General features: G+C 45.0%; 5 protein-coding genes across 9 annotated transcripts; 2 read left to right on the top strand and 3 right to left on the bottom strand.

Moving 5' to 3' along the window:
• Nucleotides 1-1319: 1319 nt before the first annotated feature.
• On the bottom strand, nucleotides 1320-8022 carry Armc5 (armadillo repeat containing 5). Of its 2 annotated transcripts, XM_076911270.1 has the most exons (7): nucleotides 7560-8022; nucleotides 6119-6226; nucleotides 5239-6025; nucleotides 3300-3796; nucleotides 2490-2622; nucleotides 1665-2395; nucleotides 1320-1588 (listed from the first exon to the last, which is right to left on the bottom strand). In XM_076911270.1, exons 1-7 carry the CDS (start codon nucleotides 8020-8022, stop codon nucleotides 1584-1586), a joined length of 2724 nt encoding a protein of 907 aa, XP_076767385.1. In that variant the 3' UTR covers nucleotides 1320-1583. The 2 variants fall into 2 exon arrangements, with proteins under 2 accessions (XP_076767385.1, XP_034360660.1); XM_034504769.2 differs by having other exon boundaries at nucleotides 1320-2395.
• Nucleotides 8023-8731: 709 nt separating this feature from the next.
• On the top strand, nucleotides 8732-12341 carry LOC117710139 (uncharacterized). The gene has a single exon (XM_034504782.2). It carries the CDS (start codon nucleotides 8732-8734, stop codon nucleotides 9716-9718), a length of 987 nt encoding a protein of 328 aa, XP_034360673.1. The 3' UTR covers nucleotides 9719-12341.
• Nucleotides 12342-42426: 30085 nt separating this feature from the next.
• On the top strand, nucleotides 42427-43193 carry Cox6a2 (cytochrome c oxidase subunit 6A2). Its single transcript, XM_034516629.2, has 3 exons — nucleotides 42427-42586; nucleotides 42774-42910; nucleotides 42986-43193. Exons 1-3 carry the CDS (start codon nucleotides 42514-42516, stop codon nucleotides 43067-43069), a joined length of 294 nt encoding a protein of 97 aa, XP_034372520.1. The 5' UTR covers nucleotides 42427-42513; the 3' UTR covers nucleotides 43070-43193.
• A 146-nt stretch (nucleotides 43194-43339) lies between these two features.
• On the bottom strand, nucleotides 43340-70990 carry Itgad (integrin subunit alpha D). Of its 2 annotated transcripts, none has more exons than XM_076911253.1 (30): nucleotides 70877-70990; nucleotides 69191-69296; nucleotides 67235-67338; nucleotides 67034-67104; nucleotides 66786-66900; nucleotides 63669-63799; nucleotides 62534-62679; nucleotides 60072-60225; nucleotides 59824-59974; nucleotides 59570-59643; nucleotides 58235-58364; nucleotides 58007-58149; nucleotides 57692-57832; nucleotides 57395-57604; nucleotides 56604-56734; nucleotides 56351-56508; nucleotides 55371-55525; nucleotides 54999-55127; nucleotides 54181-54254; nucleotides 53860-54001; nucleotides 49403-49570; nucleotides 49229-49308; nucleotides 49037-49120; nucleotides 45545-45620; nucleotides 45313-45420; nucleotides 45150-45227; nucleotides 44865-44978; nucleotides 44624-44725; nucleotides 44195-44305; nucleotides 43340-43765 (listed from the first exon to the last, which is right to left on the bottom strand). In XM_076911253.1, the coding sequence occupies exons 1-30, from the start codon at nucleotides 70911-70913 to the stop codon at nucleotides 43652-43654; spliced, it is 3537 nt and encodes a 1178-aa protein (XP_076767368.1). In that variant the 5' UTR covers nucleotides 70914-70990; the 3' UTR covers nucleotides 43340-43651. The 2 variants fall into 2 exon arrangements, with proteins under 2 accessions (XP_076767368.1, XP_034372422.1); XM_034516531.2 differs by having other exon boundaries at nucleotides 49403-49516.
• Nucleotides 70991-90549: 19559 nt separating this feature from the next.
• Itgax (integrin subunit alpha X) lies at nucleotides 90550-111245 on the bottom strand. 3 transcript variants are annotated; one of them, XM_076911243.1, is made up of 30 exons: nucleotides 111114-111245; nucleotides 110400-110505; nucleotides 109844-109947; nucleotides 109488-109558; nucleotides 109224-109338; nucleotides 107725-107852; nucleotides 107471-107616; nucleotides 107073-107226; nucleotides 105847-105997; nucleotides 105566-105639; nucleotides 105296-105425; nucleotides 105068-105210; nucleotides 104754-104894; nucleotides 104457-104666; nucleotides 100734-100864; nucleotides 100452-100609; nucleotides 100175-100338; nucleotides 99345-99476; nucleotides 98564-98637; nucleotides 98197-98359; nucleotides 95982-96110; nucleotides 95822-95901; nucleotides 95657-95740; nucleotides 92849-92927; nucleotides 92656-92760; nucleotides 92462-92545; nucleotides 92148-92261; nucleotides 91906-92007; nucleotides 91541-91651; nucleotides 90550-90925 (listed from the first exon to the last, which is right to left on the bottom strand). In XM_076911243.1, exons 1-30 carry the CDS (start codon nucleotides 111148-111150, stop codon nucleotides 90827-90829), a joined length of 3519 nt encoding a protein of 1172 aa, XP_076767358.1. In that variant the 5' UTR covers nucleotides 111151-111245; the 3' UTR covers nucleotides 90550-90826. The 3 variants fall into 3 exon arrangements, 2 of the variants coding, with proteins under 2 accessions (XP_076767358.1, XP_076767365.1); XM_076911250.1 differs by lacking the exons at nucleotides 107471-107616; nucleotides 107725-107852; nucleotides 110400-110505; nucleotides 111114-111245 and having other exon boundaries at nucleotides 109844-109910; XR_013103215.1 differs by lacking the exons at nucleotides 90550-90925; nucleotides 91541-91651; nucleotides 91906-92007; ... (16 more) ...; nucleotides 105296-105425; nucleotides 105566-105639 and having other exon boundaries at nucleotides 105858-105997; nucleotides 107073-107221.
• Nucleotides 111246-121896: the final 10651 nt, after the last annotated feature.

The raw sequence follows: 121896 nt of genomic DNA, 5'->3' as shown, positions 1-121896 counted from the left end.
AGGAGCTCTCAGATAACAGGTTTTGACTGCCAGCAGAACGGCAGGAGGAGGCATACATACTGAGAAATGGTCTCACACAGTGATCTAGACTGTAAGGCAGGACTTCCCTGTAAGACAGACCTGGAAATAGATACACAGAACAGGGAAAGCAAACCTCAGACCTAAACCCCACGTAAATTCCCAGGATGACAAACCCCAGACACTTGTGAAACAAAACCCATTCCTAACATGGAGGTGACCAGAGCCCATTACAAAATAACCCCTTCCCAAGGTACTGATGAAAGAGAAGAAAGCAACACAGACCAGCCACAGCTGTACCTGGAGATGGGTATGGACAGATGTCTGCTGTCTAACTGCCATACTGGAGGTCAGATCTAAGCCACAGAATATGGGGCCTCAACTCTGGAGCAAGTCAGAACCTGGCAAGTTTGGTAAAAATACTGAAGCCCTCCATGCCAGCCTAAATCAACCAGAAAGGGACCAGGCATAAGGACATTTTTTAAAGTTAGGATCTCAGTATGGAACTGTCCTGGAACTCATAAGAGATGCACTTGCATGCTGGGATTAAAGGCATGTGCCACCATACCTTAATACACAACGTAAAGCAGAAATTTGAACCCCAAGCTCAGGGTCAGCAAGAACCACTTACCTCACCTTTCTGAAATGCCCAGACCCTGGCAGGCTTAATCCAGGGCTCTGAGAGCCCAGCAATGGAGACCCTTCCTTCACCTGTGTGCCAGTAAAGGGGCTTTTTCTGAATATGACTAAAAACAGGCCTCAGAACCCCTAAGAACTTAGTAGGCTTCCCACTAAGCAGTTGACATTTAACTGGCTTGGACCAGTAAGATGGCTCAGCAAGTAAACTACTTTCTGCCAAGCCAGGTTCCTTGAGTCTGGTCCCTGGGACCGGATGATGGAAGCAGAGGACAAACTCCTTCAAGTTGGCCCTTCCACATAGGAGCCATGGCCTGCACATACCTACATTCAGAGGCAGAGTGTTCCGACTTGCTGCCACACTTGTCCTCAGCCAAAAGCCAAACCTCTTAACCCTGGCCAGGTTCTACATTTAGACGGGGTGGCTGTGTCTAAGCAATGAGGAGTAAAAAAAAAAAAAAAAAAAAAAAAAAAAAGAAAGCCTCCCATGGGGCTCAAAACTCCATCCTTGAGAAAACCCACCATGCCCCAGGTCTGTAGTAACCCAGCGATGATTTATTGAACTCTTAAAGCCAAGGATGGCCCATGTCAAAGCATGGAGCTCTCAGCAGGTAAATGGGTAGGGTATCCCCAGGTAGAAAGCAAGCAGAAGCACCACACAACAGCAGTGTTTAAATCTCAGGTTTTTAATTTCAATACCATAGTGCTGAGTCAGGCCAGACCCTGGGCCTGAGCTGTCACTTGGACTCCTGCACAGACTCTGGTATTGGCTTTTTAGTTGTGGATCTTTAGATCTTCATCCTGGGATTCAGTTCCATTTTCTCTTCAGTCCCTGAGGATAGCTCCTTCTGCAGTCTTCTCTCATGCCCAGAGAAGCCTCCTTTACAGCCAACTCATCCCTTGGGTCCTCTCTCAGCAATGCCAATAGTTTAGCCTAGGGCATAGGCACTATGACTCAATCCCCATCACCACAGCCAGCAATGCCTCAGAGAGGGGCCCTGCCTCCTCACCTGCCGCTTCCACGAGCCCCGTAAGGGCCAGGGCCCGTTTTCTTGGGCACTGCCCTGGTTCTAGTGTCCAGCGTGCACAGTGAGCAGCCAGCCGGGGCCGGCCTAGGCGGAACACCTCACCCACTGACTCCGGGCCACCCCGGGGACTCAAGTGGATGCGGCCAACAGCTTCCTCTAGCTCTTCCTCCAGTGCAGGCAACAAGAATCGGCCAGCAGCTTCTAGAGCTTCCTCAGCCTTGGAGCCCAGCAGGGGCTGTCCAGGTGGGGGTATAGGACCCAGAGCGGCCCCACAGCCCCGGCAGCCATGCAAATGATGTAAGACAGGCCACGCTGCGCTAGGGGACAGGCCTCTAAGTGGCACCAAATCCATCTGGGCTTCAGCAAAGCTGCCGGATAGCAGGGCCCGGAAGAAAGGGGAGGCAGCAGCTGAAGCAGCCCGCTGAGCAGGGAGCTGTAGGCCTGAATCCAGAATGAAGTGTAGGTCAGGAGCTGGGGCAGGGGCTGGACCCAACAGAGGTTCATAGAGGCAAGGGGAGGGTGAGTCCAGTTCCAAGGGCAGGGCAGGTAAAGGGACTGGGCTTGCAGTGGGAGACACCAGGCCTTGGAGACAGGACAGGGAATCTGCTGCAAAGAAGAGGAAGAGTGGGTGTGGAGCTGGCTGAGTCAGAGCAGTGAGAAGAAGGCGGAGGCCACCCTGGTCCAGAAGTAAGCGGCGCCACAGAGTTGGCTTCCTGTGGGAAACAGGGGTCTTTCAGCAGGCTAAGGGCAGGGCTGGAGAGTTGCCATCTAGCTCACAATCCCTGCAAGGCACCCATTCCCCCTCACCGGCAGATGAAGGGTAGGGTCAGAGCACAGGCTACCCGGTCCTCGGGACTCCCAGAGAGCAGCAGGTGGGTGAGGGCGCCTACTCCAAAGGGGGACTCAGCCTGAACAGTCAGGTTCTGCAGCAGCATCTCACCTGCAGGGACAGGCACAACAGGTCAGCGTGGAGTCAGGGTTAAAGATCAGAGTGCTATGGGCAAGACAGGACTCTGAGTCCGTAAAAGAGGGAGCGTAAACCTCAGTAAGACATCAACAGAGGAGCATGATGAGCGCTGGCCGAGGACAGGCTTAGGTTGTGAGGAACTAAAAATCAAGGGTGAGAACAGAAACGTGGATATCAGGCTGCAGATCTGGGCCCTCAAAGACGGAAGCAGCCTACAGTCAGGCACGGAAGACAGCGCACTCCTAAGACGCAAATGTGCACATGGCAGTGGAGCCTGAAAGGACATGGTGCCTTGGTCTGCGGACATAAATGAGTGTGCCCAAGACAGTACAGAGCCAAGAATAGAGTGGGTAAAGAAATGCAGAAAGGTCAGACTGTAGGGTTCTAGGAGCCAAACCTGGTACCAGGTTACCTCAGCCCCAAGGTTTGGGGAAAGGACAGAACAGAACTCTCTGTATTCCAGGGCTATGGATCAGAAGGGAATGTTCCCTGCCTTCCAGGGCCCTCAAACCCTCAATGCCCAGGGGCTGAGCAGCCTAGATGGTAGGCTGGAGACAGTTGGCAAGTGAGTAGGAAGGAGAGGTTCTAGGTCCACAAAAGGTATGGGAGGAAATGGGCCTTTCACGTGGGTAGGGATAGGGGAAACATACCCAGCTCTCGGTGCTGGCTTCGGTGTACAGGCCGGGCATGTGGCACAGGCCAGTCATCGGGTGAGACACCAAGTACCAGCCAGGCACGCAGCAGTGCTGCACCGTAACTGCGCACAAAGGCCTCAAGGCACGCAGGGTTACAGGTGAGGCGTGCCAAGATACGGAGTGCACGTGGGTTTGGCGGTCCTGGTGCACCTGTCACATAGGCCAACAGGCCACACAGTGCTGGACCAGTCACTAGAGCGCCACTTGGGTCAGGAGCCTGGGAGAATCGTGACAACAGCAACAGTGCTGGCCCCTCTTGGCCCCAAGGCTCCTCAGTAGTGGCAGCAGGGATACGGCCAGGTTTGCGAAGTGTGCGGGGTGTCGACATTGAGGTCTGGCCAGGGGTAGGACTGACTGACTCAGATGGCTCTGGCATCGGACAACGCTCAGGAGACCAATCTGGGGAGATATCTCCAGGGCCTGCTGCATAACCCTCAGAAATCAGCCACAACCTACAGAGGACAGGAAGAAAAGGAGTCTGAACCCAGAGCCAAGGCAAGGAAGCATAATCAAAAAGATGGTCCTGCGTCACAAGATCAAGGCAAGCCTGGGAGAGTGAGTTCCAGGACAGCCTAGTGCGATGCTGTATCAAAACAGGAAAAGAAAAGCAGACAGATGGGAGAGAGAGAGAGAGAAGAAAGGGAAGAGAGGGGAAGAAAAGACGATGAGAAAGGTGACAGCTCTGAGAAAGAAAGGTGTGCAAAGAGGGAGGACCCAAAACTGAGGTGGGGCCACACCTCCCTCAGAATTACTAGTGTCTACCACGTGCCAAGTCCAGCTTCAGGTGCTCAAGAAACCAAAAAACAAAACGTTATTCCCAGAGTTTATGATCTGCTGAGGAGAAGCAGCACCGGTCATAAAGCAACTGGTCTGGGCAGGTATGCAGTACTTTGTGCCTGTGACCCTGGCACTCAGGGCTGACGCAGGATAAGTGTAAGATCAGCTTAGGCTACAGTGAAGCCCCTGTGTAAACAAAACAGAACAAACCTTTCATGGTATGTGCTGTGAAGTCTGTGGTGCGGGCTGGGAGCAGGAGGGAAAGGGGTACAGAGAGCAGAGGAGGTGAGCCAGGAACTATGACAGCAATCGTGACTCCTTACAGAGACCGTAAGAACCGAGCAGACGCCAAGGAGGTGAGAAATGAAAACCTGAGGAGGAAGAGTATTCTAGACAGAGAAGAGCAACCAAGGGCACGGAAGGAGAGGTGAAGGCACACGGAGGAAGACTGCTCTGGACATAGAGGCTCGCAGATGGCACTGGCTAGGGAGCGAGAGAGTGGAGATGAGGTCAGCTCACAAGACTGACATTTATTGACCACAGTTGGGAGCTAAGTAAGGGACAGTCTTTGCAATGACCCTGTGGGTACATATGCTGTTATTCTCCATTGCACACACAAGAAGTCAGTGGCTCAGAGAGGTCAACTAGTTATGTTTTGGTGATGGTAATAGAATAAGAACTTCTCTAGAGGCTAAGACAGGCAGGAGAGCTCCAAGTTCAAGGAAAGCCTGGGCTATATAGTGAGAGACAGGCAGCCTAGACTCCATAGTAAAACACCACAATAGATAGATAGATAGATAGATAGATAGATAGATAGATAGATAGATAGACAGACAGACTGACTGACTGACTGACTTGGGGCTCCACAGCATACCACTGCAAGCAGGACACATGCCACCTCCAATCAACTTGTATAGGGCCCAGAGTTCTGGATGATGGGGTGGGGCCAAGGTCAGATGGCAGATCTAAGTCATATTAGAGGAGAGCAGAGATTCAAGAACCAGTGTTGGTAAACGTCTTATGACAGAACAGAGGCAGAGGTGAGGAATATGGCTGTAGCAGACAAACTCCCTCCCCAGAGCACCATCCATCCCCAGGCCCTGAGATGAGGACTTACCTGAGACTTCGGAAGCTTCCTCCCTCTGTCTGCCCAGAGGTTCGTTCCTCAGGGAAGTCCCAGGAAGCAGCTTCTACTCCTTCCTCTTCCTCTTCACCAGCTTCGCCACAGAGCTGCCTGGCCAGAAGAGGTACAAGTCCCAGAGCCTGTAACTTGCCCAAGGCCCCAGTATCATAAAGGAAGCCTACAAGGGCAGCCACGACACGTGGGTGCCAGGCACTGGCACCAGGGTCCTGCAATAGACCCATCAGCAGCTCCAAACCACCAGCGTCCCGAAGCCGAGCCCGGTTGATGGCTTCCCGGCATAAGAGGCACACAGCCCGCACCAGGGGCTGCTGGGAAGCTGAGCTGCTCCCACTGGGACCCCGTCGCCGCCTCAGCTCACCTAGTAACACCTCCACGCCACCAGCATTGCCCAGTGCAGGCCGCACCAGGCCCTGAGCACACAGATTGGCAAGGATCAGGATGGCTGCCTCACGGATTGCCCGTTTAGGGTGAGAAGCCAGGCTGACAAGTGGGCCCAGTCCCCCACCCAGACTTAGCTGCTCAGCACAGGCCCGGGAGCAGCCTCGGCTGAGTTCCAAGAGAGCACGGACTAGGGCTGAGGTCAGTGCGGGGTCTGGGGCAGTAGCCAGGAGTTCAGCCAGTGGCCGCACTGCTCCTTGCTGTGCTAGGGCTAGGCGGTGCTGGGGTGAGTCTGCCAAGTTGCGGAGGGCACGAATTATGCTCTGTAGGCACTGTGAGTCCTGGCAGGCAGTAAGGCTCTCAACAAGAAAGGGAACAGCACCTAAGAGAGGAAGAGGAAGATACATAATGAGCAAGGGTAGACATCCAGGTCCCACAGCGAATCTCAGCCTACCCCGCTCTCACAGGCTCTCACCAGCAGAGTGGATGTCCCTGCAGCTCTCAGGCTCCATGGCTAGGTTCCCCAGAGCACGGGCTGTTCGGTTCTGGATGCTGTCTGTCTTCATACACTGAAGAATGGTCACTGCAAAGACAGTCTGTCTTCTTGAGGGCTCTACTCTTTATCTCGAATCATCCAAAGCAAGAGTGTGGTAAATGTTTGGGGACTGAGGTCAGAGGCAGAGTGCTTGTCTAGCTTGTCCCAAACCCTGAGCCAATTCCCAACATCGCAAAGAGAGAGTGAAGAGGGAGAGAGAGGAATGAGAGGAATGAGAGATGAGGGTTAGGGAAGGTCTTCAGAAGATGTGAAAAGGTGAGAAAGAGCCGGAGGAAGGACTGAATGGATGTTTGCCAGAGGGATGGTAAATGGAAAGGCTGGAGCACCTCAGGTTTGAAGCAGCTTTTCCAAATGCTCCAGGGGATAGTGTCTGTTCTAGGACTTCACAAAGCCCCTCAAATGTCTGTCCAAGGATTCAAAATATAAACGTGAAGGCCGCAGAAGCCACAAAAGGGCTTTAAGGGGAATGACACAACACTGTCTGGCAACTGAGGCAGTAGGGTATCACCAGAGAAAGGGATAGGGCAGGAAGAGCGGCTGAAGCTGTCATGTAATCCAGGTAACTTGGTTTGAACCAAGTCAACTTTTATTCCCTACCAATCAACAGGTAATACTGCCCAGCACAGTGGGCAAGGTTAGAGAGAACTTGGCATTCTGTCAAGCCTACTTTCAAACACATTACTTGCATTCTATGCAAGTTACAATATAAAAATTAAGATTTTTGTCAAAACTGAGATACTATCAGAGGACAGGCAATTACCCAACTCTGTTCCCATCATTACCATGAGGAGGCGCCAAATCAGCCGGTACACAGAAAGGCTTATCCTTTGCTGGAATTTGTTCTGTGTGGGTTTAAGTACCTACCTATGCTTGGAGTGTGGGCATTCTACATTTGAATTTCATTTTATTCTCAACTTCAATCCTGCCGGGTAGCCATTATTGTTATTACACAAAGAATTCTAGCTTTGGAGGGGCTGGGTGATTTGATTGGTATGTCTGACAGCACCACTTTCTAAGTCCATTTTCTGAACTTTTAAAATTACACTTTCTGGCCTCCTGCTCATCCATGTGAAGCCTTGCACAGGGACGGACACAGTAGTAAGTACTGTCCACAAGAAGCACCAAGAATAGAAAGCATAAACCACTTGCTCAAAAGTGAGGCAGGAGCCAGTACCAAGTTCTGGTCTGGGCAGGTCCAGGTATAATTTATAAAGAGAGCGGTGACATCACATAGCATTACACCTGAGGAGATGAGTGGCGCTGCACCATCACAAAGCATGTACTCAGGGGCCTGACATAAAGTAAGAACAACACAGGTCCTGTGGGTTGGAACCTTTCTAAGTGGGGGCGGAGCACTTACCCAAAGAGAGAATGCCTCCAAGTCTACGCACTTCAGCCCGGCACGCCCCTTCCGTGCAGCAGTTGGCTAGAATGCTGAGCGCCAAATCCAGCGTCTTGCGCAGGCGCATTGGCGACGAAGACGTCAAAGGCGACTCGGCAGCGGGGGCGTGGCCAGGGGAAGAACCAGCTGACGCAACCGACGAAGGGGCGGAGCCAGAAGCTGCTTGGGACGGGGCGGGGCCCGCAGCAGCCGTTCGGCGTAGCAGGGCGAGAAGGGGGCGGAGCCCGCCGCGTGCCCGGAAGCGCTCAATTCCCTCTGCTGCCTTGATGTGGCGCGTGCGAAGAGCTAAGAGCGCGCGGCCCAGGGGTGTCTCGTTGGTAGCTGGGTCCTTTCCCCCACCTGGCCCCTCCCCGGCCGCCGCCGTGAGTTGCGCGAGGCAAAACGAGAGCGAGTCCGTAAGGGCCGGTCTCGCAGCCGCCATCTTGGCCCGGGCCTAAGGCTCCGCCCCGCGTCTCGCCGGTACTCTGAGAGAGCGGAACTGGAAGAGGGGGGCGTGGCCAGGCTGCTCCTCTGAATAGCGCCGCCGCAGTTATCTTGCGAGTCGGAAGTTGAAGTTCTAGATTCTGGAACTCGGGTACTTGCACAGTCGCAGAAGATATGGCGAGAATGGTATTTATCTGTGTGAAAGTAAGAGGCGCGTGCGGTGCATGCTGGGATATGTAGTCGGCGCCAAGCTTTGTGCAGTTTAGGTGGGTGAGAAACTCCTCCCAGGGCCGAAGAGTGAGCTGTTGCTCCTAGAATCAGACGCCCCGCTGTGGTGTCTTAGTGCTGCCTTTGCTCCCCAATGTGACTTAGCTACTTCGCTCCCGGAACGTCCTTGTCAGCGACGTTCAGATTGTCTTGACAACTCTCAAGCGAGGTGATTGATCAATGGCCCCGAAAACCACACTGACCGACTTGCAGAACCCCAAGGCGTTTTAAAAGTGCTAAGTTCCCAGCAGAAAGGTCTCGCTAAGCGAATGAAAGAGTTAAACCTACCGGGAAAGTTCGCTCCTGCTTCCTAGAGTCTCTCGAGCTTGGAGACCTTTCCGTTTCCGGTGCTAGCCTCCAAGCCTCCAGTGCCCCTTTCTCCAACTGTGCTGATGAGTTAGACGGGTGACATTTAGGAAACCGAGCGCTTTTCGGTCGCAATGGAGATGACCAGGGAGAATCTAGATGGGGCGAAGCTGCTGGAGAACCCGACATCAAAATTCCCGAGAGCCCCCAGGTCGCCCCTGGATCGCGAGGCCATGCTACATGAGCGCCCCCTCCTGGCGCGGCCGGAACAACCAGCCCCCGAGGAAAAATTGCTGGACCTGCAGTACTTATGTAGGTCAGGCTCTGGCCCCCAGGAAGAAGCCAGTGATCCTGCAGGTCCCAAAGCTTTCAAGTGCAGGAATTGTGGGCTGGCTGTACCCAGCCTCTCTGACCTCATTCACCATCAAAGCAGCCATGGGTGTGACCGACCTTACAGCTGTCCAGAGTGTGACAAAAGCTTCCGGCGTGGCTCAGATCTGGTTAAGCATTACAGAGTTCACACCGGTGAAAAACCATACCCCTGCCCAGAATGTGGTCGTTGCTTCAGCCTCAGCTCTAATCTCACTAAACACCGGCGTTCTCACTCAGGTCTCCGGCCTCATAAGTGCATGGAGTGCGGAGAGGCCTTTGGTCGCAGTGCAGACCTAGCAAAACACCAGCGGGTACACACTGGGGAAAAGCCCTATGCTTGTGCTGAGTGTGGTAAGACTTTCAGGGTTAGCTCCAACCTGATCCAGCACCAGCGTACTCACACTGGTGAGAAACCCTACCGATGTGGACTCTGTGGCAAGAGTTTCAGCCTGAGCTCTAACCTTTTACAGCACCAGCGCTGTCACACAGGTGAGAAACCCTACTTCTGTGCCTGGTGTGGAGACAGCTTTGGGCGCAGTTCCTATCTGCTGGAACACCAGCGTTCACACACGGGTGAGAAGCCCTACAATTGCTGTGAGTGTGGCAAGAACTTCACCAACAGTTCAAACTGCCTAAGGCACCAGCGCACTCACAATGGAGAACCACCCTTCAGGTGTCTTGAATGTGGACGTGGCTTTAGTGAGATCACCATGTTCACTGAACACCAGCGCATCCACTTGAGCAAGTGACCTTTACAGAATGTGGCAGATATCTTACCCTGCAGCTCCATCAACGTTCACACATGGGCAAGAAACCCTAGAAGTTTCCTGATTGCAGCTAGTATTTTGTGGACAACACCAGCATATGCACACAGGCAAAATCCTTACATTTGCAGGAAGTTTGCCAAGAGCTTCAGTCAGATTTCCCACTTGCTATTCTACCAAGTGACCCACATTAGCAAGAACATCTCCATCTGCCCATAATATGGCAAAGCCTTTGCCTATAACTCTTAACCTTGTCTAGCATCAATGGATGTTCCAAAATGAGAGCTTCTGCAGTTATCCCTGGCTTCAATTTTAGTCCAAACTTTGTCTCTGTTTTTTGTTCAGTCCTGAGAAGCCTGAAGGGACCAGGTTTTTTGTTTTTGTTTGTTTGTTTGTTTTTTAGCAGACCTCTTTTCTGCATCCCTAAGGTGACTTAAGTAATAGGGCTCACAAATGGCATCTGGGTTGAGTAGCCATAGGCCAGACAAACAGCACTACAGCTCTGTCTACCTTCAGAGAAACAAGATTTAAACAAACACACACACAAGTCCTGTTCTCTGAGATTTCATTCAGAATCTCCATTAGCTAGAGGGAAGTTTTTAGGTGCTCAAAACCACATAGCTCTTGCCTCAGCTGGAGATAGGCTAACCATAACAAAAGCAACAACTACTTTTTCTCTGGAGGAAGAGGATTATAAGCAAGGCAAAGTCCATGTGAGGACTACAGTAGCCAGAGGTTGGAGGACCAGGGGGGTTGATAAAAGGATATGTTCTAGCAAAAGGACTGGAGAATTTGACCTTGGGATTGTTACATAAACTCTGGGTATAGGATCTCATTTAACAAACTCTTCACCACTGATTAACTGTCTTTGCTGTTTACACTAGGGTGGTGGAGACTAAGGTAGAAACAAAGAAACAGACGTTGAGTTCAGGATACTTTATGGTATTTCTAGGCAGGGGCAAAGGCCCAAGATTTGTCATCTGGTTCTTTTCTAGTCTTCAATCCCTTTCCTTAAAAATCCTCCTGACCTCCTCACCCTCCTTTCCTTACTCTCATCAGTGGAAGAGTAGTGACGACTTCTGGACTTTGGAGATTCAGTGTGGCCTTCTTGTCTGATATAGAAGAGGTTGCCCACACATGTACTTCTGCTAGCATTATACATGGGAGTCACGAGGTTTCCCAGAGCACCACATAGTCTTTGATCCTAGCAGAGTCTGAGCAATGAGGGACTGCTTGTTTTCCCGAGATGTGCACTTGTGTGCACCACATGCATACAAGTGTCTCCTCAACCTTTTGTGACAGTCCATTCATCCTTAACTGCAGACTCCAGGCCCCCTGCCCCCCAATTTTGCTGCCATTTATCAAGCTTGCTGTATCTAGAACTGTGTCTATATAGAGTAAGAGGCTAAAAGAGGAAGAGTATCAGGTTAACCAGCCTCAGTTTCTAAGTGACTAGGTTTGTCTCTAGTTGTGTGACTCATTATTTTTTTCTGGCTCTTAGTTTCTTCATCTGTGAAATGTGCAGTCTACCTCACCAGGCTGTAAATATTCCATGGATATACCTACTTTCATGAAATCCCTGGTTAGGGGAATGGCTTAGTAAGCCTCAGTTCTCAAATCTGGAATCCTGCTGATTGTATCATTCAGAAAGCATCATGACAATTCATGGATCACCTTCTAAGATTGTAGAAATGAACTAGACACTCCTGGAGTAGCCTATTTCCCAATAAAGGCAATGGGACAGTAATAACAGTAAATGATGCTGGCATTGGAGATAGGTTGTCACCTGGAGTAAATCTGAAAGGCATGACCTAGGTGATACCTCGTGAACAGCTCTGGCTCTTTAAACTGTGTAAGGGAACCTTACTCCAAGCAGGAGTAAGTAAGTAAATAAATTCTTGATGTGTTTCCATCAACAGTACTTCAAAGAACACAACCTGGGGGCGGGTGTTGAGTTGAATATCTGATCATAGCAGATACATAGTTGGCACTCAATAAGTAGTTGTTATGGTTTGGTTCTGTTTATACTGCTTACTATTTGGCCTTTGGCTCTGTTACATTCAGTGAGTGGTATGCCCATACCTGCATATATGTGTTAGGCATATCGCACAGGTTAGCATTAAAGCCAAATCTCCTGGGGGAACTGAAAGCTAACTTGTCACATTATATAGTAGGTATCTCTGGACCTATTCTCTAATTGCAGGGAAAACAATAGCAACAGCAACAAACTTTCAGGCTGAACCTAGAAATAGGTCTCAAAAGTAGGAGGAATAGGCTTGATCCAACAGATAACATTACTTAAGCATTCGACCAGCTTTAGGCCAGAAATGCCAAACATTTGTCTAGCCATGTCTATGTTTGTTTAAACTGATGGAAAATTTCAATCAAATTGTACATTCAAATTTAGATTTCTACTTTTCTGTTTATGTAATTGAAGAGAAGATTCACCGATGTTTGATCCTTTTTCTTTTTAGGATTTATTCATTTGTATTTATGTGTTCTGCCTATGTAAACTTGTGTGCACCATGTGTATATGGATGTCTCTGGTGGCCAGAGGGGATTGGATTCCCTGGAACTGGAATTACAAGCATTGGTAGCCTGATGTTGATGCTGGGGACCAACCTCAAGTCCTTTGCTAGAGTTGTAGGCATTCTTAATTGCCAACCCAACATAAGATCTTTAGAGCAATGGTTTGTTCAGTAGTGGCTATTCCATCATTCCTATTGTATTTCCGACTCAACACAAGGACTTCTTATTACTCATCTGACCCTGCAGAAGCCACTGGGGCTTATAATACCCAAACACTATCATGAATAAGGACTCTTCACAGAATGAAACCAAAATGTCCCTTTACCCATTTGTATCCTCACCCTACTAATTTTCTTTCTTCCCATTCCCTAACACTGCTCAGTGACTGACTTGTCATCCTCTGAGTCTGCCCATCTCCCTGCATACCTTCCCACCCAGGTTATCACCCCTTAAAGCTTCCTTCTCTTTCTGAAAGAGGACATGGGCAGGCCACATATGATCGGCAAGGCAAACTCCTGTGTGCTTTTGTTAGGAGGGCTAAGTATTGAACCCTAAGTATTAAACTGAGTCAATCTAAGTTAATTTAGTGAGCTGTTGCAGCAGTCAAGCAAATCTAGAAGCACTCTGTGAGGGCCTTTGTAAATCGGGGAATTTTGAAGAGGGTAACATTTCCCTTGGGATGGCCTGGCTCCTGTCTAGATCTAGATTGAAGTGTTAGGATCAAGTTGTCCCTTGTGATCCTGATGGGGTACATATTGTGTGATAAGTGTGGCTGTGCCTGGCTGTTGGAGTCTGGATTATCTGTAAGCTCATCTGGTGTGGCAGGACTTTGGGGAGGTATGCTTACTCCCTTCTTAGATCATTCCCCTACGCATACTGTAGAAGGCACTGCTGAGTCCCAACAATCCCATCCTAGGGCAGACAGCTCTGAAGAAAGGCCACATGATTTACAATTTCTCTTTAGGATTTGGATTAATTTCCTAGGGGAGTAGGGGAGAGAAAAGCCAGTTTGAGGAAAGGATGGGAGTGGGCTGGCTTAGGGCAGACATGTCCATATCCTACCTCAGTCATGGAGCTGCAGAGCTGAGAGCCCCAGGGCTCTTAATTTCAAGGTAGGAGATAAGTAAATCTCCAGACATGCTCAGATTCGGGGACTAATTGGAAACAGAATGGATGGCCTTGCAGATGTAAGGCCAGCAAAAGAGTTTCATGTCAGACATGGCGGTACATACTTCTATCCCAATACTCCTGGGGACAATCAGTCAGATCTCTGAGTTTTCAGCCAGCCATATGTAAGGTGTTGCCATCTGTGTTTCTGCTAGGATGGAAGGGTCTCCTGGGACTCAGAAGCCAGGAATGACACAGCTGTGAAGGGAGAAGGTATCCCAGTGGGAAGACATCCTGAGACACCGGGCTGATGGCATGGGACAGAAGCCACATAGCCCTGAGAGGAAGCCTCAATAGAGGCATTGCAGCTCCCAGGGGGAGGGTATCCCCACCTATGCTCAGGAGCTATGTCCCACTTCTTTGCTTCTTCATTGCTTCTTGGCTTCTTCCAATGAGAGAATCACACCAGGCAGCAAATCTCATAAAAGAGACTTATTGGAAGGTTTACAGTGTGGAGGGACGAATTCAGAGATGGCTGCCCTCTGCTCCCAGGAGCAGACAACAGGGAATTGGACAAACAGCGGGGCTTATGTAGGATTTTTTAGGGGGCAGAGCTTTTCAGGGCAGAGATTTCCAGATTGAGGATTGGTGGGATTTCAAATCCTGAGCTCAGGGAATGCTGGCTTTTTCACCCCTTTTCACTGCATCAGTTCATGGGTTAGGATGGGAAGTCTCTCCAGCCACCTACAGGCAGCTTTTGCTGAGGTGCCATTTCTGTGGAGCTGCTTTGGGAGGCTGGTGAGGAGGTGCTGCTGCTGTGGACAGCTCCCATGGCTATAACTCCTGTAGTAGTGTTCTTCATTGAAGGTGTAGGCTGAGGCAGGAAAGGAGATGTGCCACCGTGGACAGCTTCTTGACAGCTGCAGGCTGAGGAGGTGTCAAGGCGCCAACATTTTGACAACTCCTATGGGGGCATCTTACACCCACATAGGCTGGAGCAGGAAGGAGAGGTTGGACTACACCATCTCCTACCTAAATCCTATAATGAAGATCTGAGTATATTAGAAGTTATTCTGCCTTAGGGCTTGGACCTCAGGCTTTTGTTTCTGACTCCTGAGAAGGGTCTTGAGTCTCCTTTCTTCCCCCAACATAGCTATTCAGTCATAGACATGTTGCCCCTTACCTCCCTCAACCCCAGACCCACACCACTCTTATACCACAGCTGTTCAGAGTTGAAAGGTTGGAGAGAGGAGGAGGCTCCATTTGGGGCCATAACTGTGAAGAATGTGGGAATGAAAACTTCCATTCAGCATGAAAAGATGTTCTGAGCAACAGTTTTGGCCCATAGGCTCACAGTATTTCCCTGTAGTATTGACCACAAGAAACCATAATGGGTATCCCAATGTACATAGCTCAGAAATCATCACCTGAACCCCAGACTCCTTTTCTGCAATTGGTCCCACTCACACCATCTATCTCCCTTCACCAATGTCAGATTCTAACATCCTAAAAGATACCTAAGTGACAGGCTACAAGAGAGAAACTTAAGCCCTGCTTGCCATGTGAGGCCCCTCTAGGTTTACTAACATCCACTGCTTTCCAGGAATGAAGTGAAAGAGGCCTTGCCTCTGGTTGTTCAGACAGCAGACTCTTCCAAGTTCATGCACCCAAGCCCATACTCACACACATACACTCTCACTCTCTCTCTCTCTCTCTCTCTCTCTCTCTCTCTCTCTCTCTCTCTCTAATGTAGCATCAAAGAGTGAATGAAATGAAATCTAGTTTCTAAACCAGCAAACTTGCCTTGAATAGCAAGTTAGAAGGAAAGAAAGATCTCTTCCTGTTGACTCCCAGTTCCCTCTCTTTCCCTTACCAAAGGGTATTTAGCTATGGCAGACAGAATTAATCATCTTGTGTAGATACTAATACACAGCAAGGTGAAAGGAGTGTTCATCCACATGACAGATGGGCTGGCATAGGTAAGGGAGAATTAACCAAGGAAGGATGGCAGAAGCAGTAAGAGATTGTTAAACTGGCCACTGATAAAATAAGCATGTATATTAAAGCTAATGAAAGTCATGGTTTTCTTCCAGGAAAGGAAAACATAAAGGAAAGGAAGAAACCCAGGTGGCTTTTAGGATTAGAACTGAAGGTATTAGTAGACAGGGGCTTCAGTAAGTGTATAGACACAGAAATAACTTGTGATGCACGTGCACATACACATTGTATGCCTATCTTTGGATATTCCCTCGCTCTGAAAGGTCTTCAATCAGTACCATCCCAGTAATAAAGAGGTTTTATGGTAATAACAATCAAAGAAAGCTGATCCACTGTTCTAGAATAGTGAAGACTAAAGAGACATGGTGATGAATGCAACAGGTCCTAGATCCTGTTGCCAGGACAAAGATTTTAAAGTTAGTTGGGAAAGCTGGAGTAGAATCTAAAGTTTTGATGGCATTTAACTTCCTGATTTTGGTGGTGTTCTTAGGTCTTGGGGCTGGTGAGATGGCTCAGTGGTTAAGAGCACTGACTGCTCTTCCAGAGGTCCTGAGTTCAATTCCCAGCAACCACACAGTAGCTCGCAATCATCTGTAATGGGATCTGATGTCCTCTTCTGGTGTGTCTGAAGACAGCTACAGTGTATTCATATACATGAAATAAGTAAATCTTTAAAAGGGAGAGAGAGGATGGTTTTGTATGTAGAAAACATATCAAACTATTCAGAGGCTGCGCATTAGGGTGTTATTCTCAAATCGTGCTGGGAACTTTTTTTGCATTGGATTTTAATCATTTTTATAATTTTTTGTTTAAAAGTAATTCTAGAAAAACCAGTCTGAACAGGAGGCAGTGGGAAGAGGATCACAAGTTCAAGGCTATTCTGGGTTACATCATGAGATCCTGTCTAAAAGATGGGGAGGCTGAAGGGGAAAGGGAGGATGAGACTGTAGCTTATTGGGAGTTCTTGCTTTATGAACCCTAGTTTCAATATCTAGTGTAAACAATAAATTTATAGACTCAAATAGTATGGCAGTTGGGGAATGTTTAATTTAAAAATATTAGCCTATATACCAAAACTTGCCACTGTATTAAAAGACGACCTTAATGATTATTAATGGATCACTCATTCATTTATAAATGATGCTACGTTCTGAAAATAAAATAATAGGTGAAATAAACATCTCAGCCTCCAAGGCTTTTTGTTGATTTGATTTTTGAGACAGGGTCTCATGTAATTCAAGATGGCATTTAACCCACTATAAAGATGGAAATAACCTTAAACTTACCTCTACATCCACCCAATGTTGTTATTACAGATGCAGTACTAACCATACCCCATATTTGTTCAATGTTGGGGTGCTGGCAATTGGACTGACAGCTCCTTGCAAACTGGTGTAGGCTTTTATTCTTTAAAACCTACTTTAATAAGGGTTTTTAAATGCTTTAACCTTCTTTCCAGCCCACCACCCTCCAGAGGTAGTGGGAAGGAGAGGTTAGTAGGGCAAAGGGGCATGTGAACCCATTCAGAAGTAGATTCTTGGGACAATTCCAATCTGCATTGTCAAGTAATCAGAAGTTCAGTTTACATGAATCAGCAGCAGTAGCTCAGTCACTCAGAAACACCATTCACAAATCAGCAACAGCAGTCCGCCCAGAAGAAGCCAAGAGGCTCAGCTGTGTGCTAACTAGTTCCTTGGGGCTAGTTCAATCTCCAATTGTCAGGTTACTAGCAGTCCAGTTCAGTAGTGCCAGGATAGCAAACAGGAATCAGCAGCAGTGGCACAGCCTAGCAGAAACAACCAGGCCTCCACCAAATCAGATCGAGTCAGTAGGAGCTACCAGAACAGCAGGAACACCAAGAGAAGTTCTCTGCTGTTCGTATCTCAATGCAGTGAAGATCAACAAAGATGCAAGACCAACAAAACTTTGCAAAAATAGCTATGCAAGCCCCCTACCCCTGTCACTGTCTGTTGAGTCCTATTTATACTCTCTCCAAACATGTGTCCTCCCACAGGTCTTGCCTCAGCAAAACATCACATGAATCGGTCTTCGCAAAATTTCATGTGAGTCTGTATCAGCTGACACATCCAGAAACTTCTACTTCACTCTACCAATTTGCCCAAATCCACAGAAGCAGCAAGAAGCCACCGATCACTACCAGAAGTTTGTTTTTTTGTGCATTTCTTTCTATGAAGTCATGACAAATGATGACCATTAAAAAATGGCAAGGCGTACCAATACCATCCAGCATCATCTACTAACTGTTGGGTTATATTTATATTCCTTCGAAACATCATGCATCCTTTCATATGTTTCCTTTAGCTAAATATCCTTTCACCTGTGTCTGCTTCAGCAAAACATGATTTGACACAACTGACTTTCCAAAGAACCAGTAGTTTCCACTTCATATCCCCCTTTCTGTTCAAGAATTGTCCTTCTCTGTAACATTAACAACCTATGAACAATAGAAATAATTTTAAGAATCATCACATTCTCAATAAATGACTTATGTGCAATATTTTCAAACAATAGTCTAACAAAACAACCTTACATTTGTATTAATATAAAATAAGCAAAAAACCTTAAATACCTGTCAATATACAATAATTCAAACAAAACAGCTTTAAATTTCTATTAATATACAATAATCAAACAAAAACCCTTAAATCTCTATTAAAAATTTAAAGTTGTTTTGTTTAGTTTAAATAAAACTAGTTAATATTATTAACTAAACAAAACAACTTTAAATTTTTATCAACCCCTGATCATAACCATAACAACCTTCCACCTTAGATGATAACAACCATAACACACCAAATGACCAAAACAAGCCATCCCAACTTAGGGTACTAGGATGACTGTCTTCTTATCCTGCTGAGTTAGAGAAAGAATTACTGTTTGGACCCCAAGGGAAAAAATGGTTAGTCTGAAAAAAGCTAGCTGTAGTATTTATTACCCAGTTTCTGTGTTTATTCAGTTTCTGTATTGTCTGTCCAGGCTACGTATTGTCCAGTCTCTGTATTTATCCAGTCTCCATGCATATTTTGGAAAAATCAGTGAGTGACCAAAATAGTCTGTGAATCACCTGGACTATTTGCTTTGTGAAGACATCTATGTCTCAGATGATAAGGGATTTTCCCTGGTCTGATCTAATCTTTATAAGTTTTGTTGGAAAAAAATAAGTTTTGTTGGTAACCATATTTTTTATTCCCTGTAGTTACATAAGCATAACCACGTCCCCATCTTAAAACTATTGCGGGTTTCCACTCTATAATGTGAACACATCCTTACAGTATATTGGTTGGCCTAGTTCCTCAATTTTTTCAATAACCCAGTGTCTCTCAGCTGCTGTTGTTCCCTTTTCACCAATATTAAGAAAATTGAGAGTTAACAAAGCATTATTTAGTCTGTCCTGGGATTTTTACTCTCCCTTTTTGTTGAGAACCGAACTAGCCCACGTTCGGGCGCCAAAAATGTTGAGGCCCGAGCTAGCCCCACGTTGGGGCGGCCACTGTATCCCGGCCCAAGCTGCTGCTCCGGTCCAAGGGTCGGGGTTCAGCAAGAGAGAGAGAGTGAGGATGGACTCAAAGAATGGAGACCAGACAGAGTGTGATTCAATCCCGTTTATTCTTCAGTCTCTCTTCCTAGTCCAAGTCCCAAGTCTAGCTGTACTCTCTAAAGAGTCTCCCTAAAGAGTATATTACCTCTAAGTGTTTGATTCTCTCTCTATAGTCTGATTCTCTCTCTTCTGTCTGATTCTCTGTGCTTTTATATGTCTCACTTCTAAGCCATGCCTCTAAGTCACACCTTTAATCATGCCCTTAGGTCTTGTCTCTAAATCTGATCTCTAAGTCACACTCTTAAGTCACACATATTTAATCTCACACACCTTTAATCTCACACACCCAAGGAAAGTCCTGGGTATCCAAAGCAAGATGTTATCAGAGTGTGCTCAGCTGGTGTAGGCTATTGTAATACAAGTCTTATGTCAGGGTACATGGCTCAAGATGCCTGCAAAGCTGATAGCTGCTTTCTGCTAAAAGTCAGCTCCCAACACCTTTTTGTTTAATAAGCATCTCTTTTAAGGTATGATTGGCTCTTTCTATAATTGTATGTCCTATGGGATTGTGTAGCATACCAGTAACATGCTTTATATTATAATATGCAAAGAGTTGCTTAATCTTATTGGATACATATGTGGGAGCATTGTCAGTTTTAATTTGTGCAGGTATCCCCATAATTGCCATTATTTCAATAAATGTGTAATCACACAATCAGACTTTTCAGAACTTAAAGCAGTTACCCATTGAAACCCTGAGTACATGTCAATAGTATAGAAGACATACCTTTGTTTCCCAAATTCTGCAAAATGGAAAATAGCCATCTGCTAAATATCATTTCTTTGGCACCCCAAAGAAAATGGGTTACTACCAGCAGGTAACAGAGTTTGGTTGTATAGGGAACATGTAGGACATTTTAAAGATTATTTTGTTGGCTTGTTGCTAAGTGATGGAAAGTTTTTCTTTAAACCTTTCCCATTAACATTCTGTTTCTCATGAAGTTTTAAGGCTTCTAATACATTTCCTATTAGTAATTGGTCTATTTCCTCATTTCCTTGAGCTAATGGACCTGGCAAACCTGTATGAGACCGAATATGAATAATATATAATGGGTAATTTCTACTTCTGATGGCCTGTTGTAATTGTATAAATAACAAAGTTAATTCTTAGTTATCAGGTACAAATTCAGAAGTCTTTATATGCAAAATGACTCTGTATATAAAGAATCAGTGATTATGTTAATAATAGCATAATGATAGCATATAATTCTGATTTTTGAACTGACTGATGTATATGGACTTTTGGCCACTTTGCTTATTTTATCTGACTTATAACCTGCCATCAGGTTGTTTGCATCAGTATAAAATGTTGATGCCTCTGGAATTGGTGTTCTCTTTACTATATGTAGAAGAATCTAATTAGTTCTTTTTATAAACTTTTTACATTTTCTTTTGGATATTTGTTATTAATTTTGCCCAAGATGTTACTGCAAGCTTTTTGCCAATCCTTATTAATTACCCATAATGACATAATCTCAGCATTTGTAAGAGGTACTACAGTTTTGGCTGGATTTGTTCCTCACAATTGAAGTAGTCTTATGCTATCATTTATAATTAATTCAGAAATCATATATATATATATATATATATATATCTTCAATTTTTTTACTTTGTTTATGAGCTAAGAAAATCCATTCCATAATACTATTTTCCCTTTGTATAATGAGCCCAGTAGGAGAATCAGTTGAAAGTAAAATGACCAGAATACAATCAAGTTTAGGATCAATCTGATCCATATATGCCTCTTGCAATCTTTGTTCTACAAGAGTTAACTCTTTTTCAGCTTCAGCTGTTATACATCTTGGACTGTTTAAATTGGAATCTCCTTGTAAAATTTGAAACAAATAACTTAAGTCATATGTACTTAATCCAATTTTAGATCTCAGCCAGTTAATATCTCCCATTAATTTTTGAAAATTGTTAAGAGTTTGCAATTGGTCCCTAGAGACCTTTTGTGGTTGAATTTTTTGTTGACTGATTTTATAACCCTAGTAACTAAGTAAATCTCCTCTTTGTATTTTTTTTTTTTTTGGAGCAATCTGTAACCCCCAGCATGGCAGAATTATTTGTGTTATCTTAAACATATCTCTAAAACATGTCATCTGTATAATGATAAATGATAGATTGAGGGTTGTTGCACAAAATACTGACATAAATAATCACTATTTAACAATCCCTGCGGAAGTGCCTTCCAGTGGTATCTTTTTAGTGGATGACTATTATTCAAAGTTGATACCGAGAAAACAAACCTTCCCCTATCTTTCTCATGCAAGGGTATTGAGAAAAAAAATCATCTTTCAAGTCAATTATGATTATAGGCCATGATTTTGGTAACAAAGGTAAAGGAAGTCCAGGCTGTAAAGGACCCATTGGTTCAATTACTTTGTTAGCTGCTCATAAATCTGTTATTGTCCTCCATTTACCTGATTTCTTTTTTTTTTTTTTTACAACAAACACAGGGGAATTCCATGGGCTGGCAGACTCTTCTATATGTTGACCTTCCAGCTGCTCTTGTACCAGTTGTTCAAGTGCTTGCAATTTTTTTTTTTTTTTTTGTTATGGGCCACTGATCTTTCCAGACAGGTAAGCTTAATAATCATTTTAAGGGCAAGGCTGTTGATATATCAGCACTGGCCCTATTTTATAAATTTGGAAACTCAATCCCTGTGACATCCTGTTTTTGACCATGGGCACAGCTTGGGATTGTTCTTTATCACCTGTATCAATACCTTCCCCAGGAGCATCTACCATATCACCTCTAATTTCCTCAATTGCTGTCCCTGGAATTGCAGGAATATTAATTTGAGTACCTCATTGTTGTGGAAGATTCCTTCCCCTAAATTTATGGGTATGTCAGCCACATCAGGTCTCAACTTACCTGTTTGCCCTTCTGGTCCCACACAGATAATCCATCTGACACTCTACTTATTTGTGATAACTTTCCAATTCCTATAAATTGCGTGTTAACCTTCTGAAGTGGCCAATCTGGATTCTAAGACTTTTGGGAAAGTATACTAACATCAGCTCCTGTATCCACCAAACCTTTTATATCAACACCATTCATTTGAAGCATTAATTTGGGTCTCTGATCATTAACCACTGTTTGCCAGAACACACATTTCCCAGTGCTCTCAAAAGCCCTGGTTATTTCAACTGGAGCAGCCTTGCCATTGATGTAAGGAACTAACAATTGAGCAGTTCTATCCCCTGCTTCCATTTGAATCTCTTTTTTCACATTTGCCATGTTTTATTTCTTCCTGGATATCCCCATCTACTACACCTGGCTACACAATAAATCCATGAGAAGTTAATCTACTTCTTCCCAAGATTATTCCCACAGTCCCTGAAGGTAATATACACCATATACACCATACATTTGTAACATTCAACTTTTCAGGATAATGTAAGAGAAGTATCTGTGGTCAGATATAAAGCTGCACTTCCTTCTGTAGCATGTATAAGACCAAAAATACCTAATTTTGATTTCCTTGCTTGCTTGGTACCTCATGACTGACCAAAAGAAAATGGCTTGTATTTTTTGCTGCAGGGCCGCATGCTGACAGCACCCTGGGATTGTTTCCCAAAGACAAGAGGTTACCTCGTGTGTCTCTCTTGGATCAGCAATCCTTTGACCAATGTCTGCCCTTTCCACAGTGGCTACAATACCCTGGAAACCTTTGTGGCTCATAGCAACCAGAACCAGCTTGTTCTCTTCAATAATTACTATATCATACCTGTTATTTTGAGCTCTGAATCTTTTAGTCTTATGAAATGACAAAATTCACCATAATTAAAACATCGGGCATTTTCATTCCTGATATTTCTAGCTATAATTTGCCCTATGATATTGGCATTATACTTCTGAGAACCAAAACCAGTTGTCTCTTTATCTATATCTTGTCTATTGGGGCTTCTCATGTTTTCAATGGTCTGATTGCTCTCATACGTTTGGTATTTGCATTTTCAAATGCCAATATTTCTATCAATGACTGTCTGGCTTCAGGGTCTAATATGGCTCTACTCACAGCTGGACCCAACCGCTGTAAGAATTCTATGAAGGCTTCTCCAGAACCCTGCATTGTCTTAGTAAGTGGGGTGGATTCCCATCCCAGGCTCCTTAATCATATCCCAAGCTCTTAAAGATGCAACATGACATTGTTCAATTACACCATCATCAGATCTGATTTGTTCTTGTAAGTTAGCATACTGCCCTTCACCAAGCAGCTGGTCTTGAGAGGGCTAAAATTTTTCAAAAACTCCTAACAGGCTGAGCAGAACCAAGAGTGCAGGTCAGCTTGGTCGTGAGCTCTGTGTTTCAGGAACTTGGCTGACCACAAGACAGATGGTTGATTACAAATAGGCTCTTTGAGAATAGCCTATACAAAATGTTCCCCATGATTGTTCCTTGGACCCTGAATAATGGCCTGGGACTTTCCACAGGTACTCTTCAATAACCCTCCTTTACTCCCCCTGGGTTGTGGTTTTCCCCCTAAGTTGTGGTTTTTGGTTTTAAATTCTCTCTGTCTCCAAAGCCCCGGGGTCAGACCCCACTGCCCCTGTGTGGGCTATGGGTCTTGACCTCAACATGTTGATCAAAATATACCTCTTGCTGATTGCATCAAGTTCGGTGTCTTGTGAGTTATTGGGTGGCCACAAATTCCTGAGGCTTGGGTGAGGTCCTCCCTTCCTGGGAGCCTTACAGTCTTTAGTAACATTTGCTACATTTCATTGTTCTACTTTATAGCTTCCTGTTGGGAGCCAACTTTTAGAAGAAAGTGGCTAGAAAGCAGCTATCAGCTTTTTGCAGCCATCTCGAGCCATATACCCTGATAGAGACTTGTTTTTCAACAGCCTACAACAGCTGAGCACACTCTGACAAACATCTTGTTTATCCCACATAGCTTGTTTTGCTGTTTAGTGACCCCAGCTGCAATGGTGCACGTGGTGAAATGTCTTCACCTGTGTTCTCCTGCTTGTGCTTATAAATACCCAGGATTTTCTGGTAATAGAGGACTAGGAGGTGAATAGGAGGTGTGGATATAGTGAATGGGAGACAGTAAAGGAGACTTGACTACAGACCCTCTGGCTTGTCTCTATTCTTCCTGCCTCTTCCCTTCTTCCCCCCACTCTCTCTCTCTTGCTAGACCCTGACCTTCGGAACAGAGCAGGCCGTTACAGCTTCCTGCCTCTACTCCAACAACCATTGTAATTTCTGTCCAGCTTCTAGTACAGCTGACACCAATCCCTTCCAATCTTGTGGGATAACCCTATGCTGTGTGGCCTAGTTATTTAGCATTTCTTTAACAAAAGTAGAATGTAATCCAAACAGTATAATAGCCTCTTTAAAAAGCTTTAGATCTAGCATTTCTATCAGATGCCAAGTCAATTCCTTATAGGCAGGAATACCATCATTAGCAGGTATATGCTACACAAAGGCTGGGAAGGCTGAAGGTGCCTGTGTAGGCCCAAGCAAATCCTCTGGTGGTACACTTGGCTGAACACTATCCTGTTATACCTGTCCCATTTCCTGTTCCTCCCACCCCCTAGTTTCACAGAGGTGCTCAGGGTGCCTGGCAGTGAAAGTGTGTTGAGCAGGGTGGGGTGGCGGTTTACCTTCCAGCCTAGTTTGCTTCCTGCTTTCATCATGGGTAAATTCCCAGTCTCAGACACAAAGCCTGAATCGTGTAGTTCTCTTCCTAGAGGCCCTTTGTGTTTACCAAGCATATCTACCTCTATCTGCAAACTCTCTAAGTGCATCGCCAACTCTGCAGTCTTCTCTAACAGAAGAGAATTGTTGGGTGTCCCATTAAACTTTTCAAAATAGTATATATGTGAACTATGAAGCAAAACCCAAACAAACAAACAAACAACAACAAAACTCTCTGGGAGTAAGGCAGGAGACTACCAAGTGGCAGTAGCTGCCATTTTGCCAATCTCCTTAAGCCACTGTAACCCCTCATAATCTGCATTAAAAGCATAGTTACCCATTATATGTAAGCTACTTTGGGCACCACCTGTAGGCTCTTATTTTTCAGAACCTACTTTTAACTAGGGTTCTTAAGTCCTTTAACCTCCCTTCTCCCCACTACCCACCAAAGGTAGAAGAAAAGACAGGTTATTAGGATTCAGGGGAAGTGAACCTGTTTAGAAATAGTTTTTTAAAACAATGCCAATCTGTGTTGTCAGGATACTGGGACCCACCCTAGTCCTAGTCACACACAAGGCTTCTTCAGTTTTATGTTAGGTTAAACTGCTACTAAGAATATCTAGTAGGCTTGACTGCAAGTCTGAGTGACAAGTGCAACCGGTGGTATGAATCAAACCTTGAGAAACAAAAAGAATCGATTTCTAGGAGATTCAGGCAAGCTCCTCTGAGAAGGTGAGCGTCACTAGAAACACTTGAGGTCTTCCCTCTTCCCTTTTCTATTTAACAAAAAAAATCAGTATCCTAAATAATTGCAATACTAATATTGAAACAATAATATCTAGCAAACAATTATGTATCTGCAAACAAAAATACTATCTAAGCAAAGCAAAACATAGCTCCACATGGTCTGCCAGAAGCCTGGGTCTGGGTAGCATTATTTAAAGATAGCCTTGTTTGGCACCTTCTGTTCACCTACCTTACCTTGGGTGACAATGAGCAAGTCTGAAAGTGAAAGAAGGGCCAGTATAATAGCATGTGACACTCTTCCTGAGGAGACATGCACTGATAGATAGGAAACCAGTAGCAGACTAAAGTAACTATATCAACAACATTCGATTTGAACCAATGAGTTTATTGGAGTTGCAGGAGGAATATGAGTAAAAGGTTATGTCCCTGGTCACCAAAAGCTCATTTCAGCATGGGTGATAATTCATGGAAGAGCTCTCTGCAAAAGTGGCACGCAGTTCAAAGGCTGAAGGGTCTCCTCAGAAGACTCCACTATTTCTATAACTTTGGGGAGAGAAGAGCCTTGTGAATCTGGTAAGTTTTAGGAACATCCTGAGAGTACCGATTTGTTTGTTTCCTGAGTCTTAAGGAGCCTCCCCACAGAGTGAAAGGTTTAAGTTTAGAGGAAATTACTGTACAACAAATTGGCAAGGTCAGTTTTTGGTAAGGGGTGCTGGGGAATTCCTTCATGAGATCTAGAATGTGGAAATTAGAAAGGAGCTATTTCTTTCATGCAGCTATTGGCTGTTAATCAGGAAGTAGAAGAGACTGGGAATTATGACTACTACACTATAGTTGCCATGTTTGACAAGGTGCAATATTAAGAGGCTTCCTGATCTCTGGACTGTAACATCACTCTGCCAGCATGAGATGCAGCCTTCACCTACTCTATGTGCTGAACCTGAGGAAATACTCCAAGATTTCACTTCAAGCATGCAGCTTCCTAATCACAACAGATCAATTTCAGCTGATGAGTATGTCATCCCAGCAAGGCAATGGTTTCACTTTAGTAGTTCCTAACTCAAAATACTATAAAATTGCCCTAATAGAGGGTTGTGGGGACTCCCAAACTTCCCTCTGGAAATTCACAAGCCAGACATCCACCATTTGCATTTCTCTCAACTCTTATCTTCTATGGTCCCACAGACCAGCCGATTAAGCTTTGAACACCAAGGCTTTGCCAGCTCAAAGTTCCAAAACTTTTTCACAAGCCTCCCCAAAATAACATGGTTAGTGTGTGCATGTATATATATGTATGTGTGTATACACATATATCAATTTTTCTCTCTCTCTCTCTCTCTCTCTCTCTCTCTCTCTCTCTCTCTCTCTCTCTCAACAGGGTTTCTCTGTGTAGCACTGCCTGTCCTGGAACTCACTTTGTAGACTAGGCTAGCCTGGAATTTAGAGTCTCACCCGCTTCTGCCTCCCAAGTGCTGGGATTAAAGGTATGTGCCAACACGCCTGGCCTTGTTCTCACTCTGACTGAAGCTCCTCTTCAGACATTAAAGGAAGTCTCCCTTCCCTCTAAGGCTCCATCATATCCCAAGCTCCATATTCTATTGTTTTTGTCTAATGTTTTCATCCACCTCGAGACTCCTCTTTTACTGTAATAACTGTCATTTCTGAAGGGAATTATGTATCTGCCTCTGTTGTGAACTGATGGCTGCTATTATCTTCTTGTTATATTTAGCAATGGTCACTCATATGTGGCTCAAGAGAAATTTTTCTTATTATCTTTGAGATAAGACCTAGGTCTTATACAGACAGTTCCATATTAATCAATTTACCAAGTATCTTAGTTACTTTTCTGTTCTGATAAAGTATCACAACAAAAGCAATTTAAGGGAGAAAGGGTTTACTTGGTTCACAGTTCCACAGAGCAGTACATCATAGCAGAGATGTCACAGTGGCAGCAGCCTGAGGAAAATGGTCATGTGACTATAGTCAGTCAGCAGAGGAAGGAAGCATATATATTCAGCTTGCTTTCTCCATTTGATACAGCCCAGGGTCTCCTTCCCAAAAAATGATCCTGCCCATGATTAAGATGAGTCTTCCTATATTAATGTATCAAAAATAATCTCCAATGGCAGGCTGAAGGATTGTAAAAGCCAGAGTGGTGGAAGACACCAAGGAAACACGCCTTCCAGACACAACATTTCCATTCTTTGTTCTTGGGAAGGATGTGACCTATCCAAAGTTGCTTGAGGCTCTGGTAAAGCTCAAATTTTAATTGGAATTATTTCTAGATGTAGTACAGAGTCCTAGAGCCAAAGGAACTTGGCAGAGTCAGAAAAGAGACAGCAGTCTCTAGTTCAAAATTTAACGGAATCCCAAAGCACTCTGTAGTCAAGGAAAGTAATATTTAATGCATTGCACTTTTGGAGTATTTGTTTAGCTATTTTATTGGGTTCTATGTCTAGCACCTTCCAGCCTTTACTCCACCCTAATTCCTTCCAACCCCTGAAACACTAGGTTGGAAAGAAAAAAAGTTAGAGGGGTAAAGGGGTACATAGACCTCTGTAGGCTGCTTCCTGTTGATTAAGGGTGTTGGGTTCCTTGGGGCAAGTCCAATCTTTGTTATCAGAATATCTAATTTCTTCTTCTCATTTTCTTGCTCATGACCACTTAACAAACCACAACAACATGAACCAGTAGCAGCATAGGGAGCAGGAGCTGCCACAGGCCCTCTTGGGACTCTCACATTTATACCCTCTCCAGAGTCCCCAGAGTTAAACTATCTGCAACTGGCAAAAATCACACTCGTGCTAGTGCATGAGTCAAATCATAATCACCTGATGTGAAGTAGCCTCTTATCCCACGCCTGGGATTAAAACAAAGACATATTTACATAACATAACAGGGTTTTTTTCTTTAAAAAACATAAACGAAAACTCTCAGTACAATTTATTTTTATTTTTTTAAAAATTTACCAAAATCCTGACTAGTGTAGGAAGCAAGCACAACTCTGTCACAGAAGCCCACACCCAAACTCTCAGGTGTGTTTCTCTGATGCTTAAAATATGTATCATATTCTCCTGTAATGAACCCCAGCTCGGCTTCATACTGGCTCATCCTGAAATTCTCTTCATTGAAGCCAAGAGAATGGTGGTGCATACTTACAAACCAAACACTTGGGTGGAGTCCCTGGGCAATTTACAGACAGCTATACAATGGAAGGGCCTAAGGATAGGGAGGTCCCTCAATTGGTTACCTCTTGTATAACATCAGGAAAGAGTGTCGTGAAACATGCCTTTTCCTCCGTCAGGGAGTGTGAATAGATCCATCTGAAAGGTTCATGCGGAGACTGACCACAGTTTTGGGGTTTAAGATGGTAGTGAACATGCTCAATTCGGAGAGCTGTGATACATAACAGAAGGACTAAACCTGAATAGCCCACGGGGTTCCTCCATATTTTGGTCCAGAGGTAGAGGAAGGATGGTTATAAGCTCCAGGATAGTCTAGGCTATCTCATAAGAGTAGCTGAGAAAGCCAAATGCTAGGGATATAGTTAGTGGCAGAGAATTTACCTAGTATGTGCAATTTCCAGCATGGAAGAAAATAAGTTAAAGTACAGCCTATTAAAGCTACATACTCTTGTTAATAATATATTAAAAACGTATTTATTTATTTCTAATGTATGAGTTCTCTGTACACCAGAAGAAGGCATCAGATTCCTTTATAATGGTTGTGAGCCGCCATATGGTTGTTGAGATTTAAACTCAGGACTTCCAGAAACGCAGCCAATGTTCTTAACTTCTGAGCCATCTCTTCAGACCTGTTAATAACACTTTATCAGTACCAGGACCATAATTAGAGTGAATCTGGGGTAGACAGGAAAGGCAAGTGATATATGAGACATGGGATGAGAAAGGAACTCTCACCCCTAGAAGTCTGGCTGAATCTTCTCCCCAGCTTGAAGCAAGAACTTCAGCGCATTTGCTGTGAAGGTTGCTTAGAGATAAAATCCTTCATCTATAGTATATATTATAGATGGATAATGTTAAAATAGCAATGAGCCAGGCTTAAGGCCTGAATATATCTGACCATGGTAAAGCCTCACTTCTCTCCCAAACATTTTCTGGGAAACTTGGTTTAGAGTTGAGATAGTCTCATGTCCTGCAGTCTGGTGATCTAGAGTTTTACCCTATCAATGCTAGGGACATATCTGTCAAGTGCCGCCCTGGGATCTCACTTAGATTTCTTAGGAACACTTTGAAGATAATGACTTCAAATTTTACCAAAATCCCGATGAGTGTAGCAAGCAAGCACAACTCTGCCACAGAAGCCCACACCCAAACTCTCAGGTGTGTTTCTCCGATACTTAAAATATGTATCATATTCTCCTGTAATGAATCCCAGCTCGGCTTCATACTGGTTCATCCTGAAATTCTTCTCTTCACTGAAGCCAAGCATTTCCTCAGGGCAGCTCCTGTGGTGCTGGGGCCCTCTCTGGTGCCAACAGTCCTCCCCCAGTTAGGGCTGGGCCCTGTGTGGAGACTGGAAGGACTCCACTGCTAGGCTGCAGTTTTGGGAACCTGACTTGTGAAGGCATGGGATCTCTCATGGTACCACATGAAGAAAGGGGTGTTAGTGAACATCTTACCCCTGAATGTTTAGTGAGATACTGCATTGTCTCCACATAAACATTGGGAGAGGTAGAACAAGCGACTTCACACGCCTTTTAGCTTTCCCTCTTCTATTTGTTTCCTGGAACACAACTATTCCATTGGCTAAATCCTCCCCTTAGTATCTCAACTCCTTCCTAAAAGGGTCTTAAGGCTTCCTTCACCACCCCACAGCTGTCACCACATACACACTGGCATAGCCACCACCTTCAGGGCCAGCTCTTTGTCAGCTCATTCTACCACATCATTTTGACAGTGATCCTAGCTGAGGCACTCGTGGTAAGCTCTGACAGTTTTAATGATACATTTGTCATCTGCCCACATGCTGGCAGCCATGAACACCTTAGTTTAGGGACTTGACCTTTGTTCATACGTTTATTGTCATTCTGGGACCTCTTTCTCAGAAAGGAGCTTCAGTAAAAGGATAAGCTTTGTGGGCCAGAAAGCCATGCAACCAGGGGAACTAGTCCAGAGCAAGAGTGAGGTCATTGTGTCCAAACCCCCAAAAATCTTGTCCTGAGACCAGCAGGAGTAGAACTGTTTTCCTCCTTGCTCTGGGCCTGCATGTTCCAGCTTACTTAGGACTTTGGACACCCCACTTCTGCCACCCTGAGGTAGTCACATACCTGGTGGCCAGGTTACAGGTTAAACTTCCTCTCTCCCTATAATGACATGTCCAGCAAGCACCTGGAATTCCTCTTCATGCAAATGAAGTATTTCCAGCATCTCAGCCCCTGTCAATGATGTACACTCACCCCAAAAACCCTACCCACTCCCCAAGGTTTACATAGTCCTTACTTGCCTGCAATAAAAGAGAGTTGTTTCACCAAAAACCATCACCAGAAGGCTGTTTCTCCCTGGCATTCACTGCTGACCAACATTCCGAAGAACCCTTTGAGTCTGGCCAGTGCATAACGGTGCCTGGACACAGCAAAGGCAGAGGCAGAGCCTAGGAGGTTTCTGAGGGCAAACTGAGTCCTAGGGTAGAGGACTACTGTATTAATCCCTAGAGCAGACAGATGGGCCCTCGTGGGTAAAGCCCAGAGGGTGAGCACCTTACTCCTTATCCCAGAATGCTGCTCAAACTGTAACATTTGCTTGCTATCCCATGCCACAGAACAGGAAGCTCTGTCCTACTAGAACAAACATGCTTTGCAACCTGTGTAAAGTAATTGGAAGACGAAGAAAACAAACCCCACCCCCAATTAAGGCCATATAGAAAACAGACTCTAATCTAGAGGAAAGAAAAAGAAAGCCTGGGCTAGATGAGTTACAGTGTTTATAGAAAGGATGGCTGTGGTGGCACAGAGAGAACGGAATGTATGATGAAGGGGAGACGGAAAATAGCAAGCTTTGACATTAATCAAACATGACTAACAAGCTTACTAAGGAAATACTACGTTTCATCAGAGTAAGAAAACAGTAACTGTGTCTGATCTAAGACAACAGAGCTGAAACAGAAGGACTGACCGATGCCTGCTTTTCTAAACCTGCTGTGTGTTCCTTCTTTTTCTGGAAAAGAGCACAGACAGCAAGTTCTGTTTGCTAAATATAAAACTGCCTTAACTAGAAACTGCACATTTCAGCTTCTGTAAAACTTGCTTAGCTCAAAGGGAAAAAAAAAATTCTCTCCTTTAAGTGGGACAAAAAGATTACCTCATGGACAAGATTATGGCATTGCCTGATTCTATATAAGCGATGAAACATTTCTGATCAGGCTGGGCCTATTTAAACACTAGGGAGAGGCTACAGCTGGGTGCTAATTCAAGAGCTGGGTTGTCTCTGAGCTCTGAAAATTCCTTACTGAGAAAGAGTGAGTATCCCCTTTAACAAATGGAGGTCCCAGAAAGATTTCCTCCATGCCAGCCTTTGTGCTGCTGCTGACCAATCTTGGAAAATGAAATGAGAGAGCTCCCTGACAGTATTTTGGGAACTTCCTCTGAATGGCTCTCTGACTCCCTGACCAGCTGGTCTCCATGCTCTTTGGGAGATAAAGAAAACTCACCAGGGAACCTGCAGGATAAGGTAAGGTTCAATTAATCTGAACCTCCTCCAGGTAGCACAGCAGGGCTCTGCTTCCTTCTCTTCTCTTCTCTTCTCTTCTCTTCTCTTCTCTTCTCTTCTCTTCTCTTCTCTTCTCCTCTCCCCTCCCCTCCCCTCCCCTCCCCTCCCCTCCCCTCCCCTCCCCTCCCCTCCCCTCTTCTCTTTTCTGAGAGTTGGAGTATGGGGAGTGGGGTAACAGTTAAACTAATCTGTTTCAGGAACTTCCTAAAACTATTTTGAATTGTTTACTTCGTGTTTTAAAGAGCTTCCTTGCAGCATTTCACCTCCCCTTAAAACATCCTGTTGTTTCACCTCCCAAAAAGCATCCTGCCTTAAGAATTCTTCTTTCCCTCAGATATGAAAGGTTTTAATTTCAGAAGAACCTTCCAAACCCAGTGCCTCTTCCCATCTGAGGGACCTCATAAATCCAGCCAAGAACAAGATGGTTCTGGTCCATGTGAATATTGATCCCACATCCACCACAATAGAATTCTATCTGATCTATGGCACCATGCAAGGGGTTCTATGGTTTACAGAAGACTAGAGAGGTAAACTGTTCTGGGCCCACAATGCATGCTCTTCCTATTGGATAGCTGTTCCCTTCTTGAAACCCCTTTGCTCCATGCACACTGCCTTTGTTTCTGCCACACCAAGCCCGAATACTCTTATTGTTTCTGTAACAACCTGATACCATCATTTTCTGAGTTCCTTTACATGTCTGTGTTTTATTATCTCTATGTTTAATGTTCTCCTGTTACAAGTACTTAGGGGTTTAAAAAGAGGGCAAAGGGGATATTTAAAAGAAAAATACTTGAGTTTTTCAGGTTGACTGTAGGCACACACAATTGATTATGGGTATAGGCTTTCAAGTAGTTTCAGCCAGAGAATGTCTAGACATCGATAAAAAATAGGCTTAGATTTTTTTCAAAACCTACTTTATTTAGGGTTCTTAAATGCTTCTACCTTTCTTCTAATCCACTGAGCAGAGAGAGGTAGGAGAAAAGGTTAATAGGAAAAGGGTTTTTGTGGACTTGTTTAGATGTAGTTCCTTGGGGGTGATTCCACTCTCTATTGTCAGGACTGCTGGTAAGCAGTCCAGTTCAGTAGCAAACACCAAACATGAATCAGTAGAGGTGGTGTGATCCAGCAGAGACAACAAGGCTCCAGTCAGTGGAAGTGGCCAGAATCAACTGGAATACCACGAGAAATTCTTTAGCACATTTTTTTTCTCTATAAAGTGAAGACCAGCTAAGTGTTACACAGTGTAGCAATGTAAGAATGTCCTCTCATTGTTTGTGGGGGTTTTGTTTATATTCTTTCTAAACATCAGGAACCCTCTCAGGTGTCTGCTTTCAGCAAAGCATCACATGCCTTCTCACAAGACAGCTTCCAGAAAAACATCAAGTGACACAACTGAGTTTACAAAGAAACCAGAGATTTCCACTTCAGATCACGACGTCAGCTTGATCCTATTTGATAATGAATGCAAACTGCCATGCACCTATAATCTTATTGATTTACAGATATAGATACACAGACGTGTGTGTGTGTGTGTGTGTGTGTGTGTGTGTGTGTGTGTGTGTGGTGTATGTTTTCTTAACGAATGATGCTGTCTGTCTCTTGTGAGTCCCCATGAGACCTGGCAAATAAGACACATTTGTATGACTCTACACAAAATAAAAGCAGGGCAGGTGTTTTGGGTCCATATAATTGTCACTGGACTCAACAATGAGTTTGTTATCCAATATAAAGCACTGGATTCAGTTTTATTTTTAAGATGCCTTTGGGCATAGATAACATTGGTAAATTCCCATATGCTCTTTAAGATTGCTGAAAAGCTGGCTGTGGGGATTAGATTTGACCTGCCCACTTTAGACCCAAACAGTTTTGTCTCAAGTTTTTTCACAGGTGATATTAATTTATTAGATTGCCCTATATATGTAATTTGGATTTAGTTTTCTTTTATGAAGAGAATGCTATATAGTACCTCCAAGATAAACAACTGACACCTTATATCTTCACTTGTTCCTGCATAAAATGATCGTGGCTGGGCTTGTTAAATCTTAATATTCCTTCATGGAAAGAAAAATGGGCAGGGTCATTGAGTGTCCACCTGAGTGTCCAGTCACACTCCTCAGCCAGTTATATGAGTTGGGACCTAACTGCATATAAGCTCAAGATATTTAGGGACAAACTAGGATATACAGTTTAGGAAAGACTAAGGAGGGGGGAGTTCCATCTATGCTTTTATGGGGAGCTGGCATATACACTAAATGAAGACTCTAATAGAAATAGATTTTTTTTTCTGAGACAGGGTTCTTTTGTGTAGCCCTGGCTGTCCTGGAACTCATTTTGTAGACCAGGCTGGCCTCGAACTCAGAAGTCCGCCTGCCTCTGCCTCCCAAGTGCTGGGATTAAAGGCATGTGCCACCACTGCCTGGCAAAATAGATATTTCTTAAGTGACCCTCTTAGGAAATCTTCTCACAACACATAGTAAGTTTATTTGTTAATTAAATCTCATGGTATAAAAATTTGTTTTCCGGAAAAGGACTTAATATATCAAAGGCAAAAGTAGCTGGATGTTTCCAGAACTGAGACAGAAAATAAAAGGTAGTTCTTCACATTACTTTTAATGAGGAAAAGAAATAATATATATGATGTGTCCTCTAAGCATACAGTTACAGGGTTGACATGTGTGATGGCTATTGGCTGTCAACTTGACTACATCTGGGATGAATTGAAACCCAAGTGGCTAGGTACACCAGTCAGGGACTTTTCTTAATTAAATTTTAGATTAAATTTGGGAAGTTCCATCCTTAAATCCAGATCTTCTGAGGTGGGAGGTTCCAGCCTAAATCTGAGCCACATCTTCAAGTGCCAGCTTATATAAAGGACAAAAAATACGTTTTTACTCTTTGTTTGGTTGCCTTCACTCTCACTGGCAAGTTCATTCCTACACTGGCATTAGAGCCTATGTCTTTAGGATTCCTGAATATGCTGAAGACCAACTGAGACATCCAGCCTTATGGGCTGATCAGCTACTGGATTCTTGGACTTTCCATCTGGAGACATTACTGGAATGGTTGGTGAAGGAACTCTGGCCAACCCAAGCATAGTGAGCATGGCTCTGGCAGGCCTTTCTCTTCTCTCCCATTCCCCCCTGCCTTGCTAAAAACTGCTAGATTACATTCCTAAAGCTAGACCCTATGATCTATTTGTTTTTTGGTTCTTCCTCCTCCTGAGGTTGACTACCAATGTCCAGCTATCAAAGTATTGAAGTCCAGCAGTCAGAAGCCCCCTTTGGTTCACGTAGTTAACATGCCCAAGTAAAATTAAGCACCTCATCCTAACACGGGGTTTCCCCTTGTACCTTTATAAACTGCCATTTTCCCATGTGCCACATTTGTCTCCTCTCTATCCAGAGGCAGTCCTTTGTCCTCCAGGACTAATACCCCTCCCCTCTCTCCCTCATTTCCTTCCCTTTCTCCCTAGTCCTCTATCTCCTGTCTTGTCTCTTATTCCCTACCCTTTGTTCTTCTGGGACAAATAAATCTTCTTTGTGCTGAAAACTTAGTCTTGGAGTTCCTGGGGCAAGAGTTTTCCTTTTATTTGGACCATAACCTGTAAGCAACTCTAACATATATTCATTCTATATTTCTCTAGGGAATCCTAATACAATCTGTAAAGAACTTTAGCTCTAAGTTCTTTTTCATGATAGTTCTTAGGTATAAAAATTATTCCTCAATCAAAATATATCTCCAAAGCTCTTGCTGAGATTTGAAAAAGAAAGGTTAAAAGGATATAAAATTGCAAGCAGAAAAAATTTTACTTAAAAGTTACAACAAATAAAAAGTTGAAATGTTGCAAAGGATATAGATATAAGGTTATATCTTTAATAAAAATAATTTAAATATTTTAGATAAAAGTGAATCATATACAACATATGATTATACTACAATATTTGATCTATATTACATATATTATACTATATAATATATGTTACAATACACAATATATATGATTATATATACAATATATAAGTTTCATACTAAAAGTAAAAATATATAGAAGTAGAAACTTATGGGTTCTTTGGAAAGTCAGTTATGTCGAATGGTGGTTTGCTGGGGCAAACACATGAAGTGTTTTCCTGAAGCAGACACAGGGAAAAGGGTGTTTTGCTAAAGCAAGCACATGAAAGGACATGTGATGAAGAATTCTTCACTAATGACACATGCACTGGTCCTCCTTAGACTATGTTGTTGAGCTGCATTTGTCGTGACTCCGTAGAGAGAAAGGCACTAAAAACTTCTGGTGGTGTGCTGGCGGCTTGCCACTTCCATGGACTTGGACCCACTGGCAGTGATGTCAGCTGATACAGACTCACATGGAGTTTTCCTAAGACAGATTCATGTGCTGAGGCAAGACCCATGGAGGACACAACAGACTGTGAGAGAAGCTTGCTTACATAGCTATCTTTGCAAAGCTTCTTGGTCTCGAGTCTTCCCTGATCTTTGCTTCCTTGAAAGAGGTCAGCAAAGAACTTCTGGTATCCCTGCTGGTCCTGGTTGCCCATGCTGACTCATGCCCTCAGGCCTGGCTATTTCTGCTAGGCCATGCCCTGGCTGCTGATTCATGTTTGCTATCCTGACACTACTGAACTGGACTGCTAATATATTCATAAAGTGTTTGTGAGTGGATTGAGCTGCCGAGCTGCCGCGGCTGAACCCTGTGGACTGAACTGTTGACTTCCTGACAATGCAGATGGGATTTGCTCTAAAGAACAATTTCCAAACAGGTTCACTTCCCCCATAACCCTGTAACCTTTCCTTTCACTACCTCTGGTGGGTGGTGGGCTAGAAGGGAGATTAAAGCATTTAAGAACCCACATTGAAAGTAGGCTTTGAAAAAACTAAGACAACAATATAGTAATGGACAAAACAATAAAAACTTAAAGCCAAGTCACAGAAGGCCTGAAAAAGTAATATAAGGCTTATGAGGAGTGGGACTTAATGATATATTTACTGATACGAGTTTATCAATGTTCCCAAGGTTATAACAATCTAGTCACAATGGCAAAAACTTAAAGTGAGTGTCTGATCACTTATATCTTTGCTGGCTGTTAAGCCTCGCCATTTGGGAAACTGAGTCACAGCAGTAGCCATGGTAATGAGTCATTGCACACAGTTTTATTCCTATGAGTGTCTACTTATGAAATCCATCTCACCCGCTCTCCTGAATTATGCCCTTTATGAAGAAAATGAGCTTGCTTGAGAAGAAGATGGTGTCAGATGCCGACATTCCAGGAAATCTCAATTTAGAAATGAGGATTCCAAAATAAAAGAAAATGCCCATTTGGGGAAAAAATAAATGCTAAGAAGGGGTAAAGTCACCCTTCAGTTTGATAATATAATAAAAATTAAAATCATTTCTAACTCTAAGAGTTTTTGAAATGGTTTTTTACTATGAAAACTAACAACATAAAATTTATATAATTAAAGAAAAACATATATTTAATGTATGATCTAGTAAACTGTTTTATACAGGTACACTATAAAAGAATTGTTAAAATGAGGTTCCAAGTTACTCTGTAGCTTATATTTATGGTTTGAAGTTTATTTAGGTACTAAAAAGAGCTTCAGTTCAAAATTTGTTACTTACTAAGCCTCAAAATCTTAAGATAAATTACCCCAATTTATAAAGTAGTAATCTTATGGGAGCGTCTAGCTTACTATTAATTCTTAAAACAAAGATAATTAAAATATGAATTAATGATCAATCACCTCACAAGTGATTAAATGTTTTAATATATCTAAAACTATGTTTGTAGTCATTCTAAATGATAAATGGAATTCATTTACAGAGAAAAGATAGAAGACAGAGCCAATTTATATCTCTATTAAACAGTCTTCTGTAAACATCATAAAAAAATATCAAAGTAAAGCCTAAAGTTGGCAAGGCAGAGCAAGTCTGAAAGTAAATTTGAAGTTTGCCAATATGAAATAATATTTAAAACTGAATATTTTAGCAATAAAAATTATAAAAATAAGACCTAGTTTGGAGAATTGAATACTTGAATAAAATGGGTTAAGTTTACAATATATGTGCTATGTTAGAGTAATTGGCTGGTATACTTTCATGGCAGGACGCCCCCAAGTTCAAGTAGTAGCCTTTCAGGAGCCTGCGTGGGATGCAGACTCCATCAGAGTGAGTTGCGTTCTAGACTCAATACAAGACACAGAAGCACAAAGAAATAAGCCTTGCCTGAGTCTATTGCTCCTATCCTGGACCAGCAAAACCTTCTCCTATCTGTAGGGAAGATGATGCCTCACGAGATGGGGGAATGGATTCTCTTTCATAGTGGAGGATCTTGGCTTCTCGACCCACATCCTAAAGATCTCAAGCAACGAAGAATCAAACAGCAGTTTGTTTTTTGAATTGCCACATGATGAAGCTGTAAACAGAGGAGTGTGGTACCTAAGGCCACCGCCCAGCAGGAACGTGTGTGTAGTACAATGCCATGCCCTCCAATATGCACTCAGTTCCCCTCCCCTTAGCAAAAGTTACCCCGGGGCTGAGAGCCGAATACCTCACTTTATGAGTCCCCAGGGCAGTTCCAAATAAGTATGACAGAGATGCTCTGCATGGGACCAGCCAGCACAGCAGGAACAGAGATGCTGTGCATAGGACCAGCCAGCACAGCAGGAACAGAGATGCTGTGCATAGGACCAGCCAGCACAGCAGGCTGGACTCCAGACACTTAACTAAGCACTGAGTTACAGGTGCCATCATGTGGACCCGCCATGCCCAAGTGAAGACAGCAACCCCAACTGAGGAAGGAGAGACCTGGACTGCAAAAGCCCACTCAGACCAGCCTCTCCAGGTCACCATCCAGAGATGAAGGCAGACGCATCAGCCCTGGTCCCACCTCACCCAGAAGCTTGCTGATCAACACACGGCAGACTTTGAAGAACCAGACAGCCCTGTTCCTGTTGAAAACTTGGAAGCCGATGGGTCTCTGCATGGTAGGATCTTGAGGAACTCAACAGGGGACAGTTGGAGATGGTGATCACCTTGCCTTCTTCTTCCTTCAGGACTCACAGTATTGTTGACTTTAATGTTTTCTATAGGCCTAGCCACCATAGCTCCAAGGTGTGAAGCCTGGCTCAAAGAATTATGTTAGCCTTGCTGTATCTGAAAATGACAGACATTCTGGGGAAATTATTTTGTTTCATTAATGATTTATGCCTTGCTACACATCCAAATAACTGCCTGTCACTGAGGATGAATGTTCTCTAAAAATGATATGGGACAGGCTTTTTCTGTGCCACATGTACCTTTTATCAAGTCTGTTTTCCCCACTGACAAGTGGTGGCTTTGACAAGAACCCACAAAACTTCTGCTAATAATACTATGTTGTGCCCCAAGGAACAGGCTTAAGAAAGATTAGCATGGGGCATCCCTCTACGCCCTGCATCCCACCACATGGGGCATCCCTCTCTCTATGCCCTGCATCCTACCACATGGGGCATCCCTCTCTCTATGCCCTGCATCGCACCACTTTGCAAATGCCTATCAAGAGGCTTGGGTGTTGTACAGCAAGGCTTAGCAATTGGTGGATATAGTGACATTTTTAAGAATTCTGAAAATTTGTTTTCTTTTTAAAAACATGGAAATATTATATGAATGTGCTTCTGTTTTAATCCCAGGCATAGGGGTATGAGGCTGCTTCTGACTGTCCACAGCAGTCATTTGCCTCATGCTCTAGCAAAGGTTTTGCCAGCTGCACATAGTTTCTGCCATTGTGTGACTTCTTGGAATTCTGGGAACTTTTCAGAGGATACATAAATGAGAGGGCCCCAAGAGGCAGATTGGGTGAGTGTTGATCATTTAGGGAGGTTGGTTGTGGTTTGTTAGTAGTCATGGTCAAAGAAACAAAAGGAAAGGTGTGCATGATTGTGTCACAGCCTGAATAAAAGACAGAGACCCCCCAATCCCTCTCCCCTTCTTCTTCACCTTCCTTCTTTCCCCCTTCTCTTCCCTGCTTCCCCCAATAAACCTCTCCTTATGGGAAAAAAAGAAAGCAAAAGGAAAAAAAAATAGATTCAGAGATTTCCCTAATCTCCCTTCTATCCTTGTTTCTCTCCTATCTAGTGTTAGGGGGTGAACCCAGGGAATAAAGGGTGGGAAAAGAAGAACCCATACAGTAGCAAAGACCAGCTATAGGTGAGTTTGTTTTTTTCTCTGCTTGAAGCAAAGAACAAACTTTCAGGAATGGGACTCTAACTAATGCATGTCACAAGGGTGCTACAGTTGCCACAGATGTTACAGATGCAAATGCTACAGTTCTCACACAGAAACAGTTAAGGCAAAACCCAGTTGGATGTGGTGACATGCACCTAGAAAAACAGCACCAAGGAGGACTTAGGATCCAAGCCAGGCAGGGCTACTCAGTGAAAACCAAACCAAAAAAAAAAAAAAAAAAAAAAAAAAAAAAAGAGAGAGAGAAAGAAAACAGGGGACTGAGAGTTTGCCTTGTGTACCTAGCCTCTAGGTTCAGTCCCCAGCAGCGCAAAAATCAACAACATAACACAAAAACTACCATCTGTAGAAAATCTTAAGTAAAAAATCTCCAGGCACGTTTGCAAGTGTACCACACAGTGGCGGTAGAGGACAGTAGTGACCTTTGCAGCATTCACCAAGTGGAGGCAACAAGCAGAGACGGCAGGGATGGGAATTCCCAGCAAACCTGAGAGGTTAATTAGGAGGAAAGGGGGACCTGGACTCTCTGTAAGTACAAATGTCCCTCTTTCTGTTTTTCTTCAGTAGCCATAATGAAGCTAAATAGGGAGAGAATTCGATGGAACCGTGTATGTGGCCAGAGGGGGTGGGGGTGTTACAGGAAAATTTAAAGTCTCATTTCCCAAGTAGTCGTAAAATCCAACAGGGCAAACTCGACTATGGAAAGAATTCATCTCGGAAAGAGGAACCTAGGTAGGTGAAACCGGTCCATTTCTATTCCACTTAATGACTTGTTTATCTGTGGGGGCTGGGAGCATGAATCTTTTACCTTGTGGGTCTTAGGGATCAAACGCAGGTTGTCAGGCTTACCAGCAAGCACCCTTACCTGCCGAGCCGTCCCAGTAGCCAGAGTTTAAAGTAAATAAGAGGTATAGGTGTAGAGCCCTTTCTTGAAAATGTTCCTTACTCACTTTCCTTTTATAAATAGATTGGATACATCAAACTTTGCTCAGAGCTGGAGGCGTCCTGTTGGACGGTAAATCTGAGCACAGTTCAATCCACACCTGGAACCGCAACATGTAGGAAACTAATGCAGGAGGGTCATGAGTTCAATTCCAGCCTAGCCTGCATCGTGAGAGCCTATCACAGAGAAAAAGAACACAAAGTCCAATGGCTGAGAATATAGCTCAGGCTACAGAGCTCTTACAATCTTTTTCCCTCTCTGCCTTCAAGCTTCTTGGGCTGGCTAGATGAATCCGTGGGCATAGGTGCTCGATATACAAGCCTGGTGACCTGCTCTCGGCTCCCAGAAGGAGAGAACAAACATAAAGTTGTTCTCTGAGCTCCACATCCATGCCATGTATGAGCGCACACACCAATACAAAGTAAAATGCAGCAACAACCAAGACTGAGCTCAGTGGCGGAGCATTTAATCAGCATGCTCACAGCCCTGGGATTCAATTTCCAGCGCTGATAAATAATTTTTAATATGGATACTTAATTAATTTTACACACATTACATGTCTACTCTGTGCTAGCCATTGAGAACAGAATATTAAATAAAACCATTCCCCACCACTATGAAAAATAGTACATGTTTATTTAGATAGATAGTCCAGCGTAGCCCAGGATAGCCTTGACCTTGGTGTGTAGTCCAGGATGGTCTTGACCTCCTGATCCTTCTGCCTCTATGTCCCTAGTGTGGCTGGCATTTAGGATAAGTGCCACCACACTGGGCTTGTGTAGCAGTAGGGAAAGAACTCAGGGCATTATGGGTACTAGGTAGGCAGACACTACAGGCATCCTACCAACTGAGCTACACTCCTACCCCACCCCCACCCCATTTTAAAATTTTGTTTTAAAGACAGAGTTTTATGTAGTTCAAGCTGTGCTCAGACTCACTAAGTTGACCACAGTGGCCTTGAACCCTGATCCTCCTGGGAGTGCTGGGACCACAGGGGTGTGTTTCACTTTAACTGTTCTCTTGCCAAAATAGAAGGCACATTGCATCAGCTGCCTGAAGAGGATCTTCTGCCAGTCAAGACCCACTTTAGACAGAGAAAGCCCCTAAAAATAGCCATCCATGTGCTGGCTCAACAGGTGATTGGCTCTGAGCAGGGAGGAGATCCTCTAGTCTGGGTGAAGGAGACAGGGAAGGACAGTGCCATTCCTAGCCTTCCTTCGACAATGGCTCTGCCTCTTAAGGTCCTGAGCCGGAGCATGGCCAGCTCAGCCAAAGGAGACCATGGAGGGGCAGGAGGTAAGTGGGGCCAGGCCTGACTCTGACTTAGTAGCCTAGCCTATCTGTTCTCTTGGCCTGCGCTTCCCCCGCCCTCCTCTCCAGGCTCCCCTCTCCTGATCGATCAGGCACTGATCTTTCTGACCTCTAGGCCCAGTGATAGCTTTTGCCTGTGAATCTTCTCTCACTCTCACCTTTCCTCCCCCAGCCAGCACCTGGCGCCTCCTGACCTTTGTGCTGGCTCTCCCCAGCGTAGCCCTCTGCTCCCTTAACTGCTGGATGCACGCTGGCCACCGCGAGCGCCCAGAGTTCATCCCTTACCACCACCTCCGCATCCGAACCAAGGTATGCCAGAGGATGAGTAAGTGAGGGCATGCAGGGGAATTTCACTTGTGGTGACTGTCTACTTTCTCTCCACAGCCCTTCTCCTGGGGGGATGGTAACCACACACTTTTCCACAATCCCCACGTCAATCCTTTGCCCACCGGCTACGAGCACCCTTGAAGTCTCAGCAGACACACTCTTCCAGCAATCTCCAAATCGACCTTCTGCATATTCTGCATACCGGCTCTGAGAGCCCCTGAGGTTCCAGTGGACAATTCCAATAGCAATAAAGGTCTGAAACTTTTGTGTCCTCTGGCTCTTTGGGAGCATCGTGACAGAAGGGACTGGGCAGGCTCTAGGGCAGAAGGTATCTGGGTTCAAGTTACTTTTTATATAAGGAAAATGTGATGTTTCCCTCTGCATTTTCATTTTATTTTTTAAAAAATTCATACAGGCAATATATTGAACATTGAGCATATTCTCCTCAGTCTGTATTGTGTGGTAATTCTTATCCATATAAATTTATGTTGACCCCATCCCTGCTCTTACAGTAAAAAAAAAAAAAAAAAAAAAAAAAAAAAAGTGGATCAGCTCTGAAGTCTGACACATGGGCAAAAGCATAAAAATCTCTCAGCTTGGGAGATATGGCATCATACCTGGGAAGTTTCCCAGGCTAGCCCAGAGCTGTCTCCATGCCAGTAGATTCATAGGCAAAAGCAAGGCCAATCTCTTCATGGTGGAGACACACAGGAAAGTGGATTCCTAGGATGTAAGGTGTAGAGGAGTCTCATAGTTGAAATCTGCCTGGCTGGCTGTGTCAGGATCCGCCGGCTCGCCATTCAGCATGTCTTTGTACTGATGTTTGAAGAAGCCAACCTATAAAATGCAATAAAGTTGGGAAAAAAAAATGGGTAAGAGGGGAGGGAAGAAAGTTGAAAAGTTGAAGATAAGAGAACTAAAATAACTTCCAGCCGTGCGCCAGAGCAGTCATGGGAACAGACTGAGAAATACCATGTGCCAAACAGTCGTTATACACTTAGCTGGAGGAGAAAGCCACGGGCTCACTGTTAGGCAGATTTGCACACACGGCATGTCTGTTTCACTTCAGCCGTTCTGTGGTATATGTCTTACTGTTATTTCAAAAAGAAGACCAAGACCAAGCATGTTCATGTGATAGGGACAGAACATGTGGCCAAGCCTGCTCCATAGCCATGATCTGAATTTTCACTGTCCCATTGTGTGCACAGCAGAGCTGGTGGTGAACGCTAGTAGTGTTGGGTAAAAGAAGTAAAACCAACAATTCACCTTGTACAGTGCGGCTGTGATAAGAGCCAGTAACAGCAGACCTCCCACGGAGCTGCCCGCCACCAGGAAGACAGGCTCATAGACCACAGATTCTTCTAACATCGTCTCCACCTGATTTGAAAATCAGTGAGTGCCCATTCTTTCTCACACATACATGCACACACACACACACACACACACACACACACACTCATACACACACTCATACACACACTCATACACACACACACACACACACACACCTATCCCCCTCCCTTGCCAAGGCCCATGAATGCTTCCAACCATTGAGCTACAGAACCACTCATGCATTCCCAGTGTCTAGGGACCTTCATCCTCCCTCCAGACTGCAGACCCCCAGCCAGCACCACAGACTGAACATTCAGAGCCCTCCCTCTCAGCAGCCTGGCTCCCACCTGCCACAGCCACTACCTGGGCTCTCAGGAATGCCTCCTGCCCTGGCAGCTGGGAGTACACAGATGTGTTGAATGTGATTTCAGCTTCACTCAGGAGCAACACCTTTTTCTGCAATGTCTGCAAAAGATGGAGTGGGGCAGAGCTGGAAATTAGATCTGGGGTAGCTCATGGTTGAAGAACTGCCCTGACTCAAGGATACCCCAGACCCATCAGGCACACATGGACCAGGGGAGGGCCTCTGCTATTGGCCATGTACCTGACTGATCCAGCCGAAGCTGAGGTTGCCCTTCAGAATGAACTCAAGCTCTTCCTGGATGCCCAAGGAGGGTATGTCACAGCGGAGGTGCAGGCAGTCAGCAATGGAGCAGTCCTGGGGACAGGAGGGGATAAAGCTGAGGAGAGGGGATCTTTACTTAGAAAGAGACAAAAAGATGAAATAAAGGCTAACATTGAGTAGAGAATATAAAATCACAGGCTGACTACACAACTCTAATTCATCAGTACATCCCTCTGTGTCCCCCAGTACATGGGCTTTTCTCACCAGCACAGAACGTCTTTGAATCTGGGTCAGAAAGTCGGGATGCTGAGGAGGTTCCCTATGTGACACACAGGAGACACCCTAGGAGTGGGGGAGATTTTCTTGATAAGAGCATGGCATTATTATAGAAAGGGATTCTGGAGAAAGAAATACCACAGGCTGGTACCTGTGCTGGGCTCCTCAGAGCCACATCCCACACGGCCACACCGTTCAGAAGGATGGGGACCCAGAAGTTAACAGTGACAGCCAGCTTCAGTGGACTCAGGTTATTGACCTGCAGGAATGGAGACCAGATATTGGTATGATCCCTGCAGCACACCTATTTACTTCTTACCCCTAGTTCTCCAGGCTGCCCCATCTTGAGCTGAGACCGACATGCATATTCTCCCACTTCTCACACGATAGCGATGTTCGGCCTCTCTCCTCTCTCCGTGGGAAGATGAGAAGTTGAAATGCTTGGTGGAATCTTCCTGCCTGGAGAAACCGGCAAGTTAGTGAAAAACAGCTCCGATCCCATCTCTGTTTGAACCACAGCTTGCTGCAGAGTACTGGGCCCAGCAGCTGATGCAGGAAAATAACAATGCCCTCCCAAATGCATCTGCAGCCATGGTGCCAGCTTTCACTGCTCTCCTCACGGAGCCTTTGCCAGGCACTGGAGTTACCAGCTCTTCCTTCGATGCACTGACTTCTTTATACCCCCAAAGATCTGTTCCAGTTCCTTCTTTGGCAGAAAATGTTCTTAAGTTCTAGCTATTTTCACTAGACCCAATGTCTGCACAGTTCTTGTACTGATCAACATTTCCCAGTGGTGGGAAAGCACTTATGTGCCTCCTGTAGCTGAGAGTCCAGTAGATAGGAAGAGGCCTTGGGAGCTCCTACGAAGTCTTCTGCCAGAATAAATTAGCCTATGGGGGCCTACAAAGGGAAAGCTAGATTACTTGGGACAAATGGAGTGAACTTGTCTCTGGTGGCAGGCATGAAAGCAGATAGTCGTGTTGGGGCAGGCAGGCACATGAGAAAGGAGATGGCCCAGGAACTCAAGCCAAGAGGGTCCCTAAATGCTGACAGATCTCTATCTACCAGTTCTTCATGTTTCTTTCTTTTTGTACTTGTGAGATAGGGTCCATCCATAGCCCAGACCAGCCTTAAATTCACAGCGATCTTCCTGCCTCTGCCTTCCAAATGCAAGGATTACAACCCATGGCTTTCAGTAGACATTTACTGTTACAAAAGAGGGTAGGGAGGGGCACAGGAATAGTAGGAGGGGAGAGGGAGGGGGAGTAGGTCGTGTAAATAATTGCTCATGTATGAAATTATCAAAAATACACATTTAAATTAAGTAATGAAGAACATATTTACTTTTGAAAATGTATTATCAAATATCACTGCTAACATGAATAAACAGTTTCACACACAGAAGTCTTTTTGCGGGGTGTTTGGATAGTCCTGAGGGTTTCAACAGTTAAGTCATGGTCCCTGCCTTCTCAGTGCTTGATGACGTCTCAAATCTCAATAGAACTAATCAGGAAGGTATCGTCGTGCCCAGCAGGCAGGCAGGCAGGCAGGCAGGCAGGCAGACAGATAGGCAGACAGGCAGGCAGGCAGGCAGGCAGGCAGACAGACAGGCAGACAGGCAGACAGGCAGACAGGCAGACAGACAGGCAGGCAGGCAGGCAGGCAGGCAGGCAGGCAGGCAGGCAGGCAGGCAGGCAGGCAAGCAGATCTTTGTGAGTTTGAGGCCAGCCTGGTCTACATAATGAGTTCCAGGACAGCCAGGGCCACATAGTGAGACCCTGTTTAAAAAGAAAAGAAAGGAAAAAGAAAAAAAAAAAAAAAGAATTGAGCTCTAAGAAGGGCCAACATGCTTCATCAGCACCAAGAAGCCAAAGCATCTACCCAGAGCTTCTGCAGACAGTTTCACACATCAACTGGACAGTTAACAACACAGAGGAGACTGAGGATGTGGCCGTGTGGCAGGCACTTGCTTAGCAAGCACTAGGCCCCAGGTTCAGTTCTCAGAACCAAGTCACTGCTGAAGAACTGCCCAAGTTCTCACCTCAGACCCACCACTTCCTACTCAACAGAGGAGCCCGAAGCACAAGTCATTTAGCCTCATTGGAGTCCCGCAGGAGGGCTACTGAGAGCCCCGCACTCCTGCGCTCTCTATAACCATCGGGAGTTTTCTCTTAGCCGGGATTCCTCTGTGCCTCCCAAACCTCTTCTGTCTCTGCTTCCATTTTCTTACTTTAAAAACTCCAGCTCTAAACCTCTTTTCTTTTTTTAAAAACAATTATTTTACATTTATTTGTTTAGCTGGGGGAGGGCGTGTGCCACCGTGCACATTTAATGTTCTCTGCCTCTACCATGTGAGTACCAGGCATCAGGCTTGGCAGTGACTTCACCTTCTGAGCCATTTCCCTGGCCTTAAACTTCTTTTCAAAGCTGAATAGGGCTCTCGGCCTTCCTCAGTCTTGAGAGGTATGTAGCACATGCACACAGGCACAAACCCTTTCTAGAGAAGCCCTTGGGCTCGCCTGCTTGCTTTGGACCACATACGCAACCCTGTTACACGGGGTGATCTGGTAGGAGACATGCAGTGTGGCTTACCTGGTGAATACAGGGGCAGGTTAGTAAACCTCTTGATATTTTTTATTGATAAAATTAGAGATAACAATGTAGTTATCCAGAGGATTAAGTGAAATTAATAATAATAATAATAATAGGAAGAAGAAGAATAATTCATCCTAAACCCCATTATAACAGCAACAAAAAAACCCAATGCTTTAAATATCTCTAGTATATTTAACTGTAAGCTGTGTTTTCCTACAGAGAAAAGAGGAAATTCATACATGTAATCCATGGGTTATATCATTGAAAATGGCACATTTGATCCCTACTCCCTCCCATTCTCCACAGCAGCAAACCCCACCCATGGGACTCTCTCAGGCTTCCCAACAGTTCTCCCCTCTATGGAGTAACAGTCCACTCTGGAAAGTCACTTGCTTACTTCTAGCTTACCCTGCCCCTGTGCTCACCTAACCCCCTTCAAAACCCACAGCAGCAGCTTTGCCCGTGACTCTCCTACGAGCTCTACCCTCCTCTGACCTTACTTGGCCTCTGTGTGGTGACAGACCTATCATGTTAGGTCAAGCTCCCAACGCGCAATGCCCAGAAAGTCATGCTCTCATTCTGATAGCTTCGCTTAGAGTCAAGCACCATGTCTAGCGCCGAGGAAAGCTTTGTGAGAAAGGAAGACTGAGTAGTGGAGGAAGAGGAGTTAAGCAATGGAGATAAAGTGAGCATGTGCCACCAGCAGACGGGCATATCAGAGCATTATACAGTTTTTCATGGTGTGCTATCTAGAGACAGAGACAGAGACAGGCAGGCAGGCAGACAGACAGACAGACAGACAGGCAGCTGGAAACCCACCCAAGACTTTCTGCAGAAGGAAGCTTAGAGGCTGCTCCAGACTGGACACAGTTTGAGTGTGTTCTCTGAGGGTTCGTGTGTTGGGAGCTTGGCTCTCAGGTGACAATGTTGGGAAGGGGTGAGACCTTTATGAGGGGAGAACCTAGGGAGACGTTCCTGTCACCTCCTCTTTTGCTTTGCCTCCGTATCCTAGCTGTGTGGTCATCTTCTAGCTCACTGTTCTGTCATTGGCACGCCCTCTGCCATCTGTGGTCCAGGGGACTCTGGTCAAATTTGGCACTCTGCTGCTTAGATGGTCACCCTCCAGACTGGGAGCTAAAGAAACCTCTCTTTATAAGGATCCTGCCTCAGTCACTATCATGAAACAGACTGATTCAGAAGCTCACTACAGAAAGAGCCAGCTAAAAGCTTCCAGGCTTGGAGGAAGGTCGAAGGTGCAAGGGAGGGCTAAGGATTCTTACCTACTGATCACAGTATAGACCGTGTACCTCACTGGGAGCTCCAGCTGGAAGGTAGTCTTGTTGGTTTCAGGCTTATTATTCTCACTGGAGAAAAAGAGAGGAAGACGATTGTGAAGGGATCCAGGAAACTGATACCCAGCTGGGACATTAAACTGGACTGGGAATGATGTACAATACCTCTCCTGGGCTCACCTGCTTGCGCTGACCCTCAGAAGCAGCCTGTCCCCCAGGAAGGCCTTGTAGGAGACATCAAAAGTGATCTTGAAGGTGGCCTGAGGGGAGAACAAAAGAAGACATGGAGAGGCTCATGGGAAAGTAAAGGAAGTCCAGCGCTGAGGATTGGGGGAGGGGGCAGATAGCACTGACCTTTGCACCTTCTCGGAAGATGGGGTGATTGATGCTACAGCTGCCGCTCCTCAGGCTCTCCTGGCCCATGGGCTCAGCCTCACATGCCAAGCGTAGTGGGTACTGATGAGGTTGCTTACAGGAGAGATGAATTCGAGTTACTGCATTAGTTGCCTTCCTGTTGCTATGCTAAAAAAAAAAAACAATCTATGGCCAAGGTAACTTAAACATAGAAAAGTTTACTTGGCACAGTTCCAGAGGGAAGTGAGTTCACCATGGCGGGGAGGCATGGTGGCCAGAGCACAAACTGAGGCTCACGACCTCAACCATGATATAAAGCTTCAAGCGTAAGCTGTAAGCAGCCAAAAGCTTTTGCTCTTGACCCCGACCCAGCAGTGGTGCACTTCATCCAGGAAGGCTGCAGCCCCTGACCTCCCAGACAGTGCCACCAACTGAGGACCAGGCATTAAAACTCTTAAGACTATGGTGTGTGTGTGGGGGGGGCGGGGGTGTGATGGTAAACCAGCATAGTTAGCCATATATGTATAGATAGGACTGGCGTATGACGGTGGTGGCATTGCCAAGCAGTCGGAGGATGACAGATTTCTCAATAAATGATACCAAGAAAAATCATCCCACATTGAAAAATAAAAGTACAGAAAGAAAAATGAAATTGGATCCAAATCTTATTTTATGCATTAAAATAAACTCTAGTACTTTAAAAGGCTTATCTGTACAAAAGTAAAATTATACAGATTTTTAAAGGGAATACAGTTCATTATAACCTCACCCATGCGTGTTAGGTGCATTCCCCAACACTAAACTACATCCCTTCCCCAGGAAACACTTTTATAAATTTAAATAATCTTTTATTACACATATATCTCGCCCCCATGTGTGTGCTCATGTGTGTGTGTGTGTGTGTGTGTGTGTGTGTGTGTGTGTGTGTTGGAGAGAGAGAGAGAGAGAGAGAGAGAGAGAGAGAGAGAAAGAGAGAGAGAGAGAGAGAGAGATTGATTCAGAAGCCTCGGGGATTGAGCTCAGGTCATCAATCTTGGTGTTAAGTGTCCTTAACCACCTTTTCTGGGCTGGGGATGTTATATAATTGTTTCATGGTTGATTCCTAGAACCTCATAAATTGAGTGTAATAGCAAATGCCTGTAACCCTCAACTTCAGAAGTTCAAGGTCAGCCTGGGACCATGACACTTTGTCATCACTGAGTTTCTGATAGGCGTCAGATCTTGCTGGAGTTGGCAGGAACAAGGAAGGAGACAGAGTGGCTATCGGAAGGGAGGCAGTGGTCCTTGGTGTATATGTCTGGGAGAAAGTATGGTCTTGGGGAGGGGGACAAAGAGCAGAGGCCTCAGGTCTATGGGCAGGTGGGAAGACACACACTGGGGCAGTGGGAGATGACAATATTTCTTAAATAAGATTCATATACAAAAATACTAAGAGTAAATGAAAAGTGATAAACTCAATTCTAGTTGAATTAAGACAACCTTAATTGTGCTAAGACACAATGCAGACACCGGAACACTATCACTATCTCATCACTAGACTAGGACCATTAGCATATGTAAGGCCCCTTGCAAATCAGCGTTTGAGACTGGGTCTCTTTAGGTAGTCTGGAATGGCCTAGAATTCCTCACTATGTAGACCAGGCTAGCTTCAAATGCACAGGGATCCTTTTGCCTCTGCCTCCCAATAGTTCTGACATTAAAAGTGATTGCCACAACACCCAGGGGTTTTGTCACTATTTTTTAATAGACAGGATCTCACTGTATACCTCTGATTGGCCCGGAAGTCATTATGTAAACTAGACTGACTTCAAACTCACAGAGATCTGCCTGTCTCTGCCCCATAAGTACTGGAATTAAAGGCATGTGCCACTGTGCTGGCCAATGTTTTAAATACAAGAAAGAACAGAAAAAAATGTAGATAGACACATCCCAAAGGATCATAAAATATATACAAAGTCGCATAACCTCTCTAGAATATTCCAAACAAAAGCTGTAAGGAAATCCGGAGATCACATCGACAGCTGAAAAGTCTGACAGACAGACAGACACAGGTCTTCTCACGTGCTGCTCACAGAGTGTAAATAGGTTAAAAACACTTCTAAAAGTGGTAAGGCTATAGAATCCATGTGTGACATAAACCTCCAAACTGTCATCCACTGTACACCAGGACACCAGTTCAAGAACAGTCATGGCCCAAATCAGGAAAGCAGCTATCAGTTGCAGAGCGGATAAACTGTGGGCATGTTCATACAGGGGTCTCACAGCAGCGAAACTGTTCTACCGTTGTGTTGGTGTTTGAATGGCACCTGTCTGTATACTTTGTCCTCACTGATGGTGCTGTGTCTGGGGGGCTGTAAAATGCTGGGGGCATACAACCTAGCTGGATGATACAAGTTATTCTGAATGGGTCTCGAGGCTTACAGCATCCTGCTTGAGCTCTGCTTCCTCTCTGCTGCTGAGGCATAACTGGCTCACTTACACCACAGAGGCCACGCTGCAGCCACTGTGCCCTCCCTACCACAAACAGACCTCACCTGTGATGGCTGCTAATCATGGTTGCCAACTTGATTACATTCAGAATCAACTGGACCCCAAGCTGATGGGCACATCTGTGATGGGACTTTCTTAATATGATTGAGGTAGGAAGTCCCACCCTAAATCTGGGACACACCTCTAGTGGCAGTTGACAGAAAAGGACATAGAAGGAAACTGCTCTTTTTCTGCTTGCCCTCACTCCAATGTAATAGGCCCTGAGACCTGTGCACAACTGACACCATGTTAATGGCAACATTTTGACCTTCAAACCCAGCACATAGGTCCCAACACCTGGCCTCACCAGAACAAAGGGCTGATCCATAGAAGACCTGGTGCATAGTTTCAGGCTCCAGAAAGACCTCTGGATGCACGAACCTTGCTTCATGGTTCCTGTAGTTTGCTTCTTTGCTAACTATTCTTGACAACCAAAGTGTGTTAACCGGGATGTGCATTTTGTTCACGAAAGGCAAAAAGAAAGAAAGAAAGAAAGAAAGAAAGAAGGAAGGAAGGAAGGAAGGAAGGAAGGAAGGAAGGAAGGAAGGAAGGAAAGAAAGAAAGAAAGAAAGAAAGAAAGAAAGAAAGAAAGAAAGAAAGAAAGAAAGAAAGAAAACAGTAACCCTCAGGGCTGCATAATTTTGGCAACTTCCTTACACAGCCACCAGAATGCTCTCTGGTGGAATTACCTCACAGCACTAGCTAGCAAATTCATCTCTCCTGTTGCTGTGGCTAGTACTAAACTCATCTTTTCCAGGATTCCAGCACAGACTGGAGGCCAGCAGCACTCCAAGGAGCCCTCAAGGACACCAGCACCAGATTGAGATTCCTGCGATATCACTTTCATGACTGAAATTCCCATATTCTCTGCCTCACTGTCCAGAGTCAGCCATTGCTGGACTTCCTGGATAACAAGAAGCTAGTCTAATACACTCCCTTTAATATATATAATAATATATACTCATTATATCAGTTTCATTTCTTTAAAAAAAAAACCCTGACTGACACACCTTCTAAACTGTGAGCTAAATATGCCTCCCTCTTTTAGGTTGTCTACATGCAGCAACATGGACGAATCTCACAAACAATGCTGAAGGAAAGGGTTAAGACACAGAAGAGCACACACAACGTGCTTCCGTTCACATGAAGTTTAAGCACCGGCAAAACTGAACAGCTTGATTTAGGGACACGCTCATGGATGGCAAACATACAAATATCTGGAAATTTTTATCAAGAAGTTAAAAATATGATTATCTTAGGAGACAGAGTGGGGTTATAGATAGGGAAAGATACAGAGTCGGGGGCTTTGAGAATGCTGGTAGGTTTTTTACTTTTGACTAGGTACTAATTTATGGATATTTGCTCAGTATTGTTTATTAATTGATACATATGTTTAATATGCCTTTATCCATGTACTTTTCTATTATCTACGATGATATTTAATACCACATATGTGGTAGAAGGAAACAGGAGGTTATAGGGCAGGGGAGAAGCATTTTGGTTTGAAAATGGCCTGAGGATTGCAAGGTTTTGTGTGTGAAGTTTTTATGTGTGAGTGGACATAACCCCTGCTGTGAGTTATTAAGAAGGGAGAAACTTAACCAGACTGTGGCATTTAAAAGTGGAGCCTTTGGGAAGTGTTTAAAATTAGACAAGGTCATTGATGTGGAGCCCCATGATTGAAGAGGAAAGAAAACCCCCACAGACGTCTTTGCCGTATCATTCCTTGAACTGCCCTGAGACTCTACCTTGAGACTGCCACCAGATGCATCTCTTAGGTTTGCACTTCCAGAATCATAAGCCAAAATCATTATCTTTTAGTATTTCTTCTCAAAATAATTCTTTACAACTTATTCAGCCTGTGGTATTTTGGTATCATGAACAGAAAAGGCCCCGACCGTCTAGTAGAGTCCAACAGACCGGCTTACCTGTGCTCCCGTCACCCGTCGGTAAGATAGCCCTGCTGGGTAGTGGAACTTGATTAAAGTCCCATAGCTGTCCTCACCCTCATTCCACACCGTTACTGTCACAGTAAGCTCTGGGGAGCTTCCCACCACCAAGACCTGCAGGCTGAGGAGAGAAGGTCAAGCCTGATGGGGTGACTCCATTGGAGACAAGTTGGAAATTGGATTGGGGCAAGGTGGTGAGAACTCTTGAACCCACGTGCTGATAGTATTCCAACAGAATTCATTGTATTAGAGAGTCGGGGGTCTCAAGTGTTTCAGCACATGGAAGGAGACCACACTCACCCTGAGAAGTTAAAGCTGACGCCCAGGTCCCCCTCACACAGGAGTTCCTGCTTACAGTTCTTCTCAAATGGGAGCTGAAACAAGATGGTTTGCTCCTTTAGCATCCAAGTCTAGTTGAGTCTCTGACCTCATTGGACTATTAGCTCATCTCTCTTCCCATGGTTCTCATAGACACTAGCAAGGAATGGATACAGGCTGAAGATCCTGACCTGACCACAAGAAGCCTTAGTTGGATTGTGCCCAATATGCACCACAGCAGCTACACAGCAGACATTCCTAATCTACGTGCCAGTAATAGACACGAGTTTTCCACTGGGTGGAAGTTTGGGGAAGTGAAAACTTCAGGTGACTTAGATATGGCTACAATGCCCAAGAAATGTGGGGTCCACGACAGTTACCAATGCAGATGCAGTGTTTTGTTCCCTAGTGACATCACTTTGAAATGGGATAGTCATTGCTGACTTGGGAGCTGGAGAAAACGTGGGAGGTGGGAGACACCAGGTGTGATCAGGAGCCGAGGTTGGCACTTAACTTCAGACAGGGAGAAGGAAATGGTTTTCAAAGAAGAATTACAGTGGACAAAGGCTTGGAGGTAAGTATGGGAGAAGAGAGACAGTGTGTAGAATGTGTTCACGTCCAGACATAACGGGACTAGCTGGGTGGGTGCAAGGGTACAAGCTACACTGGGCCTTAGAAGCTGAGGGGGCGTTTTGGATTTGTTGCTCGTGGTTGACAATGAGGATGTACTGTGAGTTGTCAAGCATGTGGATACGCAATGTAGCCATCCTGTGCCTGGGACTCCGTTGGAAGCTACTCACGGAAGCTGTTATGTGGTCTTGTGAGCCCACAGCCAACACAGGACGAAGGTTCGTGGATGAAGCAGAGTCTCCTACCAGGGAAAAGTTGAGACGCAGGATGATAGGGTTCACAGCATCCTCCACACAGTCCTGAGGAAGAAGAAACTTTGAAGGACCACCATCAGTCTTCCCTTTCATCGTGGGCTCCTCCTCCTCTGCCTCCAGATAGCACTACATCCAGGCTAAGGAGCCAGGCTGTCCTCCCAGCTGTGTTCTCTCTGGCTTCACTGTCCTCATTCTTCCTGCACACACTAGGGAGCCGGACTGACAAGCTAGTCTTGGCTCCTCCCCCACCAGTCCTACCCCTGGCTCTCCCCAAACCCAAATCCTCACTGGCAAAAGCAGCTTCATTGTTTCGCAGTGATCACCAAGGCCCAGAGTCTTCCTTCGAGTCAAAGTGAAGCTCTTAGTCTCATCAAAAATGGCACGAGATATCAGACGGCCGGGGTCCAACGCCAGATCATATCTGACAGAGCTGTGGATGTCACCTGAAATAAAGGAGAAAGGAAAAACGCAAAACCAACTAGAACCCAGAACTTGCTGTTTACGCTTATTTGTTTATTCTTATTGGGCACTTTCCATGACTGCATCAAGTTTTGGGAATCCACATAGAGAGACAATGCTAGATGATAGACAGACAGACAGACAGACAGACAGACAGATGATAGACAGATGGACAGATAGACAGACTGTCTCTTCACTCATGAATCTCAGTCTAATAAAGGAGCTAAACACATGATACATGAATGAAGTATGGGGAAAAGAATGTCCCCAAACTTTGGTAGACTAAGACTCCCGGGAAGGGTTATGCTGGTGCACGCGTGAAAACACGTGGAGGAAGACGACAGACGGAGGTGGAAGACTCAAGGAGGGACCAAAGCTGGGATGGAACTACAGGAAAGGATTTGGGTTTCTATAACTGAAGACAAAGCAGTTTAAGGGGGTTAAAGGTTAGGGTGAGAAGTCTAGTCTCACATTTTGGAATCAAGTCTGGTTTCTCATCAGACAGTGGGTGAGACGGTGTAAGAATGGGCGTAAGGACCACTAAGAGAGTCTGTTCCGGTGGACACAGCCAGAAAGGTGATAGCTTAGGCAGGGACAGAGGCTGAGGCAGAAAGGAGAGGAGACAGGCCTTCCTGGACAGGAGCCTGGAGCCTGGATGAATGAAGTAGGTGAAGAAAAGATCTCAGGGCTGATTCAGGCAACTGAGGAAGGGTTGAGAGATTTGTGTTCCTGGGCTTGCTCTGTCCTGAACACAGCCTTAGAGGCTTCTAACAGGGTGGTGCTGGACCCATTTTTAGGAAAACACTCACCTAACAGGTCAGTTGAACCTTTGTGGACAGTGAGACAGACAATGGCCTCTCCAGCTTCGAGGACAGTGGGAGTCCTTTCCCAGCACTGGTACACAGCCTTTGCCACCACAGTGGGGGCAAATCTTATAGAGATCGCCACGTTTAGCAAAGGCAGACTCCTGGGCATATAAATGATAATGAAGACAACATGATGCTGAGAAAGGTCCAGCAAGTGGACACAGTGGGCAAGGGTGGCGGGTGCGCGACTTCTCACCTGAGCAGCAGCACGTGCCCCTGGGCTCCCACAGCCAGGTCCACCAGGCCATCCTGTGTGAGGTCCTGACCCCCACTTAATGACTGCCCAAAATATTGGAGCCTCAGGGAGAGCTGGGAGCCAGTGACCCGCTGATCAAGAAGGGAAAGAAAAATAAAAACCAATGGATGATGGCATCCAGAGATTGGGAGAGTAAGAAAAAAAAGGATCTGGAGTTAAAGCAAGCAGTGTGTGTGGGGTGGAGAGGATCTTAGGAGACGCTCAGAAAAAGAGAAGCAGACTCTCTTATAAGTCCAGCTTGTCCTGAGGGCATAAGCAGTAATGATGTAGAATGAGGGCCACAGAATTGAAATAGATTTATTTGTTCATCATTGTTCAGTCACCCAGAAAATACTTAGTACCTGGAGTGCTTAGTGCACTCACTGCTATCTTTTCAGGAAGGAAAAAAAAAAACAAACACCCCCCCCCCCCCCAAAAAAAAAAAACCCCGCTAAAGCTTGCAGAATGTACATCAATCCTTTAGACAATGGACACACAGCAAATGAAGGCTGCTATTGTTAGGGGTCTGACTCAAGACTTGATGTCCATGCTTCGTCTCTTACTCAGAAAGCTGTCCACAATGCAGTGGAGGCTGCGTTGATGCAAGCATGCTTTGTACTTAGTTCAGGGAAACAGACCACTAAGAAACAGAGAAAAGCAACAGCCACTCTTGCCAGAACTCAGAGGCTGAATTTAGCCAACCCAAGACATAGAGAGGGAGAAGGAGCTACAGCCGACTGACAAGGCCTCACCTGGCTGGGTGAGGGAGTGATGTCCAGTCGGGAGGCCCCATGAAATATGTAGACAGCACCTCTGTTCTCCTCCTCTCCAGGTGCACCAACAGCCACATCCGCCAGACTGTCCCCATTCACATCCCCTAGCACTGTCAGAGACGCCCCAAAGCGGCCCCAAGGATGGCCCTGCTCCCCATGGAGGGTGGCCTCACACTGCCACCTGCTCCTCTGCAGAACAAAGGCAGTGTCAGGCCCAACCTGGGCAGACCTCCATCCATACCCAGATGCCACCAGCCAGCACTCTTAACCACTTACCACACCAGGCATGGGGCACACTGCTACCTGCCCCCCTCGAGTCTGCTCATAGTAATGAGGGGCTCCGATCAGGACCAGGTCAGTGCTGCCATCGCCATCCATGTCCACAGAACAGAGAGATGCCCCAAAGTAGGAGCCGATCTGGGGGGGCCACCCAGTCTGAAGTCATCTAAAGATGCCTCCTCTGGCCAGGTCCTGCCTCTCTCCCAGTACCACAACCTCCTCCACAGGCCCCAGAGCCCGTTCATCTCCTTCTTCTCCACCCTGACCCTACTGCCCAGTCTCACACTCCACTCTGGCTTCTTCCATACAAACCTGTGTCCCTCTGACTTCAGACTTGGGCTTCCAATGCCTGTATTCCTCAGTAAAGATGACAACCTTCCCCGTGTGCTGGTGGCGAGGGGCCCCCAGGATCAGGCTGTGGACCCCCTTCCAAAAGGCCAGTGCGATGGAGTAACCTGAGGGGCCCAGACCTCAGCACAAAGGCTTGTCCTGTTTTCAGGCAGCTCGCCCCACCCTTCTCCCCCCACAGCCTCTTCTTACCCAGGTAAGCATCTCTCATGTCCACATTCTCCTGAGACATGTTGATGAAGGTGGGTCTCATATTTGGTGGGTATAAGAAGGCACCTCCAGACCAGCTGAAGCTTCCCACAGCCCCCAGAACTGGTCCATCCTGGGAGGAAAGGTTTCCAGGACTGAGCAGGCTGGGACAGGCTGGAGCAGGATGCTTTTCTAATCCAGAGAAGCCTGTCCCACACACCTATCCTCATTTTCTTCCTTAGTTTTCACCAGCAGTGTCTGCACTTAAACTCCTGTGTCCCCATAAGTTGCCCTTGTCAGCTCTGTTTCCTTTCTGCCTCTCCTGCCTCTTTGGTTCCTGGCATGTGTTCTACCTTCTCCCACACCAGGATCAGACCTGCCCAAACCCAATATGTAGGCACCATTCTGCTGGGAAACCACCAGAATGTCTCCTTGGAATGTCACCTGAATCCTTTCCAAAACAGTTGAACGTGGGCCGTTTATCTCTGTTTCCAAACATAGGGCATGTTCATCCTCACCCCCCATCCTCTTTCAGCTCCTCTGTAACAAAGTCAGCCCCATCTGCAGTGCCCTGGGGTACATTACCTCGTGCTTCCCAACATTCCTTATTTACACCTTTAAACTTTTGATTATAGAGAACTGAGAAACATAAAAACACAGAAAGAAGTATTTAATGGCCTTCCAAGCTCCTGTGACATAGCTCCCGTGACCAGTTCAAAACCAACCTGGTTTCATTTCTGCCATACTCTGCTCAGCCCAAAATTATTAGAAAATATCTTCAGATGATATATATATATATATATATATATATATATATATATATATATATATATATATATATACCCTTTTTCAAACAGCCTCGCTGCACTGTTAGTCTGTTAGCTCTCTGGTCCGTGTGCTCCAGGGCCCCCACCTCTCCAGCTGCTCACTGCCCCTTGCTCACTCTGCTCCTGCTGTATCCACACCATCTTTTCTCTCTTTGTGTGGCACAACAGCTTTACTTCTGCCCCAGCCCCTTTTCAGTTGCTTTCCCCTCTAACTCCAGAAATTGTTTCTGAGAGTTTCCCAGGGCTGAGCTTTTCTCATCTCTCGGTGTCATCTGACCATCTTTATTTTTCTACCCCAATACCCAGTATAGTCTGAATTCTCCCTATGTGGTCTCTACCCGTTAGAGTGTGTGGTCCCTGGAAGAGCTTTAGCTGCCCCTGCTCTTCTTTATCCCCAGATTGTGGATAGCAATGACCAATCAGAGAGCTTAGGACAAATCTGCCTCGGCCCCACCCCGCCCACGGGAGGCCCAGAATTGATGCCTGCTTATCAGACACACATTCCACTCACTTTTGTGAGAGCTGAACTGAAACCTTCTTGTGACATCTCGTGCTGAAAGGAACTACTTGACCTTGACTGGGTTCCTGTGGGTAAACATGTCACTTAGATTCTCCAAAGCTATGAGGAGTCAGAACAGAAGGAAAATGGGTTTGAGGCCTGAGCTCTATGGGGCAAATTTGGGGTGACTTGTAAATAAGGATAAGAATCAGGACTCCAGGGTAGCAAGCCATTCAGCTCCACGGCTGGAACGTGTTCCCACTTACCCTCAATGGCAAAGATTTTCTCCTGAAGTTGCCTCTGGATGCTGCGAAGTGCTACAAAGTTGCCCACTTTGAACACATGGTCCTGGGGGGGAGCTGAGCCAATGGTGTTCAACTCCTGCAGGGCAGTGGGTTCCCGGAAGGCATCTCCCACCTGCAACAGAGTGGCTTCTAAACAGTAGAAGCCCCCTGGACCTCCACTGTGTAAGGAGAAGGCAGGGTCTGTGAACCCAAGGAGGAAGAGACTGTACCCCAATAGCATAGCGAATGATGCCAGCTTTCTCTGCCTCGGGGATGACGTCTCTGTACTCCAGGGGGTCTCTGTATTTCTGCCCATCTGTGATGACAATTAGGATCTTCTTAGCACTTTTGCGGGCCCCATTCGCACTATGAAATAGCTCTTTCCTGTCAGAGAATAAAGAGAAATGATTATTGAGACATAATTGATTCTGGAAAGACTGTAAAGGCTGTAGTTCCTCTGAATGTTTGGGAACCCAGGACCTGTCAAACATGCTGTAAAAATTATTCAGAGTCGTCAATGGTGGCACAGATGTGCAAGCCAAGCCTTGGCCAAGGCAGGAGGAGAATGGGCTTCAGACCAGGCTGGGCTACATAGTGAGATACAGATACTCACGTGCAAGCGTGCGCGCGCGCACACACACACACACACACACACACACACACACACACACACACCCTGACTCTAATACCTATCCCCTTGATTCTTACCAACTCCATTATCACCACCCCAAAAAAAAGGTGGGGGAGGAAGGAAGGAAGGAAAAGAGAAAGGATTCCCTTCTGGAATGCTATACTAAAAACAAAGACTAATAATAAAGGTATTTTATATTAGATATTTACTAAAGCCTATACCAATGAGCTTCATCCCTAGGAGGCAGTATGGTTCGGAGCAGAAGCTTTGGAGTCAGACATCCTTTGTATGTGCTAATTAACCTCTCTGAGCCTCTGATTCCTTCCAAGCAAAATAATAGTAAACGTGCCATAACTGTTCTCTAAAAATGCTCCAAATAGTTCTCCCACTAAGAACCTGGCTTGCCCTTGACTCACAAATATCCTTCACAGTGTGGTGGCTTATTTTGCATTGCCGGGCAACCACTCTTATCTTAGACTATCTTATCTTATCTTACCTTAGACTTATCTTAGACTTATCTTAGATAAGTCATAGCCACAGTTTTGAGCCAGAGCAAGAAAAGACTGGCTACTCTGCCAGAGGTGCGAGGAATAGCCCACGGAAAGAGACTACACGTAGACATAGGTCCAGCTGTTCCACATGAGCCCTTTCTCCCAAGTCCTTCATGAGCACCAGGACTGTGAAGGAGCTCTCTGGGCTCTGGGTACATGAAAGAACATCTGCAGAAACAGCTGGACTGCCAGCCTCACCTGGATTAGGAAAAAATATGTGTGTTGTTGAAGCCACCAGATTTGGTGTCTGAAGCAGTGTCTGGTCATTGGGAAGATGACATAACAGTGAACATGAAGGAGTAACTCTAACAAATGCTTAAAATGTCACAGGGAAGCCCCACACTCTAAGCCAGAACACTCCAAGAACACTTGACAAAAACAAGCACCCAACATTAAGGAGGGAATTCAGCAAATGCTAACTCCACTTCTTCAGCTCCTTTGTGAAAAGTAGAAGTCAAAACTATAGCACAATATGGAATATTATATACATTTAGATTTCCTTTAAAAATAGAGGAAATCTATTTTTGCCCTGTTGTGATTATATACCATCAGTGTGCATAAAGGCGAGTGATCAAATCTGGACTGTTCCAGGCATGTGGGATTTATTGATTCATTTGAATGTACCACTTCCTGTTTCTAATATACAAAATTATGGGAAAGAAGTCAGGAGGGAAAGAAGATGAAGAAGGGAAGGAAAGAGAGAAGAAATTTAACTCAGCACTGGACAGAAACAAGCTGTATCCAAGTTTAAGCCTAGGATAAGGCTAGCTCTGGGATCCGAGCTGCTGGAGAGATACAGTGCATCCTGGCATACAGGACGCCGGCCTGGAATTGTGAACCACTGTCTCTTTGCCTCATATAATTTCCCTTCCCAGGTCTTACCAGTGGGAAAGCATTGAATGCTTAAGGAAGGATCCCAGGAGGGCACTACTCTGTGGTTTTAAATCCCTTGCATTTTCCATCTTATGTTCAAGGTACAAGAGTCACCACAAAGAAGAGTGAGTGCATTTAGCCAGAGTATCTCTTATTTGGGATCCCTGCCAAGGGGTGTGCAGGGATCCCAGTGGTGTGCAAGGATCCCAGGGGTGTGCAGGGATCCCAGGGGTGTGCAGGGATCCCAGGAGTGTGCAGGGATCCCAGGGGTGTGCAGGGATCCCAGGGGTGTGCAGGAAACCAAGGATCCTGGACACTCAGACTCACTGCTTCACAGCAGACCCCCTCTGCCAGACCCACCACAGCATGTGTGTTTTGTAGTGACAACCTGGCCCCAGTGCTGACCAGACACGTAGAAGAAGGAGCATGTTGAGGTCTCTAGAACCAGGCAAAGGGAAAATAACTGCAAAGGAGTCTGGTCTCACATCTGGGAACTGGACGTATACCCCTTCCCTCCCCATTAGTCCTCCAGAGCCTCCTGTGGCCTCCAGAGAAGAACTAAGAACTATGTCAATTCAGTATTAAGAAGTGATTTGGAGACCACATCTGAGGCAGCAGCAGGCAGGAGGGGACTCACACCACTCTCTGGATGCCTGTGGCTGTGAACGTCAGGCCTTGCATCTGGACGATGGCATCCACCAGGCTCTGAGGGCTCAGGCTGCTCTTGAATTCCGTGAAGGTAAAATGGGTCTTTAGGATGTTTGAGTACTGCATCAGGGAGAACTGCAAAAGCCAGTGGAAGCCCCAAGTTCAGAAATTTCCCCATGGTTCCTTCCCTCCTTCATCCCTCCATTTGCCCTCCCCTCCCTTCTCCTTCATTCTCATGCCTTCTCTGAGGGGTGGTGTGTGGTGGTGGTGGTGGTGGTAGTGTGTGTGTGTGTTTATACATGTGTGTGCATGTGTGTGTGCATGTATGTGGTGGTGTGTGTGTTTGTACATGTGTGTGTGCATGTATGTGGTGGTGTGTGTGTGTTTGTACATGTGTGTGTGTACGTGTGTGTGTACATGTGTGTGGTGGTGGTGTGTGTGTGTGTGGTGTGCTATGATGAGCATGTGGAGGTCAGAGAAAAAGGTTCACGAGTTGATTCTCTCCTTCCACTACAGGTTCCAGGGCTAGAACTCAAGTCCTCAGGCTTGTGCAGCAAGTGCCCCAGTGACCCTCTGTTATTTTCAATTAGCCTTTTCTCTTGGAATAGTTTTGGATTTATAATTCATTTCCTGTGTACTTTAAGTTAAAGATATCATAGATTATATAGAAAACACAATAAGAAAAACTTCACTCACTTGCTTGAATTATCTACAGTGATGTTTCAGTGTTGTTTTTAAAAAATCCTTTTGTTGTTGGTGTGTGTTTATCTGTTAAATTTCTTGCTGTGGGGGTGGGGTCTGGAAAAGGTCATGTTATATTGTCCAATTGAACCTGAGATCACATGACCCTGCTGCCTCAGTCTCCCAAGCGCTGAGACTGCAGGCATGCATGATCGTGAGCAGCTCTTTCAATATTTTTAGAAAGTGTGGAACATGTGGATGCACAGGAGATGCCACAGGAAAGCCTCTTGGGTCAGAGCTTAAATGAGCCCTGAACTGGTACATTGCCCTTGTCTTAGCCCTGCCATGATCTCTTCCACTGGACTTCCTCCCCCACCAGCTGTGCTGGACCTCCTTCCTGCACCTATGTCACCCTGCCACAGGCCACAGTGTCCAGTATTCACCAAGGTGCTGGTGCTTGCAAACTGGCCCATCAAGGCTTTGACAAAGTCCTTCATCTGGGTAAAGTCACTTTGATCAATGCTGCCAGATCCATCAATCAGGAAAGCAATGTCCATCTCTTGTCCCGAACACTCTGCAGTGAAGGAGAGAAGAGTCAGATGCATGTGTGGGCCTCAGTCATCTCCTGGCCTCTTCCAAGCTCGTGAATTTAGGCAAGTTGCTTAATTTCTCTGGACTTCAGCTTCCTCATCTCTAAGATGAGAATAACAGTAGTGCCTACCACACCAGATTATTGCAACAGCAAACAGCTCAATTAGCACAAGGGACAGCAAACACCTACATTAGTACAGAGGACGGCCTCCTGTAAGGATTGTTGTCCCTACCACTACATGTGCCAGAAATTCTTGAGCCTTGCAGAACGCCCGGCAGAGAATAATGAGTAAGCTGCCAGGTCCATCCCCTTCCAATACTAAGGCATTCATTTGCAGCTACATGGAGCTGGCTAGCAATAGCTCTCGCTGTCCCAAGAATCCCTCTGGACAGGTGTGTTGCTAGGGTTACACCCTACATATGGGGTCAACTAGTGTCCAAACTCCCAGGTCCTAGAAGCGTCTGTAAGAACCATATCACTGTTCACCTTGCTATTGTGTGACAGACTTGTCCAGATGCAACCCAGAGTCACCCTAAAAAGGGAACCACTACAGACCAAAGTAACAATTGCATCAAAGTCCAGTTTAAAGTTTCTAACAAGAGCATGGTGAGGAGTCCCTGACAGGATTGACTCAAAAGCCACCATGTCACCAAAATGCCCACCCAAGCACAGGTCGCAGACAGCACATGAAAACTGCAGGCTTGAAGCTCTCTGCACACCTTGCAGGCAACTCCTGAGCCTCTCACTCCTTCCTGCAGAGAATGCTTCTGTGGGAAGGGAAGTGCTAACCAGTACTTGCCTTCTACCCAGACTGTTATCGTCCTGCTTACCGGCATTACTCTCAGGAACATTCTCAAACCTCAGAATCTGCTGTTTCTGGCAAGATCTGGCTCACAGCCCTAACTTTCAAAAAGATACTAGCTCTGGCCTCACAGAGGTCACACTGTAAGGAGAAAGACATACCACATGCATGTACATAAGCAGGGCCTTTCAGATTGTCCTCTTGCTCATGCTGGGGTCGTGGGCTATGTGCAGGACCCTGTTGTGGCCTCCACTAACACCCACATCCTGTGTTATGCATAGGACTGCGAGCAAGTTGACCAGCACAGCCCTGAGGTGTCACACCCAGGCCTCAAAGCTACAACTTGCCTCCCACATGCCATCAAAGTGAAAAGGCTTTTTCCTCTCTCTGATCTCCCATCCCCCACTTCACCTGCTCCTATCACCAGAGCCTCAAGGGTGCTGGGAGAAGTGGAGGACTGCCACTTCCGTTTCTGCTTCTGCAGTGACCACAGTCTCGGGTATCCCCTCTTCTGTAGGCCTAGAGATATCTGGTGCATGTGATGATGATGACAACAGTTATCTGTTCCAGTGTGTCCCCAGACCCTGTCTTCAACACCTCATATACATATTTATTAATTTTATTGTTGCAGTAACCTAATGCAATAGACACTACTGCATTATCCCACACACACCTGCGCAGCTGCTGCCCTGTATCTCTGCTCATGCTTTCAGCCCTATAATAAAGTAGCCATCCTTGTTTTCTATCAGGTTTATGGTAAGCTCTGTCAAAGATCTCTTCTGTTTCTTCACCCTCCCCCCTTTTCATTATTTATTTATTCACTTTACATCCTGATCGAAGCCCCCACCTCCTTCCTCTCCTCCCAGTCCCACCATCACAAATCTCTCCCCATTATCCCTTCCCCATCACCTCAGAGAAAGGGAAGCCCCCCTTGGGTACCACCCAGCTCTGGGATATCAAGTTGCAGCAGAACTAAATGCATCCTCTCCAACAGCAAGTGCCTGAATAGAGCTGATGGTCTCGCAAAGCAATAAACCAACTGGGTGGGGGTTGGCTGAGCTCTGTGGCCTCTTTCTGTCAGTGGGGCCTCTCTGATAGTGGTTTTCTCACCAGTTAAACCTGCCTCACCCCCACTGCCAGTACCCAGCGCTTCCTGGTCCCAGATGGTAGACAGAAGATCCTAGTTCTTTCTAACTGTACTAAACCTGCCTCTCTTGTACATAGTGTGTGCTCCTATGCTCTTGGCAGCCAACTTTATGACATCCAGGGACATCTGTGAATCGATAGTGACCCCTGAGGGATGGTGTCATTGCTGCTGCTCTGACATGCGCTAATCGTTCACTGTTCATCATGGCCTCTGCAGTCTAAAACATTGCTCTCAGTGAGCATCTCTCAGTGAGCATCCTGTAAGGCCCCTGGTTTCCATCCACAGGTTAGCGATGAGGCAGTTTATCTGTATCGCCCCCCCCACTGCAAATGTAGTTGTTTGACAGAATATTACTAATAAAGGTTATGCGCCAGGCAGGGATCTAATCATTTTGTCTACCTTAAATCCTTCCATCTTTATAACTATACGGACACTAACCTCATTTTATCAATGAGTAAGCTAAAGTCCAGAGAAAGGGGCTATTACCTGGATACGTGAAAAAGCTTGAGCCTAGATATACCACCATTATGCAGACTGACTCTCAGTGAGACAACACCAAGGCCCCATTTTTTCCATGAACAACACTGACAGACCCACGACTGTGCATTACACTTTCTGCAGCTCTGTCATCCCCAACCCCACCCCACTTAGAGAGAGAGTTTAGAGAGTCCTGGTAGTTTAGTCAGGAGCCACCCACGCTGTCTTCCTTGTAGATTTCTCTTCTTTAAGACATGTTTTTGCCAAAAGAAGAAAACTAAGGAGTGTCTAGACACCTGTAGCAGCTGTGAGACCTTCACACTCTGCTTGGCCAGCACACCAGCTCTCCTCTGATCCAGTCACAACCAGCTGGAGTTCCTGTCCTCTTTGCCAGCCAGAATGTGCTCCCACCCACCTGCTGGGCTTGCCAAGGCTCCTCCTAAGTCACATGCAGCCCTCAGAAGGGAGCAGGAGAAGGTCTCATTCTCTAATCATGGGATGCCAGCTCTGCTCCCCAGAAGCCTCATCTTCAACAAACCCACCTGGCATGGTAGCAGGGACTTCCTGAAGGAACTGCAGGCTGGAGCCTAGAAGGAGGCAGGAACCTTTTGCATACATGTTCTTTGCACAAGCTCTCTGTGCAGTTGGACCACAAGCCTGAAAACAGAGGCCACCACTGTGAGCATTGCTTCCAGGGCATATCCTTTCTCCCCAACTCCCATCCCTACCCCCAGCCTCCTCCAGTCCCTACCATGCCTCTCATGACCTTTCTGTGACCCAGAGAACTCACCAGCAACTGGGAGTTATTGGTGGCAGCCACCAGAGACAGGCCCAGGGACATGTTCACTGCCTCTAGGGGAACTGAGAAGGCAGATACGCATAGTTACACTCAACCACATAACTTCACTGAGGGGGATTCTCTTAGCTTAAATCTGCTAAGAGGAACACATTAGGAGAACTGGGGACCCTGATACCTGGGATAATCACTCACTGTGCAGTAAGATGGGTTGGCACATGCCAGTGGCAGGTGCACAGTCATACAGCTGTCCTGTTTGGTTGACTGCCACCACCTCCAGAGGGGCTCCCACCACAAGTCTAGAGGAACAATCACAATATGCAGTCAGAGCAAGAACAGGGGCACACTGAATACAAGGAACAGCCTTGCCATGAGGAAGTAAGACTTTGTGGAGACAGTCTGGGCTTCTTGAGAGGCCATTTAGAAACCAGTCCTGTGTTTTATCAACATGCATGTAAGGGACGCTCACTGCCTTGGTTTTTATGTGTTTGCATATGTATGTGTATTTTTCAAATGCACGAATATGTAGATATGTGTATATCTGAGTAAATAAATAGTTTGGATTTTTTTCCCAAAACAATTTTTTGCACCAAAATGACATTTCCCATTACTTTATGAATCTGCCATTCTAAGCCACCTGTGAAGTAATCTCCTTGAGTTAAGTGGAACAACTTTCTGAGGTCATAAGCTTTACAAGCAAAGTGATTATGGTCAATTATAAAAAATGTAAATATAGTGAAAGCAATTTAAATTGGACAATTTAACACGATTATATCAGAATCTGTATCTAGTTCTCATCATAGAAATGCAAATAGTTTATTTGTAAAACATCCCAAGGGGATTTTTTTTCAATTGGAAACATTTTTTCACTACCAACAGTCTCCCAACCCAGACAAGAAAAATAATCAAATATTGGTGTCCTTTCATAGGCCAAGCAAGCCTTAAGTCAATGGGCTTCTAAAGGGCTTTCTCTTAAGAGTGGTTCTTTACAGAAAGTCAAAATTCTGTGTGTCATCCATAATTCAGGGGGTGATGGAGGGGTCAAGAGTTCCCTGAGGAAAACCTCCTGGGTGTCTCCAGGGTTTGTGACCTGATGACACAAATGAAGAGCAAACTTGACCTCGTTCTTTCTATAGAAACTTGGCCTTTTCCCTGTCTCCGTTGTGTTGGTTTTTTTTTTTTTTAAAGTCAGGACAAACACAGCTTTGTAGCAATCAGAAAATTACCAATCTAGAATCTAGAGTCTGTACCTGAAGCTTTTTCTCATCTCCCCAGATTGCCAGCTGCCTGAAGAGGCAGCTCTATGTTCGGAATCCAGGGATCTCTGTGGCTCCCTGTTGGCTCACTGCCAGCACCGATGTGGCAGGGCCTGCAATCCCCTGCCTGGGTTTGCTCCCTTCCTTTCTGGCTTCCCAAACTTTGATTATACCTGTGTCACATGTAACTTGAAATCTTTTGGTCCTCACTTCTGGGACAAGAGAGCAGGAGCTCCCTGAAGTAGGGCTAGCAATCTAATTTGTGGCCGTCAATGCAAAATAAAAATGTGGGGCTTTCTGGGATTGGAGATACTTTTTCCCGGTCTCCTAGTCTTTTGGCAGTTTCTAAGCACCCCTTCCCCAATTCCTCAAGCTCTAAATACTTTTGGGGAAACTTCATCAACCTTAACCATGCCCAGCTCATGCCAGGAAAGGACACCACGGTGGCCACAAGACAGAAAGAGAGTAACTCTGAGAGAGACACTGAGATGGAAGTGGCTTTTGTGGACTAAGACCTCCAACTCCCAGCATCCCACTCTTTCCCTACAAAACACAAATGCAGAAGTGAAACCATTAACAGTGCTAGGAGCCTGAAAATAGAACACTAAACTGTGGGTGTATTGAGTGTGGGTATGGTGTGGTTACACTGGCCACACACATAGATGCCTCCTGAGAGGACAGGTTCAAAAGCTCCTGTTCAAGACCAGGCCCTACCTATACATTTATGGCCTTTTCTGGGCCCATTGACAATAAACGAAGGTGTCAGAAGCCCCAGAAGAGACATGGAAGGACTTCTCTCTCACCCAAGGTGTATTTCTCCCAGCTACCACCAGCAGCTACCTATCCACATAACCTGAAGGGAGTTGGCATAAGAGAGCAGGCAGGGCCTTCCTACCGAGATCCACCAAACTGTACCACAGTCTGTCCGAAGCTGGCTGCATCCTCTCTGAACACGATGGGGTTCTCCACATCCAAGTTAGACCCATGACAGGAAACTAGAACTGGGGAATACAGCAGGAGGGTTGGAAGTCATCAAAGTAGCCAAATCCCCAGTGGCCTCCTGGTTTCCTGATACTCTACCTCACTTCATATTTGGATGTCATCTGCACAAGAGAACCACCCGTCTCCTCCCACTGCGCCTCCACTGTAGTTCCAGGCTAGCCATTTGTGTGGTCCCCACCCTTCTCCCTCCCTAAAAACTAACCAAAACTCAGGCCAATGAGATGGCTCAGTTGCCTGCCACCAAGCCTGATGACCTGAATTCCATCCCTGGGATTGCCCCCATAGGGGAAGGAAGTTGTCCTCTGACTTTCACCTGCATGCCACGCCCACACTCCTGAACTCCCCCAGCACATACATGCACACGAAATAAATAAAGATGTAACACTTTAAAAAAAAATAAACCAAATAAAACACCCACAGATGTGGTAGCTCACGCCTGTAATCTCAGCACTTGAGGCAGAGGCACAAAGGCATTGTAAATTTCATGCTAGCCTGGTCGACATCGTGAGTTTCAGGCCAGCCAAAACCAAAGACCCCATCTCAAAGAAACAAAACAATGAACAAACCCATTGCAGATGGCAACAGTTCAGGAAAATGTCCCCTCCGAGCCATTTCAAAGGACACCAGGATCTGGACTTAGCCCATCTACTGTGTTAGTCCTGGAATGCCTCACTCCGACTTTTAAGGCTGGAGACTGAGCTAGAGCTTTGGACATGCTAGGCTATACCCGCTGCTCCCCTCAACATTACAGCCACTTGCTAGTGTGTGCAGGATCTCAGCATGCTCTCCCGAGCTTTAAGTCACACTCCCCTTTCTGATGACTGAGCCCAAAGCCTCAGTGTGTCTCTACCTTTCAAAAAGCCTTTCTGCTCCCTCATATCCTTAAGCAACCTTCCTTCTTCCCCGCTCCACTAAGATTCCCAGCTGTCTCCAGATTCTGGAGTTTACTTTACAAAGTCAGGAACAAGGACACTCCAAAATGGTCATTTGTCTGAGTAGGTGCCAGAGAGACATTTGAACTTAGAGTTCAGATGTTTAGAGAGCTGGGATCCAAAAGCTACATGCTCTTTCCCGCCCCAAGTGACTCCCCTTTTAGCCAGATTGAAACCCTCAGTGGAAGATGAAGTCAGCAGGTACCATGAGCAGGCCCCATACCCAGACCCAACATCTCTAAAGAGAAGCTGCAAATCTGGGCTTCTGTATGAATCTGATTTTTAAATGAGACATGAATGTAGTCCCAATACAGACTTCAAATTGTGGGCTATTCTCTTGATAGCAGTGGGACCTGCCTACTGGAAGTCAAGACTTGGAGAACACCCAGGTCCTGGGAGGTGGGATCCAACCTTGTCTCCTACATGGTGGCTTCTGTGTCCTTTCCTATACACCTCTATGTATGAGTCTTGGCCATTTGCTCTGCACACAGGCTCTGCTCACGAAGGCAAGTTACTAATCCTCCATTTGATTCAGGCCCCTGCCCTCTCCCTGACTCTTCCTAAGAGCTCTTGGAGATGACCGACAGTGCCCAGTTAACCTGCCATGCAAAGACGACCCACAGACCCTTCCCCACGGTAAAGCTTACCCCAGCCACACAGGAGGATCACAAGTCCACAGGCCATCACTGAGCAGTGCACTGGGAAGTAGAGAGCTGTAGAGCCTCCAGGGTGCTAAACCTTCTTGGGGGTAATTAAAATAATGACTCAGGACCTCAAGGAGTGGGAGGAGGGACTCAGTAGGGGAAAGGGCTTCAGTTAATAGAACTGATATGCAGAGGCAAAAGACACCCCACAGAGAAATGCCCAATGCTTTCCCACTCATTAACTATTGGCAGCTTGTTTCCTTCTCCTGAAGATGACCCTCTTCCAGATGTAGCTAGCCAGGTGGTAGTGGGATTTGGAACTAAAGGGCTGTGGGTCTCTGGGGCCTCAGGGTTTTCTAATGCTGCATAAGAAAGGAAGTAACTGAACAGCCAGCTATAGAGGCCATACAGCACATGAATGGGGACTAGAAGACCTTGGAGGCTACCCCAGAGAGTCAAGTGGTAAGCACTGGGAGTTGGGGGAATCTGCCCTGGGTCTGGGTGTTGACTGAAGAAGTGCTTTGCATACAAGTTATGGTTGTGTAGCTTGGTGTTCTTGTGAGATCTCTAACAGGGGGAGTTGGGGGTGTCTCTGACTCTTTTGCCTGTTCTCCTGACCTTTTTCCTCCTACTGGGTTGCCTCATCCAGCTTTGAGGTGAGGGCTTGTGTCTAGTCACATTGTGACTTGGTATGCCATGTTTGGTTGATATTCCAGGAATGCCTGCTCTTTTCCAAAGAGGAGGGGTGGATCTGGGGGGCAAAGGGGTGTGGTGGGAGGGACTGGGAAGAGTGGAGAGATGAGAAACTGTTGTCAGGATGTGATATATAAGAGAATAATAAATAAATTAAGACAAAAAGAAGCACAGAGACTTTTGCTGGGTGTGGTGGCCCAGCTTGTGATTCCAGCACTTGGGAAACTGTGGGAAAAAAATCACTACTTAGAGCTCAACATAGCAGAGCCTAGGCTGACCTGGACCACACGAGAGTCTGACTCAATAAAGTAAATAGATATTCGAACAACAAGGAGGAAGATGATGAAAGTGTAAGCTGACGGGAACGGGGACATGGATAAGAGTAACCTGCCACCGTACAGGGGTCAGGTGGGTGGACCCAGAGTTAACTGCAGAGATAAAGAGCAGGGAAATCTAAACACTGGATCTGAGAGCAGTCACCTCTGCTGGCATGAGGAGGGATGTGTTTTATCTTTCTTAACATTTGTTAAATTTAGCAATCAACACTTAATGTTTCAACATTTACAAATGGGGGAGAAGCCTGGCCGGTAGAGAAGCGCATGCCAGAGTGCTGACTATTTAACTTTATTCTCTATGACTTTCTGCATGAGTGAGCTGCTCTACAAGCAGGCATCAATGGTCCTTCTAAAATCATGGGGGACCGTGGTCTACGGAGAAGCTTGGGACCAAACATGGATACTGAAAGCACACGCACGTGACAGGGGCTCTGCCTGTAGCATACCTTATGCTTTGTGTGCCGAGTTGACAGTTATTTAAGTATCAGATATAAACAGTATAAAATTGTTTTCCTTTGGGTTGTTTTTGTTTTGTTTTGCTCTGCTGGGGATTGACCACAGGCCCTCACGAGTCTGAGACAAGTATGCTCTAACAGACTATACACCGAGATCCTGAGATCACTTCCCTTCTTAAAACTTAATTTTATCCATCATTACATGTGATGGAGGGGTGAGTGTGCTTCTGCACATCTGTAGAGGTCAGAGGATAACTGTGGTCCTAGGGATTGAACTCAGGTCATTGGGTTTGCATGGCAAGCCCCCCTGAGCCATCTCATTGGCCTCCTAAAATCATTTCCTAAACAAAAATGCTACCTTAGTTTACTTGAACTGCTACTTTAACAGCCAGAATATTGACTATTTAAATGTGTGGATGATTCCTTTGCAGGGTCTCAGTATGTAGCCCTGACTGGCCTGGAATGTGCTATGTAGCTGGCCTCAAACTCACAGATATCCAGCTGCCTCTGCCTTGCAAGTGATGAGAAGAAAGGTGTGCACCACCACGCCTGGTCAGTATTCTCTTTAATGTGAAGATGTGAAGCCCTTAGTCTCCTCCTGTGTCACCACAGCCTTGGGACATAGTCTGGAATGGTACACTCGTCACACATAATCACTTATTCTGAACTTCCTTCTATAAACTCGGCCTGAGGCCACAACATTTTGCTGATTTCAACAGCTGTACAAATCTCCAACTTTGCCTTGGTTATATTATCACTTGTCTCAGCAAAAGCGTTTTGTTTTCTTGAGTTTCTAGAGAACAAGAGTGTCTTAGGGTTCCTATGGCTGTGATAAGACAGCATCGCTAAAAGCAGCTTAGGGAGAAATGGGTTTGTTTCAGCTTCCAGTTCCACATCTCATTACATCCTCGAAGGAGTCAGAGCCGGAACTGTAGGCGGGAACCTGGAAGCAGAGGCCATGCAGGGGTGCTGCTTACTGGCATGATCCTCATGGTTTGTTCAGCCTGCTCTCTTGCCCAACTCATCACCTGCCCAGGAGCAACACTACCCACGGTGAGCCAGCTCCCCCACATCAATCATTAATCAAGGAAATTCACCATAGATGTGCCCATAGGCCAGTCTGTAAGGACATTTTCTCAGTTGAGGTTCCCTCTTCCAGGTGAGCCTAAATTGTGTCAAACTGACAAAACAGCTAAGAGTGAAATGTAACATTTACACACTCTCAGGTACCATATACCGTGGTGAAAATATCTCCCCCCAGAACCCCAGAACCGGGAGTCTGACTCCCACATAAGTTTCAGTGTTATCCCCAGACTCAGCGTCCGTCCTCAAGGGTCTTTAGGGGCCAACATAGAGAGCCACAAACCCTAGCAAGGTAAGTAGCACATAGCTGTAATCACAGCCCTCAGGAAGCGGAGGCAGGAAGATGGATAACCCAAGGTCAGCCTGAATCACACAGATTGTCACAAAGAAAGCAAGTGCTGGACGCATCTCTGGTACAGCACTTGCCTGGCATGTGCAAGGCCCTGAGTTCAATCTCCAATGCACAGGAATTGTTTTCTCTTGTCTTTTTTCTTTTCTCTTCTTTTGTTTTCTTTTTTGAGACAGGGTTTCTCTGTGTAGCCCTGGCTGTCCTGGAACTCACTCTGTAGACCAGGCTGGCCTCCCCCCCCCAAGTGCTGGAATAAAGGCATGTGCCACCACAGCTCAGCCAGAGAAGTAGTTTTAATAGCACACAATATATTTAATAATCTCTGGGAGTATTTTTGCAACCTTTCGCCAGCGCGAGCCTGCCCAGCAATGGGAAGTCTGAGTCGTAAGCTTCCCATAGCTTCAATGCCACGCTCAATGCTTTGTTTCTTCTCTTTTATCTGCTCACTTTTGCTTGTTTTCTGACATATAGTATTTATACAGTATACTGTACATACTGTACATACAACATGTAACCATCAAGTTAGGATAACCGTCTATTGACACAGGAAAGCTAAGCTTTCATGTTAGTGGTTCGTGTCTCCTGTCAATCACAGCTGATTTTTCAGCGCCAGCTAACCAGAAACCACAGGCTCGTAATTCAAAGATATCACACAAAAGAAACAATCAGAAACAAAAAGAGCAAATAACATGTAATTCCACTTGCTTTAAATAATACAGATTTCTGTGTAGATTCGGCAGACAGATGCCCTGACACAGATTTCAGGCAATCAGCCCTTTAATGACACTAGCCACTTGCAGCAAGAGAGGCTGGAACTGTGGAGAGCCAGCAGCAGCAAGAACTCAGAACCCTTATGCTTATACACTTCAGAAAGCAAAGGGTCTGTGAGCTCAGCAGATTACTGGAGGAATTAAATAAAACAGCAGGCAGGACTTAACCTCTTGTCATCCCACCCTGCCTTGAGGCTGATCCACGCTGGGAGTATGGCAGCTGAGAGAAGATTCTAGACAAGGTATGGATGATCCCTGCCCTGGAACAGCCTTGGTGATCTAAAACTACTAATACAATTTCTAAAAAAAAAAAATGAAAATTAATATAGAGCAGTGGTTCTCAACCTGTGAGTCACGACCCTTCTAGGGGTCACATATCAGATATCCTGCATATCAGATATTTACACTACGATTCATAACAGTAGCAAAATTACAGTTATGAAGTAGCAATGAAATAACTCTATGGTCGGGGTCACTAAACATGAACTGTACTAAAGAGTCTTAGCATTGGGAAGGCTGAGAGCCACTGATACAGAGCAATAGCAGACACATTAGTTGCCTGGATATGTAGAATTAGAAGCAAGAGATTAAGAGGCTGGGAATCCATGTAAAATATTAGCTTTGGATCCTTACCTCACACCATACGGAAAAATCACTTCAAGACAGATCAAAAATTTAAACATAGCAAACTAAGCTTTTAAAAAGCTCAGAAGTTCCTCAGAATGTTAGATGTGACAATGATTTCATGGGTAATACAAGAAAAAATATGACAAAAAAAGAAATAAAAGAAAAACTACATAAATTAGAGCAAAACAAAGCTAAAAATCTAAGCTTTGCAAGAATCAACAGAGGGGAATGTTTGCAAATTTTACATGTGATGAATTTTCATTTGCACACTATTTAAAGAAGTCCTAATAACTCAACAATTTAACAAAAATGACCTGATTCAAAAATAGACAAACGGTCAGACAATAGTGACACATGCTTTTAATTCCAGAACTCAGGTAGCAGAAGCAGGTGGATCTCTGAGTTAGAGGCCAGCCTGGTTTACTGAGTGACTTCCAGGATAGCCAGGAAACCCTTCTACACAAAGAAACTCTATCTCAAAAACAAAAACAAACAGTCTTAATATGAGGGGATGTGCCTACTCTTACTGCAACTTGATATGCCATGTTGGGTTGATACCCCTGGGAAGCCTGCCCTTTTCTGAAGGAAATGAAGGAGGAGTGGATCAGAGAGAGAGAGGAGGAGGGGGAGAGAGGAGAAATTACAGTCAGAATGTAATTTATGAAAGAAGAATAATTTTTTTTTTTTTTTTTTTTTTTTTTTTTTTTTTTTTTTTTTGGTTTTTTGAGACAGGGTTTTTCTATGTAGCCCTGGCTGTCCTGGAACTCACTCTGTAGACCAGGCTGGCCTCGAACTCAGAAATCCGCCTGCCTCTGCCTCTCAAGTGCTGGGATTAAAGGCGTGCGCCACTACTGCCCGGCTATAAATAATTTTTTAAATGGAAAAATGACTTAGACATTTCTCCAAAGATAATATACAAGTAGCCAACAAGCATGCAGAAAGACACTCGTCCTGATGGACCATTGTAGTGGTATATTTCCCTTGCTACATTAAACTCAATATTTTGGGAGGAGCTAATATAGGAGGAATAAAGAGAGGAAGAGGAGAAGGAAGAGGAGCTAGGAGAGCAGGGGAGAGGCAGAGATGTAGAAGCCATGGGGAATCAAGTATGTATAGAGAGCAGTCCTGGGTAACAACTTATAACTAGGTTAGTTAATTGGTTAACACCTCTACTGTGTGGGCATCCTGTTAATTGAGCATTACCAAACATACAAAGCCTTTGGATAATCCTTAAGCATTAGAGTCTCATTTCTACCGGGTACCGCGTGGATGGCGGGATGGTCTGGGCTCAGCACAGCCTTGTGGAGACAGCATGGGAGGTTGGCTCATGCTGGTGTCTCGTGGGTGGCAGGGCCAGTGTTCTGGCACACCTGAGCCAGTGACCTGAGCCGAGCAGCAGCTCATGGCCTCAGGCCTTGTCTAGTCGGGAAGATGGCAACTGGTTAAGAACAAGCCAGATCAGGTGCCGCCAATTTAATATTAACCATAATAAATCATTAGAGAAACAGATCAAAACCATAGTGTTGCGTATTCTGCTTGTTAGGAGACAGCAATCAAAGTAGAAGAAACGAGGCAGCAAGTAAGTGTCCTGAGAAAGTAGAGACACACAAGCACTGTGAGAGAGAATGAGAAGTTGTGCGGCCTTTATAGGAAGTAGTATGGTGGTTCCTCCTGTAAATGTCCAAAATAGGTTTAACACAGAGCTGAACAATATTGCTTCTTGATATATTCATATATTCCATACCTGTAACAGCACCAGCAGCCTACAGTAGGTTAAACAATACATGCTCCGGTCTCACCATGTCTGGGCAGGTATCTGAATGAATTGAAGTCATTATACCACAAAGACACCTCACATTCATGTTAACTGTGGCTCTCTACACAGCAGCTAAGACACAGAACCGTTGGGGTACATTGTGTGAAGGTGTGTCTCTGTCTATTCAATGGGTAATTCTGCACCAACAGAGAGATAAATATTAGCCAGATCTTGGTATTGTTATTTCTGTGACCCACCATATTTTGTAAATAATTTATTCCTTCCTCACCTAACTAAGGCAACCTAGAATTGTATCTGGTTGGCTTCAATAAAGATCTGCAGGCCAATCGCTGGGCAGGAAGTGGAAGGTGGATTTTCTGGACAGAGACAGGGAGAAGAAATCAGAGGCAGGAGGTGGACAGATGGACCACAGTGGAACAGGAAGGTAGACCTGGCCACGTGGCAGGACATAGGCCAGTCATAATAGAGTACTTGGAAGACTGCCCAGCTAAGGCCTACGCTTTAAAACATTAGTGAGCTTCTGTGTCATTATTTATATTGCTGGGGGGTCTGAGAAAAAAACCACTCTACAGAACCAACTAAGATGTCCACCAGAAGATGACTGAACAAAGGCTATGTGGTGTATGTACACACAGTAGAGTCTTATTCTGCCTTAAAGAAGAACAAAATTATGTCATTTGCTGTAAGTGAATGGAACTGGAAACTATCAGTTAAGCAGCATACGCCGGACTCAGAAAGATAAATATTGCCTGTCTTTCTCTCCTATGTGGAACCTCATGTAACCCAGGATGGCCTCAAACTTGCTATTTAGCCAAGGCTGGCCCTGAACTCCTGATCTCTTGCCCTTATACATATAATGAAAATAGAAGAGAAACTTCAGTTAGGGAAGGAAAAGGACTTCTGGGAAAGGAGAGAGAAACAAGAGCTGTTAAAAGGAGGAAGGGAAGGCAGCGTATGTGGTTCTTTCACATGTGGTATCTGGATGTGACATATTTACATATATGAGTCATAAGATCAGAGGTGAGGAAAGCAGCCAGTGGAAGTGAGAGGCAGGTGAGAGGGTAGCAGGGGTGACTGTGGGCAAAGTGTAGTTCTATACATTTGTGATAATAGCATCATGAAGCCACTGTTTTCTATACTAACTAAAAAATTAATAAAATAAGACATAAAGCCAAACTGACAAAGTCCCCCATGTTGTAATCCCGAGGGCCACCCTTCTCTTTGACACTAACGTGAAAAGCAGTCGCTACTTGCTTATTTCTCCACAAAAACACTGAAAACGTGACTGCCCAATGGCCACCATTTTACCTTCTTCCACATCTTGGCCCGACAGAAAGCTCTGAGCTGATTCAGACTTCAGCATGGAGTAACACATTTATTTGCAGTTCTCACACAGACACCAGTCTTTGCGATTGGACTAAGATAATGTCATGTCTTTGTTGGCCAAGGATGTTGTATTTTCTTCAAGCATATTTGTGATCACTGCACCATAAGCTCAGTCACATTCTTCCTGCCAGAAACAGCTTCCTCTTTAACTTGTTTTTATTGTGTATTTGCCTCTCTCTCTCTCTCTCTCTCTCTCTCTCTCTCTCTCTCTCTGTGTGTGTGTGTGTGTGTGTGTGTGTAGTTGTATGCATGTGTTCATGTTAGGAGGGTACACATATGTTCATCTATGCAGAAGTCAGTTTCAGGTGCTGTTCCTCAGGAATCATTCATTGCTTTTGAGACATGATCTCTCACTGAGTCACTAGGGTCAGACTACCTGGCCAACAAACCCAAGGCACCCTCTGAGTCTCTGTCCTTCGAGCACTGGGGTTATATATTATGCCTGGATTTGTAGGCGATGCTAGTGATCGAACTCTGAGGCATTTGACCAGATCTCTCTAGTTACTAGGCTACAAACATCAGATGAGTACCTTCTCAGAACTCCATTTAATACGAGGACAAAACTAATGCTGGGCTAGAGGATATGAGAATATATGCAAATAAATTTCCTCGGATGAAGGAGGTAAGAGGAGAAACTGCCCTTCTCGCCTATGGTCCAGTTTTTGAGACTAATTGCCTGGAACTGTATGTGGCTTTTTGTAACCGTAGGGACTGGTGAGGACAGAAGCTCACAAAAAGGTGGTTAAAAGTTGAGAATAGAAGTAACTAGAAAGGTGGCTCAGTGGTTAAGACCACTGGATGCTCTTCCAGAGGACATAGGTTCAATTCCCAGCACCCACATGGCAGCCCACAATCATCTATAATACCAGTTCCAGGGGATCTGACACCCTTTTCTGGCTTCTGTGAGCAGTGCACACATGTGGTACAAGCCATACATGCAGTCAAAACATGCAAACAAAAAACATAATAAAAATTTTTAAATATTTTTAAAGTTGAAATAACATGGGTTTTTTTGGTGGGGGGAGGGGATGGTGATCAGGTTTCCAGTGTTGCCGAGCTTGAGTCATGTATCCTGAACTCATGCAAACTTCCTGCCTCAGCCTCCCACATGTCTGTAACCATGGGAACCTGAGGCAGTCTTAATCTTAATGTCATTTCTGAGCATTAACAGACCCCTGTGTAAATCAATTATGTTCTATACTTCTCTGTCTGCCACTTGTAGCTACAGGCAATCTTCCCAAGCTTGGGATATGTGGCTTTTCCTGTTATAAGAGAAACATCTCTGCACTACACATGGAGAGGACAGCTCTTCAGTCCTCTCCATGTGTAGTTCCAACACTAACCAAGCTCAGAAGCTAAGTTTGGTGTTATTCTGTTTTAACGCATTTCTGACCCTTCCCCGAGAGGTCATTTCTCTTATTTTGAAATGACTCAAAAGTTTTACAGCTTCATGCTACGATTTCTGAATGGGCAAAAGTGCTGCAATATACACACAGGCATAAGATGAAAACTCAAAGCAGTTTTAATTTGCATTTCCCTGATGGCTAGGAATGTTGAACATTTCTTTAAGTGTTTCTCAGCCATTTGAGGTTCATCTTCTGAAAATTCTTTGCTTAGTTCTGCATCCTATTTTTAACTGGGTTGTTTTTACTTCTTCATATATTCTAGACACTAACCCTCTGTCGGATGTGTATCTGGTAAAGAACTGTCCCCATTCTGTAGGCTGCCACTTTGGCCGAATGATCGTGTTCTTTCATAAATAGCTGTTCAGTTTCTCGAGGTCCCACTTAGTGATTATTGGTCTTGGTAACTTTGCTTCGGGTAGCTATTCAAAACGTTTTTTCCTGTTCAGTGAACTCAAGCCTGTTCTGCACTTTTTGTTCTAACAGACTCAGGGTATGTGGTCTTATGTTCAAGTCTATTTTGGAGTTGGGCAGGGAATAAATTGATATTTATTTACATTCCTCTGTGTGCAGCTGTCCATTTTGAACAGCACAATGTGTTAAAGATGCTGTCTTTTCTCCTGTGTAGTTTTGGTGTCCATATATTATGACCTTATGGCCGGGTTACCAATTACACTGATTAATGTGCCTTTTTTTTATGCCAATGCCAGACTGCTCTTTTTACTATAGCTCTGTAATGCAACTTGAAACCAGGGGTAGTGGTATTCCAGTTCTTTTATTATTTGGGATTGTTTTAGCTCTCCTGGCTTGTGTGTGTGTGTGTGTGTGTGTGTGTGTGTGTGTGTGTGTGTGTGTGTGTGTTTCCATACAAAGTTGAAGGTTGAGTTTTCAATTTCTGTGAAGAATTGTGCAGTTGTTGCGGCCCAAGCTGCCCTACGTTTGAGGGCCAAAATGTCACGGGCCACTCTGTCAGTATTGAAACCCACACTACCAAAAGCCTTGGGGGCTAAACTGTTAGAGCCTGCACTGCCCCAAGTTGCTCCAGTCCGAGGGTTGGGGTTCAGCAAGAGAGAGAGAGTGAGGACGAACACAAAGAATGGAGACCAGACAGAGTGTGATTCAATCCCTTTTATTCTTCAGTCTCTCTTCCTAGTCCAAGTCCCAAGTCTTGAGTTCCTAGTCCCTAGTTCCTAGTCCCTAGTTCCTAGTCCCTAGTGCCTCCAAGTTCCAAGTTTCTTCTTCCAAGTGCTAAGTGGCTAATGTCTAATTCCAAGTTCTTCCTCCAAGTGCCAAGACTCAAGTGCCTAATTCCTACTCCAAGTTGTAGTCTCTGAAGTGTCTGATTCTCTGATCCTAGTGTCTGCCTAAAGTGTCTGATTCTCTGATCCTAGTGTCTCTCTGAAGTGTCTGATTCTCTGATACGCTCTTCTGTCTGCCTCTCCCTTTTATATGTCTCACTTCTAAGCCACACCTCTAAGTCACACCTTTAATCATGCCCTTAGGTCTTGTCTCTAAATCAGATCTCTAAGTCACGCCCTTAAGTCACACACCTTTAACTCTCACACACCCAAGGGAAAATCCTGGGTATCTAAAGCAAGATGTTATCAGAGTGTGCTCAGCTGTTGTAGGCTATTGTAATCACGTTTCTTATCAAGGTATATGGCTCAAGATGGCTGAAAGGATGATGGCCGCCTTCTGTCAGCTCCCCACATGCAGTAACCTCAGTAGAGATTTCATTGAATCTGGAGATTGCTTACAGTAGGGCGGCCATTTTTCACTGTGTTAATCCTATTGATCTGTCAACATGGGTGACTCATCTTCTGATATTTTCTTAAATTTTTTTTAATGTAACTTTTTATTGGTTCTGTATGAATTTCACATCGTGCATCTAATCCCACTCATCTTCCCAACCCCTCATACCCTCTCTCTGATCTTGAATCCTTCCCCCAAAATTAACCTCATTGTGGAAGCTGTAGTGTGTCACAGTGTGTCCCACAATACACCCTTTTGTCCACACTTCTTCCCTTGCAAGAACTCATTGCAATAAGTCACTGGTCTGGTTCCAGGCCTCTGGCTTCTGCTATACTCTCCACACTGGATCCTCACTGGGACTCCTCTCAGATATCCTGTTGTTACTCTGTCTCCTGTGGATATTGCAGCTTAGATCTGCAGCCGGCCCCTTCACATGCTCCAGCAGTTCATAGATGAGACAGATGTTGGGGTGGGCCAACTCAAAGCCCTGAATCTTGGCACGGGTAGTAGCTGAGCTGGTCAGCCCACCAGCTCTCTCACACCCACGCCACAGGGTAGACTCTCCAGCACTGTCCTGGCTGGTTCATCTAATGCTGAAGCCAGGAAGGAAAAGAGCCAGCTCTCCTGCTCTCATGCCACCTCTATTATGCTGCAGCAAGCAAGGGGTTGGGCCATCTCTCCAGCTATCATGACCCCAAGGCCAGTTCTCCCACCTACCATAGGTAGTAAGGGGTGTCGGGAAGGGAGGAGGGTATCTCTCCCTTGCCCAAGCTACCATAAGGCAGACAAGTTTTAGGGCCAGCTCTTTCATGTTCATGTACTCGGGGCTGGCTTACCCATGTCTCCTGCCACCAGGCTCAGCTCTGATGTCCTGCCCAGGTGAGATGTAGAGCCCATTCTCCTGAGTGTTGCAGCAGGTGAGGGTATGGGCCAGTTCGGCTGCTCTCATGACCCTGAGGCCAGCTCTCCTGTTTGCCATAAGTGGGAAGGGGAAAGGGTGATGAGGCAGCCTTCATTTTCTTCAATGTCTTAAAGTTATATTTATACAAGTCTTTCGTTTGCTTGATTAGAAGTGGTTGGGTTTTTGTTTGGTTTGTTTTGTTTTGGTTTGTTTTGTTTTGGTTTGGTTTTGTATATTCGGTGTTTTTGTTTTGCTTTGTTTTGTTTTTTGAAGTTAGATATGTTTTAGGCTGATGTGAAAAGTACTAGTTCTCTGATTTCTTTCTCAGTCTGCTTGTCATTTGTATACAGGAAGGCTACTGACTTTGGTGTGTTAATTTGGTATCCTACTACTTTGCTGAAAGTGTTTAACAGCTGAGGAAGATTCCTGCTGGAGTGTTTAGGATCTGAAAGTATAAAACCATATCATCTGCAAATATAGATACTTTAATATCTCTCCTTTCTATTTGTGTCCCCTTGATCACATTTAGTTGTTTTACTGTCATGTTAAAACTATAGCTTTTACTTATTGGATAAGTATGGGGACAGTGAACATTCTTGTCTTGTTCCTGATTTTAGTAGAGACGCTTTGAGATGTTCAGGTTGATACTGGCTGTGTGGTCTCACTGTAACCTGCCTTCATTATGATGAGGTGTACCCCTTGTATTCCTCATCTCTGCAGGACTTTTATCATGAAGGGTTGTTGAATTTGTATCAAGGGCCTTTAAGAAATCTAATGAGGTGATCATGTTTTGTCTTGTACATGTTTGTGTTATTGATTACATTTATTAATTTATGTATGATGAAACATGCCTGCATCTCTGGGAGGAAGCCAACTTGATCATGGTGGATAATCTCTTTGATGTGTTCTTGGATTGAGTTTGCAAGTAATTACTTTAGTAAGAGTTTTGGCATCTATATTTATGGGGTTATTGGTCTATAAATTTCTCTTTTGCCAGGTCATTGTGTGGTGTTAGTATCAGAGCAAGAATGGCTTTGTAAAAAAGAATTAAGCAATGTTCAGTTTCTATTTTGTGGAACAATTTGAAGAGTATTGATATTAATTCTTCTTTGAAAGTCTACTAGAATTCTGTGCTGAATCCACCTGGTCCTGAACATTTATTTTAATTACTGCTTTTATTTCACTAGAAGTTACATATGGGTCTGCTTAAGTTACTTATCTGCTCTTGGTGTAATTTTGATAGGTTATACACATCAAAAAACTTATCCAATTTTTTTCATGTTTTTCAACAGCATTTTAAAGTATGTCTTCATGAGTCTCTGGATGTCCTTGGTGTCTGATATGTCCCCCGTTCATCTCATTATTGATTTGGATCTTTTCATTGTCTTTTAGCTAATTTGGCTAAGAATGTGTCAATCTTATTGATTTCTCAAAGAACCAACTCATCTGTTTTCTTGATTCTTTTTAAAAATTTTTTTATTTTACTTATTTCAGCCATGGGTTTCACCATTTCTTTCTGTCTACTCTTCTTAATTTTATTTCTACTTGGTGTCTAGAGCTTTCAGGTATGCTGTTAAGTTACTAATATAAGATTTTGCCAAATTTTTGATGCAGGCACTTAGTGCTGCGGACTTACCTCTTAGAGCAGCCTTCATTGTGTCCCATAGGTTTGGGTGTGTTGTATTTTCATTTTCATTTAATTCTTAAGAGTTTTTAATTTCCTTTTTGATTGCTGTTTTTATCCATTTTTATTCAGTAGTGAGTTGTTCAGTTTCGGTGAGTTTGTATACTCTGTAGTTTCTTGTGTTAATGTCCAGCTTTAATCTATGGTTGTCAGATATGATATGGGTATTATTTCAATTTTCTTATATCTATTGAGATTTGCTTTGTGTCCAAGTATGTAGTCAATCTTGGAGAAGCTTCCATGAGCTGCTGAGAAGAAAATATATTCCTTTGTGTTTAAGTGGGTTGTTCTGTAGATATCTGCTTTGATTTATGATGATATTTAACTTCAGCATTTCTGCTTAGTTTTTGTCTGGATGGCCTGTTTATTAGTGAGAATGAGGCCATTGAATCAGCCACTATGACTGTGTGAGTGTCAGTATGTGATGTTAGCTGTAGTACTGTTTCTTCTATGAACTTGGGTTCTCTTGTGAATAATGTTTAGAAATGCAATATCTTTTTGTGAATTTTTCCTTTAACTACTATGTAATGTCCTTTCTCATCTCTTCAGATTATTTTTGGCTTGAAGTCTAGTTTGTCAGATATTAAGATAACTATACCTGCTTGCTTCTTGAGGCTATTTCCTTGAAATACCCTAAAGTAATGTCTACGATTGATGATAAAGACTGTTTCTTAGATGTGGCAGAAAGATAAATTTTGTTTGGTCTGGATCTTTTTATTGAGTTATCAATGAGAAGTGTTTCTTGATTCCCGTTATTTTGTTTTTACTGTATCAATTTCTCCCTCTTTTGATGTATTGCTTTATTTATTCCTCGTGTCTTCTTGGGTGTGGTTAACCTCTTCAGACTGAAGTTTTCTTTCTAATACCTTCTGTAGGGTTACATTTGGTTTTATTGTGGAATGTTTTTCTTTCTCTAGCATTGTAACTGATAATTTTCTGAGTATTATAGAGTAAGCTGGCACCTGTGGTATCTCAAAGTTTTTAGACTATCTTCCCAGGCCCTTCTGGATTTTAAGATCTCCATTGAGAAGCCAAATGTTATTCTAACAGGTCTGCTTTTTATATGTGGCTTGATCTTTTCCTTTCACATATTTTAATACCCTTTCTTTGTTCTGTACATGCAATTGTTGAAAGTTATCCTTGGTATATAGCTAGAGGCCTGCCTAAGACACACAAGATGCTGTCTCAAGAAAACAAAAATCTTAGGCTCAGAAGTTAAGTAACATTTTGCTGCTCTTACGGGGGACTTGGGCTAATTTCTCAGCACCCACATGGTGCTCACAAACATCTGTAACTCCAGTTCCTGGGTATCCAGTGCCCTCTTCTGCCCTCTGCAGGCACCAAGTTCACATGTGGTACACACACACACATGCAGGCAAAACACCTGCACATAAAATGAACAAATCTGATTTTATTTGTTTGTTTTCAGACAGGGTTTCTCTGTGTGGTCCTGGCTGTCCTGGAGCTCACTCTGTAGACCAGGCTGGCTTTGGATGAAAATGAATAAACATTTTTAAAATATATATATATGTATATATGGAATACAGACCCAGAAGTCCAATAAAATATTAGCAAAGCAAATCCAACCCAATACCATGTTAAAAAGGATTATATGACGCCACCAAGTGGGGTTTATCCCAGGAGTACAAGGTTGGCTTACTATCAGAGGTCAAATAGTACAGATTATTAGTAGAATAAAAAACAAAAGCCATAGAATAATCTCAATAGACACAGAATATGTGTTTGACAAAATAAAACTTGCTTCCATATTTAAAAACTTAACCTAGTAGAAACTTGAGATGTGACTTATGTGTGATGGTGAATTTCCTTTTCAGTCCTGTCTATTTGGTATTCTGTCTCCTTCTTGTACCTTGATAAGCATCTCCTTCTTTAGGTTGGAAATTTTCTCATTTTCTGTATCTTTAACCCGTGTTTCTTCTTCTTTTTTTTTCCCTCTGTCCTCCTTACCTGTAGATGAGTCTTTTCAGAGTGCCCCAGGTTTCCTAGCTATTTTATGCCTGCATTTTTTTTAATTTAACACTTTCTTTGATTGATCTATCCATTTCTTCTAACTTGTCTTTAAGACCTGAGGTTGTGTCAGAAGCCATCTAAGAATGGCTAAGGCTAACATGTGACTTTCCTGGAGATGACCACCATTTTTGCATGGCCTACAATGTGTGAGCTCTGAGAGGCAGGGTCCCAAGACACTTCACCTCAGGATTGCTTCCTGCAGCTGATACACCTTTTCCTATCCCTATCACACAGTCTAGTGATTCCTGGGCATTAACCACCCTTTTGGGCAGATTTCCTGCAGATCAAGATAAAGATGAACTTTCATGAATTAATGCTGTTTAGATGGATTAATGATTCTATAGAATTCCTGATTCGATTCAAATAATTTTAAGATGAAAGTTTTAAGAGATGGTTTTGGTCGTTTTGCCAGAAAGATATAATAAAGTTAGAATCAAGGCTGGAATGTGCCCACTCTTCATAGAATAGTAAGTAATGGCTGCATAATAAGGAATCCAATGAGCTTTCGCAATTACACTAAAAAGAGAAATAGGCTGGGACACATTTGTGATCAAGGAAAAACGTTCCATCTAGCTCATATCCAAGGATGAAGCCACAGGTGTGCACTATAATAAAACGAGGCCATATTGCTTTAAACTTATAATGAGCTTATAGAATGAAACTTTACTTTGAACTTACATATCAACATCTTTCTGTAACTCTTCTTCTGTGTAACATTTTATCTATGAAGTAATTTTCTAAAGAACTTTTACCTAAGAATGTATAAGAAGGACAGTGAAAAGGAATAAGGTGGCGGCATCTGGGGCTCTACACATCCACCCACCAAATGTATGTGTGTGGTTTGGGGGGTTCTACTTCATCCACCAAATGTATATATGTATATGTCTGTTTGTCTATACGTATGTATGTAGGTATTTGTGTATGTATGTAAGTATACATAAACAGTTGTGGAGCTGATAAGGCAGGTGGTTGGGCCTGACAAGAAAGTGTTTGTTTGTGTGTGTGTGTGTGTGTGTGTGTGTGTGTGTGTGTGTGTGTGTGTATGTATATGTGTCTGTGTATATTGCCTTTGTAAAAATTTTAATTGTTTTCCTTTCTTTTCTCTCTTGTTCACAAAGAGTTAATGAGTTCTAAGCCTTTCACCTGGCCAGGGAGAGGTCCTTAAGCTAGAGAAAAGAGAAGCCAGCAGCTCATTAAAGCACAAATAGTAAGAAACCACTTAATAAAACACAAATATTAAGAGAGTTACAGAGTAAGAAACCAGGGCTTATCAGCACGGAACAGTAAGAAAGAGTTAAGTTTCCAGAGGCCATGAGCTTCTGGCCCCCAGAACAGTAAGAGAGAATTACAAGGCCACATATCATCAGTCTTGGGCTTTTGTCCAACTCTGTGTCCCATTCCAGTACCTGTGATGCCAGGAAGGTCCAGGCAAGATTCTCTCTCCCAAGTCTTGTGATCCGTTGGTGAGGTTTACCTCTGAGGTTTTTGTTTGGCATCCCAAGTTTTCATTTCCAGGTTACTGCAGTTTGGGTTTCTGTAGTGACTCTATTTCTTTGTTAAATTCTACTTTCATGCTTCAAAATGTCTTCATTACTTCATTCAACTGTTTATGTTTTTATAATCTTCACCGAGAGATTTATTCATATCCTTTTTAAAGGCCTTGAACATATTCATAATTGGTATTTTGAAGTCATTGTCTTGTGCTTCAACTATATCACATTTCTCAGGGCCTACTGTAATGGGGTTACTGGATTCTGATGGAGGCATATTGTCTTAGCTGTTCATGTAAGGTTTCTTATTGTTATTGATGTGTGTGTGTGTGTGTGTGTGTGTGTGTGTGTGTGTATACTAGTGCGAGGGTCTCTGTGACCACCAAGGCCAGCAGATTAATGACCCTTGTGATGCAAGAAGGAAATCCAGTTTAACACAACTCAGTAGCCTGTGTTGGTTCAACCTTCTAGAGTCTAACACCAGATAGTTTATTTAGGCTTAGTGTAAGTACAGTACACTTTGGAAAAATGTTTCCTGGTACAACACAGTCTTATGTACACAATGAGGCATAATTATATCTAAACTTTTTCAAAGTACATGTTACTTCCTCCATAAAGATCAGTTCCTATAGGTAGGCTACATGTGTTATCTTAAGGGCCTCAGGGAGGATCTGGTATGGTCTCCATAATATAGATAGTGCAAAGGTCACCTAGGTCTGTTAACTACTTTCAGTACTGCCTGTGGGAACTTGAGGGAGCCAAATGTGACCAAGCCATACAAAAAAAGCAGAGGTCAACAGATTATTAGTCACCTCCATTCCCAGCAGAAAACAGGATATAGATAGATAGATAGATAGATAGATAGATAGATAGATAGATAGATATCTTCCTTTTAAGAGAAACCCTGTATGTTTAACATTCTTGGTTTCCCTAGGCTTCTCTGTGAGTGAGCACAAGGACTTTCGTGCTCCTAACAGTCTAGGTATCTGGAAGTATGATATTTGAGGTGTTTCTTGGTGGTGATATCTTGTCTTGTCTTTGCTAGACTGGTGTTCTATTCCGGTGTTAGTGTTACCCAGTCTGGATTCTTAGCAAGTGTGGTGGCTCCATCTCTGGTGGAGAGTGCCTTGTAGGTTGGTGAGTGGACCAAGAGAAAGACTAAGAGGGGATTTAGGTCTGGGACACCAACTGCATGAGCTTCTTGACAGGAGTTAGGCTTGCAAGTGTAGAGAGAACACAAGAGCAGTGAGGGCTGGGGAATTCAGCAGGCAAAGTTGGCATGCAAGCTACATGAGCTAGAAGGCCTTCCAGTGTGGAGAAGGTGTGGGGTACGTATGCCAGGGGCCACATTCCACCTTGATTCTATTCATCTCTTTATCCTCTTATTCACCCACCCAACCCACCAATCCCACAAGTTCCATCCTACTTTTATGTGGTTTTGTTTTGTCTTTTGGTCTTGGTTTGTGACCCACTTGGTTTAACCAAGGCAAGTACATGGGCATGGGTATAGAGCTATCCACTGAAGCATGGAGACATCCTGAAGACAATGGCTTCTCTTCTAGCAACCTTGGAATGCTATTAGCTCCCTTAGGTAGGGCAGGGCACCGTCTCTGTGACTGAGTATTTATATTTACTAGTTTGGTTTTGTGCAAGCTCTATGCAGACAATTGCAGCTGTTCACAAATGCCGTAAGATAGCCTTTCACAACCCTCCTTTCTCCTGTTCATCTCTTCCATCCTTTCCACTCCTTCTTCTGAGATGTCGCTTGAGCCTTGGAAAGGGTGACATCAGTGTCTTGTTTAATGCTGAACACTGTAGAGTCTCCTGGTCTTAGCAGCAAAACCAGCCATGAGTCTACACTATCCACATCCACTGCAAAGACAGGCTGGGGACAGGGAGGGAAAATGTTTCCTTGTAGAATGCTAATCCTCGAATGCCCCTAGACTCAGGACAGCATCTGAGAGAACACTGAAACATCAGTTAAAACAAAGGCACACTGCATTTGTGGGAAAAGCCATTCCTGGGAGCCATAAAATGGGTTACTTCCCTGTGAGTTATTAGTCAAAGAGGTCCCTGCTACCCCAAAGCCATGAATCTATTGCTACTGTGTTAGTTGTGTGTTAGAACTCAGTGGGAAGTTTCTGCTGCTGAAGATATCGCGTGATGGCTGTAAGACACCACGTGATGGCTGTAAGACACACTGGCTGGAACTGAGCTGCAAGCTCCCTCGTTTGCTTTCTAGACAAGACTTGGGTGGGATAGTTTCTTTGGTCTTTTATTTGTGCTCTATCTTGGGCAAACAGATGTTTGTTTTTGTCTTCCCCCCAAAAGTTACACAGCAAAGTGGCATAGGCCTCTTCTGACCTAGAACTGTGCTAGAGCAATGTGCCCCCTAAGACAATAGGACAGTTCTTCCCAGCTAGCAACACTGACACTAGAATCCAGTCCATCACCTACATTGCCCAGGTGTTTCCTTGCTAATTCAGTTTGAGAAATCTAGGATTAAGTGTCTCCAAGAAAAGCTACAACATGATGCTAACAATACTTTACTAGAAATGAGGATAACATAGAAGCAGGGAGCATCCCAGGCTAACAAGCTCGCCTCCTTCAGACAGAACTCGAAAGTAGATGAGGCACAGGAGTAGACAAAGATGAATGGCTACTTTCCTTCTTCATCACAGAAAGCCCATTAGTGGCCAGTGAAGCAAGGGGCCACTGGGCTGCCTATGTATTCCTAGATAGAAATTCCTATGGAAGTTCTCTGGGCCATAGCAGAGACGCTGAGCTCTGAGTTTCCAGGTAAAGTTTTTTATTTATTAGATATTTTCTTTATTTACATTTCAAATGTTATCCCCTTTCCCAGTCCACCCCCTCTCCCAGTTCATCATCCCATCCCCCCTTCCTCTGCTTCTATGAGGGTGTTCCCCCACCCACCCACTCCCATGTCTCCACCCTGGCATTCCCCTACACTGGGGCATTGAACCTTCACAGGACCAAGGGCCTCTCCTCCCATTGATGCCCAACAAGACCTCTGTTACATATGTGGCTGGAGCCATGAGTGGCCCTTCCTAAATAAGACACAAAGAGCAAAGTTGGCCTGGTCCCAGGATTCCTGCTGCAGAATGCTTCTTTACTGTTGGGGCTGACTTAGGGGAGAATACAAGATCTGGGACTCCTCTCAGAAGGGCAGCTTCAAAGAAAATTGGGAAGGAAGTTCTCACTGGGCAACCTGGGGGCTTGGGGTCCCATTTTCTGAGGCAAGCTGTCCATTTGCTTCCTCCAACATTTCCTTGTACTGACGTTTGAAGAAACCAGCCTGTGGGAAGAAAGAAGAAAATCAGGATGAAATGAGTGGACGAAAGAAGAGAGGACTGGAATCCGCAGTGAATAAAGCACTCACAGACAAGTGTGAGATCTGGAGGTCAGATCTCCCGAACCCACATAAAGGCTGGATGGGCATAGTGCCCCACCTTCAGCCCAGAACTCAGGGGGTGGAGACAGGGGATCCCTGGAGCAAGGTGGCTAGCTAGAATAGTCAAATTAATGATCTCGGAGTTCAAGTGAGAGGCCCTGCTCCAACATATAAGGTAGAAAGCAATAGAGACAGACACCTAACACTTCAGATAGATGTGGGCAAAATCATGTCCCTCAAATAGCCCTTGCACTGAAAAAGACTAAGACCCAGACCAGCCCTGGGGCTTGTGTCAACATTCATCCCTGCCGGAGTTTGTACTCTGTTCTTCTGTAAAGGGACATTCAGAGAAAGAGAGGAGAGTAGCAGAGAAAAGGCGAGAGATGCACAGGCATCTTAGAGACAGAAGGTACAAACGAGAGAAAACTGGTGATAGTGTACCTCAGACTCAGCATGAGCTCTTGCTCACTGTAGGGGGAACAGGATCAAATCCTGCTGTAAGGAGGACACATTGCTCACCTTGTAGAGTACAGCCGTGATGAGAGCTAGCAGCAGCAGACCTCCCACTGAGCTGCCCACAATGAGAGGGACCGGGTTGTGGACTTCATACATCTCCAGTACTGTCTTCGTCTGGAGGAGATGGAGCCATAGAAAGCCTCATGTCTCATGCTGTCTCGCACTCTCCCCACATCCCAGCTTTTACTATTCCCTCTTCCTGGCTAATGTCCTGTTCCAACCATTGAGCTACAGAATCACTTATGCATTCCCAGTGTCTAGGGACCTTCATCCTCCCTCCAGACTGCAGACCCACAGCCAGCACCACAGACTGAACATTCAGAGCCCTCCCTCTCAGCAGCCTGGCTCCCACCTGCCACAGCCACTACCTGGGCTCTCAGGAATGCCTCCTGCCCTGGCAGCTGGGAGTACACAGATGTGTTGAATGTGATTTCAGCTTCACTCAGGAGCAACACCTTTTTCTGCAATGTCTGCAAAAGATGGAGTGGGGGCAGAGCTGGGATTTAGATCTGGGGTAGCTCATGGTTGAAGAACTGCCCTGACTCAAGGATACCCCAGACCCATCAGGCACACATGGACCAGGGGAGGGCCTCTGCTATTGGCCATGTACCTGACTGATCCAGCCAAAGCTGAGGTTGCCCTTCAGAATGAACTCAAGCTCATCCTGGACGCCCAAGGAGGGGATGTCACAGCGGAGGTGCAGGCAGTCAGCAATGGAACAGTCCTGGGGACAGAGAAATAGTTTCAGCCCAGAGGAAAGTAAGTCTGGGGGTAGGAGACAGCAGTAAGCTGTGGAACTTGACAGAAGCATGCAGGCCAAAATAGAGCTGATTATTCAGCAGGTGCCATTTGACATTCAGAAAGTGAGCTCTCAAGTTCTCTGATGCATAGCTTGGTGTGCTTAAACATCCCAGTTTTCCTCACCAGCACGGGGCTCTTCTGCATGTGAGTCAGGAGGTCAGACTGTGTTGGCTTGAGTCTATTCGGATAGCATTGGGTGGATGGGTTCTAAAAGGCAAGTAGAGAACGGGCCATTAGCCACAGCATCAGGGACTCATAAGTAACACAGGTGATATAAGCCAAGGGCATCAGTTGAGGAGCCATAGGTAGTCATATACCTGAGGGTGGGAGACCATCACTGTCCACACACCTTCTCCCTTCAGCTCTATGGGCACCCAAAAGTTGATGCTGACTGGCATGTCTCTCTGTCCCAGATTATTCACCTGTATAGGAGGCACTGATGGCAGAACCTGTGCCAGACTCCTCTGTCCCGACTTTCCAGTTCCCTCTCTCCCATGTCCCCACACTTGCCTGGAATCTATGTTCAACCACACTGGTCCTCTCCTTTTCTGAGTCTGAGAAGTTAAGATACTTGGTGAACTGGTCGTGGCTGGAGAGAAAAGAATCATAAAGTCGTACCTGAGGGAGATCTGGCACCAGAATGATGAGACAAGTAATCAGTTGGATTTGGGATGGCATGGAATGAGGCTTCAGGGCTGGCATAAAGGAGGGCTTAGGGAGTGGGAGGAGCTTTAGGGTGGGCAAAAGGAACCATGCAGGAGCCAACCACCCAGATGATATCTGGGGAAAGACTGGGTTGAGGTGAAAGGAAAACACCTAAAAGCCAAGCCACTGACTCTTTGGAATAGCAGGGACCACGGCCTGCCCCATTTCTATACTTCAACTATCATCTCCGTCCTTCCTGCACATGTGGGATACAGCAAGTTTTGTTGACCATGCATCCCGTCCAAGCTTGACTCCTAGCCCCTACAATCAAGGCCTTTTACCCCACTTTCCTTGCCTTTTATCACCCTGAAGCTTGTAAGGATCCATCTGATTCTTCCGTAGGTCTCAATGTAACAAAACTTCATGAGATGCACTTGGACCAAACCTGGCAATACAGTGGCCACAAGGTCCCTCAGGTACCAACTAATTCTACCTCTGTCCCTTACTGCTCCATTTCCCATGTGCATAGCCTTTACCTATATACTCCAAATTCTAACCCACAACTCCTACTCTTGAGGCAGGCTAGCTGGGCACAGGGGAAAAGAGGGGAAACCTGCATGGTAACTTGGTATAACTGCAGAGTCACACTACAGCACAGTGCCATGTGCTCTGTGTTTACTCAAACAATAAACAAGACCATCCCAAGCCAACTAGGACTAACATGGCTGACTGACGGGATCATAACCAACTTTTCTTCATTAAATGGCACCTCCATGTCATTAACATACAAGATTAGTTGTTCCCATCATGCATCTGAAGACAGACCCATATAAGGATAGAAAAGGTGAGTAAACCCTACAAGGGGGATTTTCTCTACGGCCAATTAGACAAGCTCTCTAGAATCCCGGGTGATACCACTTTTTCATGGGTCTCTCACCCAAATGTGTACTTTTTGCTCTGTAGCACACACTCCTCCCAATTTCTTACATCTCTTGGGTCTGAATTCTTTCTCTGATGGTGACCTGGAATCACTCAGTAGAGGTCTCCATCTGCTTTGTCTTTGATACTTGCCCAGCCTTCATCCAGTGGCAACACTCTTAAGTTTCAATTCTCCTCCACTCAAAGAACTCCTTCTGAATGTTTCCAACTACTCTGGGGACCTCTGTAAGTATGATTGACCTGTAGGACCACATAGGTCTACACTGGTATGTCCTATCTGTGGCTTACATAGTGCATGCATCTTTCTGCCTGGAGAACCCCAAACATGCAGAGCAATGAAAGTGTGAAATACAAGCAAGAAAAGACCCTCGAATTAGGCAGGTCCCAGAACATCATGGATTAATTACACACAGGAGCTCAACAAATATTTGTTCCTGTCAAATGAACTCATAGAAAGTAGGTGAGCGCTATGCCAGACATGGAGCAAACACTGAGAAGGTATCTGCTGAATATTCTCGACCCCTCAGTCTCAGTACCTTCTCCCGTCCTCCTCGGCCCCCCAGGCCCTACCCACTACCCTGCTTCTCTGATCCCCATCTTCATCAGGCATCCCTCACCCTCATCCTCACCAAATATTATCTCTAATTTCTACAAAAGGGGAAAAGGAGGCTTCTCAACCCTTTAATACAATTCCTCATACTGTGGTGACCCCAACCATAAAATTATTCTGTTGCTACTTCATAACTGTAATTTTGCTACTGTTATGAATCATAATGTAGACATCTGGTATATAGGATATGGTATTCAACCTCTGTGCAGTTGTGACCCACAGGTGGAGACTCTCTGCCCAATGAGCTATATCTGTCTCTTATTTAAAAAAAAAGAAAAAGAATGGTTTTACACAAATGCCAAAGACCCTTTTGAAAATTGCTTTTGGTCAAGTCCAATATCATAGACCCACCAACGTTTTGATGACCCTTCTTTGAAAGGACCTTTGTTCTGTTTCAGGAATCCACTGCTATAGTTTCATCCTGAAGCCCCGCCCACTCCCTACATTTAGACTTGGCACTCTGAGTGGCACAGTCAGTAGGTAGTGGAGCCTTTGGAAGTGGACCCTGCTGGGAAGTTTCTAGATCAGTGAGGGAGTGGCCAAAGGAGAGTATAAAACCATAACTCTTTCTTCCACATCCTCTGTTGCCTCCTTACCATGAGATCAGAGCATCCATGAGAGACACTACATCACCACAGACTCAAAGCATTGGGCGGACAAACCATGGGCTAAAACTCCAAACTGTGAGCCTAAATATGCCCTTTTCATTTATAGGCTGCTTCAAAGTCTCATAGTGATGGAAAGCTGATTGACATGCCATGTCACCAAGGTCACAGAGCCAAAGAACAGCACGTGTAACCTCGATCTCCAGTTAAGCTCTCAGAACCTCAAAGGCAAGGGTGTGTTTCGTACATCCTAGAGAACCCAAGAAAACCCTGTGGATTTTCAAAGCCTTTTGAGACCTGTAACCTGTATTAAATATATGCTGTCATGATAATGATTTCACAATTAATGTCAAAACCAGCCAGTAACAAACATCCACTGGTGAGCATGCACAGTCATCGGCATCATCTCCCACTGGAAAGAAAGATAATAACACCTGAAATATCCCAGATGATCAGTAGTGACCTTGCATACACTGTTTCTAAGTGAAGAAGAACCACTCTGAGGTCCAGGGAACGAACCTGCTGATCACAGTGTACACAGCGTACTTCACTGGGAGCTCCGACTGGAAGGTGGTTTTTTGGGTTTCGGATCCGCCATTCTCACTGGGAACAGAGATGGAGCATGGGATGTAAGGATCAGGAGGAGAAGGACACCCCCCCCCAAGGGGGGCTGGCCCAGCTTACCTTCTCACTTTGGCTCTTAGAAGCAGCCTGTCCCCCAGCTCAGCTTTGGGGGAGACGTCAAAAGTTACCAAGAAAGTCATCTGAGGAAGAAAGTGGAGAGGTCAGAGAGATGTGAGGGAGGATGGGGACAGGGGACAGGGTGTGCAGAAACCAGGCTAACCTGTGAGCCTCCACGGAAAATGACGTGGCTGCTGCTGCAGCTGGTGCTCCAGAGGCCCTGACTCCTGTCTGGGATGCTGTCACACATAAGGTGCAGGGAGTGCCGCCCCCGCCGCTGCCACTGCTGGCTCTAGTTAAAAAGCAAGGCCAAATGTGCACAGGAGATAAGTGCATGTCAACGTTCCAGAGAGACTGAGATCTGAGGACATAGTACTTGAGCATCGACATCTGGTCAAGCTTTCTATAGTGTAGAAGGTCTAGTCACCAGAAACCCTCACCCTTCATTTCTTGTTGGGTTTTTATTCTTATTATTATTGTTTGGTAGCCTAGGCTGTTCTAGAACTCACTAGGTAGTCCAACCTAGCTTCAAACTCATGGTGATTCTCCTGCCTCAGGCTCCAAGTGTTAGGATTATAGGTATAAGCCAGCTTCTTGTTTCTTTTAAAGGCCTTTTACTGTGGATAGTTTCAAACATACTCCATAGAGAGGGTAGACTATCACCGCTGTCTCTGTCACTCAGCAGAAGTTACCAGCATTCTCCTCTTGTTCCCACAGACTAGTCTCTTCTTTTCTTTTCTTAATGATTTAAAGTACTTCCTATACATCATACTGTTTTATCCCAATAAATCTCAATGTCTACTGGACACCAACAAGGTTATTTTTAATATAACCACAAGGCCAATCAAATCACATGCAACAGAATTAGCAAAGACTGCCAAATGTGGCTGTCATACTCCGTTTTCCTGAGTCGTCTCTTAACTGCGTTATTTTTAAACTGCTTACTTGTTAAATAAATGTCTGACAAAGATCCACACACCACACTGGGCTATGTGTCTAGAAACACCATCACTGCTCACACTCTGGGAAGTGCCTTTCCTAGTTTGTTTTTCACAAGTAATTAAAAGGTGCTCCCACTACAGATACTAGATCAAGAAACATGGCAGACCTACAAGGCAAATCAATGTATGCTCCCAGTTCAAACTCCCACTCAAACAAACCAAGTGTCAAAAGATATTTGGGGGAGAATAAGGGAATTTGACTATGCTTTTAAGTGTCAAGAGTAGTTTACTTTATTGGGTGGCATAATGACTCTGGGGTCACATTAGACGTTGTTGCTGTTCAGAACTCCGGAGTAAAATGAAGAGAAAGCAATGGTCCAATGTCTAACACTTGTTTGGAAATATTTCAGCAAATAAAAACAACCCAGGTGTGATGGTGTACACCTGTGATCCCAGCACTGGGAGAGTTAAAGCAGGAGGATCAGGAGTTCCGGACAAGCCTTGGCTACTTGGATTTGAGGGCAGCCTGGGCTAAATGAGACATTGGCTCAGAGACAAAGAAACAGATGAAGCAAGATTCAGGGTGTTGCTTGTTGTTGGCACTTTTGATGGTACTTTTAGGAAGTTTTAGGAAGTCAAAGTTTTAACTTTGACCCCTTCAGTAAATTTTTAAAATTGTTCTAACAATAAAATTTTTGGAAAAAAAAATTGTTTCTTGAAAACTCTTTAACAGTTCTGTCTTCTAGAACCCCATCAGTTGCTGCTGTCATCCAGGTAGAACTGAGAGTCTGGGGCAGAAGCAACATGGCCCATGTACCTGAAGTATTTCCTCTCTGCCTTCATGGAAAAATTTCTGGCAAGCCCAAAGCCAGAGTAACCAGTAAGTTTAATTTCTTATTTTACAATATTTTTCAAGTATTTTTCCAGTTTGAGGGGTATATGCCTACATTCTTAGCATTTTGGAGGGTGAGTCAGAGGATTGTGAACTCAAGACCAATCTGAGCTCCCTAGTGAGCTTTAGGCCAGCAAGTCTCTGTCTCAGGAAAAGGGCAACTACCACATACACACAGGACAAGGAGGCCAAAGGCATACAGAGAATGACACACCTGATTTTTGATGCCCGGAAGAAGTATTAGGGAACCAGGGGCAAGAGTCTAACAAGATGTCTGCGTGTGCCAAGTCTGTTCTTTCACCATGTGGTTTCTGTGCTTGGCGGCAAGTGTTCTTACATTGCTGACCCTGGAACTCACTTCCTATATTCAGTATCTTCAAAATATGGTGCCAGAAGTACAAGACCCAGACAATATAACCCCACCATCCAGTCAAGACTGGTTAAGATCTCTTGACCCACCAGAGACTGATAAGCAATGGCCTCCCAGCCTGAACCTAGGACAGGCTTTGAACCTAGGACAGGCCTATACTATGCAACCCATTCACCTCTTTGTTCCAAAGGAATACTTGGCCTTTTGCAGCTCGTCTAAAGGACAGACCCACTGGGTAGAACACAGTGACTGTGGTTCCATAGGAATCTTCTCCACCATTAGACACCGTCACATCTACAGTCAGCTCCAGGTCACTTCCCACCACCAGGGTCTTCAAGCTGGGTGTTGAGAGGAAAGAGATGATCCTGTGACTGAGGCTAGAAACAGTCTGGGGACGAAATGCATGGTGGCATGGTGAAAGATAGACAGGAGACGCCCTGGTTCTGAGCCTCAGGTGAGAGTATGAGTCAGCCAAAGGCAGGAGCCCCAGATCCTGGGAGGGAGGCTGGCCTCTGGGGAAGATCTAGAGGGTGAGAACTCACTCTGAGAAGCCAAATATGATGCCAAGATCATCCTGGCAGATATGGTCAGCTCCACAGTTCTTCTCAAAGGGAAGCTGAGAAAAGGAGAACATGGGAATCAGTTCTGGGGCCACAGGCTGCTCAAGCCACGCCCACACAGGGCCCAAGCCACACCCACACAGACTGCCCAAGCCACACCCACACAGACTGCCCAAGCCACGCCCATAAAGACTGCCCAAGCCACGCCCATAGACGGCAGCCTCTTCCCAGAGCAAAGAATGTCAAGCTCCCTGCCAGAGACTCGCTGTGACTCTCTGGCTCCATAACAGATCCCAGGCTCTCAGGCTTCAGCAAAATGGCTGGCACTGTTCTTATTTCCCCCAAGAAAGTTCACAGGCTCAGGTAGCCAAACCTCAGCACATGAGAGCACAGCCTCAACTAGATGTCCCACCTTCTCACTCCTCCCCCACGCACACCATTGTGGTTGCACATTCTTTTCTCATAATACAGGATCCAATATGTCCTCCTCTTGCTGCCCAGAAACCAGAGACAGCCTGGCTTCAGGTTCAGACCACATGTGAACTACTTACTCATCAACCACATGGCGTGAAACCTTCCTGTCCTCTGAGACCAATAAGAAGTGGTCTGCCCTCTACCGTGTAGGCCTGAACTCTGCTCAGGGGCCCCATCATGCTGACATCTGTCCATACTGTTACTAACTCTCCTAATAAATATCTTACCCCAAAACACAACCTGCCTTGGGGTCCCCCGTAAGCCCCAACCTCATGAATAACAGACTCACAGAGGCCGTGAAGTACGTTTGGTCATCTACAGCCAGCATCGGTTGGAGGTCTTGTAAGAAAGGGACGGGCACACCAACAAGAGAGAAGTTGAGGCGCAGAGTGATAGGGGTCACTGAGTCCTCCACACAGGCCTAAGGGAGAGGCATTTGAGGGGTGGTTTTAAAGGAAGTTCCTTGCATACTTACTGGCAGTGTCCTATCTCTGCATAGAGGGGGTTAGAGCAATCCTATCTGTAGTCAGTAAGTGCCTGTAGCTTTCACCAAGGTGGAAAGTCTCTGATCCACCCTCCCCTCCCCTTACAGCTCTCTTACTTTATTCAATGGCCACTCATGAAACCTTTCTATTCTCTTCTCTGGTTTTCTCTTTGTAGCATTTATCCCTACCTGACATTCACTATCTAGAAATTTGTTTAGGGCCTCCCATCATCACTGAGGAACTCCCTGTGAGAAATGACTGTGTTGTCCCCTGCTGTGGGCATGTCTCAGGAGACAGCCATAAGTATGTGCTCATTAAATGCCTGCATGAGTCAGCCTGAGGCCACATAGCAACCCTGTTCTCTTCCCTAAAATCCATCTGGGTGACCCCTGGCGGCTGCACGCAGCTAGAGTTATTCGTTTGCTTATTTACCTAACAGGTATTGTGCCAGATAATTACGCCTGTATGCCAGATCTGGGGCTAAGGCTATGCCACAGGAAAGCTCAGATCTGGAGCTAAGGCTATGCCACAGGAAAGCTCAGAACATGCTGCGTTCTTTCTTTGCTGAACTTGCTTCCAGTTCCCAAATGGCATCTTCCCACAACTACCCCACACCCTATGTAGATCCTCTCACCGGGAGAAGCAACTTCACACTTTCACAGTGCCTGTCCAGACCAAGGGTTTTAACTAGAGTCAGAGCCTGGGTCTTTGTCTCCTTGAAGATGGCCCGGGGACTCAGGCGGCCAGGGTCTAGGGCCAGGTCAAAGGTGACAATACTTTGGAGGTCACCTGTTTTCCCTGTAAGGAAAAACGGAACACAAGGAAGATTGAGAGGACCAAAAATTACATCATCAGACAGAAGTCCTAGGTTGGAGGCTTCCCAAGGCCAGGATCCAAAGGAAGAGACTCACCTAGTTGGGTCTTGGAGATTTCATAAATATCAAGGCAGACAGTGGCATCACCCAGTATCTGCTCAGGGGCCACCTGTTCCTGACACTCAAACACAGACCTGGAAATCTCTGCAGGCGTGAAGCTTATAGTCGATAACATTCTAAGAATCGGTCTGGTCCTGTTGGCGGAACACTGAGCTAAGGAGAGGATCTTGGCCGCTGGGACCACAGCCTCCAAGTAGGAAGAAAGGTCCTAGTCTGGACCTAGGATAGATGGGGAGTTTCTGAGGAAAGTGTGCTCACCTGAGAAGCAGCACGTGCCCCTTGGACCCCACAGCTAGGTCCACTAATCCATCCCGGGTGAGGTCCTGACCCCCACTTAGTGACTGCCCAAAATACTGGAGCCTGGAGAAGACCCGGGATCCTGAAATCCTCTGTCCAGAAGAAAAACAGAGTCAGTCTGAATGAAAGAGTGCTATGGCTTAGCTACAGCTGGTTTCCTCAAGGAGAGTTACAGGTTTGCCAAACCTTTCCAAGCAGACTAGTGGAACTGCGTTATTGCCAGCCTTGCCCTCTGTGCTGGCTAGCCTCTATGCCAACTTGGTACAAGCTAGAGTCATGTGGAAGAAGGGAATGTAGAGAAAACGCCTCCATACAACTGGCCTGTAGGCAAGTCTGTGGTGCCTTTTCTTGGTTGATGATATGTTGAGGTTGGCCAGCACAGTGTGAGCGGTGCTATCCCTGGACTGGGGGTCCTGGGTTTCAGGAGGAGACAGGATGTGCAAGCCATGAAGAGCAAGCCAGTAAGCAGAGCTCTTCCACGGCCTCTGTAACAGTTCCTGCCTCCAGATTCTTACCTTCTTTGAGTTCCTGGCCTGACTCCCCTCAGTGATGGATGCTGATATGGACCTGTAAGCTGAAATAAACCCTTTTTCCCCAGGTTGCTTTTGGTCATGGTGTTTTATCATACAAGAGAAATGCTAACTAAGACACTGTCGAAGAAATTAAGTAGGTCTTATACAATTTAACTCATAGAAATATGGTTAAAGAACAGGAGTTCTCCCTTGACTAGACGTGGGGACACAGGATTGTAATCCCAGTACTTGAAAAGCACAAAACAGAAGGATCTCTAGTTCAAGGCCTGAGCTACATAGTGAGAATCTTTACAGAGAGAGAAAGAAGAAAGAGAGAGAGAGAGAGAGAGAGAGAGAGAGAGAGAGAGAGACTAGCCCTTCTCTGCTCTCCCTGACTTCCTCTCTTGCCTTATATAATCTCTCCTTCTTACACACGCTCCCACCATCTGTCATGATGGCAAAACACGCATTCACAGAAAAAGTGTGTGATGGAGTGAGATGAAGGAAAAACTCATTGTGGGTCAGTGAATCCAGAATCACTGAGGGTCAGTGAATCCAGAAAGGCCTATGGGTGGCACCCCAGTGGCATTTGTAATTGGACGTAAACCTGTAAGACACTTTGGCAAAGAGAAGCTACAAAGTGGTGTGAACTGGATGCACCGCCAGTTATTCTCCCTGAAGCACACACCTTCTTTAGATGTCCTTACATTATTAAACTGTGTTAACGGTTATAACAAGTGCAGCTTACTGTAACAACATGACGGTACCGGGTGCTAGTCTGAGTGCTATATGGGAACACACATGCTCAGTCCTCACAGCCGCAGCCGCAGCAGCGAGGTGTGCCTAGTCCATGCTATCATGACCAGTTTACAGACGGACACTGAGAGGTATGTGTACTGAGAGGTGTGTGTACTGAGAGGTGTGTGTACTGAGAGGTGTGTGTACTGAGAGGTGTGTGTACTGAGAGGTGTGTGTACTGGTCTCTTCTCTTGCCGTTGTGACTAAATTCCTGACTAAACAACTAAAGGAGGAAGGATTTATCTGGCTTGTGGTCTCAGGTCACTGTGACTGAGAAGGCATGGGAGAGTAGAGCTGTTTGCAGACAGCAGCGAGAAAGAGGAATAAAGGGAGACGAATGGGCGGCAGGAGAGACAGAAACACAGTTTCCAGAACGGTCTTGTGCACTGTGTAAAGTTTACCCTTGAATTAGTCAAACACTGATTTCTTTGCCCTCATATCATGTTTCAATACAGACGCGGTGGTGTAATGCTTATATCAAGAGTCTCCTGCCTCGGGTTTGTGGGTTTGTGTAAACAGTTCTTACCATTTACTCTCTACCTTGTCAGTAAATGCTGATCACCCAATGGCTGGGCGGCATGTCTGCCAGCCAGAGCAAGCAGAAAGGGAGGGGGGGGATTCAAGTCTGCCAGGAAGATGGAGGGTTTGGAGCCATGAGGAAGGGGTCCAGAGAGAGATTGTGGAAACACACCTGAACCCCAAAGAGTCAGGCCCATAATAAGAAGCAAATATATTGGATCGTGGCTGTGAGGTAACCAGATTAGCTTAGAGGTAAAGGTGGATGATCTCTCTGCTCACTATTGAGGTGCTGCTTCAAATAAATCTTGCTTTCTCTGTGTGGTTCCTGGGGACTAGCGTAAGGTAGAGAAATACAACTTCTGGATTAATGCACTACTTACATTTATATTTTAAATAACTCATTTTATAGCATACAGAGACTTTACTAATCTCTTAGTACTCCTGAATTCAATCTCAATTAGCAAGAGTGACCAGCCAGTGTCACACCGTCGCTAGCAGAATTACAGGGTTCTTTCCCATCATTTTCTGAAGGGTGAAGCAACTGTTTTAAATATTCACACACTGAACAGTTCACCTCATATCTCTGTGGCTTTTTGAGTGTTCAGAGTTGTGAAACCATGTCCATGATCAATTTTAGAACACTTCAGCACCTCAAAAAGAGATCTGGCACCTGTTAGAAGTCACCCCATGCCGTCATTCCCTCATGCCCAAGCTTGCACAGCCAGTCATCCACCTGCTGTCTCTATAGACTTACCTATTGAAGACACTTCACATAAATGAGACCGTACACTATCTGAGCGCTTCTAACTGGCTTCTTTTACTTAGCATCAGATTTTTAGGCTCATCCACATAGCCTGTTCATGGTGGGGTAACATGCCATTTCATGGATAAACATTTAGTTTATCTGCTCATAGGTAGATGGGCATACAGATTGCTTCTACCTTTCATGGTTATTATTAACCATGAATAATGCTTCAAAAGACGTTCTATGTAGTTTGTATGAGGACATGTTTTCAGTTCTCTTGTGGTAGAATTGTCTGATCATATGACAACTCTATAAATAATCTTCTAAGAATACATTGTTTCAAAATAGCCACACCACTTCCCACTCTCACTAGCAGTGCCTGAGCACTGGGCTTGTCCTGTTGATTCCTGGCCCTCCTGACTCCAGCTGTGCTGATGCGGGCGAGGTCACACCTCACTGTGGTGATGTCGGCGCCTCATGGGTAACGATGCTGAACATTTGGCCTTTGCTGTGTCTGCTGGCCTTTGTTAAAAGACTTTGGAGAAGCTAAGGCACCTGTCTGTTTGACTGCTTTAACATTTGCCAAGGAAAGCAGCCGTTCCTTCTAAGGGAATCCTGTCCCACTGTGTGGAAGGCTCCAGCCCAGGTAGCTGGAAGGATCATCAATTGTGGGGATGGAGAGAAATTAAAAAGTATTTAAAGAGATGAAGGGACAGGAAAATTAGCATAGCAAGGAAGTGAGACCTAGGGCTGATGAGCATGGAAGAACCACTGAGAGTGCTGAGCCAAGGGACAAGAAGTCCCCTTGTTTACACTGAACCTTGTACTTACCAAGCCACATCTATGAAAGACGTTCTCTACCTGACTCATGTATCTAGCAAAAATTACTAGAGGTGCAGTTTGGAGACTACTCAAGTATTGAGCCTCAAGTCAAAGCACGGCTTGCAGAAGTTAGTTATCTCATTTCTCAATCATGTGGGTTTTACCCGCTGCAAAATACTCAGTGCTTAGCCAAGAAATCCACGAAGTCACAGAAGAGAGTTGTGGTGAAAGAAATGAGAAACAAAAGGGAAGCTATTGTAGATTTGGGAGATAGTGACTGGGCCTCACCTGGCTGGGTGAGGGAGTGATGTCCAGTCGGGAGGCTCCATGAAATATGTAGACAGCACCTCTGTTCTCCTCCTCTCCAGGTGCACCAACAGCCACATCCGCCAGACTGTCCCCATTCATGTCCCCTAGCACTGTCAGAGACGCCCCAAAGCGGCCCCAAGGATGGCCCTGCTCCCCATGGAGGGTGGCCTCACACTGCCACCTGCTCCTCTGCAGAACAAAGGCAGTGTCAGGCCCAACCTGGGCAGACCTCCATCCATACCCAGATGCCATCAGCCAGCACTCTTAACCACTTACCACACCAGGCATGGGGCACACTGCTACCTGCCCCCCTCGGGTCTGCTCATAGTAATGAGGGGCTCCGATCAGGACCAGGTCAGTGCTGCCATCGCCATCCATGTCCACAGAACAGAGAGATGCCCCAAAGTAGGAGCCGATCTGGGGGGCCACCCAGTCTGAAGTCATCTAAAGATGCCTCCTCTGGCCAGGTCCTGCCTCTCTCCCAGTACCACAACCTCCTCCACAGGCCCCAGAGCCCGTTCATCTCCTTCTTCTCCACCCTGACCCTACTGCCCAGTCTCATACTCCACTCTGGCTTCTTCCATACAAACCTGTGTCCCTCTGACTTCAGACTTGGGCTTCCAATGCCTGTATTCCTCAGTAAAGATGACAACCTTCCCTGTGTGCTGGTGGCGAGGGGCCCCCAGGATCAGGCTGTGGACCCCCTTCCAAAAGGCCAGTGCGGTGGAGTAACCTGAGGGGCCCAGACCTCAGCACAAAGGCTTGTCCTGTTTTCAGGCAGCTCGCCCCACCCTTCTCCCCCCACAGCCTCTTCTTACCCAGGTAAGCGTCTCTCATGTCCACATTCTCCTGAGACATGTTGATGAAGGTGGGTCTCATATTTGGTGGGTATAAGAAGGCACCTCCAGACCAGCTGAAGCTTCCCACAGCCCCCAGGACTGGTCCATCCTGGGAGGAAAGGATCCCAGGGCTGAGTGGGATGCCAGCCTAATTCAAAGGAAGAGCTCTCTGGCTCCACACACCTAGCTAGCTAGCACTTGCCTCCCCAGTGCCCTTGTGTTCACCAGCCTAGAAGGGGATCAACTCACAGGCGTAAACACAGCACTGAAGCCCTCCTGGGACATCTCCAATTCAAAAGAACTGCTGCTTGGTGTCTCTGTACCTAGGGAAGGCAGGATGCTTGGTTTTCAGGAAGAAAGACAACATTTCCCATGTTCAAGGAGACTTCTTAGGAGAATCTAAGATCAGACATCAACAACTCTTGCAAGGACCAGTGCCCAGCTTGTGAGGGTCTAGGTTCAAAAAGGGAAACCCTATGCCTGAAGATTCCTGAGGATTCCTGAGGCAGGTAGCTTCATTGCTGACTTACCCTCAATGGCAAAGATCTTCTCCTTCAGCTGATCCTGAATATCCTTCAAAGCATCAAAGTTCTCCACGCTGAATATGTATTCGTGGGAAGGCATCGATGCAATGGCCTCTAATTCTTGCCTGGACTGTGCTCTGTAAAAAGCTTCTCCTACCTGTCCCCAGAAAACACCAACCCACTGAGAATGGAAATTTTCCTAGGCCTTCATGTCATGTTACTGCTCGAGTCTGAGAAATCCCCTGTGGGTCCATGTTTTGAGCAGCTTGTGTGGTGGAGCTTGGCTGGCTAAAGTAGGGGTGAGCCTTTGAATGTTATCCTACAGCCACCCCCACTCTCTCTGGCCTCCTTTCTGGTCTCCACATGTGAATTGCTATGATATCATACTCCCACCACCATAAACTCCGCCCTTCCTTCTCCTCTCTCATGGACTGAGTCCCTCCATGACTGTGAGTCAAAACAAATGATTCCATCCCAGAAAAGGAAGAGTGTAAGGGCTAGAGGGTAAGGGGGAGCACTGTGAAGTTCTGTCTTCTGGACATGACGTGGCTGTTGCATTTATGAACTTTATACCAGCTGTGGTTACCATCACAAGACCACATAAGATCAGCCCAGCCCAAAGTCCCACACAGATGGGAGAGGGGACATCCAAGCCCCATCCCACGGAGCTGGCAGGGGTGAGTCATCCTCCTTTGAGAGTATGGTTACTAGTGAGGTTCCCAGTGCTCTGGCAGATGACATAGCCACAGCCATGAACATACAACAGCACTAACTGGACTTGGTAGACTGCTTTTTAAAACACATGAAATTAAGAAAAGGGGAATTGGCGGACACCAGGGGTAGACAAGGGGAGAGAAATATGAGATAGAGGGGGGTATGTGATTACATCTCATTGTGTGAAACTCTCAAGGAGTGAAAAATAAAATAAAGGACATCTCTCCCTTCCGTGTTTCTGTTGGATGCTTTTACCACAATGAAGCAAAGGTGGCTAAGGCATTACACGCGCTATCACCCACCAAAAACTATTCAGTCAGCCTTGGAGATTCTTTCTAAATGAGGTTCAAATGGCATTAGGGAGTTGAGGCAATGGGGTCCCCAGGCTGAAGGAGCCTTCCCTGGCTCCATATGTCTAAGACAGCAGGAGATGAGAAAACTGGTTTCTACCTTTAGAGGAAGTTGCTTCAAGAGGAAGTTACAGAAGGAAGTGGTGGGAAACCATTTTTGCGTCCTACCCCAATTGCATAACGAATGATGCCTGCAGCCTCTGCCACAGGGATGACATTATCATAACTCAAGTTGTCCCCTTCTTTCTTCCCATCTGTGATGACAATGAGGACCCTGGTGGCATCTTTCCGAGCTCCACTTCTGGCGGTGAACAGTTCTGTTCTATCAAGAAAGAAGAGAGTCCGGAAGTCTGTAGATAAAACTACACTGACTTCTGCTGACTGTGAAAATGGGGATATAGCCTTTTCTGTAGGAGGTTCCCACCCCCACTCAGAAACCCCCAACTAGCAAGGGCGTCAACAGGCTACATTTTAGGTTCTTTCCACTTCCCTCTTAGAAAAGCAAATGAGGCCCAAAGGGAACCCTGGATGCTTTGGGAAAGGATGCCAGAGAAGTCTGGACTCACATGACACGCTTGATAGCTGAGGCTGTGTGTGTGTACCCTCTCTGCTGGTTTACAGAATTCAAGAGACTTAAAGGCCTTGTTGTGGAGATGAAGTCATTGAAAGTAAAATGTATCCAGAAGGAATTGGAGAACTGCATCAGGGCGAACTAAGAAAAGCACATGGGAGTGCAGGCTAAGATTCCCCAGGACTCCTCAAACATACCCAGCGAGCCTTCCCAGTACACCCTGGGCCTCAAGTTTCCTCAGGGACTCACCCGTGTGCTAGGTCGCTGAAGGCTCATTACAGCTTTAACAAAGTCCAGCATTTTTCTAAAATTTGTGGAAGAGATGCTACCCGAGCCGTCAATCAAGAACACAATGTCTTGGTCCTGCTTTGGACACTCTAGGAAAGGATGTTGCTTTGATCCTTCAAGGGACACTCACAAGATCTCCTAGCCACAAGAACTCACTTTCCCAATACCCTCCACCACCTCAGTCTGACAATCACAGCCCAGTTCCACTTGTGAGACCCGACTGTGTCCAGACTCTGTCTTCTTTAGTCCTCAAATGCAGACAAGGCCTTTGAGTCTCACAAAAAGGCTACAACTGTAAACGATCTACACCAAGCCAGCCCAGTAGATACTAAAGTGCAAGCATCTTCCGTCCCAGTAACAAGAAAGCCTTCTCCCTCCACATAGATTGTTAAGTTCTTCCCCTAGAGGTCAGCAACAGTCTCTCCCCACGACAACCAGCTCAGAGAGGGCCATAGTCTGTGGCCAGTCCCTGTCCTAAGTGGTTAGTGCTGTATTTTTGTTAGGTATTTTCAATATCATCCCTGGTAAGAGCCACACACTACCTACTGTCTTGTTCTCAGTTTCAATATGGGTTCTCCTCCAGGGCAATATTAGAATTTTTATTCAGGTGAAAATTTCCCAGCTCAGGAAAATGGGCTCTACCCTCTGGAGTGGCAGCAGTATCAGGGTTCTTAACTGCAGTGTTCTTTGTCTCCCCACAGAGAGGTAATGGAAGCATCCAAGAAGACAAGGCCCACTAACCAAGTCTACAGTCTCTGTGAATGTGCCTACCACTCCCCCCAGCCCTCTCTTTCTGTGTCTCTCTCAAAAGACAGAGACATGTGTTCAGACATTTCTGTCGCTGGAGTCTAAATCCAGGGGATTTGTGTAAGAGATGCCCATCCATTTCCCTAAGGGCCTCAGAGTGAGTATGAAACCAGAAAACAGCCTCAGCCTGCTGTTGGAAAAGCCCTCATTCCTTCACTTCATCTTCCATCTCCAACAGCAACAGAAATGCCAAGCCCAGTGTATGTTGACCAGGTAAACACACACACACACACACACACACACACACACGTGGAGAACATATATCCAACTCAGACTGCACCTTCATCAGTAAGTCCCAGACGGTTGCACTAACCAGTCACTGAAATATTAATCACCTTCACTTTCATTCTAAGAGTAATAGCAGCTTATATCATCAGCACTATCATGTCATGTCAGGCACTGAACCAAATGGGTCACCTTGTGTTACTTGCAAAGCTTCACCCATTACTAGTCACATTTGACAAATGCAAAATCCAAAATTCCAAGACAATAACAGACTAGGTATTAGGGCCAGCACTGTCTCTCCAGCTGTACCATCTGGCAATGTATTTTCCAGATTCTCTCTTGCTTCCTCCCTTTTGGAAAAGAATCTGACCCACTGAAGCCAAGATGCATATGCATGTACTCCTCAAAGGAGCCGGTGGCTTGCTTACCCTGCTGCTCGGTTGGTAAGTTCTGGTTCTTCATGAATGCTGAGCTCAGTAGAAAGCAGAGCCCTGTCAAGTATGTATTCTCTCTGCATGTGCGGTGCACAGTAGGACCACAAGCCTTGGTACAGAGGGAATGATGAATGGAGCTTGTTCTGTTGGTCTACCCTTCAGCCCCTGCATCTCTAGCCTCCATAATACCCCTAGCCCAGAAGCCTGGGTCCCTATTCCTCCCCCTCAAGATCTTTCTGTAAGACCAAGAGCACTCACCAACAGCCGAGAAGGGTTGGTGGCAGCAGCAAGGGACAGGCCCAGGGACATGTTCACAGCCTCTGGGGGCACTGTGGAGACAGACATGTGCACAGTCACCCTTGAGGACAGATGTTATATAAGAGATGAGTGAGTCTCACCCTCCACCTGGCTAACAGGGAGGCCCCCTGGGTAAAGCAGACATCCAGATTATAAGGGAGGTGAAGCATCATGGGGGTACAATGGTTAGGCCCAGGAGCGTGTCTGAGGCTGAGTTTATGGAGAGAGCTGCAGCTGCCAAGTGGGACTTCTGGGCTCTACACAGGCCATATAGCCCAGGAGCTTAGCATTAGGCCTGAAGCAGGACCATGACTCACCCTGGAGGTAGATGGGCTCACATTTGCCCGTGTGATAGGCACATTTGTAGAGGCCGCCTGTTTGGTTAGTGGCTTTGATTTCCTTTGGCGCTCCAACCACCACCCTGTGGGGAGATAGAGAGAGCACTGCAATTAGGGGTCACTGCAGAGAACTAACTTTACCTCTGGAAAATGGAAGTTCAATTTAAATTCTGGGTAGGTAGTTTGTTTTGTTTTGTGTTTTGTTTTCTGCTTTATTCTCTCCCGATAGGAGCCCTCCATTTTTGGCAACTAGATATTTCATAAACATATGTTAGATGGACAGACAATTCCTTGTAAGTGTACAATGAAGTCTAAAGGAACACCCCCTGTGGTTTGCAGGTCTCACATAGTGCCTGGCATTTAGCAAGCACTCGGTAAATGTTATCTGAAATTGTTCTAAAGGCCTGTTTTCAGTAAAACACTCATAACAGGAATAAAATTGCCACATCCCACAAAGAAAATGTCTACATGTGATACCACTGGAGTGTGGGGCTGAGGAGGACAGGACTCTGTATAGCTACTGCCAAGTCCGCACCAGGAACCGTCGTACTGGAGTACGCTGTGTCCAAACTCAGCACCATCCATGTGGAAATGTGTCGGCTTCTTTGTATCCAAGTTGAAGCCAAGACAGGAAACAAACACTGGAGAAGCATAAGAAGCTTTAGAGAAGGCCCCCTCCCTCCTGACCACCTTCCTGACCACCTCAGCTGCATCTCCCAGGCTCCTGACTCCTTCGTCTCTCTTCCATGATCAATACCCCCAGAGCCCCTGGCCCTGGACTCCAGACTCATCTCTTGTCTCTCCTTCACCTAGTTCATGAGTCACTTTCCACTGTTAAGTTTCAGTTCTGTTTCCACAGAGTGAGCATCAAAGTTGGAAGACACATTTTTCCCATCTCTATCCGTGGGGCTTTGATGAAAAAGAATCCAGGAAAACTTGGAAACCGTAGGGGATTTATGAGTGCACCATGAATGTACGTGCTCTGCCTACTTCAGAAATCTGTGGGTTGTCAAGGCCAACTTGCCTCCCTCTCAAGATCTCTTGAGTTCTCCCCCAGACGGCCTCTTTGATATTTTCTCATTCCCCAAACTCCAGATCCAAAGCCCTTAAGTCTCAGCATCCCTGTAACGTCAAGTCACTCTCCTTACCAAGATCCTGACCTCTCAACCACAGCCATGAGCCACAGGCTCATGGGCCTAACTCACTAAAAACAAGTACCCAGCCCCTCTTCTCTGGGGCCCAGGCTCACCCATCAGCAGAAGAAAGGCTATCCAGGTACGGATCATGACTGGAGAACAGAAGCAGGCTCTGAGCAACCAGCAACTTTGTAGACAGCTGCCAAGTCACCCCTGAAGAAGCAAATGAGAAGAAAGGTGGTCAGGAGGCCAGAGACCAGGAGGGAAGTTGTCAGCATGACTCAGAGAGGGAGGTGGCAAATTGAGATTTTTCATCTCAATGGATTGAGAAGGGACTGAGGCAGCTCACACCCTTCCACAGAAGAGTCACTGTACTTGAAACAACTTGGTGACATATTTTCCTGGTTCCCCAATTCTTGCCTGGATAGATGTAAACTCCTTGATTGTCTCATCCCTCTCAGCATTTTGAACTGATAGAAGTTTCTCTTGACCTTGAAGTGTGAGTCAGCCGCAGGAAGAGAGAGACCAGATGCCGTCCTACAGGACGCTGTGGGAGCCCTCCACTTCTGGCCTGGAAAAAGACTAAGAATTAAGCCTGTGATCCATGTAAGAAGCACAGACTGGCATTCATTCATTCACTGATTCATTCATTCATTCATTCATTCAGTGGATTAGTCATTTACTCAACAAACAAAATTAAGGGAGATGATCTGAGCCTTTCGCTAGGTACAGGAGAAAACATAACCCAGAGATCAGTGTAAAAACACATAGGTATACACAAAGGGGGCTCTGTGAGAAAAGAAGTGCAGAGACCACTAGAAATATCACTCAGACTGAGAGGACACCAGACAGCTTTCTGGAGGAGGCAGCACTTGAGCTGAGTCTTAAAGGCAGCCAGGGTCAAGAGAATGCTAAAAACTGAATTTCAGAAGCAATGGGATTATGAATTATAATCATTAGTATTATCATCCATTAAGCTCTATTTTGGAAGATAACCCTGGCCCACAGCTGGCCATTAGGCCCTTTCTCCCACCAAAGAACATGCCTCTATCAGGCACTCCAACAAGGGGGTGGGGCAAGCATTGGATCACAAGTTCTGGTTCTCATTCCTCTCCCAGGAAAAGTTTGATTGTGCCAGGCCACCAGAACAATCTTGGATAGTGGCAGCCAGAAAAGAACTGAGGTGCTAAGTAGCTGACATTTGTGACAGTACCTTTACAGTATAAATCTTACCCTTCAGACCTGCTTTAAAGATAACACCGATGGCATCTTGTTTGCTCTAAAATGGCTAAGCTTAGAGTTTCTGTAAAACATGTTTAATTGCTCAGAATGCAACTCAGGGCTGGGACTTTAAAGAGAAACTCAGGTGATATCATATGTGACGTATCATAACTCAAGACCTACATAACCCTCAAATAATTTCCAGGTGGGGCCAGTTTCTCTTTGGGCAGTAGCCAAACTGGACACAAGCTATTTTTATTAGAGGTTTTCTCCTTATTTTTCCTCATTTCATGAAGTGATTTCTCACCGGAGGCCGTGTTTCTCGGCACACTTTAGAGCTGACACAGCAGAGTGGAAGATGAGATTGTCAAGAGATGAGGCTGGGCTGTCAGAGAAGAACGGAGAGCGAGCAGGCTACGGGCCCTGGGAGTTTTGAAAGACTTTGATTTTTATCTTGCAGGCAGAAAGAAGTGTAGGGAGGTAATGAGAAATAAGATATTCACACTCGCCTTTCAGAGAACCAGATTTGGTTAATGTCCCTGGGAGCCTGCACTTTTCTGAAGAGAAAGGAGGAGTAAACCAGGGGACTGGGGCTGGGAGGAGAGGAGAAAGGGGAAACTGAGGTCAGGATGTAATATACTAGAGAAGAATGAAGACAAAAGAAGAAAAGAACCATAAAGTGAAAAGGAAAGAAAAGCAAGGACCAAGAGTGGTTCATAATATCCAAGTTATGGAGTCAGTATGAGGCTCCAACAGAGAGCAGGCTGTCAGGGAAAACCCAACATGCTCACATAGCATCAGACTGTTAAGGGGCAGGATACTATCTTTCTGTCTTTGTTTATCTCCAGGAGCCAAAAACCATTGCCCAAGGAGATGTAGTAATAAGAGAGAGGAGGAGGGAATTGGGGAAGAAAAGAGAGGCATCAAGAAAGGGGAATCCAGGGCAGAGTCTACTGGACAGCCTGCTGGCTCTGGGATCTCACCTCTCCAAAAAAAAGCTTTGGCCTCGGGAAACTGCTCCCATGTTTTCTGAGTCTTTGCTTTTTGTCCCCGTGTTCTTTGTCCCTCCCTGGAAGGAAGGCAAACACATGGGCAGCCAGTCCAAAGCACAACACTTGCTATGTCTGTACCAGGACCTGAAGAAGACCATCAGTCAAGGTCAATACAACTGGCTGAAAGTCAGGGAGCAGAAAGTAGGAACTGCCATTGACTGTCCCTCATCCTGACACTTCTGCCCAGCTGAGACCCCTCCACCAACACCATGACACTTAGCACCATCAGACCCCCAGCCAACCCCCTTTTCTTTAAGAAAGAGGCATGGGGAACCAGGTCCAAGAGACAAGAAAACTCTATCTCATCCAGATGAACAACAGAGTTCCTTCCCAGGACAGTGGGGAACCAGATGAGGCTGTTAAACCAACAGACCTAAGCCAAGAGACGGGACCCAGATATCTTAAAGAGGAACTTGAAATCTTGAGAACTAGTTGGAGAGGAACTTGAAATCTTGAGAACTAGTTGAGACCCAGGGTGGATGAACAGACTTGTTTACTCATGTCTGTGTGCAGTGGGGCAATGCTTTCAGACAGTTTCAGGGCTAAGATTGATGGTTTGAAGGAGCCAGCCACCGGCAGCTTCATAAGAAAGATGTCACGAACATCTGTTTGCTTACACCAATGGCCTTCCCCAATGAGCCTTCCTGGTTTTGACCTCCCCTTCCTGTATTTGTCTCACTTCCCCTATTTGAATAAAATAAAAGGGGTCTACATTGTGTTTTGAGACAAGGTCTCTCTCTGAACCGGAACTCACCATTCCAGGAAGACACTTGTCTTCGTTGCCATGCACTGCAGTCACACACTTGTGGCCATGATGTAAGATGAGAATGTTATGTGGATGATATAAAAGATCTGCAGAACAAGCCAGGAGATATTAAGTCACACAAGGAAGAGCTTAGCTAAAGGAGCACTCCAAGCTCTCTCATCAGGAAGGAGCATGACTCTGCCAGGCAGAGCTGTGTCGGTATTTTACATTGTAAATCCCCCTGTCTCTCCGAACCAGCAAACCTTGGGATTTCTGCCTCTGTGAGACACGTTTACTTGCTGACATGCAACACGGAGCCATGAAACTACACAAGCTGATGTGGGTTTCTTCAGCACTAACTTGCTTTTGTACATTAGCCAGAGCCAGTCACTCATGATTATTACAGAGTTTTCCTTGTTTTTCCTGAGTGTGCGAGTATTCATGGACACATACGTATACACGCACAGGCATGTTCACACATTAATTTATTAGTTAATTATTTAATTAATTAATAATGCAGTAAATTACTTTTAAAACAACAACAAAAAAAGAATATTCCTGGAAAAGAAATCCATAGAAATTCATCTAATTACAGGGTTTTTACATATATTAGATATATTGGATCAACACAAAGCATTTTCTATTACCCTTAATTATTTAAGAGATAAAATTTCAAAAAAAAAAAAAAAAAAAAAAAAAAAAAAAAAAAAGCCGGGCAGTGGTGGCGCAAACCTTTAATCCCAGCACTTAAGAGGCAGAAGCAGGCAGATTTCTGAGTTCGAGGCCAGCCTGGTCTACAGAGTGAGTTCCAGGACAGCCAGGGCTACACAGAGAAACCCTGTCTTGAAAAACAAAAAAACAAAAAAACAAAAAAACAAACCAAAAAAAAAAAACCAAAACACCAAAAAACAAACAAACAAACAAAAAAGAATTTCAGGTGTTTTTACAATTCTTTAATTCTTCAACATATATACATATATATATATATATATATATATATATATATACACACATTCACAATGTATCTTGATCATATCCATCCCAAACTCTCCCCTCTTGCTCCCTCAAGACATCCTTCAATATATCTCTCTCCTACCTTCATAGTTCATTTTTTAAATTTATTTTTATTGGATATTATATTTACATTTCAGATTTTATCCCCTTACCCCACTTCCCCCCACCACCCAGGAACCTCCTATCCCATCCCCCCTCCTCATGCTTCTATGAGGATGTGCCCCCACCTACCCCCCTCCCACCTCCCCACCCTCAAATTCCCCCCCACTTGGTGTTCATCCTTCATGAGACCAAGAATCTCCTCTCCCACCTATGCCCAACAAGGCCATCCTCCCCTACATATACCACTGGAGTCATGGGTCCCTCCCTATGTGCTTCCAGGCTGGTGGTTTGGACCCTGGGGAGCTCTGGTTGGTTGGTATTGTTGCTCTCCTCATGGGGTCACAAACCCTTTCAGCTCCTTCAGTCTTCTCTCTAACTTTTCCATTGGTAACCCCATGATCAGTTCAATGGTTAGCTGTGAGCATCCGCCTCTGAATATGTCAGACTCTGGTAGACCTCTAAGGAGACAGCTATATCAGGCTCTTGTCAGCATGCATTTCCTGCCATCCCCATAAGTGTCTACCTTTGGTGACTGTACATGGGATGGATACCCAGAGGGGATGGTCTCCAGGTGGCCCCTCCTTCAATTTCTGTCCCACACTTTGTCTCCATATTTGCTCCCTTGAGTATTTTTGTTACTCCTTCTAAGTAGGACTGAGGCATCCACACTTGGTCTTCCTTCTTCATGAGCTTCATGTGGTCTGTGAGTTGAGTCTTGGCTATTCTAAGTTTTTGGGCTAACATCCACTTATCAGTGAGTAAATTCCATGTGTGTCCTTTTGTGATTGGGTTACCTCACTCAGGATGATAATTTCTAGTTCCATCCATTTACCTAAGAATTTCTTGAATTCATTATTTTTAATAGCTGAGTAGTACTCCATTGTTTAAATGTACCACATTTTTTGTATCCATTCCTCTGTTGAAGGACATCTGGGTTCTTTCCAGCTTCTGGCTATTATAAATAAGGCTGCTATGAACATATTGGAGCATATGTCCTTGTTATATGTTGGAGCATCTTCTGGGTATATGCCCAGAAGTGTATAGCTGGGTCCTCAGGTAATGCTATGTCCAATTTTCTGAGTAACTGCCAGACTGATTTCCAGAGTGGTTGCACCAGCTTGCAATCCTACCAACAGTGGAGGAGTGTTCCTCTTTCTCCACATTCTCACCAGCATCTACTATCACCTGTGTTTTTGATCTTAGCCATTCTGACTGGTGTAAGGTGGTATCTCAGGGTTGTTTTGATTTGTATTTCTTAAGGTGCTTCTTGGCCATTTGAGTTTCCTCAGTTGAGAATTCTTTGTTTAGCTCTGTACCTCATTTTTTAATAGGGTTATTTGGTTGTCTGGAGTCTAATTTCTTGAGTTCTTTGTATATATTAGATATTAGCCCTCTATCAGATGTAGGATTGGTAATGATCTTTTTCCAATGTGTTGGTTGCCATTTTGTCCTATTGACAGTGTCCTTTGCCTTACAGAAGCTTTGCCATTTTATGAGGTCCCACTTGTCAATTCTTGATCTTAGAGCATAAGCCATTGGTGTTCTGTTCAGGAACTTTTCCCCTATGCTTAGGTATTCAAGGGTCTTCCCCACCTTCTCTTCTATTAGTTTCAGTGTATCTGGTTTTATGTGAAAGTCCTTTATCCACATGGACTTGAGCTTTGTACAAGGAGATAAGAATGGATTGATTTGCATCCTTCTACATGCTGACCTCCAGTTGAACCAGCACCATTTGCTGAAAATGCTGGGGGGGGGGTTTCCCCACTGGATGGTTTTAGCTCCTTTGTCAAAAATCAAGTGATCATAGGTGTATGGGTTCATTTCTGGATCCTCAATTCTATTCTATTGATCTTCCTGCTTGTCTCTGTGCCAATACAATGCAGTTTTTTATCACTATTGCCCTGTAGTACAGTTTGAAGTTAGGGATGGTGATTCCCCCAGAAGTTCTTTTATTGTTAAGAATAGTTCTCACTATCCTGGGGTTTTTTGTTATTCCAAATGAATTTGCAAATTGCTCTTTCTATCTCTATGAAGAATTGATTTGGAATTTTGATGGGGATTGCATTGAATCTGTAGATTGCTTTTGGCAAGATGGCCATTTTTACTAAATTAATCCTGCCAATCCAGGAGCATGGGAGATCTTTCCATCTTCTGAGATCTTCTTCTATTTCTTTCTTCAGAGACTTGAAGTTCTTGTCATACAGATCTTTCACTTGCTTGGTTAGATTCACTCCAAGACATTTTATATTATTTGTAACTATTGTGAAGGATGTCATTTCCCTGATTTCTTTTTCAGCCTGTTTATCCTTTGAGTAGAGGAAGGCTACTGATTTGTTTGAGTTGATTTTATATCCAGCCACTTTGCTGAAGTTGTTTATCAGGTTTAGGAGTTCTCTGGTGGAAGTTTTAGGGTCACTTAAGTATACTATCATATCATCTGCAAATAGTGAAATTTTGACTTCTTCCTTTTCTATTTATATCCCTTTGACTTCCTTTTGTTGTCTAATTGCTCTAGCTAGGACTTCTAGTACTCTATATTGAATAGGTAGGGTGAGAGTGGGCAGCCTTGTCTAGTCCCTGATCTTAGTGGGATTGCTTCCAGTTTCTCTCCATTTAGTTTGATGTTGGCTACTGGCTTGCTGTATATTGCTTTTACTATGTTTAGATATGGGCCTGAATTCCTGATATTTCCAAAACTTTTAACATGAAGGAATGTTGAATTTTGTCAAATGCTTTCTCAGCGTCTAGTGAGATGATCATGTGGGTTTTTTTCTTTGAGTTTATTGATGTAGTAGATTACATTGATGGATTTCTGAATACTGAACCATCCCTGCATTCCTAGGATAAAGCCTACTTGATCATGATGGATGATTGCTTTGATGTGTTCTTGGATTCGGTTTGTGAGAATTTTATTGAGTATTTTTGCATCAATATTCATAAGAGAGATTGGTCTGTAGTTCTCTTTCTTTGTTGGGTCTTTGTGAGGTTTAGCTATGAGTGTAATTGTAGCTTCATAGAATGAATTGGGTATTGTTCTTTCTGTTTCTATTCTGTGGAATAGTTTGAAGAGAATTGGTATTAGGTGTTCTGGAAGGTCTGATAGAATTCTGCACTAAAACCATCTGGTCCTGGGCTTTTTTTTTTGGTGGGGAGACTTTTAATGACTGCTTCTATTTCTTTAGGGGTTATGTGACTGTTTAGATGGTTTATCTGCTCCTGATTTAATTTTGATACTTGGTATCTGTCTAGAAAATTGTCCATTTCGTCCAGATTTTCCAATTTTGTTGAGTATAGGCCTTTGTAGTAGGATCTGATGTTTTTTTTTTTTTTAATTTCCTCAGTTTCTGTTGTTATGTCTCCCTTTTCAGTTCTGATTTTATTAATTTGAGTACTGTCTCTGCGCCCTTTGGTTAGCCTGGATAAGGGTTTATCTATCTTGTTGATTCTCTCAAAGAACCAGCTCCTGGTTTTGTTGATATTTTGTATAGTTTTCTGTTTCTACTTTGTTGATTTCAGCCCTGAGTTTGATTATTTCCTGCCATCTACTCCTCTTGGGTATATTAGCTTCTTTTTGTTCTAACGCTTTCAGTTGTGCTGTCAAGTTGTTAGTGTATGCTCTCTCCAGTTTCTTTTTGTGGGCACTTAGAGCTATGAGTTTTCCTCTTAGTACTGCTTTCATGGAGCCCCACAAGTTTTGGTATGATGTGTCCTCAATTTCATTAAATTCTAAAAAGTCTTTAATGTCTTTCTTTATTTCTTCCTCGACCAAGTCATCATTGAATAGAGCATTATTCAGTTTCCACATGTATGTGGGCTTTCCATTGTTTTTGTCATTATTAAAGATCAGCCTTAGTCCATGGTGATCTGATAGGGTACAAGGGATTATTTCAATCTTTGTATATCTGTAGAGGCCTGTTTGGTGACCAATTATATGGTCTATTTTGGAGAAGGTACCATGAGGTGCTGTGAAAAAGGTATATTCTTTTGTTTTAGGATGAAATGTTCTATAGATATCAGTTAAGTCCAATTGGTTCATAACTTCTGTTAGTTTCATTGTGTCTTGGTTTAGTTTTTGTTTCCATAATCTGTCCATTTCTAAGTGTGGAGTGTTGAAATCTCCCACTATTATTGTGTGAGGTGCAATGTGTGCTTTAAGCTTTAGTAAAGTTTCTTTTATGTATGTGAGTGCCCTTGCATTTGGGGCACAGATGTTCAGAATTGAGAGTTCATCTTGGTACATTTTTCCTTTGATGAATATGAAGTGTCCTTCCTTATCTTTTTTGATTACTTTTGGTTGAAAATTGATTTTATTTGATATTAGAATCACTACTCCAGCTTGTTTCTTGGAACCATTTGCTTGGAAGATTGTTTTGCAACCTTTTACTCTGAGGTAGTGTCTGTCTTTTTCACAGAGGAGCATTTCCTATATGTAGCAAAATGCTGGGTCGTGTTTATGTATCCAGTTTGATAGTCTAGTCTATGCCTTTTTATTGGAGAACTGAGTCCATTGATATTAAGAGATATTAAGGAAAAATGAATGTTGCTTCCTGTTATTTTTGTTATTGGAGGTGGAATTATGTTTATGTAGCTATCTTCTTTTGGGGTTGTTGGAAGATTACTTTCTTGCTTTTTCTAGGTTGTAGTTTCCCTCCTTGTGTTGGAGTTTTCCACCAATTATCCTTTGAAGTTTGTGGTAAGATATTGTGTAAATTTGGTTTTCTCATAAAATATCTTGGTTTCTCCATCAATATTGATTAAGAGTTTTGCTGGGTATAGTAGTCTGGGCTGGCATTTGTGTTCTCTTAGGGTCTGTATGATATCAGTCCAGGATCTTCTGGCTTTTATAGTCTCTGGTGAGAAGTCTGGTGTAATTCTTTATATGTTACTTTACCTTTTTCCCTTACTGCTTTTAGTATTTTTTCTTTATTTTGCACATTTGTTGTTTTGATTATTATGTGGCTGGAGGTATTTCTTTTCTAGTCTAAACTATTTGGAGTTCTGTAGGCTTCTTGTATATTTATGGACATCTCTTTCTGTAGGTTAGGAAAGTTTTCCTCTATAATTTTGTTGAAGATATTTACTGGTCCTTTAAGTTGGGAGTCTTCACTCTCATCTATACCTATTATCCTTAGGTTTGGCCTTCTCATTGTGTCCTGGATTTCCTGGATGTTATGGGTTAGTAGCTTTTTGTATTTTGCATTTTCTTTGACAGTTGTGTCAATGTTTTCCATGGTATCTTCTGTACATGAGATTCTCTCTTCTATCAATTGTATTCTGTTGGTGATACTTGTGTCTATGACTCCTGATCTTTTTCCTAGGTTTTCTATCTCCAGGGTAGTCTCCCTTTGTGATTTCTTTATTCTTTCTACTTTCATTTTTAGATCCTGGATGGTTTTGTTTAATTCCTTCACCTGTTTGGTTGTGTTTTCTTGCAATTCTTTAAGGGATTTTTGTGTTTCCTCTTTAAGGGTTTCTACCTGTCTACCTGTGTTCCCCTTAAATTTTTTGAGAGTGTTATTTATGTCCTTCTTAAAGTCCTCTATCATTGTCATGAGAAGTGATTTTAATTCTGAATCCTGCTTTTCTGGTGTGATGGGGGTGTTCAGGGCTTGCTCTGATGGGAGAACTGGGTTCTGATGATGACATGTAACTTTGGATTCTGTTGCTTACGTTCTTGCGCTTGCCTTTCACCATCTGGTTAACTCTAGTGCAGCCTGTACTCACTGTCTCTGACTGGAGCCTGCCTTTCCAGTTATCTTGCTTGTGTCTGAACTCCTCAGGGTCCAGATGTCTCTGTGATCTTTTAATCCTGAGCTCCAGCTGCTCTGAGTACAGTGTCTCCTCTAGGATGTCTCAGGATAAGGTGTCCACTGCTCTTGAGTGCAGTGGCTCCTCTAGGATGTCTCGGATATGGTGTCCACACAGGAGCAGACCAGGCAGGTGTCTGCTCCAGGCATCAGGTTCAGGCGAGGGGCAGAAGGCAGTCCATTTTTTTTTTAATCTACTAAATTCAATTAGTACAGCCCGCATTCACATGGCTATAGGTTATTCACTGGGCAATCTACCAACAGCCATACCCTCACTAAAGAAAAATGACCTCCCTCACCAGCCATACTACCAATAGCTTCTCAGCTGGGGATGGGCCTTCACAAGCTCCTCCCCATCCATGCTTGATACTACACAGGCAGCCATAGCTCTGACTTCATAAGGGTGAGAGCTATGTCATGTTCAGAAGATAGCGTTTTGCACACTCTTCTCCACCCTCCAGCACCTACATTTTTTTCTGTTCCCTCTTCTAAAAATGTTTCTTGAGCCTTACGGTTGGAGTGGGCAAGTGACTTAAGTGACTTCTATAAGGCTAAGCACACAACAGTCATTTATTCTTAGCACCATGACCAGTATAAATTTCTCACTAACTGCTACTCATGGAAAAACAAAAGCAAGCTTCTGCAACCAGAGTGAAAGCAGCACAAACCCATGGCAAAGTTCAGAGGTCAAGGGTGGGGTCCCATGAGTCCCTTCCCCTTCCTACTGATTGTAGATAGGGCCAGTCTTGTGTGGACCCCATGCAGATAACTGCAATTGCCATGAGTTAGCAGTTGCAATGGTCTTATCTCATCCAGAGAATGGCGTTCTGCAGCCTTGCACACTGTGCTCCAGCTCCTCCCCACTTCCCTCCCCGCATCTCTGCAATGTGACCTGACCCTCACAAGGGTGGCCTTAAGTGATCTTTTAGGGCTGTGCCTATGTCAACTACTCATG

The sequence above is a fragment of the Arvicanthis niloticus genome, chromosome 1, assembly GCF_011762505.2.
Source record: "Arvicanthis niloticus isolate mArvNil1 chromosome 1, mArvNil1.pat.X, whole genome shotgun sequence".
In the NCBI taxonomy this organism is placed as follows: Eukaryota; Metazoa; Chordata; class Mammalia; order Rodentia; family Muridae; genus Arvicanthis; species Arvicanthis niloticus.
The sequence above is the reverse complement of the archived record's forward strand: the minus strand, read 5'-3'. Positions and strand labels throughout refer to the sequence as shown.

What these genes read in the sequence shown, in the direction of transcription:
- Cox6a2 (XM_034516629.2), top strand. Translation starts at nt 42,514, where the DNA reads ATGGCTCTGCCTCTTAAGGTCCTGAGCCGGAGCATGGCCAGCTCAGCC. An exon ending in AGACCATGGAGGGGCAGGAG is followed by an intron (nt 42,587 to 42,773) that starts GTAAGTGGGGCC and finishes TTCCTCCCCCAG; the next exon opens with CCAGCACCTGGCGCCTCCTG. An exon ending in ACCTCCGCATCCGAACCAAG is followed by an intron (nt 42,911 to 42,985) that starts GTATGCCAGAGG and finishes TTCTCTCCACAG; the next exon opens with CCCTTCTCCTGGGGGGATGG.
- Itgad (XM_076911253.1), bottom strand. Translation starts at nt 70,913, where the DNA reads ATGGCCTGTGGACTTGTGATCCTCCTGTGTGGCTGGG. An exon ending in GTACAGTTTGGTGGATCTCG is followed by an intron (nt 67,339 to 69,190) that starts GTAGGAAGGCCC and finishes TTGTTCCTCTAG; the next exon opens with ACTTGTGGTGGGAGCCCCTC. An exon ending in CCAACCCATCTTACTGCACA is followed by an intron (nt 67,105 to 67,234) that starts GTGAGTGATTAT and finishes CTGCCTTCTCAG; the next exon opens with TTCCCCTAGAGGCAGTGAAC.
- Armc5 (XM_034504769.2), bottom strand. Translation starts at nt 8,022, where the DNA reads ATGGCGGCTGCGAGACCGGCCCTTACGGACTCGCTCTCGTTTTGCCTC. An exon ending in TGGAGGCATTCTCTCTTTGG is followed by an intron (nt 6,227 to 7,559) that starts GTAAGTGCTCCG and finishes CTGTCTTTGCAG; the next exon opens with TGACCATTCTTCAGTGTATG. An exon ending in AAGCCAGCACCGAGAGCTGG is followed by an intron (nt 2,623 to 3,299) that starts GTATGTTTCCCC and finishes CTGTCCCTGCAG; the next exon opens with GTGAGATGCTGCTGCAGAAC.
- LOC117710139 (XM_034504782.2), top strand. Translation starts at nt 8,732, where the DNA reads ATGGAGATGACCAGGGAGAATCTAGATGGGGCGAAGCTGCTGGAGAAC.
- Itgax (XM_076911243.1), bottom strand. Translation starts at nt 111,150, where the DNA reads ATGATCCGTACCTGGATAGCCTTTCTTCTGCTGATGG. An exon ending in TCAGCTATCAAGCGTGTCAT is followed by an intron (nt 107,227 to 107,470) that starts GTGAGTCCAGAC and finishes CTTTCTTGATAG; the next exon opens with AACAGAACTGTTCACCGCCA. An exon ending in TCATTCGTTATGCAATTGGG is followed by an intron (nt 105,998 to 107,072) that starts GTAGGACGCAAA and finishes TTCTGGGGACAG; the next exon opens with GTAGGAGAAGCTTTTTACAG.